The 144,179-nt window shown below is 40.1% G+C and overlaps 3 protein-coding genes across 3 annotated transcripts; 1 reads left to right on the forward strand and 2 right to left on the reverse strand.

Annotated features, from left to right (window-relative positions):
- Positions 1-7,020: 7,020 nt before the first annotated feature.
- Positions 7,021-18,965, reverse strand: LOC309601290 (uncharacterized protein). The gene is made up of 5 exons (XM_082334246.1): positions 18,880-18,965; positions 10,374-10,598; positions 10,117-10,156; positions 8,721-8,809; positions 7,021-7,650 (listed from the first exon to the last, which is right to left on the reverse strand). Exons 1-5 carry the CDS (start codon positions 18,943-18,945, stop codon positions 7,426-7,428), a joined length of 645 nt encoding a protein of 214 aa, XP_082190372.1. The 5' UTR covers positions 18,946-18,965; the 3' UTR covers positions 7,021-7,425.
- A 7,890-nt stretch (positions 18,966-26,855) lies between these two features.
- RPGR (retinitis pigmentosa GTPase regulator) lies at positions 26,856-68,720 on the reverse strand. The gene is made up of 14 exons (XM_082334238.1): positions 68,586-68,720; positions 65,166-65,291; positions 58,524-58,616; positions 55,893-55,955; positions 54,148-54,306; positions 52,489-52,638; positions 43,624-43,782; positions 36,810-36,965; positions 36,147-36,271; positions 34,836-35,018; positions 33,762-33,927; positions 32,316-32,422; positions 30,437-30,502; positions 26,856-29,404 (listed from the first exon to the last, which is right to left on the reverse strand). Exons 1-14 carry the CDS (start codon positions 68,659-68,661, stop codon positions 27,011-27,013), a joined length of 4,023 nt encoding a protein of 1,340 aa, XP_082190364.1. The 5' UTR covers positions 68,662-68,720; the 3' UTR covers positions 26,856-27,010.
- Positions 68,721-76,906: 8,186 nt separating this feature from the next.
- Positions 76,907-103,785, forward strand: OTC (ornithine transcarbamylase; the record flags this gene model as incomplete). Its single annotated transcript, XM_082304514.1, has 9 exons — positions 76,907-77,035; positions 77,617-77,698; positions 85,442-85,529; positions 91,899-92,052; positions 99,356-99,478; positions 100,166-100,219; positions 100,331-100,480; positions 101,555-101,692; positions 103,726-103,785. Exons 1-9 carry the CDS (start codon positions 76,916-76,918, stop codon positions 103,783-103,785), a joined length of 969 nt encoding a protein of 322 aa, XP_082160640.1. The 5' UTR covers positions 76,907-76,915.
- Between the last annotated feature and the right edge of the window lie 40,394 nt (positions 103,786-144,179).

The raw sequence follows: 144,179 nt of genomic DNA on the forward strand, positions 1-144,179 counted from the left end.
CTAAGGAAAGATTAGATTTCCATGTGAGGAGAGATTAAAAAGACCAACATTAATCTGTTTGAAAGTAGAAGAATAAGGAAAAAGCAGTGCTTTAGGCTATTATTATTGGCACAGATATCATAGAAAAGATTAAACTAAAAGGTTAGAAATCTGTAATAAGTAGTGATAATCTCTGTAGTTTATCGGTGCTGCAAGGCTCTGGTAAAAGTTCAGCACGCGAATGTGCTGGAACAATAGAGGTACCTGAAGCAGATTTAGTGGGTCAAGTATCTCTGGCTTTCTCTTTGCATGTGTCCTTTTAGCTGCCCATTTCCAAATACATGGCCTTCATTCAGACATTCCTCCTAAGAACATAAGGTCTATGCTAGTATGATAAAGTTGTACGACAATCTGCTGCCCGCAGAAGACTGCAAGTTACGTCTCAAATTCAGATGCAAGTGCAAGCATAACCAGCAGTGTGAATGTGCCCTTCACGGACTGTTTGAAATTAGCCTTGTAACCGTGTGAATGCTGAGGTGTGCATTCACCCAGATGCAAGCTGGCTCTGGAGTTTCTCTGTGCAGTGTAACCCTTCTTCTACGTCTTTGCTAGAATGACAGCTGTGTGAAACCACCCAAAAGATTGGGGCTTGAAGGACAAGTTCAAGGCATCTTTAAAATCGTTTTTGAATTTGTAATACAAATGAGATTTTTTTAAAGTAGTTTCCTTAAGGGACCTTTTAATAGGAGAAAGCATTTGGAACTAGGAATGTATTAAACAAATGTCACATTTATTGAATTTGAAAGCATAGTCCTGGTCATTTTTTTCCTCACAGTTCAGCTTTCAATTTTCATAGAAAAAATTCCAAATATTTAAGCTTGTGGTTATTTGGAGTTCCAGGCACTATTGGCATTACACAAGAAATAACCAGCATGCTTTTCATTGAAGATTCACAGTTTGTGACTGTTCAGAGGTAAATGAAATGCAGTCCCAGATTAAATAAAGAAAACTTTCAAACGTGACATGAAGCAACAGTACGGGATGAAAGTGTGTGAGAATGTCTTAGTCGAATAAGCAATAAGACCCAAAGCAAAGTTAAGTGCTCTTGGAGACTTAAAGATATATTCTTAATATGCCAAGGAGTTAATTTAAGCACATCATTTATCTTTGATGCTTTTTTAACAGCAGTTCAGAAGTATAATTTTATTACTCTGTACCAGAATAGCTGTAACTTAACTACAGTTACAGTGATAATAAAAATACCACTTTTGATGGAGGAGAGAAATTCATTACAGTACAATTTTTAATAACGTTTAACAATCTAATAATTTTTCTCCAAATAGTGAAAGAATGATAAGGAAAAAAAAGAAAACCAATATCCCAGCTGTGTGTGATTACATTTTGGAAGGCCCAACTAAGATTCAATTAGTCATGATAAGAGGATGACACACTGGGGCCCCCATCCAAACTACACAGCGTTTTTAGCCCGGTGAACAGCCTTACTGAGAATGTTCTAATACTTCAAATTACCTGTGTAAATATCTGCAGAAATAGAGACAGTCCTACAACAATAGTAATGAAAAAAAATAATGCAGTTCTTCTGTACAGTTCTTACAATTCTAGAAGTTTATTAATTACTTTCTTATGATGTTTAGTGGCAGCAACAGTTAGAAATACTTACTTGTTGCTCAACGTTGGCTGTTATCAGAGCCTCCTTCCAGCTGCTTGTAACTGCCAGCTCCTAGGGCCAGTTTTTTCCCTCCGGGTGTCAGCCTGTTGCGTATGAACTTTGCTGGGACGCTGGTCCCTGTCAGCACCCCGCTCTGGGTGCTTGCAGGCTGGCGGGGTGCGCGTCAGTGTTGGGACGTTTCTGAAGCTCTGACAAAGAGTCCTGGAGAGGGAGACTGAAATGGAAGCAAAGGCTGGGACTGACCTGCGGAGCTAACGGGCGGGAAGAGAAGCTCTGCTGTAGGCGCTGCTGTGATGAGGAGCTGGAGGCGCCGAGAGGAGAAAAGGCAAAAAGGAGTCAGGGGAAGACATGGTCAGAAAGAGGCGGTTGGATGTGTGCCATGTGGAGCGCTGTCTGGGGGATGACAGACAGAATTCCTCAATCTTGCCGCGCTGCTGCTGTCAGCACATGCCTGTGAAACCCCACTGCCAGCACATGTGCTTCAGTTCATGCTGAGTAGATGCTTCACTCAGTGCTGTTTCAAAAGGCATCTCACTGCAGCTAGCATGCCTGTCAAAGAGACTTGGCTCATTTTGCATTTTTAAATCATATATTAATGTTTTCTAATAGGAAGCTGTTTTTTCTAAGATGACAGACAGAAAAGAAACACTAGAGGCCAGCCTACCAGAAAGCATCACTGGCTAAAAATGTCAGAAGGCTGTAGAGCAATGGAAATTCTTGTTCTATAAGCTTAAATAACAGAGATAATGATCAAATAGTTTCTTGCGTGAAACCACAATCTTAAGTTATATCCTAATAATTTTCTTTCGTAGGTCAGACCTAAACCTTAATGGCACACTCCTTGACAAAAATACAAAAGACTATACTGTTCTGGCTGTAGAAATAACATATTTTAGGGAAATGAGATGTTCTTCAGGGCAGCGTGCTCTGTTTTCCGTCCCTGAGCACTTACCTGCTCCCTACATGAGTGATCTGAAGAAGTCTCCTTGGGTCTTCCCAGTTAATGGTGGCCTCATGCCCTCCCTTCCAGCAATGGCATAACGGAGATGGCTAGACTAACTTTCCCTCAATTTCTCCACTACCGAAAACCTTCCTATGGAAAATTTCAACATGAAAGTCTGGGTCAGGCACATACATAGCATATGCATAGTATACACACATAGCAAGTCTTGGAGAACACCAGCTGCCTTTTCCCCCTTCCATCTGGCGGGGTGCATGTGTCCTACTCACAGAGTGCCTTCGGCAGCCGGCAAACCAGAAATTTTTCAGGAAAGCCAATATTGCATTCTTAGTTAGATACTGAATGATGCATAAATATTTTTCAGAATAGTATGTGGTATATCAGCAGATATATGGTTTAATGTTTAATAGATACACCGAAGAACAAAACTTCTGTATTTTTAATTTTTTAAAGCTGTTAACATCTCTTAAAATTCTAACTGTTAATATCTCTTCAGCTTTTGATGAGTGTGATTGGAAACAACTGTGTCTAAACTGTTTCAACATCAAATGAGAATGGTCTTGACAATGAAAGATTTCTTTGTGTACAAATAAAAGAACAACAACTTAGCCAGATTTAGATTTTGCAATGTTTTTGTTGAGCCATTACTACCTGGTCCTGAAAAAGAGACTGGTAATTGTATAGCGTGATTAAAATGTAATTCTAACACAGTCTTGGAAAGCAAATAGGTGTGAAGCTTGAGACCTCATCAGCAGGAGATATTGAGCAACGCAGACCTACTACCAAAGCATTAATTTCTCTAATTCTCACCACTGATAATGGTCTCGTCACACTTAACCAGAACACTATTTATGTTCTTAACAGAATTTAGATATAACAGGGTGTGAAAATGTTGTAAACACCAGTGAGTAGTGACTAGTATAAATAATATAGCTCTTAAAAACACTCTGAGGGAATTTAGAGATAGTATATTTATATTTTAAAGAGAGAAAATAGTCCAAGGATGCAGTAAATGGTTATCATTTTCCTATACAACATTTGGGTATTTTCAAATGTGTTCAATATTGGATTTTAATATCTAACTCAAATGGATTTCCTTTCTACTGCTAATTCAGATATTTTAGGTATTTTTGGAACATTATTTTTTTCTGTATTGCTAAGCATCTATGCTGCCTAGGTGCATGTCATAAACCTGAGTGAAGTGTTACTCCTTCGCCTGGGGGTATTAGGTGTAGAGAGTAGTGATAGTAGTTATCAGTAGTGGTAGTGCAACTGTGTCGCTTTAAGAACCACCCCTTTCTGGGTCAGCAAGGAGCCTGGCCAGCAGTTTCAACAGAAATTGAGTACAGAATGGGTTTCGTGTGCAAGAAAGCATTTCTGATATACTAAGCAAATGTCAAAAATGCTAGATGTCAAAAGCCAGTTGTCAAAAGCTGGAGAAGTTCATGTCTTATTCATCAGTGCATTTTAAATGAACCCCTACTTAGTTTATCAATAGTAATGTAAGATTAGCTTGTGTATACATGATTACCAGAACTTACAGTGGTTTACCATTATGATATTAATTCAATTTACTTCAACTACCCTAATGCCAACAGCATGACTTAAAATCATCCCCAGGGACAACAACTGGACGTAGTTTGCATATTATTACAACTATTTCCTGGAAGAAAAAGGAAAAAGTTGCACAAAGTTCATTTGATATATTATTATTATCCTTAGGTATATAAAATACTGTCTAAACAGCATGTTCTCTCCTTTTCTACTTCAGTCATCACAAACTCGCATCGGAACGGTAGCTGCATCAATGAATCCTGTGCTTCCCGGGAATCAGTAAACTTGCGTATGTAAATATACAGATGAAACGGCATTTTCAGGAGGTCAGGTATACACGTTTGATCATTCATACACATACACACATACATACATATGTCTCTATGTATCTTAGTAAACGTATATATACACATATATATCTGTATCAGTGTATATATGGTGCGTGTATGTATGTTACATATGTATGCAAGATGCACAAACAGCGGTTCTTTTTAGAGCAAACATGTATACCTAAACTTATATTTATGTATCAGAATTTGACCACTGAACATCTATGTATACATTGAGAAATACATAAGTGATTTTATTTTTCCATCTTTGTATTTTTACAAATATACATACTCTCTTTAAAACTTTAAAAATACACTGCATAAACATGTCACGGTACCAGAGTACTTGAAAGCCAAAAGCGATATGCCAGAAAACATAAAGTTTTCAGAGAATTGTGAATCAGAAAATTTGATACAGAGTGAGTATCTTTAACTGCTTTTCAGGGGCCAGGGGAAGGAAAATGTCTGGCTCCAGAGGCTGGGTGGGATGAGGCAGTTACATCTTGGAAGAGCACAGCCTCCACCTAGTGGTAAGTTCCATGGTGAAATTTTAGAAAACCAGCAATTCTAAAGCACTATCTCCGATGTATGACAGGGCTGTGAAATCTAGAAGGAAAGATTTACGTTGATACAGTTATCTTTGGGAAAGTAAGAAAAAACAGAGAAAAATGTACTATAACTGTTTATACAACTTTCTGCTACTTATCAGTTGCTGAAAGCCTTTCAGTAATAAAACCCCCTTAATTTGTATCATAAGGATTTTGAACTTGTTAAAAACCCCTTTAAATTAATACACATGTACATGCAACTTGTTTTATTTGTTTAAACTTTTTTATTACCGAGGAAGACATGTAAAAAAGACATCTGAATGGATGAATTTGCTCCTGCTTCTTCTTAAGCGAAGTGTATGGACCAGATAAAATGTACAAGTCCCTGAAACTGCTTTCATGTACAGCAGTTTAGAATCCATTACATAAACTTCTGCAGCATTAGATTTAAGGCTAATTCCCACTTTAAAATAATATTTTTCACTAAATTAGTTCACATTTTAAAAAAAGAAATTGTCCTTACAGTCACAATTTCTGTGATTGATCTCCCCTTAAAAAATAATTAAAGCTTATTTAAATTAACGAGGACACTATTTACTTTATTTTTCCTTTTCCACTTCTATACTATTCACAACAGTATCCAAGTAGAACAGAAACCACATGTGCATTCAGGAAAACAAGAAAATATGTAAATATAATGCACATTGGCAGAAAAAAAAATAGCTTACGTAAGGTTCATTGCAGAACTCAAGAGTAGCCCGACGAAAAATAACAGAAACAAAACGATCTTAATTAACTCTGGCAAAGGATGACCCAAGCATCCAGGTTTTTAATCTGATGCTTACCGTAGCACAGAGGAGGCTCCGTGAAAGAATCTGGGCACCTGCCGTACTCATAGGGACAAAGCGTTCAGCTGAATCAACTTCTAGGTCAAAACCAACTCCAGACACTTCTGACTATGTTATATAAAATGTAAGCAACTCTGAAACTAGGAAAAACTGATAATCCAAAGGTGAAACATGGCCAAAGGCATATTAAAATATGTTCATATGTCAGTGAAATTATAAATAACATTTTCCTAGGTTTTCTACAAAGATCATCTGTCCCTTGTAAAGTATTCTGAAAAGTAATCAGTTTAGAAATAATTCTTTATTTTATATTTATGTTAGAGCTTGTGTCTATTCATAAAAAACTAAGCATATTTTAGTAAGGGGCAAACACAGACCCTGGATCAGATTCATCATGGCAAGGGTTATATTTCTTATTCACCTGGACTAAATTTTCAGAAAGCAAATTTCATTTAGAGGGAATGCTGGTAATCAGAATAGTCCGTTTGTCACTTCTGCTTCTTGGACTAATTAAAAAACCCAAACATTCTGCTCATCCATACCAGGAATGGGATTCATTACTCCTGCTGCTCTGTCTCCATCTGAAGAAATGCCAGATTGCCTAAGAAAAACATGAATATTTAGCTCATAAAGATCTGTTTGCCATACCAATGTATTCCACAGTAACTTTGGTCACACTATTTTCCTGTAAGAAAAGCTTCACTAGAGACTCATTAAGCTATGGATGTTCAAAGAATATAGGATTAGAATCCAACTGAACCAACAGTGAGGATGTCCACTTTTTAGTGGGCCTGATTCTGTGAGGAGAGAGTCCCATCAGCTTACGCGGACTTCAGCAGGAGTGAAGGTGTTCAGCATCTCTCAGAAATGAAAGGTTTCTCCAAGTCCCAGTTTGGCGGGGTACTTACATATATACTTACACTACTCTTAGGTACTGTTTCCAATGGAACTACTGCCATATATGAAATTAGGCACATACTAAAGTAACTTCCTCAATAATGGCCTACATGCTAACTTGAAAGTTTTATTGCCATTTTTCTAAGTCAAAACAGAAAAAGGCATATGTATTTCTAAGTAACTGAGTACCCTCTTTAAAAAATGTGAACTTCAATATTCTTACCTAGTTTGTTAAACCAAATAATATCTTACATCAAATATTATAATTTTGCAAGAGTATCATACTGAAAGTGGTACTCTGTAGACTGAAACAGAATAAAATTATTTAGCAAAAACCATGAATTGCCTGTATTCAACTTTTCACATAAAAAAATATATTTTGTTTTACAACACTAACAGTTAAGGCCACAGAACTCCAGCAAGATGCTGATAAGCATATCAGTTGCAACTATTAAAATTACCAATAAATACCAAGAAAATGGTCTGCATGTTTAAAATCACAGCAATCAAATCAATCAAAAAAGCAACCATCAACATCTCTAGTGAGTCATAACTGTTTTCAAGTAAAAATTGCACTATGTGCTTTAAGACTGTCACATTCTTACATACTATAGCAGTGTTAGAGTAATATACAAGTAGAAGATTTCATCCTTCTGTCCTGGTTAGTCACAGTTTCCCTGGAATTCTCCAATGTATGATTCTGGTTTTCATCTTTACTGTCTTCACCAGATAAATCTTCCCTTTCTTTTTCTGGTTCACTCTGTAATGGCTTTCCAGATCTATCTTCCTTTCCGCTACATACATTCTTCTGGCCTGCCAGCGGCTTTCGCTTAAACAGGGAAAACTGAAGTAAAAAACAGGTAAATAATATGCCCAAAAGAGTTAGCTGTGACATTCAAGATTGAAAAAAACACAAAACCTTTCATATATACCAAGGTCAATTTAGGTCACAAATTTCTCCTTGGTAAAATAAATAATTTTTCAAAACAGAATTAAAATTTAAAAAATTGTAACAGAAAACATTCTGCTGCGATATTTGAAATGTATCAAAATAGCACAAATGAATCAGAGAAGTTAAAATGATTGCATTTTGTCAAATTGCACACTGTACAGTTTGTACAAAATACTGCAAGTGGTGCAAAATTATCTGCGTTTCTTTCAAACAAGAGTCTGAGGGAAGGTCCAAAAATACAGGCTGAGATCTGCAAAGCCCCAGAGCAGTAAATGCTTAATACGCTTCATTATAAACATGTGTGTAGTCCCATTAAAGTTAGTGACAATGTGTTTTTATGTCAGTGAGACTACACATGTGCTTGAAGTTAATTGGTGCTTAAGGTCTTTGTTCAGCAGCAAACACAGCAGCCAGTCTCTGCAGAAGCCTTTGGATCCTAAACCTGTAAGAAATGCCATGTAAGGTACTCCTCAACATGCATATATATATATATATATATATATAAAAATATAAAAACCACACTTTAGATCAGTGCATGTTGGAAATAGATACAAGGTCAACTGGCTCAGCTGCTGCTTTCAGAGAAAAATATGGTGGAAAATTTTTTTAGATAACATCCCACAGGAATCAAGTCCTAAGTTTTCACCTCACCAAAATCTGACGTGATTAACAACTTGACTTTTGTGATGTATGGGCATGTTATACATGAACAGGTGATAACGGCCTTTATCTCATTTCTACTGACAGAAATACTATGATTTATTTTAATAGAGCAATTATTTGGACAACTTTAAGTTATTTTATCACAAAATAAAATCAAACCTTAAACAGAAGGAACATGTTGCTCAGCAGTTTAATTGTTTATGCAGATCAGGTAAATTGGGGTATTTGCTTTAGCTTGGTAATGGCCTACTGCCTTCTTGGTCACTGGTAAAACTAGAAGGAAAAATCAGGCCCCGTACCTTTTTTCTCCCAATGATTCCTCCAGTTACTTGGTCATCAGTGTTCTCTGAAGAATTATTCACAGTGTGATTGTCAGTGTTTTCGTTCTCTACAATAATATAAACCTTTATATTAACTTCCTTCTGATTCTTGCAAATTAAGAGCAGAAAAAACTGTTCTTCAAATTATTTTTGAAGTACAAGTCACTAAATAAAATGTGGATCTTAAAAAAAGCAATCAGAGTATTCAGTTCAACTTGATGCCCAGCCTGACAAGAATGTTTTTATTTTTTTAATCTCTCTACATAATGCCCTTATGTTATTCTCCAGATGCTCGATTTTCGAGAACAGAACACTTATGGCAGTGACATTATATAAAAAGTTTTGACTTGACACTCATAGTTTCCCCTTGCTGACAGAAGACAATGTCTTGCACACTGATTTTGAAAGTATATTCTAATCTGGAAAAGCTGACTTTTAGGGCAGGAGTTATGGTTCAGCATTAATTTTATTCCATAGAAACAATTCTGGGAAAGGAGAAACTTTCCATCTGAGTTGATGTTCCTGTGTTTAAATTTTCCTATACTCCCTGTATGAATGATATAAATTTAGAACTTAATATCAAAACTTGCAGATCATTGGGTGATGGAAAAATATTTAAGCATCCATTCTGGACAAGCTATTTCCATTATAATATTGAAAATAAATGGCATCGCTTCTTCATTATTAAGGCAGTGGTCTTTTTATACCACATTTGTTATTTTCTTTCAAAAGAACTATTATAGATTATTCCAGAATTTCTAAAATAAAATAAGTATTTTTGACTTGTCTCACACATAGGGCAACCAGCTTCATGCTCCCCAGCTTTTCTAAGGAAATATATAGTTCACTCAAACTGTCATCAAAACATCTAGACTTACATCTTCAGCATCTCTGAACGGTGTTCAGTAATTACCCCATTTCACCTAAAATAATCTGTTTGTGAACGTAATGAGGAAATGTCAGTTGGCAGCGATGAGCAAGACTTTTGAGAAGCTTCTCTGTTGAAGTGAAGAAACACGGCACCTAAAGTAGTTGCTTGAGAGGTAATACAATTGCCATTACTTTGTCACCGCACAACTAGAACTGCTCTTAGAAAGTAAGATATAGTCCTGCTAAGAGAAAGTCATCCTGGACTTCCTCCAATACGTAACTGGGAAAAGTATTTTTTTCTTTTGAATCATTAACAATTAGTAATGTTTTTTTTGCGTCTCAAATTTCATCACCTCTCAAGAACTGCTTTACCATCTACTGACAATAACTGTATTGTTCAGTATTTGTATAATAGAGATTGTTTAGAAAAGTTTTATCTTTTGAAATGTTTTATTTGTTTTTAGAATGTCCGTAATGGTCCAGTTCTTAGCAATTGTATTCTTACCCTGCTGAATGATGGTCTCTTTCTGAGTAGTCTCTTCTGTCTATAGAGAGACAAAACAAAGAAATACCTATGTTCAAACTTGTTAAAAAATAAAATTTTTAACTATTGACACCTACCTATTTGTTTCTCCCTCTACCAAAACCACCCCGAACAACAACTTTGCATTTCCAAGATAGCTACATATATTCAAACTACTGTAAGTTATAGAACCAAATTCTTTCAGAGACCAATAACTTAATAGGAGTAAATGCTTTTACCTCTACAGTTTCCACTATGCTAGTACTGCTTTTCTCTCCCTCAGGTGTTTTACTATGTTTTTCATATTTTTCCTCTATTTCCTCTTCTTTCTCTGTTCCTTCCCTTCCTCCTCCTGCTTCTTCTCCTTCTGCTTCTTCTTCTTCTTCTTCTTCTGTTTCTTCTTCTTCTTCTGTTTCTTCTTCATCATCATCATCTGTGTCTTCATCTCCAGACAAGTTTTGTTCCTTTGACAAAATGGCCAAAACATTATTTTGAAACTGATGCTGCACAATGATATCATGGTCCTCATCCTACACTAGTTCGTCATACATCACAATTTGACTAAGAGCAAGAAAACACAAAAGAAAATGTTCCAAGGAGTAGACAGAGTAAGGACAAAGACAGGAGCCCTCACTGAAGGTTTGCTAATTTTAATAGATTTTAAAAATACAGACCTCCAGTGAACATTAGGAGCACAGCTGACTTTTATGTTTTGCTAACGTGTCTCCTTAACGGAAAAGCAATGAAAACAAACTTTTTTTTAAACAAAATACTTATTTTAAATATTTGAAATATGCATAAGTAATACAAGCAGTAGTAATTCCAACACTGAAAAAAATCATTAAAATCTATTTCCCAAGAAAATTAATAAAGCAATACCAGATACAATGTTCTGATTCATCTGATTCAATATAGACACTATAATTTGCATTTAAGTTGGTTTCAGCCCAGGATAAAACTTCAATATAGTAAAATAAAATAGCCAGGAGTATTATAAAATAAATTTTAAAAGGTGCAAATGCTATTTTTGTAAAAATGTGTAGAAAAAAGAACCAATTACATCCTTATTACTCCATTCAATCAGATTGCCATTACTATGCCATTTATGTATTTATAACAGCATGAAATACAATATTTTAAACAGAAATATTCTCCCTCCCATTGCAGAAATATAAGGGCCTAAACCAAGTCCAAGATGGACTTCTGATGTCAAATCAAGGGAACCCTTATCATTGCATCAGAGTGCCCAGATGTACTATTACATGTTTGCATTCTGATGCTTTTCTTCTGTGATCGATTGAAATATAGGTATTGAACCAGTATTTTATGTTAAAGAAACCTGAACAACAAAACACTCCTGTTCCACTGCAGCCTAGGTCATGATGGGAACTGGTGTCAACAATCCGCATGCTCTTTTGAAAGTGTGTTAGAGAAATGGGTCTTATTCTGGACACCTTCCTATACTCCGGTCCAAACGCTGTCTCCTATCTTTTGCCAATGTTTTCCTTACTCCTTCTTATTTTTTTGCATTTTTGCTCCACAGTCTCCACAATGACTGTTTTCATGCTCATCAGAAGGTAACTTGCTGGTCAGGAGGAGACCATTAGCTAATGTTTCTAGAGGGTGGAACACAAGGCTGCTTAGCCAAGAATGTCAGAGGTATGCAATAGCTTAATAGGTTAGTTGTTTTCTGGCCTGTACTCTTCTGGGTGAGCGAACTGCGTAGCAAGGTATTTTTGGACCTTACTTAGAAGCTTTCTGCCACTTTAAGCACAACAGCACACCTGTAATTAAGAATCACAGTGATACCACAGACATTCAGCTTGGACCGCTTTCCTTGTTCTCTTTTGCCCCATTGTCCACAGGCTTGTCTGGTGCAGCTTCGAAGACCAAATTTTTAAACTTGGGATAAAAAGCCTCACTGTGCATACCAGCACGTGCAGCAGCGTTAGTGGGAGTTCTCCACAGTGTCTAGTATCCGTGCAGCACACACCACGTTCTGAGAACTGCTGTGAAACGGGCTAGCGGCAAAGATGAATCCAGCATGGAGTTCAGGCTACACATTAACCACACGCTGACACTACAGAGAGCACCTGGGAAACTGAAGGTACCCTGGTAGTACGTTATATCGCCAGCTACCTATTCCAGCTCTAGAAATGTTAGGAATGAAATAAAAGCGGAAATCGCCACGTGCCATTGGCAGAAGGTCCCTTTTGTAGCACAGGACAATGTGATCCAAACAACCGGCACTGTGCAACAGGTGAACACTTCAGCTCCCACAACTGGGGAAAAGGCCTTCTCCTAACAGATACCTTCCAGTATTTCCTTAACTGAGGCTTCTTCCAGTCACCTTAACAGTCTGGCTCTGTAACTGTGAATTTCACCGCAAACAGTGAAAAAGGCAATCTGCTTTCAACTCTAACAAAAGAAAAGTGCAAAATATTTCGGTGAGATCATTTCTTCTCCCGCAGCAAGCAGACTGAGCAGCCGACACACACAATACCATTTAGGGTAGAGCACACCGTTCCGTGGTACAACCTGGCCGTGTGCCCTGGCACACTGTTGTGCAGGTTCCCGGCAGTAGCGCACAAAGATTCCTAGCGGTGATCCCACTGTCATGCCCTGGGGGGTCCGCACAGTGGAAAGTCCTTCTGAGAACAAGCACAACCACTGTAAGGATCCCGTCTCCTGGCATTTCCAACAGGTAAACAGGTAGGAGGAAAATGACAGCAGGTTTCAGAAGGGTGTGATCTTTTTTTGAAATGTTCTTGATTTCTTTTTTGTTTTACTGAGAAGATTGATTATGAAGCTAAACATGACAAACTCTCTACAAACTTGACTCTTCTATAATGTATTCCAGCATCTATGATGGAAAGCAAAAGCTAATAATTCTTCTACCTTTCTAGGAGCTAACAAAAGGTTGCTTCTTACATATCAGTATATCTGAGGAATAATGCACAATAAAAACTGAAAATGTTTTCATCTGAAGTCCTTTGGAAGTAGTGTTATTTATCATTGGTATAGTTTATCTGTAGACTTGAATGGTACTACTATGGGTACACTGCAACAGTCAGTACAGAAGCGTTTAGAGATAACACGTGCACAGGATTTTGTCTTTGTGAAAAACATAAAAAACCCTCCACTGGATAAAATATTGACATTCTGTCTTCCAGGAGAGTACCAGATTGACATGGAATTACTCAGACATCTGTGAGCAAGCCAGAATTTTCTATTTTTGGTTCCTTCAAAATTAAAACAGTCTTCGCAGATGTTTAGCATAGTTATGGCCTACGGAAGGGATTCAACCTAGCCATTTCACACTAGAAGAAATTTAAGATTGGTAGGGCATGTATGCACTATGTAACATGCATCTACAAAACACAGCAAAATGTGTAAAGACAGCTAAATCTAAAAGAAGAGTTTAGTCCAGCTTTGAACTACTGAAGATGTTTATCCCACTTTATAAGCACATGTAAGTATCTCTAGCTCTGCTGATATGGAGATGCTAGTCAAGCAGTTAACAACAAAAATACTGATGTTCCATATAGCGTGGGCAATAAAAGTAGTTAGGATTTGAGTCTGAGGAACTTCTCCTAATTACATAGTAGAGTCATGACATATTCACATGAAAATCAGGCCCAAAGTCAAACTGATACAAAAAAAAGCTCTTCTTTCTTCCAATCCTCACCTTTTCAGTTACATAATCCAATCTCAGAAATGACCTATATTTCTAGCCTCATCTCTAGGCACACTTGATCTCCAGCTTTCTGTCCACTGACAACTGTCTTCCTCTTCATCTGAATATTCAAAACTAATTTAAGAAATGCAAAGCTTATTTTCTTTCAAAACCATTTCTCCTGCACAGATAATAAGGTGTCTAATGAGGGACAGCACTTTTTAATTCTCATTAAGCTGGCAGCTAAATCTACTGAAAGCAACCAAGAAAAGCAGAACTTGCTGTTTATAAATACTTCCTAGAAGCACAGTCCAGTGCTAAATTAAAAAAGATAGGAAGGAAGGACACTTTTTTTTTTTTTGTGAATTTGGTGAAAGTCTCATCAGAACTAAATGCTCCAAATGGCTAGGAAAGTTGTCATAGAATAACATTAAAAAAAGACCTTTTTTCTGCTTCTTTATACAGCCAGCATTGATCAGTGGGACTTAGAATAGCATTATTCTACAAATAAAACAACATTTTAATGAAGTACAAAATTGCAGTCAGCATTCTAGAATTTGCCTATCATGTGGTAAGCAGAATCAGGTGGACACATATTTAGCATACTTGAATTAAAAAGCAGACCACAATCAGTATGATATCATCCATATCAACATAGTAATAGCATTTCAGAAACTGTACACCAAGATCCTACAGTAGCCTTATAGAACTTATAAGACTTATGTACAGCTCCTATGCCTACAAAAATCACTGCTCTTCTACAGCTGCATAATGGATAAACTTCTACTGTACTACTCCACAGGTTCTGCTTACAGTGAACTTATGTATCAGGTTTAGATTCTATCATAAAGGCAATGTTTCCTATTAGCCTAAACGAAGATATCAAAATGCAGGAGTCTAGAAAGGAGATGATAGAATCTAAGCTGCCATTGTAGTTAACTGAGATCTTCGGTGGAATTCCTTTGATAAGCACCACTCAGACATCCTAGGAATGTGAGACATCTTTACGTGGGGCTTACAGAGACCTGCATCATTCTGGACCCCAACTCACAGCCATGTAGGATACCCCACAACACCTAAAATCACACTAGATGTGTTTGTTTAGGCAACTGAGCCATGCTTCTTGTCAAAAAAATCAGTGGAGCTGAGAGACACTCATTTCACCCCGAACAAGACACCTACTGTTGTTAAACTGAACAGCTTCCCAGACTGACCAAATTTCCATTTACTGTATTTGCAGCTTGCCACAGGTGTCTCTTGCTGTCACCTTATCTGTTCAACTTCTAAAATAACCTGCTTTGAATAATAACTCTGATAGCACAGTTTTATTACTGTCACTTCCACTTGCCAATTTACAGGCATGTTTTGGAGAGTTTTTACCAATGGTAGTGAAGGAGAGAGAAGAATGTCATACTACAGATACTCTTTTTACTTTAAAAGATGATTCATCTGGCCATTAAAAATAATCTCTGAGGAATCTGAGGCTGCTAATCAAAGCAAATATATATATATACATATGTACATATGTATTATACGTATAATATACGTGTATTTAACAGTTGGACTCAATGATCTTAAGGGTCTTTAGGGTGCTGGAGCGTGTCCAAAGAAGAGCAACAAAGTTGGTGAAGGGTGTAGAGCACAAGTCTTATAAGGAGGGGCTGAGGGAACTGGGGTTGTTTAGTCTGGAGAAGAGGAGGCTGAGGGGAGACCTTATTGCTCTCTACAACTACCTGAAAGGAGGTTGTAGCCAGGTGGGGGTCGGTCTCTTCTTCCTAGTAACAAGCAATAGGACGAGAGGAAACAGCCTCAAGCTGCGCCAGGGGAGGTTTAGGTTAGACATTAGGAAAAACTTCTTCACCGAAAGGGTGGTCAGGCACTGGAACAGGCTGCCCAGGGAAGTGGTTAAGTCTCCATCCCTGGAGGTATTTAAAGAACGGATAGATGTGGTGCTCGAGGACATCGTATAGATGGACTTGGCAGTGGTAGGTTAACAGTTGGACTCGATGATCTTAAGGTTCTTTTCCAACCTTAACGATTCTATGATTCTATGATTCTATGATATGTATATATTATGTTATCTTATATGTATATATTATATAGATGTATAATCTCTGCATTATTCTCTTTCATTATGCTGTAGGAGGTTTATTTTCTTATTCCACTTTGAATTCCCTATTCATAGAAAGATAATGCTGTAAGAATAACTTTAATAGTTTCACCTCTAAAGTTGAAACACAGAGAAGCTGTCTTGGCCAAGGTCACACACAAGAAGTCAAAAGTTGTAAAGAACATACAAGTAAAATATTTGAAATGGTTTTAATTTAAGTCTGAGGCTCCAGTTTCTTCAAGGACAAAGAAGTGGTCGGTACTATGAAACAACCTTGAACATTTTGTACCTCTAGTATAATAAATCAGTACAGCAGAACATCAGTCTTGAAAAGATGACCTTGCAGACTTAACAGACTATACCGATTTTGTATAACTGTTTTGTTTGCTTAATTTTTTGCATGCATTTACACTGGGTTTCCTGTAAACCTAGACCTTCATAACAATACATGCCTAAGGATAAATTTGCTGTATCCAAGCTTTAGGGGATGAATGACCTTACTCGCTTACGGTTGCTCTGCCTGAAAGACAGTCTCACTGAAGATTGGAGACATGTCTCATGGTAGACCTTGCTCAAATGACAGCTGCGAACTAGGTTTCTCTATACTGCCTTACCTATTTCATTGTGGATCCCTCCTGCATACTTTATGGAAACTGAGCTCTGGCAGACGGGCTGTTCATAATTAGCATTTCAGAAGGGAAGGCTTATGGTATCTTTCCAAGCCTTCTCAAGAAATCAAAATATTTTATGTGTGCCACTACCATTTTATGTTTCTAGGGAAGAAAATCTCAAAACCACTGATGAGACAAATTTAACTGCAGATCTTTTAAAAATCTGGTAAAAACTCAGTGATGAAGAGAAACCTGTAATTACTATGTGTACCACTCGAAATGGAGAGTTCTGGGAAGCTCTGGTTTACAGAAAAGACATCTCAGTTTCTAGTTGCCCTGGAAACTGTTAAAAATCCACAGAGAAGATCATTAAAGAGAGCTGAGAATGAGGTAGTTAGCTACATGCTTCTTCCTTGGAGTTGTTCTGCCAAGCAGCCATAAAAGAGCAATTGCTTAGCAGAGATTTTAATCATTTAAGGAACAGATTTCTCCCATACCTGTCCAGCCCATTAACTTTAGATGCCCAGAAGCATCCCATGGCTCTCTTACATGCCTATGCAACAACTGAATGGAATACATACCTAGTAGGAGTTTCACTATGAAGTAGAAGACTCTTAATAGATGGGTATCAGGTCTAAAGAGGTTGGTCAATGGGCATAATCATAGAATCATAGAATTGTTTAGGTTGGAAAAGACCTTTAAAATCATCAAGTCCAATCATTAACCTAGCACTGCCAAGTCCACCACTAAACCATGTCCCTAAGCACCACATCTACCCGTCTTTTAAATACCTCCAGGGATGGGGACTCAAACCACTTCCCTGGGCAGCCTGTTCCAGCACCTGACTACCCTTTTGGTGAAGAAATTTTTCCTAATACCCAGTCTAAACCTCTAAACCCTGGCGCAACTTGAGGCCATTTCCTCTTGTCCTATCACTTGCTACATGGCAGAAGAGACCGACCCGCACCTCACTACAACCTCCTTTCAGGTAGTTGTAGAGAGTGATAAGGTCTCCCCTGAGCCTCCTCTTCTCCAGGCTGAACAACCCCAGCTCCCTCAGCTGCTCCTCATAAGACTTGTGCTCTACACCCTTCACCAGTTTCACTGCCCTTCTTTGGACACGCTCCAGCACCTCGATGTCTTTCTTGTAGTGAGGGGCCCAAAACTGAACACAGCATTCAAGGTGCAGCCTCACCAGTGCTGAGTACAGGGGGATGATCACTTCCCTAGTCCTGCTGGCCACAGTATTTCTGATACAAGCCAGGATGCCATTGGCCTTCTTGGCCACCTGGGCACACTGCCGGCTCATATTCAGCTGGCTGTTGACCAGCACCCCGAGGTCCTTTTCCGCCAGGCAGCTCTCCAGCCACTCTTCCCCAAGCCTGTAGCGTTGCATGGGGTTGTTGTGACCCAAGTGCAGGACCCAGCACTTGGCCTTGTTGAATCTCATGCAGTTGGCCTCGGCCCATCGATCCAGCCTGTCCAGGTCCCTCTGTAGAGCCTTCCTACCCTCCAGCAGATCAACACTCCCACCCAACTTGGTGTCGGCTGTGAACTTACTGAGGGTGCACTCAATCCCTTCATCCAGATCATTGATAAAGATATTAAACAGAACTGGCCCCAGTACTGAGCCCTGGGGAACACCACTTGTGACCATCCGCCAACTGGATTTAACTCCATTCACCACAACTCTTTGGGCCTGGCCATCCAGCCAGTTTTTTGCCTAGCGAAGAGTACAGCTGTCCAAGCCATGAGCAGCCAGTTTCTCCAGGAGAATGCTGTGGGAAATGGTGTCAAAAGCTTTACTAAAGTCCAAGTAGACAACCTCCACAGCCTTTCCCTCGTCCGCTAAGCGGGTCACCTTGTCTTAGAAGGAGATCAGGTTAGTCAAGCAGGACCTGCCACGTTTCATAAACCCATGCTGGCTGAGCCTCATCACCTGGTTGTCCCGTATGTGCCGCATGACGGCACACAGGATGATCTGCTCCATAACCTTCCCTGGCACCAAGGCCAGACTGACAGGCCTGTAGTTCCCCTGTCATATGCTGTCATATGGGACTGAACAATGCTCCCTTTGTAGAGCACTGGTAAAGAGAACTACAAAATACATTTCTACAGACCATCCTACTTTTTTTGATGCAAGGCTGAAGAGGAATAGGTAGAGGAATCATATTCTCCACTAGCTATCATTTTGCTCTCCAAAATACTAGGGCACATCAACGTCATTCCTGAATTGTCCATGCTGGGAAAATGCACTGTGTTAACATTTTTCTAAAACAGCATTTAAAGTAACAATATTAACCATGATTTTACATGCAGATGAGAGAAAAAAAAATAGCTCTGTTTACCCTTTGTGGGTTGGAGATATATGGACGGGTAGGCATGTAACATTTTGTTGATACTGATCTTGTCATGATGTCAAGTTATCTGATGTGAAGTGACTGGAAATACTGCCTGAAAAAACTCTTAGTAAAGCTAAGATACATACTTGTAGTTTCTTACTTAGCAGTTACAGTGAAAGCTTAACAACTTAAAATCCACATAGTGCTAGCCATTTGTCATCAGGAATTTGAACTAGGCTTTCATTTTGTAGCTATTAATATAGAAAAGTTATTAGCTCAGCTACTCTAAACCTTAAGAGAACTATCTTTCGCTTGATATGATTACTAAATGATTACTAAAGATTACTGATATGATTACTAAATGATTACTAAAGAAAGAGCTGTCCAGTTTGATGACTGACAAAATTCAAAGACATAACTACTCAAATGAGAGATTTAAAAGCTTATACTTTCAATTACAAGGCCATCAACAAGCCAAACTAGGCTTTCCTTATATATTGTCATGGAGACAAACAGAAGAGCTCAACTGAATACACTTAAAAGAATTTTCAGTAAAAAGCTGAGCCTGTCACCATACCTTGTCCAAAAGTTAACATCTAGACTTCCACTAGGTTATATTGGTTTCCTAATTGTACAATTCTATATCAAGAGCACTTGACATGGATTATCTGATGCTTATAACAGCCCCTTAATGCTTCTGTCATGTAAGTATCCTAGAATACTAATGCAATGCTGAATGCACAATTTCAGGCACACTGTGCAGACAGTGAAACAATTGGAAGTAATTTTTGTGTCAGGCATGAGTTTCCATTTCTACATGTCAAGCAAAAATTGAACTTTAAAGATAGTTATGCCTTCTTGTAAATATGATGGAAGAAAAGGTTTCAAAATAGTAGATGGCCACATGGTGATACACTGATTATCCTGAATATGTGATGACTAATTACTTATGTAATGACTAAGTACTTGTGATACTACAGTTGCATCCTCCAACAGCATGGTGTCACTCTGAGAAAACTGGAATAAAATAGAGAATACATAGCTGTAAATAATGTAGTTAGAAACTGATTGAGCAGACTCATTTTTCATTGTTGTGCTTCTAATTTCTTATCTGCCAGTACTTTACTACGCAATATAGTTCATTTACTAAAAGCCAAACACAAGGACCTACAAGTGCACTTTTGTCACAGGCTGGCAGTGCACATACTTTGCATTAAGAGAATTAATCTGATTACATTTATTAATCAAGACTTCAGGTGTCATTCAGAGATAGTACACTAACATTTATTACACAGTAGCAGTCCTTTTCTGATTAAGGACTAAGGATTAAGGATTTTTGATTTTGATTTTTGATTTTTGATTTTTAAAGATTATTTCAGTTGGCTTTGGTGTAACTATTCTGTGGCTTGCCAGCTTTCTGCTGTAGGTGTACTTGGAGAAAGATATATCTCTGCATTCTTGTTTGAGTATAAATAACTACTTAGAAATGTATAAAAATTTAATGTAAAACTACATTCTAAAAAAGACAGTATTTGTACTTTCAGGTTTGTTTTAGATTCTGACTATTCACTACAAAAAACAATTTAAATAGAGTTATCTAAAGGATTCTCTTTCTCCAGCAATTCAGAATGTTTTTTTTATTTATTCCCCAAGATAAATCAACATCTGAAATAGCTCAGATGTACTACAGCTTTCATATACAAAACTGTTATCTTCTCAAAAAAGTTTGCTTTCTTTGGAGAACAAATACATAATACCAATTTCCAAGGTGAAAAGAGAAAAAACCCTCTATAGAACTAGAAAGAATTTTTAAGGTGTTCTGTGAAGCATCACAAAACAAGTTGGAGACTATTTACATCAAGTATAATCTCTTATGAGCTATTTTACATAGTAACAAATATCCTTTAATATTCAGTCACTTGGAAACAGCATACCAAAATAACTCCCGGGTACATAAGCAAAACAGATGAAATATAATGAACAACTCCAAATCAGAATATATTGATGTTATCTCAAAAACTCAGTGTGTCTCTGGAAGATACTGTGCTGCATACAAAATGAATTCTTAACGCTAACAAACACAGAGAAAAACTAACTTGGGAATATTAGCCCACACTTGGATACAGTTTGTGCATTTTTTCCGAATTCTTATAAAGATTTTTAGTGTCTGGAGTTTCTCATGCAGCTCCCACGTATTTGCAAGTGAATGAGGACAGTCACTACTTTCTGCTTTTATTGTGCCACATAGCTTAGAGTACTGCACGTCTCTCCAAACTCCTGTGCTTTTTGTTGAAATTCTGCCTTAATCATGCTAGTTATTATTCAGTGCTTAGATAAAAATATGGACAAAGGCAAATTTTCACCAATAACACCACCTCATCCAGGAAGGTTCTTCAAGATTCTCTGTTCTCCGTACATTCCTGAAAAGGATGCCCCACGAGTCACGGCTACAATCCCCGCAGCCTGCGAGAGTGGGTCTGGCAGGGGAGATCCACCATCTGATGCGAAAGGGGCAATTTCTGTACAACCATCAATAATCTTTAAACCCATTCTCAGCTTGCATGGGTAGATTTTTCAAGGCACACCCAACTTAGTAAGACAAGTCTCACCAGCTTCCCCATGCAGTTGTTCTCCACATCATGCTGGTACTTGTGAAAGTTCTACTCCAGCTATTGGAAGGCCAGCTTTAAAACACAGCTTAACTTCTTTCTGTACTCTTGATACAGGACACATTCAGGTTTGCTTTGTTCTTTTTCTCCTGAGATGACAATGAAGCGCCTAGTAAAACAGATTAAATTTTGCAGCTGTTCTGCTGCTGTGTTTCTAATCATGAGAGTCGTTTTGTGCCTTGGCTAGATGCTGGACAGAGTGAAAATAAGTGTTTTAAACTTCCTGTAAGAAACCCAGCCTCTGCCAGGGTGGCTCACAATCCCAAACTCATATTAGATTGGTGATTATTGTTGAGGTTGCAGTTGAACAGCACAGCACAGTCTCTTGTATTATTATTGGTACACAGGGACTGGGAAATATTACTCTTGACTACTACTGTGATCTATATCCTTACAGGTATAGGTGCAGGTAAAGGCTTTGTTTAATATAAAATTCTGCTTAGAGCAACTTTTGTTTAGCTCTTCCTCACATTCTCAATATGAAACCACAAATACTTTACATTTCACACAAACCACAAATGCAACTCTGTGTGAAAGGTGAGGGACACATGAGAAGTTATGAAGCTGTAAACCCATAATGTTGAACCTGGGACATCCCAGCAGACTGCCCTGCGACCCACCTCAGACAGAAAGAGCAAAGAATCATGCCTGATTTTTCAATCCTGGGACATTTATGAAAGCCAGAATGGTAAATATCTTTACACTTGACATTTCAGGACCCTGATAATAAATATTTTCATAACTATCATAACTAAGTATGTTTTTTTGAGATAACAGTATTAACATTTGTTTAAATTATTATAGCATGAGGTTGCCAAGCAAAGAAGCAATGGGCACTATCACAAATCCTTAAAAAAGACAGCGATTAAGTGTACTTGCTTTTTCTTTTTGCAATAGAAAAATAAAGCCTCTGTAGCTCTCAGCAGCGCAATCTTCTGACGCCAAAGCTCCCTCTCCAAAATCCTTTCAATATGCAAAAGCAAACCTCTCCTTTCTCCATTAAAACATATGAATAAGTGTATATAAATATTACAACTCTGTGAGTGGCTTCAGATCACAAACACACTCAGAACTTAACTGAGGACAAAACTATAGATTTGCTATTTGCGCAAGCGAAATATTTGCTCAGTTGCTCATAGAATGCCACAGGACTAAACACTGTCATTTATCTGAATTGCACATTTAGAAATTAGTTGAGAATTTGTCCTTTCACATTTATGTTGCCCTTTTTTGCCTTTTTACAGATCTGACAACATTCTTTTGTCTGAAGATCCTGTTATTTCTGAGCTTGATTCTGCTTCCCATAATACTCAATACTTCAATTATAAAATTAAAGACAATACACAGAAGTTTAGGTGAGTACACGGTTCATAAATCTAGCCCATATGCACTAAGAAACAACTCAATTTGCATTAAAAAAGATGCTCTGCCTTTAATCACTCTTACTTGTTTTAGAGTATTTAACAACACTTTTGTAAAATGACTAGATTCACACCACAAATTCAATTAATAAAAATAAAAGACTGTTTGCTATTCTGAGAGGTAAGATCTAGAAGGTAGTGTCATCTTTGAAGAAAGTAAGCTAAAATTTATCTTAAAAGTTGGCTAAAGCTAAGCAGGACCAGGGAAAAATCTAAAAGCAATGGAAACAAAAACTAAATGTCCTTTTCTGTATGATTCCTAAAAGCCCCATTCTAAATAATAACCATGTACCTATCCAGATAAGACACTGGGACAAAAAATAGTGAATGAAACCCAGATATTTTCTGTAGGTTGGAGAAAGACATTTTTGTAATTCAGCATCAATTATGCAGAGAGAACTATTATCTGAATAAATAGTTTGATATTTTCAGATATAATGGCAAAATTTAACTGCTGAAATTTTGCAGGCATAAGAGAAGAGTTCTGCTACAGCGTATTCAAAAGTAACCTAGAGCACCCTCATCTCTAACAGGAGGTGTGTGCCAAGAGCAGACTTGCATCCCGCCCCCCAAAAATGGGATATGTGCTTGTAATTCATGCCTGCTATAAAAGGCAGTATGTGCAATATGTAATTCTGTGAACATGTATGTGAGAGTGTGCAGGGGGATTAAAACTTCCAAGATTAGTGGGTGCTTAGAAATTTGCAGGTGCTTATTAACAATTTATGGATGTCTAGTGTTCTTGTTCCCTGCTGTATTGCCGCTCTTCATCTTGAACGTGTAGTTGGTTGACTGCTGGTTAACTGGTATTAATAAATCAATAAACCACCTTGATCTCAATTTGATTTAAACCACATAGCTGAACAGTTTTTCCATGTGACAGTCATGAGGGAATAAATCATGAAGAAGGAATAAATGCTGTTTTTTCTAATGCAAGAATACAGAGACATCAAATGAAGGTACCAAAAAACAGATTCAAGACAATAAAAAGGAGTTACTTCAAACAACATGTAAAGTAATCGAAGAATTTTTTGCCAAAACACGTACTGGATGCTAAACGGGTTAAAAACTGACTGAAAGAAATTCATGGGGGAAAAAAATGGCTATTAAATACAATAAATACATCTTCCAAACCATAGATTACTGAATATACTGAATATATTCAGATTATTGAATATACTGAATATATTCGGTATACTGAATGTGTAATACACAGGAGAAGTAGCACTACATGTTTGCTTTGTTCTTGGGTTTTTTTGCCAGGCATTCACCCGTAGCCACTGGTAGAAAAAAGATACTGGACTAGATAGACCTTTGGTCTGAGCAGTTGTCTGTTGTTTCTCTCTCTATTGAAGGATTTTTTTTCTCTACTAAAAACTAGTTCAGGAGTACTTCTGCCATGTTGCTTAAGTACTGCACATAAATCTTTTTGTATTCCATAATAAATACCAAGGACATACTGAATTTCCACAAAACCACAAGTACCAAACTTTATAAACCAGTATGAGTCAAACTAAATAAAATTCCACTCATTATACTAATGGATTTCCAGAATCCCCCCAAAGCCCAGAAACGTTGGCACAGTGTACAATTTATGTAACTATTCTGTGGAAAACCCTTAGAAGTGTTGGAGTAATGCTCTGCTTTTCCCTTACCACAGGAACGATCCACAAAACAATATAAAATCGGTTCTCAAGTCAATGAATTTTTATCCAGACAAAACAAAGAAGAAGAGATGCCTGTAACTTGGCTTCCTTTACTCTCTTGGGAAGCCTTATGCTATCAGCACATGTTAAGAGAGGAACAACAAATTGTCCCCATTTGCCTAAGGATTTAGATTAAAAGCTACAGCCAAACAGTAAATGAAGAGCCATTCCTATGCAGAATTGGAAATTGCTTGCTTCAAAGTGCTTTCCCTTTTCTCCCCTCTCTCTAGCAAATATTTTTCATAAGAAATAACAGATTTTTTTCAAAGCACAATTTTCTTCCAAAGCTGAATTTTAGAATCACAAATAAGTAGATGTCATATCCAAGAAACATGGTTTTAGGCCTATAAAAATACTTTTCAATATTACTCTAAGTTTAATCACAGTAACATCCTAATCTTTCCTAAGAAAGATAAAATAACACAGCTTAGCTCCACTTAGTTTCAAACCCAAGTATTTTCACAAGCAGTTCAGTGATAACGCAGCACTTCTGCTAAATAACCGAGGACTCTGTTGTTAGAGAGAGATGGCTTTTTGGGAAGTGCATTTAACTGTTAAAATATTGCACTCTATCAGAATATGAGGATACTTACCCTTCTCCAAAGACTTATGATGCTGATGTCAAGACAACATATTCCAGAAAATCCCAAAGCTTGAAACAAATTTCACAGGGACAAAATACAATCACTGGACTAACTTTTTGCTACAGTTAGGGCATACAGCACATGACTGAAAGTGATCTTACCTTCAAATGCGGTATATGGAAGGGGTGACTGAGGTAAGAAGGATCAAACTGGACTAGAACCTACTAGCAAACTATTAATCTACCACAGCCTTTTTAAAAATAAATTCTGGAGACATTGTGTCAAAGATAGTTTAATGCCAGTATCTTACAAAACAATATTAAAAATGTTTCATAATCTCATTAACATTTAATCTATTAACATTTTTATTGAATGACATGTATTAATTTTGATTCCTTTTTTCTCCTGTCCTCATTTTCAAATAGGATTTAAATACCTATTTTTCTAGAGAATGTCAATAATGAGATCTGTTTACAAAAATTTCTCAGACCACCCACAGTATTTAAGTAATAATGCTCTATGACAAGTCCCTATCCCTTCTTTTGCCAGTTCGACCACTAATAGTTGAAACACTAATGCAATATCTTACAAAGTCACAAAAATAATTTGCAAGATTTGTTTGTGTATTTTAGGGAAACTCCAGACGTATTAACATACTTTGTCTTCTCCAAAAAGAATTCAGACTTTCATGCCATTTTCTCTACTATTCCATCTGGCTTCTTGGTTTATTACATCATCCTCTTTTTGGAGATCACAGATGTGATTTTTAGGAGGGAAAAACACAAATCTCCTCCGGTGAAGAGAAGCTTAGGCTCTGATCCTGAAAACATATATACACTTCACACTGCAACAAAGTATATTCCCCTCCTTGAGAACCTTAGAGTTAGATTACTAATGTAATTTAGTCTTTTGTAGGCAGATATTTAATCTTTTGCTTATTGCATAGTATACACAAGTAAATAATGTTTTACACATGTGTATTTCCAAATTCTTAATTATGTCTAATCACCAAATGTGATAGTCAAAAATTATCCCTGAACAGATGCATTCTGATTCTAATGTAATCTAGGTCAGATTCTGAGACTTGTATTTGTCTTTTTGCACATAATTGTGTGCTGACACCAAAATAAGAAGCCAACCTTAAGGCCTTCAAAAAAGCCCAGGCCACCATTTACCCAGGCTTGTATTGCCATTTACGTCTCATCTACGGACTCATGTAAATTTGGCAACTTGTCCTTTCTTTAATTTACGCTGAGTACTCAAACATTTTACCAATATATGAACAGAAGGAAACTACAGAGAATGAATACACAGTGATACCAAAATTTAAAAATACGTATCTTTGATGATTTACTGACACTCCTCTCATATAAGGCACATTAACAAGTAAGCTATCCTGCAACTAAAACAGATGCATTACCTTAAGAAATCTGATTCAAAGGCAAAGAAGATAACACTGTTACAATGTATAATTCATGTTGTCAGCATGACATTATAGTTTAATTAAGAGGCAAACACATTTTGCCTCCTCAGCAATTATTTTTTTAAATGTGTCATACATGAGAAAAGTGATTGTGTAAATGACTGTATCAACAATTTACATTATTTCTCTCATAAAAGCTTCCCAAATTGGCACTTAATGTATATGTATAATCATATATTTTGACTACATTAAATTTTTTTAAGTAATAAAAATCAATCTGCCATAGTTCCAAAGTTTCCTGAATAGGCTTAAAATGCATCTCCAGTAATCTATGCTACTTTAGTGTTAAATAATGAGGTAGCACGTTGTTCCAAAACTGTTCTGAATTATGTAAACCATTTACTACGTGCTGTTTGGACTTAATTTTCTGTGTAGAGCTGTTTGGTAAAGCAGCACTTTCTGTCTTCCCTGCCTTTGTGGTTTTGCTTTTCTTTTGTGGAAGCTTATTACTATCATTTTTTCTTTTACCTTTTGCTTTTTCCTCTTCCTCTTCTCCCTCCTCCTCTCCCTCATCCTCTTCTTCCTCCTCTCCCTCATCCTCTTCTTCCTCCTCTCCCACATCCCCTTCCTCCTCTTCGCTTTCTTCCCCCTCCCCCTCTTCCGCTTCTTGTTCCTCCTCTACCACATCCCCTTCCTCCTCTTCGCTTTCTTCCCCCTCTCCCTCTTCCCCTTCTTGTTCCTCCTCTCCCTCTTCCTCTTTTTCTTCTTCTCCCTCTTCCCCTTCTTCTTCCTCCCCTCCCTCTTCCTCCTCTCCCTCTTCTTTCTCCACTCCCTCTTCTCCTTCTTCCATTCCCTCTTCTCCCTCTCCTTCTTCCATTCCCTCTTTTTCCTCTTCTCTTTCCTCCCTTTCTCCCTCATCTTCTTCCACCCCTTCTCCCTCTTCTTCATCTTCTTCTTCTTCTTCTTCTTCATTTTCCCACTCCTCTTCCTCCTTGTTTTCATCTTCTTCCCCCTCCTCCCCTTTTGCTTTGGCCTCTGCTCGTTCCTCTTCCTCCTCATCATCTTCTCTTTCTTCTTCCACTTCATCTTCCCCCTCTTCTCCTTCTTCTTCCACTCCATCCTCCCCCAACTCCTTAGTCCTCCTATTTGCATCTTCCTCTTCCCATTCTTCGGATACCTCTTCTTCTTCCTTCCTTGCCAATGATTCTTCTAACTCCTCCTCTTCACCCTCCTTGTCTTTTTCATTCTCCCTTTCTTTGTTTTCTTCTTCATTTTCCTTTTCATCTTCTCCTTCCTCTTCTGCCTCTACCTCTTCTCCTTCCTCCCCCTCTCTATCTTCACCTCCTTCCTCACTCTCATCTCTTCCCTCACTTTTAACCTGTTCCTCCTTTTCTTGTTCAATGTCTTCCTCTTTTGCATCCTCCTCCTCCTCCATATCCTTGTCTTCTCCCTCACTCTGCATTTCTTCCTCCATCAACCTGCCTTCCTCATCTCCTTGCTCTTTGCCATCTTCCTGATTAATTTCTTCTGCACTCTCGTTCTCACTGTCTCTTTCAGCCTGTGATTCCTCTCCTTCATTTTCTTCCTCATTATCTTTTTCTTCTTCATCTTCATCTCTTTCTGCTGAAACTTCACCTCTATCTTTTTTAACCTCACTCTCTTCTTCTTCCTCCCCTAGTTCACCTTCACTGTCAACTGTTTCATCTAGTTTTTCTTTTTCACTTTCACCCTCTTCACTGCCTTCACTCTCCTGCTCTTGATTAGATTTCTCCTCGTTCTTAATTTCTAACTGCTTGTCTTCATCAGATTTAGCTTCAGAGTTTGTTTCTTCCTCATTCAGACTTTTTATATCAGTCTCTTCTACATACTCTTTCTCGTTGTTTGTAGCTTGCATCTCCTCAATCTCACTGTCGTCTTTTTCTATGTCCAAATCTTTCACATTTTCTCCTGTTTTCATTGCCTTCTGGATCTCTCCGTCTTCATAGTAGTCCTCTTCTTTTTCCCTACTCTTATGTACATATTTTGCAAGATCATTACTACTTTCCTCAGATGAAGATGATGACATAGTTACAGCTAGTTGTTTTAAAAACTGATCCTTTTTTTTAAAACCCCTCTGCTCTTCACTACTTTCTTCTCCTCTGACACATATTCTTTCACATTTATCAGATTTTTCAACAACATCCTTTATTTTGTTTTGACTTTCTACTGCTTCTTGACTTCCTTGCTTTTTAACAGGATTGTATTTTTGTACAATTAATGAATCAGTCTGGGGCAGATCCCTGGCTGCAGAAGGAAGTACATCTATTTTAAGGGATTGCTTAGACTTAACAGCTTTTGATTTTTTATTGGAAGAATTTGTTTTTTCAGTCAGAATTTGTTTTTCAGTGGGAAGATTATAAGTTACTTCCTCTCTGACAAATTCAGGATTTTCCACATATTCTTTTTCCCTTTTCACTAATTTGTCCCTAGTAATTTGTTGAACACCCCTTTTCAAAGTACTAACACTTCTTGCATGCTCAGATTTACCTTTCATTGTATTTTTTTTGGCCACAGACTTCCCTACAAAGGCACTACTTTTTTCTAAATCTTGTCCTGGTGATTCTGAAAGTGGAGACCACTTTTGTAAAGAGCCAGAGTCTAATTTTGCACCCTTCTTCATGAAACCAGAATCCTTGTTTTTCAACCCACCCTTACCATCTCTTTTCAGTTTCACATTTTTATTGTTCTTCTATTCCACATGAGAAGCAGAAAATTAAAAAGAAAGAAGGAAAGCATTAAGGACAAATGACAGCAAAAGAAAAAAGGTTACAAAAACATCTGAACAAGAAAAGAAACAATTTGTATGAGGGGACTAAAAGCATAAAAGGTAGAGCCTTTCACGTGAAATGAATTTACAAGTGCACATACTAGAAGAATGTAACATTCTGTTGATGATAGATGTACTACTCCTTTTTCACTATCCAAGCACACAAAGTGAATGCACGAAGAACTGTGCAGCTGGTATCATGTCTCATAAGCTAGAGCGCATGCAATGTGTGAGCCTGTGTGAACACAAGGAAAGAACTACAGTTCTCTTACACCTTCCTCCACCTTTCCCCTTGGGAAATCTTCTGATGCACTCACTGTTATGCTTTTTCTAATAAGTCTGAAAATCTGTTGTCTTTCTGCTTTAAATTTTACACTTATTAAACAAATTCTGCAGAATAATTTTTTAAGTGTAAAATAAAATTATAATGAAATGTACCAAAATGTTGAAATGCTGGGATCACTTTAGGAGTGAAATAGAAAGATAATACAGAAGTATTTTAGTTTCATAATTAAAACCAGTATTATTGCTCCTTTAAATATACTCCATGGTGAATTTCTGTAAATAAAATTTTTACCTACATTGTGTCCCAAAAGTCAGTTAAAATATTTTAATATCAACAAACCAGTAGAAATGTATGTTATCAGCATAAGTTACAATGTGTGTATGATAGTCTTTTGTTCCTTAAACTGGTAAAGTATTATATACTCTCATCTCAAACTATGCTGCATATGAGGAGTTCTATGTGCATGCACAAATTCTCTCTGACTTTTGTCAGCTTCTTAGAATTTTACCTCGTGGATATTCAGAAAATTAGCAAGAGGAGGCCTATAAAATTTGCCTAGCTTTTTTAAAACTCAAAGCAAAACAATAAGTACATGCATAATACAAAAATTACAGATCTTCTAAACATCAGTATACGTAAACGTGTATATATATAATTAGTTACAGTACCTTTTGCTTTTGAAGCGGTGATAATTTTAAGGACTGGTCACTGGGATTCAGTTTCATTGCATGTGTCTGCAAAGAATAAGATCTCTATTAAAAAAATAAATATAACTAATAGGGAAAGCAACATCAGAGCCCAGTTCTACTAAACAGAGCTATTATATGAACATTTTAATACTATTGCAGAGTCAGGTTGAGATAAACATGTATGATCACTCAACTCACCTATTTCACTTCCACTCCCTCATTTATTTCTTATAAAGAGAGAGAGTGGTAACCAGCTTAGATGTCAACATCTGAACTGTCTGTAGAGACTGAAAGCTACATGCCCTCTCTTGCAGCGCACCAGAACATTTTAGATCCACCTTCCACTCACCGTGAAGTTGTGGCTACAAATATAACACCTTATTCCCTTATCATCACAACCTTCAACTTAACATCCAGTTTGACACCACAGCCTTGAAAGAACATGTTCAAAGGAACATTATACAGCAGAAATTTTCATTGGAATCTACTATCTTTATCTCTTCTATATAAAGCAAAAAAAAAAATCAAAAGGCAAGACAATGTAGAAGGATACTACTAGGTGGGCAAATATAGTGAGATTTTGGTCATCCCTTCCCATATACTCCAAATGACAAGATAATGTTTTCTGCTGCTGTTTGTTAACTACTTGTGGTTTAAGCACCATATTCTTTTTCAACACAGTGAGCATGGACAGTTCTGGTTTCTGACTCTCAAGAATTTTTATTGTCAACATGATATTAAAGGTTTTTCCTCCTCTTGTCACACTGGCCAATAAGATGTATGTAGCCACAGTTCAGAAAAATTGAAACAACTATGCTGTAACAGATTATTTTCATTCAGATTCAAGAAGAGCAAGTTTGCCTGACAGAATTTTTCTAATTTACTGTTTCGTTCTGATAAATGTTTTAAAATTGATTCACAATGGGTGCAAAAACAAAAAGGAGAAGGAAGTCTAGCACAAAAAGTGTGCAATATGTTATAAATAATGAAGGCCATGTTACGCATCATATAGGAAAACATTTTTTTTCTTGTACATAAATATCAAGTTTTATAACTGTTAAATAAATGGTATGCACATATTGTTAAATTACTAAGTACTGTTAAGTACAAACAAGTAATAATTCCTGTAAAATGTGCAATCTCTCCAGCATAACTGACAACATATCCTGAGCTGAGTCCACAGTGAATTGCTCATTTTTTTTCCATTCCATTGAAGTTAAAAAAAAAAAAGAGAAAAACCAACACTCTTTCCAGTGCACTGCATTAAGGCCAGGACATGCCCTATCTGCCAAGAGAACAAAATGTTTTGAAAAGGTGTAGAAGTGATAAGGTGAACATATTTTTTAAATAAGGGAAATATGTAGGAACATGCTTGGAGATCACCAAATAATCAAAATGTCTGCATTTTGGTCTTCCCTTTAATACGATCCACCTGTACTAAAAAAGCTCTTCTTGGAACAGGAAAAGACAGCTCTCTGCTTCATTTCCTGCAGTTCTCTCTCTTGGAAATCATCAAGATGAGGAAGGTCAGAGATAGAGATCACCATGTGGTATCCAGCATCCTTCTCCTTTTCTTTCTGATATCCAGAGCTGAAGTGTGGGGAGGGGCTGCATTACTTGGACTGCTTCAATCTCATATTACAACATTACTTGGAAAATGAAAACAAATTTTAGCATTGGATAATGATGATGTGAAATGCATGCTCATTTAACAGTATGTGAGTACTTCTTGATGCCACATATGACGTTCTGGGCTAGCCAGGGGTTCTGTACTAGATCTTGAAACATGATTTAGCTGCTTTGTTCTTCCCCTGCATAAAAATGATTGAATCACAGATTCATTAGTGGAATATATTACCTTATTTAGGATGTCAGTTGTATCTCCAAGGTTTCTGTCATTGTTTTCATTATCTGAATCTTCTTCTCCAGAGCCTTCACCAGGTTTATCTTTTTGATGATTCTTTTCTTTAAGGTAAAATAGGGGGAAGTAAGCAAATACCATAGGAATAAGCAATATATAGCAAACAGAACACCCCACTCTTGTAAAACAGAGATTATCTCTGTTTTACTGACATAGGACTGAAGTCCTGAGATTCCTCATTCCCCCAGCCTAAAACACAGCAGAAACACTTCCACCTCCTTTTCATCAGTATTAACATTAGCTCAGCAATCTGGCCTCAATGCACTGTAGATCTCTGACCATTTTTGCAGGCTTTCAAAGCATAAATATTCCATGGGACAAAGCTTCTTTTGGATAATCTCTTTAATAATAGTGTACCAATTAGACTAAATTAGCTGCAGTCATATTATCTACATTGCACATTATCTGTGTAATGGATGGAGAGACAGTGAGTTTAACTCCAATGCAGCATCATAAAAATGTACCTACATCATTTTCAGGTGCACCTCAAGTTCATCAGATATATGACCAGTTTCATATGGCACAAAACCTGAGGTTTTAGGCCTCAGAAGACTCTAAAGGGAATTCAAATTTCACTGCATTGCTTTCCTGGAACCAGAAATGCTAATAGACATGCTGGCAGCTTTACAAATAATCATCTTAATTTTAACTGAATTAATTACTTTCAAATTGAATTTGACTGTCCTATAAATCTGAGCTAACTTTTGCACAGAAGCACTGCATTCTGCACTCTTCAGCACTGCTCTTCCCAGGAAATCACACATGCCCAGGAACCCAGATGAAGTCCAGAACTGCTCTAGAGAATCTGTGCAAAAGTCCAGCACTGTATCAGTATCATTGATATCCAGGCTTTTGCAGTAGCTAGAATATTTCAAATCTTTATTATCTTAGATACGAGAGAGTGAAGAGTACTTTTGCATTTCCAAGTGAAGAAGAAAGCTCCTATAAGAATTAGTAGACCTCTTATCTAAAGTCTCTTGTAGGCCTTCCTGTGTCTTTACGACTGTTCCTAATAAATTTTTTTCTGTAATGTTTTTTTTTTTTTTTTTGGTGAAAATGGAGAACATGGTTACAAATCTTACAGCATTTTTGTGAAGTCATATTTCTACAGGTTTGAGGAATCTCAGGTACAATTCAGAAGTTGTTTTTCTTTCACTCAACCCTCCTCTAATTCTTTAAGCGCATTTTCCAAACGTGAACTAAGTGCGAGGCAACTTCTTGTATGCTTTTCTCAACTTTCATGTCTGTATTCTGCCAGACCCTCTTGAGGTAAGACTGAACTTAAATCTTCTTTCATGTTCAAATTGAGCATTTTTTTATGAATGATGAGAGCCAAACTACATAATTCTCACAAAACAGCAACAAAATGTGGGGACACTTCACCTTTTTCATGGTCTCTGTCCTTCACAGGTTCAGCTTTAGGAAGACTTGTTGCAGAAAATAAGAGTGGGCTAGTGTTGCTAGTCACAGGCAATGAAGATTTTAAGAAGCTTTCTCCCAGTGGAGGCAGAGTTCGTGCCATTCGAATAAACTGCTCTGGTGACTTTTCCTTTAGAAGATCAAAAAAAAAATTTTTTGAGAATAAGAGTAGAAAAATAAAATGTAAGCAACCTCTCATACTTAACAGTGGTATTTTCCTTTAGCTGACGATAGAGTGTTGTAGCTTTGTATGCAAAAAATAAATAAAATTTCTTGAATATTTTAATTATTTATAAAAGGTGGAGAGATACAGTGGGATATTTTAGGTCATTTCTACACAATAATCTCAAGCAGTCTTAAAATATAGATAAAGGGTAAAAAGAATTTTGATTTTTATTTAAAATGAAAATGCTAGTTTCTCAAATAACATTGAGTTACTTAATCCACAGCATCAATATATTTTTACAAAATAAATGCGGTTTTGTGGCAGAGTTAGTTTTCAGATAGGTAAGTGAAATGATCCAACTCATTGTGCTGCTAAAGAAATCACATGGAATGTGTAGTGGAGATAAAGGAGAAGAAACTACTATTTTAAGTAGCTACAGGATCTTAGGATCATTTTAAGCTGATTGTGAAACTTTCCCCTTTGATAGTTTATAAACTATGAACTTGTTTAATCTATTCAAGCACTCAGAGGTAACACCAAAAAGAGTCAAGTACTTGTTCTTTTTTTAAATATTCCTAAGATATTTTTAAAAATACAAAGGAACAGGCTCTACATTTTAGAATAAAAAAAATACAAAACAAACTTGAGTCTTTTTCATAGAAATAAACAAGTAAAATCTGACCAATATCTGTCTTTCACCTGTATCAATTTTGGGACCAGGGTAGATATTCATTCTTCTTTTTATACACTAAAATTAAAAATGTATTTTAAGGAGATATATTTATCTGCTGGGTATATGCTGAGATTTTAGTTTAAAAAGTTATTTTGCTCCCTAAAACAAGTATGGCAGCTCTAAACAGCTCTGAATTTACCCTCTCTCGACGTCGCATTCGTGCTGATGTCAGTTGTAAGGTGTTTGATAGTAGTGAGTCTCCACTCATTTTAGAGATAGTAGCAGTCAAACGGCTCTCATATAAATCATCTAAGAGTATTTCTTCAGATCCTTTAGGTCTTGGAGCCGCAAAAACTAGCATGTGACAACCACCACAAGCAACCTACAGCACCAAAAAAGTCTGCTTATTTCATTTGCAAGTATCAATACAAGGATCTAATTTTCCTACAATCATCTCTAGGGACTTAGATTATAAGAAAAACATAACAGAAGTAAGAGATGTTAAATTGCTTCAAATTTAGCTCCTAATGATGTTAGCAAGATAAAAGTACATAATTACAATTATTAATGACTAGTGATATACATTCATTTCTTCTTACTTAAATACAACATATTTGTATTTAACAGAACAAAAGATAGGTCTATCAAATTATTGATACAGAAGAAAGCAAAGATTTTGAAGGGATTTGAGCTAGTTATTTTGATGCAAGTCAAATGTGGGCAATACTGATAACTTCAGTGATACAAACCTAGATATTTTATCATAAAATCCACAAAATGTAATGCAAAGTCCTACACCTTCCAATAGACAAAGTAAAATTACATAAAGATCAGAGGTTTCACTTTCTAAAAAGTTTAAATCCCTTACCACTTCTCATAAAACTTCCTTAAACTCTAAGTCCAGTAAACAAACAGAAGTGAGCCACAGACTTTTGTCCCAAATTTTGCTCAATCCTAAGTCGTGTTTGCATTTTTGATGCTGGCAATTCTGTGATATTTATTTCTTAAACACCTCAGGAAATAGATTAAAACAATGCCCTTAAAAGAAAACAGTATTTCTCCTTTCTCATCCCATTTGGATTCAAAAAAGCAACTCCTCAAATTTTCTTAAGATTTAATAAATATCCTATTGTACACATAATCGTGAAAATTAAAAAGATGTTTTCAGAACAGATATTAGTTTCCCCCCCTACTGCCAACAATTTAAGAGCAACAAATATTTAATTTTATAGGCTACTACCAGCTCTACAGATCAAAACACTATAGCACAACACTACTGAATAAAACGCTAAAAAGCAGTCTATATGTGTAGTCCAAGCCAAGTACATTCTAAACTAAATGAACAGTGTGATAAGTAAATATAATTTCCTTTTTCTTTCAATTCATGTTGTCTACTAATTAAATGTTATAGAAAAAATAATTCTATAATGACACTTCAACTCTCATTAATAACGTGTTGCATAAAAATATAAATGTTTTGATGTCTCAGAAGCATGAACAAAAGTTTTACCAAAAGGACTGTGAACCTCAAGAAATTGTAACACAGAGTGGGATCAAACTGATTTGTAAAATTCTCTTCTCCAAGTCCTAACTTGCCGTGTCGCCCATCTCCAAAAGTAAACATGAGGCCATTCTCTGTATATAGAAAAAAAGAGGATGTTAATAACAAAGATTCAGTACAAAACCAGGACAAAACCATTACAAACAAAGTAACAGGCCATGCAAGTAAGGAATATTTCTCTTCCAAAAGCAAAACCTGAAAATTTTTTTTTCAGATTTTCAACAGATGAATATGATCCAAAAATATATATATTTTCAGACAAAGTACTGTCAGAGATTAGAGTTAGTCTAGACAATTTTGGAAAAAAGAAACAACAAAGCACTAAGATTGAAATTGTATAGCAAAACAAAGGCTTCTAAACAAGAATCCTTGTTCACAAGGCATGATTATGAGGTTACAATTCCCCAGGAGATATCATGTACAGAACTATGCATGGCATGGCTGCGAATCAGAAATTCCTAATATCAAATCTAGCTTTCTCACTAGCTCACTTAACCTTTAGAACTAGTGAGTCTGCATATGTTGTCTTCTACTGCTCATTTTATAAAGAAAGCTTTTACAGTATACTAGAAAGTCACTGGAAGTGCATCTCAGAATTTTTCACTTACATACCTGCAATTACAGCAGTATGATTTTCCCCACATGTAATGTTACATATTTTGTGCCTCCTCAAGTGTTTCACAGACTTCGGTACTGAAGTTTCAAAAATAAAAGTACCATGTCCCAGCTGCCCATATTGTCCAAGTCCAAAAGTATATACATCTGTCTCTGAAAACGTACAGGCAAAGTTAACAAATATGCTGATATATACATTATAACCTGCTTTCTATTAGCCAAGTGAAAGTCAAATGATGTCAGTATCAAAAAGCAATGTTTTATCAACCAAAAAATGTACCAACTAATCAATTAAATTTATCAATTAAGAACAAAATAGAACAAAATAAAAAACAGGCAATGAAGCACTAAAATATATACATAAAATAACTTTGAATGGTTCAATATGCAATATATTTTCTAACATAACTGCAAAATAATCCACTGATCACATGTACACAAAATATCAGCTAACAAAAAATTGATGGGAGTTTACATACTGCAATGAATTCAAGGCCACAATGTCTACATATATGTGCATTTTCAAGTACAATATTCTCATCTTAATTTCTGGTTACCAGAATGTATACTGTATGACCCTAAATTTAATAGACCAGACCTCTTTAAAGTAATACTAATTTGTGTGTAAGAAGAGACTGGAACAATAACAGAATAGGTTTCAGTATTCTGTTCGGCACCAAATCAGCCCTGCATTAAATACAGAGAACACTGTAATTGTGTTATCTTGTGACAGAATAATCCTCTTTCTACATTTATATTTTGCCCGTTCAATGGATTGTCTGTGCCAGGAAAAAGAATGAGAGCTTCTCCAAAGCAATAAAGATTCTTGGTGTGTCCATCCCTGGCACTCCACCACAACAGGGGAAGACCGTGAAGCTTGGAAATCTCGATGAGGTCATGCTTGAAAAGGGAAATTCAAAGCCTAAGGTTTTTTTTGGGAAAAGGAGAGGTTTTCCTGGAATTTTATTCCCTGCCCCTTTTTCTTCTGCATGCAGGCAACAAAGGAAAAGCCAGAGAAGTACTAATTAAAACTTGAAAAATTGTCATGAAAAACTGTGCAAGATTGAGAAGGACAAAAAAATATTCTATGTCAAGCAAAAAGAACTGAGACTTGGGAGCAATATATCGTTACATCATTGTCATGAACACGCTGCAGAGCATGCCTGCTCCTGCTGCACAGATGCCATCAAGTCAAAAATCTCACCACCCTCAAAAGCAAGAGAGGAATGGGTATCCACAGCTGAAGGTGTGGAAATCAACAGAGAATCTTTGCTTTCTGAGCACTTCTTTGTGTTAAGGAAACAAGGTCACTGGAATAGCAAAGTAAGTTTCAGTGCCACCAAAGTAGTTTATACTGTGCGAGCAAATTCTCAGAGCAGCCACAAACTGGAGAAATATTAAAAACAAAATATGTTACCATTCCCCCAAACTAATCCATCACTACTGTCAGGGAAAGAGAAAGCAGAGAACAGACCAGATTCCGTATTACTACCATAGTACACTTAATAATTTATATTGAACTTTCCGATTTCAAAGGAACCGTGCTGAAATACTGTAACACTACATATGGAAACGTTCTTTCTAGGAAAAGGTTTGCCCTTTCTGTCGCTTTTAAATTGTTCCATATTAAGATGTCATGAATTCATACCATAAAAAAACCCCAATGGTCTCACCCTTTTTCCAATTGTAGATGAAAATTATTTAGTAAAGCTGTTTTTCTACTAAATGTAATAGTAAAGCTCCCTCTGCTGGAAATTTCAGTGCAAGAAAGCAACACCTTCTCGGGATCTTTAAAAAGTAAATCAAGAAGTAAGAATTTTTCTGTGACATTTAGACTTTCTGGATAAGAATCAAGAAACTACTCCTGAAAGACAGGAGCTTTCTCTAAGTGAACTAAAGTCTCATCTCAGCCATATTAACAGCACCCAGAAGAAAGAACACAAGTCCTATCTCGGCCTCGAGGAAGGAACTGCTGCCTCCATAGCAGCAGCCCATGAGAAGGTCCCATGAAGGATGAAGAGAAATGGTTTCAGAGCTTGCACAGAAGCCAATGGCTTCACTGTTCCAAGTGGCCTGCAGCACCTGAGTGCTGGGACTGCTTCTCCTTTACTTCCTACATTTTCTTTTTTGGAAGAACAGGGATATTTCCGTGTAACTGTGTATCTTCCACCTTTGCAGGCACCTTCTGGAGTACATAACAGTTCTTTAATCTCCACGACCATTGTCACTATAAATAAAAGAGTCCTAGGCAAAAATCTATATAGCTTTCAGATTTTTTTTTTTTTTTTAACACATGCTATTTGCTGAAAGAACTGAGTGATCTCCAAGAGTGTTTTTAAGATTCATGCATTGCTTGCTATGTATTTAAGGCTATAGACAAAGTTAAAAATCCACAGAAGAAAAACAGGAACAGCCAGGTATGCTTATATCTCTCCACATAGATTCATTTCCCTTGAACATCATCATCATCATCATCATCATCATCATCATCATCATCATCATTATTATTACTACTACTACTACTATGCCAATGGGGGCTATTCACTCTTACAATAGCTTTATTTTTAAATAGCTTATGCTGAAAAATGTTACTGTAAAAATCAGCTGTCGACACAATACTGAGTTTTACAAGAGCTAGTAACTGGATTTGGAGATTTCAGTATAAATAGTGTACAGACTTAAAAATGATTTGAAAAATCTAGATAATCCTGTATGGTTTGAACAGTCAGTTCTGCCATGAAAAGGCAGAGCTCTTTCATCCTTTTCATTCTCTGTCAAAAGGGTATCTTGACTTTCTTTTCTTTTTAAAAGACCTTGAGACAGAAGAAGAAAAATCCAACATTTTACATACTAACGCACTAATGTGCTGTATTGTTATATCAAACGATCTATTCTTGAAGGAATACTTCACTTTTTCCTTTGAAGAGATATCTTTGCTTTCCCTCCCTTCAGAGAATAAAAGGAGGTAATATCTCCTTTTATAGAGAGGATTATTCCCAGAGGATCTGTCATCATCTGAAAAAATAGAAGATATTAAGGCCACTCCCAATCATCTGTTTCTTCTCCAATTTCCAAATTCACAAGTTATTGTTATTCTACTTTTTTAAAAGCTTTATTGAAAAAGTACGCAAATTGGGATTGCTGCTCTCATATTTATTTTTAAAGTGACGATACCAACAGCTTTAATTTTCAGTAGGAAGCATTTGCAAACATAGTGGGTAGTGGATGCATTTTTTTTTAGTCTCAGAGAGAAATCATCTGGGATGAGGATATGATCTTTTTGAACTGGCTGACAGACTGTCATGAAGTGAATAGGTTTGTGCTGCTACAGTGAGAGAAAGCTTTTGCATGACAGAATTTTTAAATGCAATTCTGTTTATTCTCTAGAACAACTGCAAATATTAAAGGCAGAAGTAACAATGAGACTTGTAAAGAAGCTAGTTTCCAATACCATATTCAACATTTCTAACACTTTCTATCTTTAAAATTTTTCTTCCAAATCATTGCTCTCAACAGTTTAATTTTTTGTTCTCTGGAAAAAACACTGAGTTTCCCATTTTGGAGTTTCAGAGAAAAAAAATCAATTATTTCAATATATACTTTCTACCATTTACTCTGATACTTGCTGGAGAGATTCCAAACAGTAGTTTGATTTAATAACCCAGATAACAGTGGTTCTTACCATACAAAATTGCCAATAGAATAGATAAGACAGTCATAAAAAAGAAATCAAATGAAGTGCTTTGGAACAGACTAATTATGTATGAGAGTCAGGAAGAAACTCGCCTCGTACGCAGTAAGATAACTGGATTATGCTTGCTTCTAATTTGATAAACCCTAAGTAGAACTGATGACAAGAAATGAGCCAAGATGTGCAACAGTTTCTCCATACGACATTTTCTCCTATCCTATTCCTATATTAAATGAGATAGATGAAACGGGAGAATATACAATAGTCAGACACTCACTTTTTATTTTTTAAGACTGAAATGACACACCCTGAAAAACTGGAAAGACCTTGAAAAGATGAAAACCGTATATATTGTGTTACTAAAGCCAAGCAGTACCCATTTTCACGGAAGATGATACATGAAATTCAGAATTTCTTCAAAATTGTATTACTTTCTTAATTTAGGAAAATGAGCTTAAAAAAGGTATAAATGTTTCTGCTCCTCTTTAAAGATATATCTCTCATCAGAATTCTCAATTTGTACTCAGACCACTTCATCTCAAGATGCAATATAAACTTCAGTACTGATTTCAAGGTAAGTTTCTGGTGCAAAGCCTATAATGCATGCATGCTACGCTCACTTTTTAAATGATTACAGTGTCCAAATCTATCTCCTTTCCCAGTTTTTTCCCCAAATTTTGTTTTGAGTCAGAAAAATGTCTGTATGTCAACATTCTGGACAAAGTATCTTTCACTTGAGACAGTATTTCCATTATCCTCTACTCTTTTGTTCGAAGTGTCTTAGGCAGATATTCATAGCTGTAGCCTATTTATTAATAGCTGAATCACATTGAAAAATATCTGTCTGACCTTTCACTCTTATCACAACAACTATTAATCTTTAGGCAAATGTATTTTGTTGGAGGCTATTGTTTGCCCCTTCTCTTGACTCAATTGGATCTTCTGGCACTCAACATTTGGATAATCGACTGCCAGCTAAGCCAGCACTGAATTTCTGACTTGCCTGCTACAAAATCTATTTCCATAAGTAAGTAAATCTTACATACTAAGACACTGACTTACTATGATGTTTTCTTCACTGTATTTGTTTTTTGGCATTTATATTTTGCCTCTTTGTTCTAGCTCTTGTATAGATTTCACTATAACGCTGATGTCATCCAGATCTACATCCTCCTACTAAATCTCTGTAACAGTCATTTGTTATAATGAAATTTTATCACATGAAATACCATTAAAACAAAATATCTATTGGTTGGCTTCAGATTTATGGTTAAAAAAATAATCAACAATGATAATCAAATTCTTTCTGCAGAACTTCACTTTATAACCCATAAAATAATACTACGATTTATATATTTGCTGGCCCCAAATGTATGGTAATTTTTTTCCTAATAATGATAATCTGATTTCATGTAAAGAAATTTATTTTATGACATAGAATACTGCCAGGGCAAGACTGTATGTTGGTGGAAGAAGAGAGACAAAGGCATTGAAATGTAGACAAATGTTTGCATTATTTCCTGGATTGGCTACTGTTATTTCCTCTTCATAGTTTTCCCAAAGGAGTTTTAACCTCACCAGAATCTTGCAGCTTGACTCATCATTACACATAACCTTTCCCAGCACATTAGTTCCACCTTTACTCTCTCCGGTGGCTTGCGGTACAATACCACATCATATTACTTACAATTTCAGCTAGATTTTCAATTTATATTTTAGAAATTTTGGTTACATAACCTTGAAGGCATTCCACCAGATTGACAAGAGACGGCTTTAGCATTTTCATAATACAAATTTAAGGATTGATAACTATACATCCTACTTGTTTTTATAGTTTTTGCATTTTGGTAGGAGATTAATTACAGGCATATTATACAGCTGTAGAACTCATTACAAGCCAAAGCTGATATTTTTTTAAATCATCCGTGGGTAAAGTCCAACTCCCCTTTCCTGCTTCTATACTACTATAGGTCAGGATAGAACTTGTGGAATTAAAGAGCAAGCAATGATTTGCATATATCTCTTTGAAAAGCTAATTTACCATTAGCACACAACTATTTAATAGTACAGTAATATACACCATATTTCAGCTTCCAAGTACTATACATACAGCCCTGTGAACTAATATGTAACAGTTGTATTTGCTGATTTTCATAACTTGTACGATATGTTGAATGTCTGTATCTGCACTGGTTTTATATATATGCTAAAGATTCTGCTCAAAGTCACAGGCAAATTCTGTATCAAAACAAGAGGTATTTAATCCATTTAGGCATCCAGTAGATTGTGCATCTCCATTAAGTGACTTCCTAAATCCCTTCCTAAATATCCCGGGTCATTTAAATTTACTACAGAATGGAAGCTTTCCTTTAAAATTTCCCCCCTCACACCAATACCACTTTCAAGCTCCTTAGAGGAAAGAAACATCAATCATCCGTGTTGCACTAGGAGCTGCTGGCTTGTCACAATTCCAGTAAGAAAGGCACTCAGACTCTGTTAAGTACCTCTTAAAATGCTATTTATTGGAGCTAAGGCTATAAAGGAAAAGAAGATAGTATCCATAATCTCATATCTCTTCAGATGCTGGGAATCCCAAGCTGTGTGGAATTGAACAGGCCTCCAGCCAGGCACAGCATGCTATGCAGATCCCATCCATGGAAGGTTTCCCCATTTTGGTAATTTGAGCTCTTAAAGGATTTTCTTACAAGCAAAACAACTATTCAGCATTGATACTGTCAAATAAAAAGGACGTTCACATGGGAAATTGCTGCTGAAGGTTTAGATAAAGGCAAGGACACGCAGGTGGTGTAACCACTGGTACCAAGCAGGAGCTGCCTGTAAGCTCCTGTTACGATTAGCTGGCAAAGTTTATCCTGCAGCAAAAGGATATGCGTAGCACAGGCCTGAACGTCAAACGATATGCACAGCACGGCACAGCACAGCACAGGCCTGCACTTAGGTTAACTGTTACGAGGATTTCTACCTCCTTGATGTACAATGGTCTTCCAGTTAGGATCACTACAGCATCTTACATTTCAGTGGGATGTAAATTCTTTGAAGTAAATTGATTTTACTGATTACATTATAGGTCTGTAAAAAGAAGCCAGTTAAATCACATACCTGTCAGCACCACTGTGTGCTCTCCACCACAAGCAACCTTATTAACCTTTTCCATAATTCCCAGTACAGGCTGTGGGACTCTGTTGTTCTTCAGCTGTTCAGGCAGTAATCCCAGTTTCCCATTCTCAGGTTCTCCAAAAGTATAGAGCTCACCATCGCCTGTGAAAATACAGAACAGAGCAGGATTTCCAGCATGCACTCAGAAACAAGGATGGGTTGTCAAGACTGCTGCAGACAAAAACCAGTAAGATAGAAAAGTGTATGAACATTACAGGATAATTGCACATATTTGTATAATGTCCAAATAGCTGTGCAAAGCAGTCTGCTTTGATGGGACAAGAAGGGGCTAAATTTTAGCCCCTTCCAAGATGAGAACTGCAATATTTAGCCCACAAGGAATCTAGCCAAAGGAAAAACAAAACCATATACATCCTGCTTCTGAGAGGTTATAATTCCCTCTGTAATCAGTATTTATGCCAACTGAAGGTGTTTGTAAGAATCTCAATTAAAACAGAAAATCCTTTTGCATGGAATTTTGATAGAAAATCCACACTTTCTTCCTGTAAGATACAGAGAAGAAAAGAAAAAAGCAGAGTAAATGACATGAAACTGTGTGTGGTCTGGACAGCAAGAAAAGAGCTATATATTCAACAACAGAAATACAGCAGTGGTTCCATAGCAATAACTCCACCAGAATTAAGTTCAAAAAAATACTGAGAGGTCTTTACAGATCTCTTCCTGTAACTTCCTTCTGATCTGCTACATAATCATACAAGAAGACCCTGACATTCACCCAGACTTTTTAAGAATCCAGTTCAAAAACTGTTCAATCCCAAATTTGGGTAATTCATTTCATTTACAAGTTTCCTTTGTTTTATCTTTTCCAATCACTCCTTTTGCTTTTTCACCACTATGTAACTCTGAATTACCATCCAAGACAGCATTCTATATATCCTTCTACAACAGTTAAAACAGAACATGTAAAATGTACTTTCCATTGCTATATTTACAATTTATCCACATTTATCTACATCTTTTACATTTATCTACACTTTACATTTATCTACATCTTTTTTTTTACAATTTATCTACATTTACATTTCTGGTTTTCTGTTCTAAGTGGCCCCCAACTATTCTAACAAGTCAGAGTGAGGTTTAGGTAGAAAACATTTCCTTACTGCCAGGAAAGCTTCAAGTTAATAGCTGAGCGTTCTCCACTCCTGAAAAAGACTATCTGTGGAGTAGTGTCCTCATGGCAAACTGTGGCCCACGATCTGAATTTGGAATTACTTGCCAAAAAAATCATCATACGCTACTATGGAAGAAAAAGTTTGGGTTTTAATCCCAGTTGGATATAACGAAGCACAAGGATAAACAAAACTCTCACGTGGAGCTAGTCCAAGATAAAGAAATGTTTAAATTAGTGTAGGAGCTGCCTGCTAAATGAAATCCGAAGAGATAGCTACAGTTACATAATCAACATAATAACAAACCCCAGACATATACTCCATTATTAAAGCTCAGTAATCGGAAGCACCCATCTGCAATATTTTTGGAAACATTCAGATTTGTACTTCAGTACAAAATGTACTTTTACTTTCAGAGGGATACATTTCGTGTTCACAAATTTACTTTTACAGCATTTAGAGGCATTACTATTGCATGATGCACAAGTATCTGAGAGATTCTTATTCAAAAGCTGTGAAATCCTTGCCGACACAGCAGTTGGGTTAATCTCAGAAATGCTGGTCCTTCCCCACAGACAATGAAAACAGATGAGCTCAAAGAAAGTTTCAAAGCTGAAGCCTTGTTTAGGTGTTCAGAGTTGAGCATTGGAGAAGTCCATCCCCCTCTCCATTGAACATAGGCAGAGCATAAGAAAACAAGCTTATTACTAGTTTTCTGTTAGCCTTTGTGAATATTCCCCCATTTGCATAGCTGCTACATTTGTTGCTTTTTCCTTGCACTTTGTCAGCCACAACTTAAAATTTGGGAATTTAAGGACAATGGCAGTGACCAAAAAAATAAGCCTACGCAGAAATAGGAAATATGGAAGAGCTAAAAGTAAATCTATGAATAAAAATGTAAAGTAGAAAAAATGAAGCTACACATGCATTCTGAAAAGCAAATGAGGTTAGTCAAATTATCAAAACCAAGTTAATAAAAATTGAAGGATGTGATTCAAAATGAACTGAAGTTTACTAAAACTTGGGCATACCAAGCCAAGACAGGAAAGGAATTTTATCTTTTTGAATTTTTAATTGTGATTATGAGAAAGTCAAAACTGGTGTCAGTAAGAAATGTGTCATTTTTATTGCATTTTCCTGAGCTTTACTCTGGCAATACACTCATTTAAAATTTCCTTTTGCATGAATAAAAACTGAGCAAGAATTTCAGGTTGCAAAACCACATCTTCATTTTGTGTAACTATGGGACAACTAGTTAGTAATACATTTTCATTTAAGTCATCTAGTAAATCCAATAGATAAACTAGATTCAAAATGTTTTTCCTGGAAAACTCTTTTGCCAGCGATATATATATTTTTTTGCCAGCGATATATATTTTTTTTTTCCTTTGTGGCACTTGGCACTTGATTACTTTGTACTAAAGAGTGACTACAGCAGTGCCAGGACCCTCCATCAGAAGGGCTTTGATTCATTCTGAAAACCCTTAAACTACTATGTCTTTTAATAAAGCAGTGCTTCTCCTCCCATCCTCTCAGAGGAAGTAATGCTGGAGCAGTCATGCTGATCTGTGATGTATGTTACCTTTGGTATCGACAGTCCACAATAAGCAAAAAGAAAAGGTCTAAATTATGATCTATTTTCTTCAAAGGAAGCCTGAGGATGGGTTTTCAATGAATTTTAACTATAGGGAGAATCTGAAGTTTGTCTCTTATTTTACGGTAAAGTTCATTCAGGACAAAAAAAAAAAAAGAGGTTATGCATTTTTTAAGATACCTCAGCTTCAAATTAATTTAAATAAATTTATCAATTAGCTTTAAAATTCTGAAAAAATGTATGACATAGTCAAAGAGCAAAAACTGTAAAAAGGACTTTTTTTCATAAAAGCTGAATTCCTGCTTTAAATGGAAAATGGGTCCTAAGCCTCAACATAAAGTTGCAACCCAGCACTTCCACCAAAGACTTAGAACCTAACTTTGATGGCACAATATTTATTTGTAAAGCTTACAAGACCTAAGAAATTTAGCCTCTGCCTTAGTCAAAGAAACCCCAGACTATTTTATATGATTTCAATATATTCTAAGATCATTTCCGCCTCTCACAATGGCACAGATTCTTCAAGTACCATGTTAGGAGCACTAAGGCTAGCAACTGGACTTACCCTCTTTACTGAATGGTCTAACTGCACAGAGGAGCAATCAGGGAATGACAATAATACAATCTTCCTCAATGTCAATCTTCCTGCAGGGTTTCACAGGGCTCAGGCTATTAAGAGTAGCCACCCACAATCTACATTCTCTTCAGCAAGACAATGAAACAGGATAGCAACTGTATTTCCCAGCTATCGTCATCAGAGGTGTAACCCCATCCTCCCAACTGTCCTTATTTTTTCTATCATTCTGACATTTTCTTTCCTGCACACACAAACTACACCAATAATATTATAACACTTCATTTACCTGCATGTATCTATGCAGAAATACCTTTGCTGCATTTTTCTACACTTCTAAGAGGTCATTTCAATCTGTCTGTGTTTTTTAAGAAACAGCAATTGATCTCAGCTGCAGAAAAGTATATTTAATTTCATTTCTAAATTATGGATTATGTTTAGGCTTCTCTTCAGTTTGATTTTCTGTTTTAATTCTGATCTTTATTCTTACACCTATGTGCAGAAATACTCTGAACAGGCTGATACTTTGCAGTTATTTGCAGCAGCATCAATTTTCTATTCTAAAACAGTAGCCCAATGAACATCAAAAAAATCAACTCCAATGTGAGGCTTTCTGTAACCAAAACATTCCATTGACAAAAAGAGATTTTATTAGGGATTCTAAGTGAAAAGAAACAAAAAACCCAACAACAAAAAGAACCCTGTATTTTTTGGAAGAAACAAGCTGATAAACCCCCAAAAGCACTTGGGAGTTAACTACTCACGCAGCTCTCTTTGAAGAGACCAGCCCTTCTTTTTAAACACTACTGCACTGCAAATATTAATCCAATCACAATCTAATTAATAGGATTAGAGATTCAAATGGCCAAGCTTCCACTGACTTCCCAAACTAATCAAGTTTATTACATTTTTTCAACTTAATAATCCAGCTAACAAAGATAAACCCATTTATTAAAGCAATTTTTGAATACATTACACATCCCTTTAAGGCAAATAGTAGTCTAAAAACTATGAAGAATAGCTATCAAGCACAAAAAGAATCCAGTCAAACCCAGATAAATTGTGAGTACAGTATGTGCGCAGTACATCTGCATTTTAAGGACATTCTGTTCACAATGGAACCTGGTTATTTCATTTTCTCATCTCATAAGAGTCACATTCTCATGTGTTGAACTTTCCCTACTGTGGCACATTTTCTGTATCACTAAACTTTAGGTCACAGGAGCATGTCGAGGAAATGGGCAAGTGAGTGGAAAACTATCTTTGCACCTCAAAGGCAAATGCACATACTGCAGGTGAGAGAAGATATGAGACCTGGCTGGTGGCAAATGGGGGCAGTAGACAAAAGAATCGGATCACTCTATGATCCCTTAAATAAATGAAGAAAAAAAAAAAAGTAGTATTTATTCAAGACCAAAATGGTTGAAACCACCTCAAATGTTGAAATTCTGAGCAAGGAAGTGTTTATCAAATGGATGATCTTTAAAACTGGTCCTTAAAAATAATGACAAAGTACATTAAAAGGGAATTCAAGGAACCCACAAAGCTCTCTATGAAAAGACATCTTCTCAGTGAGAATCTATCTTGACCTTTCTTATAGTAACAGTTCAGGCAAGGGAAACACCAGAAGAGGTCTAATATATTCAATTCCTTTCTGGCTCCACGAATGTAATTCTGCTTTAGACACAAGAGTACTGGTTAGATACACTGGCTTTTCCTGCTCTCCATCTCCTCCAGTGGACATGTGAGCTATATATGCTTGTCAAGCGTAATGCTTTCTGAAAAATTGTCCCCTCTTGAGTGAGTGTGGTCAAAGACTAGTCAAGTAAAGATCTGTGTATGGACTCAAAATCGTTGCTACACTCTTTCAGCTCTTTCTTTCTCTGTTGCTTTGTTTGAGACATACCTCTAATATGGGGACCTAACGTCCTAAGTCTGCAAAAAGAAAGGAAAGGAAACAGATACTGGGAAAAAGTCCTAAAGAGGGCTGGAAACTGTAAACTAAAAAATTATTTTCAGTGGAACTCTTTGAAGAATGCAAAGTGAGAGGAAAAGGGATCAAACAATCACCTTTCAAACATGGAACAACCAGACCAGCTACCTATTTTGCATATGGAAATGAGCTATCCATTGCCTATGCTTGTGCCTAGTCTAAATTTCAGAAGTGTTTTTTATTAAAAATAATTCAGGAGATACTATGTTCTTCTATTCTACAACTGCTTTTGGTGTCAGTGGGGCCCACGTGTACATGGCAGAATACAGGTGACTGATGTTTAGTAGTTGAATTATCATCTGCAAAGAAGGCATTCTAAAAAGCAAAAGTAAGAAGGTGACAAATCACCCTTTTGGAGCTACCGGATTTGAGAAACTTCTGGGGGTGGAGGGAGGGTTGTAGAACTGAAGTATAAATTCAGATGATTGAATGCCATGCAATTTCATGCTTTTATCTACTAAAGATTTGCGTCAGGATACCACTCTACTTTTCATTGACATTGCACTTGGCTTTATAGGAGTTAAACACCTTCAAGACAAATGCCTACTAAAATATCTTTTCTAAAACCAGCTGTTTCAAAGAAATAACAACTTTAGTTTAAAAAAAAAAAAGGTGGAATCCATACTTCACCACTTTTTTTCTCAATAGTCTCTTATTAATGAACATCCTGCCCTGGAGAGGGCACTCTGTGACCACGCTATGTATTCTAGTATCTTCATTAACCACCTTTTAGTTTTAACCCAGATATGCCTGTGATCCTAACGGTTTGCTTAGCCAGTATACAGCTTTTGTCAAACGTAAATATATTAAGAAAGGGAACCATATGGTGCCATGCTCATCAGTTCAGCCCAGCAACATGTATCCAATCCTACATCCTGCAATTATGTTTTATTATTAAAGACACTATATTATTTGATGCTTTTTTACGTACAAGTCATGTTAAAAAAGTCAAAATGTAGTAATTCTATAGTATCCTAGTAACTGATAAGTTACAGGTGTTGAAAGCTTTCTGTTAATAGTGTTTCTCCCATTTCTTCCATAGTAACAGCAACCACAATCTAAAAAAGTTCCTCTGGTATACTTCATTGATGTTGAGGGAATTAATACAGATTATACACTCACCTGAATAGTTAAAATTTCATTTCTGGAAATACAGAACCACTTTCTCTTCCAGATATTTCCTCCAAAAGTATGTATTAAAAATAACACTAATCACTCCAAATTCTAGTACACAAGACAAAACCATACAATAAAAGTACATGGAAAACTCCCTGTGCTAGGCAAACCTTTAAACATACTTCAAGGCATAATTCAATAACTAACTGGCAATTTGGGGGAAAAAACCCTATCCCTGTAATATGAATATTCCAAATACTCCATAATTATCTAGTTTGCTATGTTCTACCACCCCTCAGAGGCAGAATACTGAAGATGTGAACCACTGTTCTGAGCCAGTCTAGCAAGTCCTACAGGCAAGTGTTTTCCATAAGTGAAAAAAGAATCCTAATAATACTTAAAGAATCACCTTTTTTAAGCAAAATCTTTTAACAGCATAGTGCCTTGAATTCCTTCCTAACTAGGCTGTAAGAGAAATACAGTAACTACATTTGTACTCAAACAGACTCAGCTTGAAGAACTTCCAAATTCATAATTTAATGGCTAACTTCATAGCTAAAATAATGTGTGACCATAGTACACTTAGATTAAATGCATAAGCTTTGTCTTTAAACACTGTCTGGACATACACTGACACTAGTGCAACAGAAGATCGATTCAGTAAAAGTACCTGGATGTCCAACACTAAATTTCTATGGTAGTTAAAGTATCGGTCAAATAAAATTGTCAGCAAGGGCCCAAAGGAAAAGAATAAAAAAATATTCCTCCTTTCACCACAGAAGAGGCCATCCGTGTGTCAGTAGTTTCAGCGAGATAGATTGAAGCCCAATTTGTGCAGGATTTGCAGATACTAAGGCTGAAAACTAAGATTTTCCATCTCACATCCAGGTCTGTTTAAACAGTAATGGGTTCAACAACTCCCCATTTTCACAGCTGATAACCAGTTCATCTTCTTATTAATATTTTAAGAGGCTCCATTTCTCTTACCCAGCTGCTACCCTAATCCTTTTTTCTCACCCTGCTCCATTAAAAGTTTCCACTGCCTTAGCGGACCTGGCACACACTGTTCTCTCCTTGCTCTTAGATGCTTGTCCTCAACCCTTCTTCTAATGAGAGCTTTTCACACATCCCACTGCAGTCCTGTCAGAGCTTCAGCTCTTGTCTCTAAGGCAGAAATACACACCTTCTTACTATATCCTTTAAGTAAGGATCTTCCCCCCCCCCATTTATTTTGAGTTCAAGAACCTGTAGACTTCCTAACAGGTGCTGAGCTCCTCATCAGTCAGAGGCACTTTGCTCATTTACTGTAATAAAGCATCTGTAATAGAAGTTGCACACTACCAGTATAACACCTAATTAGTATTTGTCCACCATAAGACATTCTCATTCTGTTAACAGCATATTCTCAGAGAGCTATATATTGTATGTGGCAGTAAAATACATCAAGTAACCTGAGAAAAGTATCTGGTGGAATAGTTCCTGAGTACCCATGAAAAGCTTTACAATCAAAACTATTGATCCTTTGAAATCTTTAATTACTCTGAGGGGACTAAACTGTAAAGCTTAATAAAGTAAATCTATATGACTGAGAGGAATTAATGGCTGCTCATATATAATACCATCAGTACCGACTGATAAATTCACCTATGTTGGCATTATTAAAAAATGAGTGGCATCATCACTTTGGAAACCAACAGAGAGGTGGGAAGAGAGAGATGGAAAGCAACGGAGAGGTGGGTTGGTTTGGAGATCAGACACCGACTCACTGTAGCGTGTGCTTCTCCTCCTATCGTATGCTGCCTGTTTAACTGACTTCAAAACTTAAAATTTAAGACATGACATCAAACTTTGACAACAATCTTGCACTGCTAGCAAATGAGATTAATTTTTCCTCAAAACATAGTAAGTCTATTCAATATTTATATTTCTAGAGAAGATGAAGATGATTATTTGATCATCACAAAAAAATGAATAATCTCAAGAAAAGTTGGATTATTGAAACCGTAATATTAATTCACAACATTTGTCATAACCTTCATGAAAATAAAGTGTGGCAAGATAGTAATTCTTTCTAATATACTTTTGCATAACAACGTGCAAATGCAGGAAGTTTTTTTCTCACGGTATTGTTAATTCAACAATACTATACAATTATATAGTAGATTACATACAAGTTTCCCAAATAAATCAATTAGGACTACATTTTAGAAAACCTGCCTCTGGCAAAATCTCCCGATGTGACACAAAACTACATAGGTGACTTTCTGCCACGTGGCAGTTTTTAACAACTATGGCATATCTAGTTTCAAAAGTAATGAGTGCCTCATTAGCTACCTCTACAAAGACAACAGTTTGAGAACGACTAACTTGTCTCCACTAACCACTATTCCCATTCTCTTACCTGTTATCAAGGCGGAGTGATAATATCCACAGGATACAGAGGAAACAGGTTTTCCAACATCCACTTGACAAGGGACACTGACACAGGCTTCATCAGCCAAGCCAATCTGACCTTCCGAATTGTCACCCCACACAAAAAGCTGCCCATCCTCTAAAATGTAGACACAGATAGTTAACAGATTTAAAACCAAAACTAATAAAAAGTTAATCTACCCTTTTAAGAGCATTTCATAAAGTCTGTGTATGATACTACTAAATGTCATGATCTCAGGGACATAAAATGGTATTTAGCACAATGTGACAAAACAGTCTGAAGTAAGAAGGTATCCCTTAGCTTTTCAAAAGTGACACAGAATATTTAGTCATCAACTGATGTTAGACCATAAATAGCAACAGCAAAAGTACTATGTAAAAACATTCCTTCAAAAAGAGGAAGATTGAGCATGTAAGACAATTCAGTTGCTAGAGGTCAGTATGAAAATATTATGGTGAATTTAAGGCATCTTCTCATTTCTAGTAGCAAGTCACCACTTTCTCGTTCTTCCAAACTTATTCTTTGTTCTGACTTTGGTACACATCCCACTTATTCGTGCCTTATCTTTCAGTTCTCTTCACAGGTGATTATATTGCCCAGCTTCATTTTGTTTTCCTTAAACTACCACAATAGCTGTTCCAGTTTTATTAAAACCAGCCTCTGTTGATACAAAGACTAATGGCAGCAGTAAAAAACAAAAAAAAGGTAGGAAACAACATGAAAAATCTCTAGATCTTTCTAGAAGAGATGAAGTCTTCTCTCTGCATATTTCTTATTGGTGGCAAGTAAGTTGTGAATAAAAAAACGTACCGTCTACAGTACTACTGAGATGCTGTTGGGAACTAAAATCATTCAAAGTTGACCTACAGATCTCAGGAGAATGTTAGCAATTGTCACAAAAAAAATACAAACCAAACGAGCAGGCTAGCATCTCATTCATACGCTTTTATGCTCTCTGTCACATTCTGAAATGACAGCCTCAATAACTTTTCCTAAACATGTACAGAAACAGCTGCTTTATATCAAAACTTGAGAAATTACATTATAGGGTAATAAAGGACCGCCCATCCAATGGCTGAAAGTATTATAACTGTGTGGACTTTCACATGTCGCAGTTGTGTAATTTTGCCATCAGAGAAACAGGTCATTGGTTAGGCCTCTCAGAATTAGTAATGACACAGCTGTGTAGCCTGTACCAGTAGACCAAAATAGTTGCAGTAAGAAGTGGAATTAGAGAAACTTAGTTTTCATAAGATTCATGTTTTGCAGCTGGCTTCCCTGGAAATGAACTGAAGATTTTTCCCATTTTGAGGATATTCATACTGTCTCTCCTTTGTAAGGATTCCTACTAAACTAGTATAGGTTGAGCTCCCATTGCAGGCCATCGCTCATGGAGAAGGTCTACTTTCACAAAAATTGTAGGAAGTTAATGAGACTGTCACCCCTTACCAGATTGTGTTGAAATAGGTAATTGGCTATCAAAAAAAGGGTTATGGTTAGTAGAGAAAGAAGACAGGGAGGCACAGAAAATACACCCACATATGCAGACAGAATGCTGGAAGAAACGTTTCCCTGGAATACCAGGCTGGACGGACATAAATAGATTTTATTAGAGGTTGCTCTTACCAGTTACTGCTGCTGAGGTGTATGATCCAGCTGCTAGCTGTTTGATCTTGTGCTGGTTGGTAAAAAAACTAATTAAATGAAATGTGGTCCTTTCCTCTGTGTCACCTAATCCCAACTGACCTTCACTGTTACCTCCAGCAGCATACACATTTCCTTTTTCTGCATACAGAAAAGCACATGTAATACACAGAATGAAGACATTCTCATCAGTGGTAAAAAGCCAGAGAAACTGGAGCAAGTAATTTAATTTTTGCTGGAAAAACATTACAGAGAAGTTGGGGTCTACTGCCCTGAAATATGCTCGAGTTGACATTAGCAGTTTCTGTTGTAGCTAGCAAGGAGGCTTCCCTGCACACGCTTGGATCAGAACTTCCTAAAGGCCTTACATGTACTTAGACTGACTGAGTTTCCCACCATTCTGGAGACTGATCTAAAACGTAAATATAATGTGAAGTTCTGCAAGAGTTCTGCGAAAATGACTACTAGTAGCCCTGGCAGCCAGAAGCGGCTCCTTCCCCAAATAATGTATATTATCAGATAAACCAGGAGGAAAATGGTGAGTGATGTCACAGGCAAGAAAACTGAAGTTGGATTAGTACGTACATTAAAGAGATGCATAACGTGATAGTTTTGAGTACTGTGAATGAAATATATTTTTGCTTAGGTTTTTATTAGAAATATTTTACTCATTTTAATATTTAAATCACTTGATTTAATTAACTAAGTCTTTATTTTGTTTTAGAATCTTAAAATTAAAGTTAAAGCTGATGATTGATATCTTCAACTTAAGAGAACTTTAAGATTTATATTTTTAATTTTAGTATGTTTCACATCTAAAGTGCTCATCTATGATGAAAAAGATAAGGCCCATTAATAACACAAATCCATACACAAATGTGATAAGCAACTGACATACAATTTATAAATGGTCCTTGCTATATAAGTGGCCACAAATTATCTAGCCAGCGTGTACACTAAAAGTGAGTAATATTTACCCTGTGCAGTCTTGCATACTCAACTGTTATTAAAATGTTCTGCTTTATTCTAATAGTCTTATTTACAGTGCTCAGGGTCTCCACATATATAAACCTCCTAATAATCAAACAACTCTTTATAACATTACTGCAAGCTAAAGGATTGCAACCACAAAGATGGCTATTCCATTACATAAATTTTAGAAGCATGACAAGAATTTGCATCAATTCTCTGTATACTGTCTCTCTAAAATTTTATTTTTTAGTTTAAATTTACAGTTTATTTATTTATAGCTTAATAAAGCAACTTGTCATTGAAATAGCAGACTACCTTGTCTAACCAAAATGCAACAAAATTTGAAGACTTGAAAACATTCAGTTCTACTATATTTACTCAAATATACAACTTCATACTAATAAAGATAAATTACTTGTCAAAGGTAAATTTGAGTACAGATACATAAAAAATACTAATATACCCTTACAAGACTTAAATGAAATATTGATAATTTTTAACCACACCTCAGACGCCAGCAAGAAATTTTTTCATCTGTCTATTGCTAGCAAACTCCTATATAACATTATTTTATAAATGCATTGGCTCAGAATAAATCAAGCATTCAAAGAACTGGATATCAAACCCCCAAGCTTTAACAGTCCTATTTTTGTTTATTTTTCCTTCCTCAACACTCCTGGGGTTCCTAATGTAATTTTGCATGAAAGCAAAAGAAGAAATCTATCTTTAATATGTATATAATATAGGTTACATACCTGTGTAAACTAAAGTGTGGTTTCTTCCACAAACAGCAAGTTTTGTTTTTTCTGGTTTTAAAGCTATGAATTAAAGCCAAAGGGAGGGGGAAGAGTTACAAACAAGCTGATAGCTGGTTCAACAACAAAATGTTCTATGCTCTAGAGGGAGCTCTGATTTTTTTCATATTTTTACCAACAGAATGATCACTAGATTCATTGCCCATTTGAACCTAGCACATGACTTATTAAATCAGGATTCCCCCAAGACAAGAAAACAGATATAGACCTTAAAAACTTATAGCTGACACTCAGGTTAACTTGATGATGGCTACTTCATACCAATGCCACATTCCCCAGAATTTACCATTTATGGGATACGCCTCAAATAATATAACAAGTTGCAGGACAAAATGCATGTTTAAAGCTGTCTTCAGTTTTCATTAACAGTACTATTCTTAACTCCCTCTTATGCTTTTCCCACCATCTTAAATCTTCAAAATCATACCGTTCATTTGTCTTATCATCCCTATCTTCCTTTGTTATGCACAGCTACCTTTTTTGCTAGACTTTTGCTCTGCACTGCCCTCATTGATCACTAAACTCAATTGCTAAAGACAGTCCTATCTGGACTAGCGCCTAAAATTTTTGCATATACCATCCTGTCTCAATTTCAGCTCAATTACCACCCACCCACTGCATGTACTTCTCTGCAGTCTGGTCACTGTGAAAGACTGGGAATGTATGCGAGAGGAGTCAAGAGTTATTTTGGTGGGAAAGAGAGAATACAGAGGTGCCTTTTCTCCCATGGCAAGCGCACTCCATTTCAGAAACAGAGGAAATAAAATCTCACCGACTTTTCCATCCTCTCTCCAATTACGGATCATGGCGAACAATTTGTCCTCTCTCAGCCATGTCCATGTGTCCTACATAATGCTCTTAAGCCAGCATTATTCTACATAATATATCTTTAATTGCTTTTCCACTGCACTAGTCCATGGCAAAGCCAACAACCACCATCCCTTTCACAAACCCCTTTTCAGTCCTTCCAAATCAACTTTCATCAGCTCCATAACATTCAGATTAAAGTCCCTTCTACCTTCTACCAAGTCATCGAATAAATCTATCTACTTAAGCATGAACTGTCTCTGGTCTATCACACAGACACAAACATAAATTGTCCAAATTCAGGTTCCTGCCTATCCTGTCTGACACCTACCACTACCACCAGGCTGGAACCATAACACTTCCAGTGTTGGCTTCTTCCTGCTGCTTTATATCCCAAAACTGCCTCCGACTTCAGAGATTATCTTAATCAGCTCTTCAGAAGTCTGTGCTCCCTAACCTTCCTCCCACTTAGGCTAATCGATTGTGTTTGATGAGCCATGCTATATTTACAACATTGCTGGCAATTTTTCATAACCAATTTCATTAGTCTCTAGTAAAGTCCCAGAAGATAATTTTCTCGGAAAACACGCAGCCACAACCATTTGGCCCCAAGCAGAAACTGAAAGGTGTCCTTGCAACCCCATTCCCAAAGCCAAGTGAGGACTGAAAGCTAGTGAGAAAAGCTCCAGGACTTTCTCCTGCTGCCTACTGCCAAGAGAAGAAAGATACCCCTCTTGTGACTTTTTTCAGTGGATGCCAGGTCTGGTTTGAATTGCTGTCATCTTTTCTTCAACTTTTATCCTCCATTGCAATTTGACAGTAAAACCAAAACTTGACACCCAATCCATTTAAGCCAGGGTAAGAATCAACCTCTCACATGGCTGACAGAAGATGTGAACCTGAGGGTAGCTGCATTCTCCCTCTGAAGTGAAACAGAGAGGAGCAGATAAAGGACAGCAGAATAAACTAAATCAGGAAGAAAAGAGTTTGAATAAGCAGGATAATTTGTTTTTAACAATAAGCTAACAGATCGATCTGCTGGCAGAAAGGATGAGGATAAACATTTAATGGTGAAAAGAAATGTGTTAATGGGATAGATCTGACTTGACATAAGTAAGGGCAGAGGGAAAAAGTATTGACTTAGTTTTGTTTGACAAGATAAAACTGGCTAGGAAAGATCAAGAAGATAACAGTGCAATGAAAACATACTTTACAACACATGAAAGGATATCGGCATTTATTTTACTGCTTCATACAAATATATTAACATTTATGCCTGCTCAGGCACTTCTTATACTTGCTAAAATTGTAGCAGTACTTGTAGAAAGTTCCTGATTGATAGATTTTTTCATTTATAAAGGTGCTAAGACAAAAGTGATACAAAGGTTACACAATGCTGTTGGAACTCTGATTTCTAACACACAAACAACACTGCAGAGACAAGCATCTGATTAATGTCTTTGCAGTCACAATGACGATGTGGTTTGTCAGAAAAGGCAAATATTACATAAAATGAGAGCCCTCAAAAAAGACAGGATTCTATGTATCTTAAGTAATCTTCAGATGCAAAAGGACCCAGAATCTGGAACTGATGGAAAATCAATCAGGGATCCTTTTAAGCTGCCTTTATGAGCTTGTGCAGTAATATGCTACACATGATGAGTAAAGAAGGCAGAATCATGTTATTTTGGAACTGCATCTTATAAAGTACCTTTTCACAAGGGTCTCCTTTCAAAAAGACAAAAAAAGAAGAATTAAACAAACCTTTAACACATGTTGGTTTGCTGACAGTGTTCTTTGATCCTAGTCCTAATTGGCCCCAGTTGTTACTGCCGAACATGTATAGTTTACCATTCCCTGAAAAAAAATGCACAGTCAGAATCCATACAAGTGTTTGAATACCTCATCCAAGACAAGATGGTCATTCACACACTATGCTATTTATTACTTCCTTTTTAATGTAAGATTTAAGATTAGGCAATTCAATACTTAAGCGTAAACAATAATTAATGTCCTGGTGATTTTGCAGTACAAAAGTAGTAATTACATTGTTTAAGTAAGAAATCCCCATCCAGAAGGGACAAAAAGCAGTACAAACATCCTCTCCTTTAATTACAGCACAGATAAAGTGCTCTTCAGAAAATAAAATGTTGTACTCTTGGACAGACCCTGCAGTTCGGAAACCACAGTATCTATAGGCCTACTTATAAAATAACAGCACATTCAGCTGAGCACTCACATCTTTTACCCCAAAACCAGGAATGAATAATGCAGCTATATAATTAATACAAACACAAATTTGTAATATTGAGCTTATTTTGTTGTTTTGAAGGGGCTATTTCTTTTACTGCTAAATACCTTCTCTTAAAATGATTTACAAATTTGCACTTCTATAGAACATAGTTTCTGATAAATTTTCAAATATGTTCACAAACTGTATTAATTTGCTACTCTGCATATAAAGAAGGAATGCATAAAACCACCATGCAGTCAGGGAGTTTCGTAAACCTAAATGCAAGCATTAGATTACAAATCTTCAACAGAGCAATGCTAGAGTTGTATTTCAGAAACTGGTATGACGTGTCATTGAACTTGCAGGTTTGACCATTACAAACAACGAACTGTTGTAATTCCGAATAACCCGTGTTTTTTTAAGAGGATGGTATATGAACAGATTAAACTTTCATCATCAGGCATGCAAATTAGACAGCCAAAACTGACTACTGACAATACCTTAAAATGAATTAATTTAATTTCATTAACTTTTTAAACTATTACCTTTTGTAAAGCTGTGAAGTTCACACCCCAACATAAAACCCTTGTTCCAACAGAAATCTTTGCAAAACAATAGAAGCTGTTTTGTCAAAAAAAAAACCCTTTTACAACTGTTAAAAGGAGTGTTACTTTTGATGAAGGTCTGCAGAGCTTTTTTGAGTTAGACTTCATCACAAGGCTGTCATGTAAATAAACTTTGTCACCCTAGCCATCAACAATTATCACATGATTGCAACACATAACAGCAATTACACAATATAATGCCAAAATATTATGGCCTATACTTCAGTAGTGTAGGTTCTGAGTGAAAGTTCTGAATGTGATTTACAGAGACTTCGAAATATGATATTGAAATGTTTAAAATACAACAAAAATACTTACTCTGTTTAAAAAAAATATCCATTTATTTTCTTATATATAACCACACAGTTCAAAAAACCCCAAACGACCAACAACTAACAATAACTCGTATCTAAAGTCCCAATCAAATTGTTAAGATTTGACAATTTTTGGAGCATGGGGCTATGCATCAATACTATGCCTTTCCAAGAAAGTTGGAAGGGAAGAAAGTCTGAGGTCAAGTCTACACTCATGGTGTTTTACTAATAGCATTTATATCACCATCCCAATTTTGATAATGCAATCACGTCAAAACACATGCAGAGCTGTCTGTCACTGAGAGCAAAATACACGTTAACAGAAAGAATTTTTATTAGCAAATGGCATCCTATATTGGTATATGCTTCCTTGTATCCTTGGTTTATACTTTTTAACTGCCTTTGTAAGACAGTAGTACTCCTGTGGGAATATGATGCCAAGCTGCAGTAATTCAATTTAAGCACATTCTCTTTTATCCATTCAAAATTCCAACAGGTCATGCTTAATGACACAATCTGCTGTTTCTTATGCCAGTCTTTAAATTCTCAGGCATTGCTTTGTAAGTCAAGGAGCTTAATAGATGAGAGGAATTTTTTTACATTCTTTTACAACTGAGTGACAGCCTTTTATAATTTCAGGCTTCCAACACTTAGCAGTGTCACAGAAAATAAGAGAACTGCGAAGCAGGTAATTCAGACAGTGAATGAAAACTAACAGGCACTACAGAGGAACCTAAGCAAACGCCTGTAGTGAAGCAACATTTCTGGGTCTGTACAGCAAATTGGGTTTCGAAACAGACATGATGCAATCTAAGCTGGCCAGGAAACATGACAGAATTCTGTATGCAAAAGGCTCTATTTTCATAATTGCAACCTGAGATTTCTCCAGTCATCACCACAGATGCACTGAAGTGAGAACTAATTCGACAGCAGATAAACAGGCAAGGATCATATTTCAAAACTTTGCAAACTCAGATTGCTCTTGTCTTTCTGCTTCCACTTTGGTGCTGCCATACAGAGATTGTGACCATCTGTCATCTGGAATGGCTGGCAGAAGACAGGTCCAGCAGAGTAAGATTACGACTCTGGGCAGCATAAGGGGAACAACAGGATATAAAGAAAGAGACTACTAGGACTGTTTTGGTGATGAAAACATACTTCCAACACCAGTCTCCACGTTCACGCTCACGCAAGACTGGAGTATTTCCCCAAAGTACATATGCATTGGCTTATCATCAGGAGATGTTTCACCAACATTAATTCAGGGTTATTAGGGAAGCCACAAGATCCTTATATCTTTAGGAACAGAGGATTTTGTGAGACACCTAACCAGTACATTTCTCATAGGAGTAGTTGCCATCACAACTGTGATTCCTGGGAACCCCATCTGTCATGTGCTCCCCTGGTTCACGAAGCAGTACTAAAGGCATTCATTCAGCAGCTGGGAAATGCCAGCTGAAATCCTCAACATGCTTCATGAGAATAGCAGGCAGCCAAGTATTCCTATTGCCTATGCTTAAAGGTATGTTCTACATATTCCCCCCTTTGCTTTCTAAATTATATTAGTGTGGGAGGGAAATAAAATGGGGAGACAATGTACAGACTTTGAGCATTTATTACAAGATTCTACTGAGAAGCTATATCTGAAGAAAACTTAACAGGTATTATTTTGGACAGAGTATCATATGCCAGGCACCACGATTTTTTTATTTATTTTTGCTATTTTGTGAATAAACTATGTTAACAGATCACTTCAAATTCATACACAATTCAAATACATCTCATGAAAATGGGAATGACATCAGTTTTGTTAGGCAAGTCACGATATTCTCAAAATAAAAGCTTTATTGAGCAATAAGAACAGGCATGCTTAGGACTTTTAGCATCACACAAACAAGAACAGCACAGTAGGTTGCCTGCATACACATATCAAAGATCAACATAAACATGTACTAATCTTTCTCATTTTCCCCTTGCAGCCGATGTAAAAGATACTGTGCCATGTTCTGATGGCCTGCTGGTAGGCAGAAAGAATAGAAGGAATCTGGTGTCCAAAGACCTGGAGAGATTCCAAGGTCTCTTCGATGTAAATTGTTGAACATTTAATGCCTTACAGAACTCGAAATTATGAGCATACTATCTTGTTGTGGTTCCATATGCACCTCTCTTCACTCCTACTTTTACACTTGATAACTTCTTTCTTTCATTCTACCCTCTTGCATTGTGGGCTTCAATTCTCTCCAGAGCTGCATTCAGAAAACGTGTCTTCCGTCATCACTGTTTTCCCCCTTGTGAACAGGATCAGCCTCTTTGATCAAATGTGGGCAAGCTGCCTAGGATATTCTAATCAAGGCAAATAAACAATAAGACAGCTGTTAACTTTAAGAGTTTTGTAGAGAAGAAAATTAATAGAAAGGTATTGGGAGGAGATTCTTAAAAACATACGTAATGTCACTTATTTCACACCAGCTCCCAAGAGGATGAATAAATTGCTTTCCAAAGCCTGCCATTATAAAAGATGCAGGGAGTGGACTGTCAGTATTCTTGGGCCAAAAAATATAGAAATGGAGCAAGGAACATTATTAAGTATATTACAAGTGATGCTGGAAGATATACTGCTCATGACTGCATTAAAGAACTAAAGACGACAACTGCTTAAAGGAATTCTTGCTTGAACATTTTAATGAAAATTGTGCTAAAGGTAGAGAGCAAATGAATAAAGAAACACAAATTTCAATTGCAAACTCCAAAACTGGAGGAGGAAATGTTTCTCCGACTAGCTCAGCAAGCCAACTCAAAGTCAACAAGTAACTATCACTGGTCCTTTCTATTCCAACATGCAGCCACAGTATGTAAATAAAATTTTGACTCTAACTCCTAACTTAGAAAGCCAAAGAAAAGAGTGTTTTATATTTACTTTACACTTTTCTTCCTAAAAGTCACATGGGAATATTGATGCTGGATTAGATTAAAGAAGTATTTGAAAATTTCTGAATATTTTGTTTGAATGCTAAATATTAGTTCCTGTACATTTTCTTCATTTGCATTCAGTCAAGATTCAGTGCTAGATGTAGCTGTCTCTCCTGCCCAAAATCAGCTTTAAGGAATGTTTTGTATCAGTTTGGGTGATTGTTTTACTTATGATTGTTGAGACATGTTAGTGTAAAACTGATATATTTCTATCAGATTTGAATCTACCTCATATTCCCACTGCCCCCTACATACATAGGTCCCACTACCTCTTCCAGGGGGTGGGAAAAAAAGGAGGGGGGAATTTTGTGACCTGTAAACAAAGACTGAAAATAAAATGAAGCATGCATTAGCACACACCTGCTTGAGATACTTTTCCTTCCTCAGTAATGTTTGTCTTTTATCTCTTCCAGATCAGGTTCAGCTGGATTTCAAGAAGCTCCTGGTTTCCCGCAAGGTCTGTACCCTTCTCAGTAAACTCATTATCGGCATGCACTTCTGGAGCTTTTATTCCAGGTGTTACTGCAGTTCAATGTCATTCACCAAGGGCTGTAATTCCACTGTATCATCCAACTCCATCTAACAGCAGAAATGTGCGGCGCACAGGAGCATGCACAGGTGTGAAGAACAAATGAGGGACAAAGATTTTTTGTTTCCCTTCTTCACTTTTTTGGTACAACTCTTCTGGTTTCTCTACCTTTGCTCATTGTTGATGAGTATTTTACCCTCACTTTTGCCTTTACTTTACAATGTCCCAAAAAAATTTTGTACTCATGCTTCTACAGTTCCTTCTCCTCAAAAGCTTTGCAAAAATAAAGATCTGATTATCTAGAAGCTTCCTCGGTGATGTATCTGCACACTACAACAGCAAAAGCCAGCTAGAGACATTTCTGAAACATTTCCTGTATATATTAAAATAACAGGGAGAAGGGGAGATAGAAGAGAAACAGCGTTGCCTGCAAACTTACGCAAGTTGACTTCTTCAAAAGCTTTATCTAAGTGGCCACTATTACAGTGACAAGGGAATTAGGGGATTGTTGCTGATTAGGGTAACAGTGCTGGCACATGCACATGCTGGGGGAACTCAAGGAGGCAATTTAAATTGACTTGTCTAAACTGAGAATTCTACCAGTGTTATTTCAAACTGGGTGTGGGCATATGAAAGGATATATAAAAAAAAAATTTCAAGAGGAAAATTTCACAGTGCCCCAGGTTACATTCTGATTAATTTTATGCAACAGGCAATTTAATAGAACTGATTCAATCCAAGAAAAAGTGTCAAGTTTTGTTCAAAACAAACTATTCATGGATAATTCATCTTCTATGAAATTAGGCTTGAAAAATTCATCATATAATTTCACTTCAAGATGTTCTGCAGTCCATGAAGTCTATACTCTTCTTTTATCATGCCTGGAATTGTTCGTTCTAAAAATCCAGCATCTTCAACTTTGCTTGGGGACATAGCAAGAAACCCTCAAGAAATTATTTAATGAGCAATGACCAATTGGGCATTGGTGAGGAGCAAATACATTCCAATAAAAAAATCCTGAAAATATGCATCTAAATTTCATAACAACAAAGTCTTATTATCTATCAGCAGTTGATTGTCAATACAATCAACACGTGCTCATATACAAAAGAGTAGTCCCGTGCACATAAAATAAATTGAACAAGTTCTTCAATGAGTATTGCTTCCACCATTTCAAAGAAATGAAAATGAACATAAATACTGCTCCCTGTATTGCATGTGAGCTTCTCTGAATGCTTTTGCAATTTATTTCTGATTTTAGTAGGATTTTCTGAAGTTTTTTGAGTTGCTCTTTCAAGGGTCATTTTCAGTTGACAGTTAACAGTAGTTAAAATCTAAATTTCAGAGATAAAATTTTATCTATTGATTAAGGCAGATTCCTAGTGAACTTGTTGACTGTGTTTAACAGATACTGTTTACTTCCATGACAGAAACCTCTATATTTAAGATTGTGTACTAAATACTGTCAGATCCACAGGAAACATTCAAGCTGAACAAACTCATGCTTACTTTAAATCCAGTGTGATACATTCAGTTATTATTGATTCACTCATGACAGTTCTTAGGGATGTCTTGTGAAAACCTTCAGTGACCTCACACTAACTTCAAAGGCATCCGATAGCCCCCACAGAAGACTACCCTCTCTTCTCCACAACTCCATTTGATATATTACCTCAGGATTCAAATAAGAATCATAACTTTCCAAGCTGTCCAAATACATAACCTGTTATCACATACTCCATTTCCAATACTGACCTGTAACAATAGCGGTATGTTCATCTCCACATGATATATGTACAGGCTTATCATTTTTGAACCAGAACTTGCTAGGAATATCTTCTGCAAATTTGCTTCTTCCAAATGTGAAAACAGCACCTGATTCTAAAACACAAAAAGACAATGCAAATTTTAGTGAAAAGAAATTTTGCGTCATACATTTTGAGATAGTAGTTTCCTATTAATTCAATCACACATTTTAGTTTCCCATTTTTTGTTTTTTTTTAAAAATGGCTGAAGCATTTTCTTCTGTTTCACAAAGACGACTTCATTTTCAGGTTCACATTTTAGATTCTTCTTAGTCTCCATTAATTTCACAATAGAATATGTATTGTTGCTGGTATATTGTGTTCTGAGGATACTGTATTGGGTTTGTGTGGCAAGGTTTTGGTAGTGGGGGGCTACAGGGGTGGCTTCTGTGAGAAGGTGCTAGAAGCTTCCCTTATGTCCAATAGAGCCAATGCCAGACAGCTCCAAGACAGACCCACCACTGGCCAAGGCTGAGCCCATCAGTGATGGTGGTAGCCCCTCTGTGATAAGAAGGGGAAAAAAATGCAGTGCAACAGCAGCCAGGAGAGAGGAGTGAGAATATGTGAGAGGAACAACTCTGCAGACACCAAAGTCAGTGAAGAAGGAGGGGGAGGAGGTGCTCCAGGCACCGGAGCAGAGATTCCCCTGCAGCCCCTGGAGAAGACTTTGGTGAGGCAGGCTGTCCCCCTGCAGCCCATGGAGGTTAACGGTGGAGCAGATATCCACCTGCAGCCGCTGAAGGACCCCATGCCAGAGCAGGTGGATGCCCAAAGGAGGCTGTGACCCTGCAGGAAGCCTGCACTGGAGCAGGCTCCTGGCAGGACCTGTGGACTTGTGAAGAGAGGAGCCCATGCTGGAGCAGGTTTGCTGGCAGGACTTGTGACCCCGCAGGGGACCCACGCTGGAGCAGTCTGTTCCTGAAGGACTGCACCTCGTGGAAGGGACCCACGCTGGAGCAGTTTGTGAAGAACTACAGCCCATGGGAAGAACTCACATTGGAGAAGTTTGTGGAGAACTGTCTCCTGCAGATGGGACCTCACACTGGAGCAGGGGAAGAGCGTGAGGAGTCCTCCCCTGAGGAGGAAGCAGCAGCAGAGACAACGTGTGATGAACTGACCGCAACCCCCATTCCCCGTCCCCCTGTGCTGCTGGGGGGGGAGGAGGTAGAGAAAATCAGGAGTGAAGTTGAGCCTGGGAAGAAGGGAGGAGTAGGGGTAAGGTGTTTTAAGATTCAGTTTTATTTCTCATTACGCTACTCTGATTTTTGATTGGCAATATATTAAATTAATTTCCTCAAGTCAAGTCTGTTTTGCCCATGATGTTAATTGCTGAGTGATCTCCCTGTGCTTATCTCAACCCATGAGCCCTTCGTCATATTTTTCTCTCCCCTGTCCAGTTGAGAAGGAGGAGTGATAGAGCAGTTTCATGGGCACCTGGCATCCAGCCAAGGTCAACTCACCACAGATACAATAATTTATTTTAATGTACACTAAGGTACTTTATCACTACCCTCTAAGAAAAACTACTAGGGGCATAAAAGAAAAAAAAAAGAATTCTGAATAACTGCCCCCAGAAAGTAAAATAAAAAGCTCATCCTGAAAGCAGGTCGAGACAAAGAGTTCTCACTTATGTTTATACTTGAATTCAAACAGGTTTTCCAAATTGGATTAGAAAGACACACACACATGCTTTAAAGAAGTGACAGGCCCCAAACTGACCACTCTTCCTCACCCATCTGAAAAGATATATGTGCTCTAAAAATGGCCCCCTAAAATCAAAACTCTTAGCCTTCAAAACATGGGTTGGCACAACTGTCTTTGATCATAAGACCATGGACTAAAAAATCTCAAACAAAAACACACCCCAAAAAACTCCAGACAACTCTTCCACCCTTGTAATCTGTCTAGTTTTCTCAATTCTTACTACTTTCCAAAGTATCAGCACTGTTGTTTTAAAACATAAAACATTAACTATTCGTTCACCTTTTGGTCAAGCATGTGGTTTGACACAGAAAATACTAATTCTACAGGAAAATAAATGACCTCACAAGTGAAATAATTTGTCAAAAGCCATGCAGACAATGTGGCAAAGGACAATTAGACCTCCTATTTCAAAATGTCAAAACTTGTGCTTTAAGCATAGAATCATTCTCTGGATGAGAAAAAGAAAAACCCAAACCTTTTCTTTGCAGACTTTCTGTTAACAAGTAAGCTGTGATAGCACAAATACACACGGTAACATTAGACTGCTTCTGTAAAATTATATATAATTTGATAGTAACATTGTTTCATTGAAAATATATACACTGAGATGTTTCATTCTCATCAATACTCCGCACCGCAGCTCCAAAACCCAAAGTTCTCTCTTAAACTGTAAATTTGATATTGATTTTGAAATGACTGTTTAACACACGTTTCCCATATTTGCAAATGACGTTATTTCATGTACCATGTTCAGCAGACGTGTATAGAATTGTATGTACCACCTTTCTAGATGCGCTTCACCATTTTATTAAAAACAAGCCTTTGTGCAGTCAAATTTAAAGAAAGGGTTGAGTTTTTCTCATTATATGTAGAAACACCTACAACCCTAAACATCCTAAAAGGCATCTGAAAACATGATTTTGTTCTAAATCTCCAGCCAACCAGCCACGCTGCATATTTGAGCATTCTTACAGTGATGTCTTTGGCACTCATGCCAAAGTGGAGCTCTCTGGTTCATTTGTTTTTCTTTCAGAAACATTAACATGAAAAAATATACATATATTCTTAATTCATGTATACAAAACCCAAACAATTTAATTCACAAACGTCCTTCGTATCTCATTAATTTCACAACTGAAACCTAAGCTGCCAGTTTGGAAATTAGATCCTACCAATTCATAAAATTAAATCCCACAGAACAGAAATGAGGTTTTTGCTGCCTGGGCACCGAGCAAATGTTTAAAAATTACCGTAGGTCAAATCACGGACCAAAACTCATCTACTAACTGAAAAAAACCTGTCTGCTTAACACTGCACCACGACGGTGACGACAGCAAGGTTGCCCCCGTCTAATCTCTGACGTCAGCGTACGTATTTCTCCCCAGACGCCGGAAGGCATCGGTCCGAGCCGGCGGCCTGCAGCCCGGCGCCGCGCCGCGGGGCACCCGCACTCGCAGGCCGGAGGGAGCCGGGGCCGGCCGAGAAGCGCAGAGCGGGGCGGCCAGGGGCCGCGGCCGGACGCCGGGGCCGGGAGGCGGCCGCTGGGCCGCCGGCGACGGCGCCCAGCGCCGCCGGGGCGGGAGGGAAGCGGGCAGGGACCGCCACGGGCGGACGAGGTCCCCCCCACCCGGAGCTGCGTCCCCTGTGAGGGACCGGCACCACTTACCGGGCACCGGCAGCTCGTCCTCCTCGGGGGGCTCGGCCATGGCAGCTGGCGGCGGGCGGCCGCCCCCGCGCCCCATGCAGCGCGGCGCCGGGCTGCCGGAAGTAAACAGAGGCCCTGCCACGGGCAACGGCCATAGAGAGCGGCGCGGCGCGGCGCCTCCCCGCCCGCCGAGCAGGCCAGCCGCCGGGAGCGGGCCCGGCCTGGGGGTGGCTGCCGCCGCGGGGGTCGGCTCCCCCTGGCGGCCGGCGGTGGGGATAGCGGCGGGGCGGGACTATGCCCGGGGGCCGGCTGTTCCCGCCCCGCCATCTTGAAGCTGCCCGGGGCTGGCGGCGGTCTGTCCGTCCCTCCCCACGTACCGGCAGCATCAGCCGGCCGCGGCACGCCAGGCGGGGGCTGCCGGGTGCTGAAAGGAGGGAAGAGTCACCTCCCTTGAGGGCCCCTCGCGAGTCTCATCTGCAGCAGAGCTTCTTTGCTTTCCTGACACCATCCCGATGTGCCTGGGTGTCGTTTCTGTGTCCCTCCCCTGCAGCCTGTCCTGCCTCCGGCTCCCGAAGCGGCCGTCTCGCACCGGGGCTCTGCCTTGAGCCCCCTGCTGAGCCGCGCCAGGCTCCTGGTCCGTCCGCTGGCTTTGCTGAGTGCTTGGAGGGGCTGCCCTGCCTCAGGCGGGTGAACAGAGCATAACTGAGAAGCTTTGTCCCCACTGGGATCCTGCTGTCCTAAAAGACAAGCCTCCTCTGGTGGTGTCCGTGGTTTGCCAGCGTGTCCCTGTAAAGTCTCCTGATCGGGTGCATGAGAAGACGTTCAATCTTCCACCCGGCCAGGGACACTGAGGTGATGGCAGCTGTGCAGACCCTGCTGGAATAGGTCCAGGGGCTTGTAGCCTTTTAACCATATTTCAAGTGCAGTCCCAAATCCCCGTAGAGGTTTCCCCCCCCCAAAAAATCTATGGTCATTTACGGATGTCCATTTTCTTCCTATTCCTGTGTGTTTCAGGTACGCCAGGTCGTCCCTTGTCTTGCTTTCAGGATGATGTACTGCAAGAGAGGCTGCGGCTGGCAGCCTGGACAACCAATTTAAGCCTTGTTTTTTGCAAAGTTTAATCACTACAGTTGTTGGTGCATAAGATAAGGTATCCATATAAGTACATATAAGTGTGTATATGTGTGTACATATAAGTACACACAAAGAAGAGTGACCACATTTTCAAAAGTGACCAGAAAGTCTTTGTGATTTTTGCTCCTACATGAGGCAGGGATTTAATCTCTTTAAACCCCATTGTCCCTCTGATGCCTTCTGCCCTAACTGCTTCTCCTAAGTCTGGATCAAGGGGATATCCAGCAAAAGCTGTTCAAAATAAAGCTGAACAAACATTGTTCCACAAAGTGATGCCTGAGATTGTAGCTACCAGATACTGTGGATGCCAAGAACATAAAAGCGTTATGAAGCAATTATACAGGTTCATGGGAAGAAGGTGTCAGCAACAGGGTTTTGGTTTTTATGACTGTGAGATCCTATCTGAAGACCAACATCTGGTTGGGAGAGATGGGAGCCACCTCACTAAATGGGACAAATGTATCTCTGCCAGTAGGATGGCTGACCTGGTAAGGAGGTCTTTGAACAAGGAATGACGGGAGAAGGAAAGAGTTACCAGCAGCACCTGCAAGTGGCCGGATGCTGAGTTCCTGGAAGTCATCGTTGGCCACCACAGAGTGCAGGATGAATCGGAAAGGCTTACAGAGTGGGTGTTTGGCTTTCGTTTTGGACAACTGCTGCATGCAGATGAAGCAGAAGTTGTGTTGACAGGGGTCCAGTTCTGCCACATTGTCCCAGGTGTCCAAGTGGACATGTACCACTGGAAGATGCAGCTGTGGGCATGGCGGGGTGCAGCAGGTTGGAGAGAGATGCAGGGGAGGAGCTGCTCCCCCTCTGAAGTGCCCCAGCTGCTGAAGCTCCAGCCTGCAAAAGAGAGGCACCAAGGCCGTGTCCTTCCTTGGGCCAGGAGGCCAGGGAGCAGATGAAAGGACATTGACCTCCCAAGGTGTTTTTCTCAGGTTGAAAGGAAGCAGCATGGGCACTATTGCTGCACCACCCCACAGCCACTTCTGCATAAATGCTTTTCTTTCCCTCCCCTACCCTGACTGCTTCTTCCCCTCAAGAAAGGAGGTGTCAAGGGTCAGTCTCCTGCCAGCTAAGCGAGGAGAGAGGCCTTATGTTCATATTAGATGATTATATCAATATCATTCCTTTATCCTAATCTGTTTTTCTCTTACACTACATTATTCTCTCTTTACCAGTGTGTCTCAAACCATGTACTACTATTGCTCCATTTTCAATACCAACCCCTGGAATATAGAAATATGCCAAACCAATTCAATCCTGATTTCAACATTGAAGCATTTTATGGTGTTGAGATGAGTGAGTCAGTTTTTCACATGGTCGCACATTGAGCCCTGGCAGCCTGGGGGCAGCCAGCAGGAATGGGGGGTGGCTCCAAGGCTCCGCGCTGAGAGATGCTGCTGTCACCCCAAATCTAAGAGAAGTGCATTGCGCCAACAGCAATGCCGACACCGGTCTGACTCTCCCGCTGCCTGGCGCTGCTGCTCGCTCACAGGAGCTTATGAGGGAAATGGTCCACATGGGAACTGGGGTTGGGCAGTCCCTGTCCAGGGGCAACCTGAAAAAGGGGCACTGGCGCTGTCCCCTCCCTGCGGGGCTGCAGGACGAGACTGGGGGCCTTGGCATCTCAACCACCTTTCCTTTCCCAGACGCCTTTTCTCCTGGGTACCACTAGTGGCACACGCTCAGTCCTCAGGGGCTGGGCTTGAAGGCCATGGGAGTCATTTCCGAGAGAAGGGCAACCAAGAGGGAAACCGTGGCCTGGCTTTCTTCTCTATGTGCAGTTCTTCTGGCTCTCTCATTCCCATTAATTCCCATTGGGTTTTGCTTCTCCCTGACATTTCCCCTGGCAATTGCTGTGTTTTCCAAGTATCTTAGGGTTGGCTTGGCATGAGGGGTCCTGAACAAATCCTACCAAGAGCTTTCATGCTGCCTTTCATGGCAGTCTCTCTGGGCAAGTCAAACATTTTTTTTAATGTGTTTTAATTATATCATCCTCACATTGCAATTTCAACATATCACCATCTCTGATTGATATGCCATCACCTTGATTTACACAAATACACTTCTCCTTATACAGAGGAGGAAATGAGAAAGTAATGGCCATATTTCAAAACCGCCTACAGTGCAGGTGGCATAAAATCTTATCTGACAATTACATTTGAAGGTAGAAATTTAAATGAAATCACTTTAGTATTTAGCAATTGACCAACATCAGATTATACAGCAAGCAATTTAACATAAAGAGGTATGCAGGCTGCAATATTTAAGTTTCTCGGCATCACTGAGGGCTGTTTCTCACTACCATAGCACAATTGAAAACTTGGTCCAAAAAAACGCCAGCAATATATAAATTTTTTAATGTAGCCCTTCTCCATTCTTGTCAGGGCCCTAAGGGCACAAATAAGCCTTAATGGTGCCCCCCAGCCCGGCACCTGTGGGCCCAGGACCCTCATTTCGGCTCAGCGCGGGGCTGTCAGTCCCTGCCCAGGCCATGCTGGGGACGGGGAGTCCCCAAGGTCGCAGTCCCATCCCTAAGAGAGCCATCCCGCTCGTGCTGCCCCTGACAAATCTTGCCTTTTTCTGCTAGCACATGCTCCTGTACAAATATTTAACAAACACCAAATTGCTACGAGAACGGTCAATGGTCAATGGTCAATGGTATTGACACAGGTATGATATGATGGGTGCACACAGAAGAGCCCAAACTGCGAGTGGTGCAATGGGCCCTGTGAGAAATCTCTATCTGTAGAGTTTGGCCAAGGAAAAGCTTCAGTGTCAGCCCCCGCCAGGCCCAGCCCTGGCTGGGGCAAGCAAAGCGAAGACTTTGGTTCTTGGTTTTCCCTCCTTGGCACAGCAGCACAGCTCGCTCTCTGCTTCACACACCTCCGTTTCTGCTAACTTTATTTGCTGGACTGAGAGAAGTCTAATGTGAACAGAAGATGCTGTTTAACATGAGGAACGTCTTCAGTACTGCAAAACTAACATGGACCAGCAAGCAGCTGCTGCGACATTTTTGGTAAGCTTATCCTTTAGTTTTGTCTGGCATTCAGTGCCATTTAGTCAGAAACCTGGAGACAAAAGCAGTTGAATCCTGTGAAGGAGTGTTTCAGAGAAAGGCACTTTTTCACATTTTTAGTGCCCTTTTGCCTCCTGAGGCAGCAAGCTTAGCGTCTTCAGGAGACTGGAGGATTTTCCCTTTTACTGTTTGAGAAATGCTGTTAATTCTTTCTGTGGGATTTATCAGCAAAGTCAAGGAGGAATGTTTCTTCTTGAGATCAGTGTACATTGCAGGTACTGTAATCGATAAATAACTATATGTGAATAAAGTACAGGAAATTCTTATGCACTTAGACAATTATCACGGCCAGTACTGGGGGGGGAAATTCTCTCCTTGAAGCTGCAAGGTAAATCTCCGCTTCGGTATTTGTTTGTCTCTATATACACTGGAGGCGTGCAGGAAAAGCATGATGAGATACGACGTTCAAAGTTAATCAAGTAGACCTGGCTCTGTGACCTGGCTTTGGGTTCTTTCTTCAGCTGCATGGACATGCCTGTCCCACATGCCTTCAGAAAAGCACCTGTATTATGACAGTGTTTCAGTAAGCTGCTTCTCGTGCTTGTCACATCTCCAGAATCAAGTTAAAATTAAAGACTTGAAACTTAATTCCACATCTTCCTATGTTTTCATGTCAGTGTCAATAAGAATAGCATTAACAGTATTATGTAACAAATGGTTACTGCTAGAAAACAATATATGAGAACTTCACATTCACAGGAATCCTAATATGCAGTAAGTAATTTTTATTTATTGTTTCTACATTACATCAGATGAAAAACAAATGTTTTCCAAGTTCTGTGATTTATTTGCTACAGTTTTAAAATGGTCCTGAAGCCTGGGTAATAATTTTTTTATCGGATTTTGGATTTTCACTGCTGGCAATGGGTGGGAACTTTCTCTGGTTAGCAGAGATGATAGAAAAGCAAGTTTAGAAAACAACTGCAGTAAAGCTGTTTTTCCGATAAAGTCATCCAATTTGTTAAGCTCCCCACATAATGTTGTTTGTTATTTTTAGGGGTTTGTTAACATTATATCATAACATTGGCATAAGCTATCACCACCGTCTATGAGCATTACAAGTTAAGCACACTGTGGTTGATACTGCAGGATAACCTAATATCTATCAGTCTGTGCTAATAGTCCAAAGTAATTGCTATCCCTGCTCAGAAAGGAATAAGCCAACTGCTTGACCTTGCAATTCTGCCTGTTACATTTTAACTTTGGTATGTTGTCTCATGCTCCTTCTCTGGAATTTATTTGTCCGCTTCTGCGTCTCTTTCAGAGGATGTAGACAACCGGGAAGGGAGCACATTTCTTGAAGGTCATAGCAATAAAACAGAATCATCATGGGAACATAAAAGTCAGGAGCAGTCCTCTAGTCCAACTTTCTGCTTGTAGCCTGACAACAGCATATGAGGTCAACTATGTCTTTGCTTAGTCACGACTTGAAAATCTCCAATGATGGTAATTCCCAATCCTCTCTGGGTAACCAATTTTAGTGCTTCACTATCTACCAGTGCAGAAATTAGTGGTGGATATTTCTCAGTCCACTTCTCAATAGTGCCAAGTGGTAAAACAAGACCCGTGAACAGAAGTTCCTGCTTGGCAGGTTGAGATTAGGCAATCTCTAACTCCCTGGAAGGAATTGTAGCAATCAGAAACTCAAGGAGCAGCATCGAAGCTGCTCTGGAAACGATGCAGCAAAGGAGAGTAGAGTGACCAAGCAGCAAACAATTGCATAGGTTTTAAAACAGGACAATTTTTTTTTTATTCCCCCAAACTGGATAGAGTAGCAAATTCCTATTCTGAAAAATAATAACAATAAAAAAGTCATAGTTATGAAACTCATTTTTTTCAGAATATACACGTTGAAGTTAGAGCCAATTCCTTGAATATCAACTAAGAGCCTTGGTATTCAAGGCTGGATTTCAGTAGCTTGCCTTGGTAGGCTGCTTTTCATGCTGTGGTGGAAGCTACCTGACCCATGAATGCCCAGCCTTTCTTATAATATCAGGTATATTCCATTCTGCAGGTGTTGAATATAGAAGTACAGGAAATAATTTTGCTAGCTCTATAACACTCACTTCAAATTAAAAAATGGGGCATTTGGATGCTTCCTAACTGTTTCTAGGGTGTTTACCTCAGGTTGGAGTCAAGCATGGGGACAGAAGGATAACTTATAGCAAAATATGTAACTTTATTTTACTAATGATTGTAATGCTGTGAAGATTAGTCTTTATGGCTTGGAAATGTGCATTATTATTATTTTAAATGGTACCGCCACAAATGTTTAGTACTGAAGTCACACATACAGTTTAGATTGTATTTAACTTAAGAATCAATTTTCAGAGACACTCTAAGACAATACACAGGCAACATTACTCTAAACTTAGAAAAACAGAAATCCACTCGTTTATCTGCACAGTGCTACAGAAAAGTCCAGCCCTTCTGCACTTTGGGGGCCTGTGCAGAGACCGGGCTCTGATGGTGCACATTGATGGGAATCTTTGTGGTGCTTAGCTTAGTGGTGGAGCCTCTGGCAGTCTGCATAATCTCTGGAGCACATTGCCCTGATACATGACAGCATATACTGAGTTCCAGCAATATTAATCTGCAGGACGTCTGCATGGGCTACTTCTTCATATATTCTCCGTGTTTCTGCAGTTACACATAATCCTTTTCACTGTGAAAAAAGTCTTCTTAGTAATGGCAGTGGTATAATGTGTATCTAAAGCACTTTTAAGGGGTCCAGAAGGAAAACACACAGCATTTAGATATCTTCAGTTAAAGAAAAAATTCTGCTACATGATTTGAAAAGTCATGCAGTTTGTGCTGTGATGTCAAACAGACAGTAATAATGTGTGATATCATTCCCTTAAGAGATGCTCTCTTCCTCCAGTTTCAGATGGAGCCTATGCCACAAAATTCTACAGAAAAAATCTTTCCCTCCAGATTTAACTAATATAACTCCAGAATCTTTAGAGGCCATAATATACCTATCCACTACCAAGGCTTTTATTCATTGGAATTAACAGAAAAAATGAACAGAAATTCTATTTTTTTTTCCCTGAATATTCCTAGCTGTGAACTCCAGGGCTTGGCAATTGGGAGGTGCTGTAACTGCACCTGGTGTCAAAGGTGAGCTAAAGGGAAGCCTGCTTGGAAATACAAAAGTGGTAGCTGCACTCAGTCCATTTGTTTGCATTGCTTTGATCTCCATTCCATCAGATCAGGCTAAAAATGCTGCCTTTAATTAAAAAGACATGTTTAGCTTGTACCCATCCAAACCTTAGCAACAGTACAGTGCAGGCTGTGTTATGCTAAGGAGGGCTGTAGTGCCAGAGAAGGGGCAAAGCTGTCACGCTCCCTTATTGGTCTTAAGCCTGTGGAAACACGGGCTTGGACATGACTTTCATTAAGACACTTCATCTAAGCTAGAGAAAATTTGACCATGTAACTTCTGTGGGTGATTATCAACATCCAATTTCATGTGATTCTGAAGTCGTAAATCTGTCTGGAGGCCAGAATACACTGAATTAATACACTGCACATGCCCAGAACATCTCCTGTGTGGTAGGAGAAGGACCAGAGCACATGGCTATTTTGTTGGGGTTTTTTACCCTCTTCCCCAGCGTAATCAAGAGGTTTCATACACATTTATAGAAATGCCACCATTGGTATCGGTGAGGGTGGAACATGGCAAGTGTCTACTCATCCATAAAACATGAAGGAGGGAGAAAGAGCACCAAGATCAGTTCCTCGTATTCTGTGTCCCCAAAGGGCAGCTTCGCAGTCTACATGTGAGCCATTTCACCAAGTCCTGAATGGCTCTATGCATTTGGGTTTATTTGATTAGACAGCATGCAGTCAAGCCATATGCATATCAGAAGGCAAAAGAAACTACATCTAACGTACAGTTCATAATACAATTTGAGACACTGTTACATTGGTGATCGATATAGTGCATCGTGGCATGTTGTGTCTGACAGTAATTAACACAGTCCATCAAGCTGATCCAGCTGGGTCAAATGAGGGGAGCGGGAGAGATTTCAGCTGCTTGCTCAGTGACTTTAACATGAGTACAATTTAGTGTCGAATGACAAAAAGCGTGTATTTTTTGCTCTTTTGACACAGGTATGGGCCACCAGCTCAAATGAATGTTCATCTGAAGGGTCGTGACCTCCTTACTCTACAGAATTACACAGCAGATGAGCTGAAGTATTTGCTGTGGATGGCCTCAGATTTGAAACAAAGAATAAAGCACAAAGGAGAGGTAAAATGCTTTAACTGTCATTTAAGTCACGCAGACATCGAAATCAATATTGTTCTGAAGAGTATTGGGAATGAGCCATTCAGCTGTCTTGTCCTAAACAACATTACCTGAGCTCTTAAATACTGTAAATCATGTGCTACAAATCAAAGAGCCTTCCTGTAAAGTGTTCAGAGATATTCTCTAAATACTTCAGTGAACTTTGCAAGTGAAAAGGTTAAACAACTTTGCACAGCTAACTCCCTGCTGTTGTCTAACCCCCTCCATCAACACATGGTGTACATGCAGCACTAAATGTAGGAAATGGAAGACACTTCCCTGCATGAGGTTAAATTAGTATCAGAGTTCTCCTTAATGCTAGCTCAAATTGAGTTCCAAAACACAGTTGCCCCTAGAATTACTTCTTTCCCTTTAACCTTTCCAGTGCTAATAAATTCCTTGAAGGGCAGGAGAACAAAGCTATGGTTAAAAAAACCCACCTGTGCAACTTTTCTAATGCTGAATTAAAATGTGGAAGAATTATTTCACACTGTAAAGTGTATAATGACTATAAAACTGAAATGCCTTCATTTTTCATGTTCCAGTATTTGCCTTTGATGCAAGGAAAATCTTTGGCCATGATTTTTGAGAAGAGAAGCACAAGAACAAGATTATCTGCAGAAACCGGTAGGTCTGAGCAATGGTACAGTCAGATTTTATATGAAATTGTATACTGTGAGTATGTACTGAAAAACACTGCATAATTTTGTATTTAGCAATTTCTACTCAGGAGAAACCTCAAGTTTGAAAGCAAAAATAGGAAAAGAATAGTAGCTTATTGTCACATATAAGTGACAATTAATACTAATGCATATTAATGTCACAAGCACATCCCTTTGGTCACTGAAATTTCGCCAGATCATTCCAAAACGCGATAGATCAGAAATAAAGTAACAGGCAGAAGTAAGCATTTCTGGTGTAAGCTCCTAGTTGTACTGGCAAGATGCACGTTTCTTAACATCTACTTCAGTAAGCATCACAAATTTAATTCTGTGCAAGCTCTAATAAATATTTTTCTAATGTATTATGCATTACTGTTGTCACATTTTAAAGTATGTGTTTAGACTGGGAATCGTAGTATGCCTTGATATAAATTAGGGAAAAAAAAAAATTAACATGATTACCTACAGGGGAAGATAATTTGATGGAGACTCCAGGGTATTAGCCTAATAAGATCAGGCACTAGAACATTATTCTTTTAGGATACAGTCCTGCAAACACTGAAACACATACATATCTTTATTTACATGGTAGTTGTTTTGAAGTCAATGGGACCGCTGAAATAAATCATTCATGTGCTTGCATGTTAGCAAAGAATAACTATGAATTGGTGACTGTCTTATGGGTACATTTTTACACATTAAGGAAGGAGAAGCTTGTCCTTCTCACATTTAAGTTGACCCAGCATCCCTTAGGCTGACTTCTCCCTGGTGAAGGGACAGGAAACCTGTTGAGTATTCACATTTCTTTACGAGATGTAAGGGAGAAGGTAAAAATAATGGAAGGAAGAAGCAGATATGTTATCTGCAATCATTTCTGAATTTGCCTTTGTATCCTCTGGCACAGCCATTTACCTGCTGATCCTGGTCTTTATGTAGACTTGTTGTTGCTTTCTGTTTTCTCCAGATAAGCAGGACTTACAGATGGGTTTCTCTTGTGACTTCCCTCTCTGTGAAGACCACACACCTTTTAATTCTGGAGTTTTTAGTCCAGTTTCTAGTTGCCTGCCATACTGGTACGTGGGCAGGTAATGAAGAATTCTCTGAATCTGTTTATCCTTCATGCTTCTGTATACAGAGGGAAGCACTATTTAGTCCTTGGCTTTTGAAGGCTTATGGAAGGGGGAAGCTCAGGAAAGTTCAAATGAATTAACTTAAGGATGGGAGTTAATGCGCATAAATTCATCCAAGAGGGATTAAGCTCCAGTGAAATAAAACCAATTTATTTCTGAGAGCTTCCACAAGGGAGTTTAATGCAGTTTAACTTTTGTGCATTAACTTCGTACTTTCAGTTAATTGGTCTTAAGTCCCCTAAGCCTAAGACTTTGTTTCAAAGGCAGACTCAAGTTTTTTCTGTCCATGGAAACTCTATACATTTCAGTGGCTTTTTAACATACGTGACTTCTCCCTTGGAATTTCTAACTCAAAACAAATGTGGGGTCACATGTGTTCCTTTTAGCTAAATAAGCTATTTTAATATCAATTTTCTAATATCCAGTGGAAGTGGACATTGAAGTGGATTGGAGTGTTTATTTACAAAATACCCAAGCCATCTCAAATAGCATTTCCCACGAGTTGCACCTTCAATATGGTGAAAGAGATCACTTGTGGGACAAGGTTCTGGTGATGAGATTAATCTAAACAAACTTTGCAACTCTCAGGAACTAGATGAAAATCAATGGGTTTCATTGTAAAGGAGTAGAGACTTGGAAAGCACTGGTTACAAAATCTGCTCTGTGCAGCGTCTAGGGGATTGTTGCCATGTATTAAAACCATGGAAGTCTTTTCAGAAGTCCTGTTGTCGCTGTGCCTATGAAAAACATCATTATTGAAAAATAAATAAACAGAATCACAGCATGGTTGAGCTTGGAAGGGACCTCTGGACATCCTCTGGTCCAACTCCTCTGCTCAAGCAGGGTTATCTAGAGACAGTTTCCCAGGACAGTGTCCAGAAGGCTTTTAAATAGCTCCAAGGATGAAGACTCCACAACCTCCTGGGGCAACTTATGCCAGTGCTTAATCACTCTTTCAGTAAAAAAGTGTTTCCTGATGTTCAGAGGGAACCTCCTGTGTTTCAGTTTGTGCCCATTGCACCACTGAAAAGCACCTGGCTCCATCCTCTTTCTACCTTCCCTTCAGGTATTGTTACACATTAGTAAGATTCCCTCTGAGCCTTCTCTTCTCTAGGCTATGCAGTCTCAGGTCTCTCAGCCTTTCCTTAGACGAGAGATGCTCCAGTCCCTTAGTCATCTTCATGGCCCTTTGTTGACATGGACATACTGATTCTCTCCAATATGTCCATGTCTCTTGCATACTGAGGAGCCCAGAACTGGAGACTCCAGGTGTGGCCTCACCAGTGCTGAATAAAGGGGAAGGATCACCTCACTCCACCTTCTGGCAACACTTTGTCTAGTGCAGCCCAGGACACCTTTCACCACCTTGGCCGGAACGGCACATTGCTGGCTTGTGTTCGACTCTGTCCACCAGGACCCCCAGGTCCTTTTCTGCCAAGCTGCTTCCCAGCTGAGTGGCCCCCAGCATGTACTGGTGCGTGGTGTTGTTCTTCCTCAGCCGCAGGACTTTGCACTTCTCCCTGCTGAACTTCATGGGGTTCCTGTCAGCCCATTTCTCCAGCCCGTCGAGGTCCCTCTGGATGGCAGCACAATCCTCCGGCCACTCCTCCCAGTTTTGTATCATCAGCAAACTTGCTGAGAGCACACTGCCCCATCATCCAGATCATTAATGAAGATGTTAAACAGGACTGGACCCAGTATTGACCCCTGGGGTACACCGCTAGTCACTGACCTCCAACTAAACTTTGTGCCACTGATCACCACCCTCTGGGCCTGGCCATTCAGCCAGTTTTCAACCCACCTCACTGCTCATCCAGCCTGTACATCAACAGCTTGTTTATGAGGATCTTATGGGAGACAGTGTCAAGGGCCATAATGAAGTCCAGGTAGACAATACCCATTGCTCTCCCCTCATCTACCAGGCCAGTCGTTTCATCATAGAAGTTTATCACTTTGGTCAAGCATGACTTCCCCTCGGTGAAGCCATGCTGACTACTCCTGATGATTTTCTTGTCCTGTCCTTAATGTGCCTGGAAATGGTGTTCAGGATGAGCTGCTCCATCACCTTCCCAGGGACTGACGTGAGGATGACCAGCCTGTAATTCTCTGGGTCCTTCTTCTTGCCCTTCTTGAAGATAGGGGTGACATTTGCTTTCCTTAAGTCTTTGGGCACTTCTCCCTGTCACCAAGATCGATCAAAGATTATCAAAACATTAATTTATAATGCATTGTAAGAGAACAGTTGACATTTGTGGCTTTTCCAACATACTATGTCTCTAAAATGTTTTATTCTGATGACATTGCAACTGTACTGAATAATGTACAGCTCCTTGTGGTATAATTCATTGCCCCTTTACTCTCTTGAACTTATCTTGTCTTAATGCATATTTCTGAAACCCATATTATTTTAGAGTAGTAGTGGTGTTGTAAGTTTAATGAAGAACTACAAGTAACTTCCATAGGGTATTGGCAAAGTAAATCCAGTTTTGTGGAGCCTACTAGATTTATCGCTATCACTGGCTATTATATGGGAAAATGTGACATCTCTGCCATTATACTGGAAAATGTCATCTCTTTGCAGTCAGAATCCTATACCCATTCTGCATAAAATCTTGCGTGCTTTTTGAAAACAAAGATATTCCACATGGTCAAATATTACTTGTAAAATAAACATCCTCAGGCATGACATAAAGGTGAATGCCCTGGTTTTGTTATAGCTTTGGTGTAAAATAGTCTGATTGTCAGTGATACTCTTAAAATATACAGCTGCAGTTACGTTTTAGTAAACAAATTATAAATTAATCCAACCATTTCACAGATGCTGAATGCAGACAATATGTCACAAGGTCGAAATGGAGAGGAAACAATACAGGCAGAAAAGCTCTGTGTACCTTCTTTTGTTGTGCGCTGGAATATGCAAGGTCTTAACAGCTTTACAGAGGTTCACTGCCACTGGCTTTAGTGGAATTACTCCCAACTCACTCCTCTTACCCAGCAGGGTGAGAGGAACATGATGTCCATGCCTGAAGACTACTACATACAGTCACAGAAATAATTGCATCACTTCATATGTTCTAATGTAGTGGGGATGGTATTACATGGCAGGAATACAGGGTCTGTTTCTTGTTGGAATGGCTAGTATTATTTAGCTTGGCCACGTTACAGAGGGAGCAAGAGTACTCTTTTAGCTTACTCTCCGTTTAGAGGGGTAGCTTTAAAAAACTGCTTATCAGTTTTTAGGTTTCTACTTTAGGAATATTCCTGTAATGGCTGCCTAGAAGGGTTCTTTGTTACCGGTCTAAACTGAAAAATACTTTCTAGATTGTAAGTCCTGGCGGGCAATGAAGAAACTAACACATTCAGATCCAGGTGTCTTGAAATATAAAAAAGGATCCTTCCTTTGAGTTTGAGAAGGTGGCTGTGCATGTCTCCTGGTGATGGCGGGGCAGCACCACAACTGTGTATCCAACATACGAACTAGAGGATTCACTTTGGCCCACTTACCCAATGTAGCAGGGACAGGCTGGAATGCAGATTTAACCCGTGTCTGTACAACCACCAGCACTCACGTCCTGCCTGAAAGAGTTTGCATAAGTGGGCTCAATAATGTGCCACAGCCTGAGGTATAAAACTGTCCATTTTTGAAAACTAACAGTAGTGAGAAGTGTGGACATGAGATAATAATCTATTCTGGCTCTGCAGTATGAATATTTAATACGGTTTGTTGAAGATAAGAAGATTCATATAAACACTTAGCATGTGGCTTTGAATATGACCAGCTTGTGAAAACAAAGAGGATTAGACCTTCCAGTTTAACACAGCACTGCAGCACGTGCTTATTTGCTGAATTTGTGTCTGCATATCTTCAAAAGTCATCATTTTTTTTGTTTCTACTAGTAGTCTATATGAAAGAATCTGAAGCAAAGATTCTTTCTCTGCAACTATATTCAAAGTTAGAGCACAGAGCTCCTGTATTTCCAGATGGAAGGTTTTGGATGGAAATATGTTCCAAGACCTTGCACAGATGGCCAGTTCATGAGGAGAAAGCCCAAGATATTAGGACTCTGCTATGTACACAGACTCCAGGTGGTAGCTCCAACTGGGCTACCTGACGTCTGGCAATTCTGAATAAATGGTCAGATTCCTCTTTTTCTACCTGGGCATCATTTATAGAAAACAGAACATGTCTGTGGGAGCCTGCCTGGACCGTGAAACGTGTACCAAAGTGTATACATTTAGAAGCCTAAAATGCAGAGGTGTTGCGTTGTGTAGAACTTGCAGGGATAAATCACTGACATAATTGTATATGTGTTTGAAAAAGACCACAAGAAGCTGGACAGCAAAAGTTACTACAAATGACATTTCATTCTTGAGGTCTTGACTTAAAAACTTACATTGAATAGATAGGCTGTAATGTCGAGGCAACAGTTTGCATGCACATTCCCATAAATACAGTGTTTGTGTCTGAGCTGCAGAGAGGAGGTGAAAGTATTTGAGGAAACCTAAATATTTTTCCTGCCTTAATACAAAAATGCTTCTGAATAGCCAAGGAAGGAGGGCAAAGCAACCAGCAAATGTATAGTGTTTTTCTAACAGCAAAAAGTAATAGTAGAATAAGTGATGCTTCATTCTTAAAAGTTTGCTGTGTCTGACTCTAATCTTGTTGAGATTTGGAGCAATCCTTAATGATAACAAAGGGAAAGTAAAATCAGGCCCATTCATTAAAATTATACACTGGATGGATGGAGCAGAGATTTGCCTTTCAGGTGGGGTCTGGAGCATCATTATTTTTACTCTGAGTTTTAAGTCAATTGAGGCAGTCAAAAGGCAATGATTTGCCAGTATTGTTTTTCTCTCTTGCATTTTAAATTCTAGAGACTGGCTGAACTGATGCAAAGTGGAAGACCTCACCTCAACCCTGCTGCCTGCATGGGATGGAAGTTAAGGGCTGCTCTGTGTTAGGGGCCCCGTTGTGGGGCCCAGGCCTGCTGTCTGAACCTAGTTGCTTGGTTTTATCTGTGAAAGGTTTCAGTGTTCACTCCTGGTTTAATCCTTTTTTGAAGAATAGCTGTGGGATCAACTTTTTAATCTTTGACAGGCATTTACAAACATCATGTTGAAGCTGCAGTCCTGGCGATGTGCAGTGCCATCTAATGGCTACAACCAGCCCAAGCAGCTTTTAACCTTTTTTTCTTCTTTTTTTTTCCTTTTTTTTTTTTTTTCAAAAAGCATGAAATTTGGTAGCACCTCCAAGACATCACAGTTTGGTAGAGAAATGGGGTCTCTGCTCTTCTGTGCTGTATGCAGCCTTTCTCTTCCTGGCGGTAAAAATAAGATGGGCTTCCCTATAGATTTTTATCACAGTAAAAGGCTTAGTCCCCTGCAGTGTTGTCTAGACAAGTTTGCAAGGTTGGTTTGTCCATATCGAGATTCTCTGGAAATTTCCTCCATCATGGATACTAGTGACAGGGCAAGATCTCCCTGACAATTTCTCTACTAGAAGGGAGTTGTTCTTATGCAGAAAATCTTCCCCAGTGCACAGAGAATGCCTTACAGGGCTACCTACAGCCCAGTTCAAATCCTACACTTTGTATGTCCCCAGTTGTATGCTAAACCATTTGTGACAGGTCATAAAACAGCCCCCCTCAGGCTCCATCCTCCCAATATATGACCATGGTGGATTTTATACTGAGCTTTAGGCTTAAACCAGGCAAAGGCAGGGAGACTCAAGCGTTGGTGAAAAGACACTGTTTTCCTCCCTGTGTCAGCTGTTTGCTTGTGGTAGCTTTCTAGTGGTGGTGCAATGGAAATAAGGCAGGACAGAACCTGAGAGTTGCCCTTAGCATATAATTTGTCTTTATCCAAACTACCATCCGGACACCTTTTAAGTTCCCCAGAGTGTTTTATATTCTTAAATGGTGCTCAGGTCTTTCCATGGTTTCCTGTTCAGGAATGGATTTCATTCTTCAGACCTAATCCATCCAGTTCCTTGGCTCACCTTGTAAATTCCTAACTATTGCGGGGGTAGGGATGCTAGCAGTGCCCGAGATCTTTGCTTTTCACTCTGTCACATTACAATTTTTAAGGCACTTGGTCATTTGTGACCAAGCCCAAGTTTGTTATATTGTATGAGGGGACTTAGGGTTTTCTATCTGAGTGAATATACTTGAAGCTTCTTGCAAGGATGTGGAGTTACACCTAGCGACTTAGGTGGCCCTTCTAGGATGCCAAGTCCCTTGATACAGAAATTCAGCATGATGAATGGATTACCCAGATCTTAATAGCGAGCCATGGTGATGCTTTTGGCAATATGTAGCCCTGCAGCCTGAATGATTGTTTCTATGAACACAGATCAGAACTCATGCCTAAGGATTTCAGCAAAGCATCACATTTGAAGGGTTTTATTCCAAAATACATTTATTTGTGTCTTGTGTGTCAGACTTTATGTGTTTGAAACATTTGGATGCTCTGCTGAGTTTTATTGATGCAATTATCTTTTACATGAAGAAGATTTTGAATCTTGGCTGTAAATATGAGGTGCTGGTGTTTAATTTCTTTTTTATTTGTCCTTACTGTAGGATTTGCTCTCCTTGGAGGACATCCTTCCTTCCTTACAACGCAAGACATACATCTGGGCACTAATGAGAGTCTCACAGATACAGCAAGGTTGGTAAAATGTCACTTGATTGATTACTATGTATTTGGTAGTTGATCAGGCTGAAACCTGTCTCACAGAATTTTGGAAGCTAATATTTTCTTTCTGGAAAATGTCAGAAGGCACTCCAGATTTCTTAAATATTTACAGATCAGCTCACAGAATCCGTAGTTCAGTACACCATCATTCCATCCACTCTAGCTCTCCAAAACATCTCACAATGAGAAATATTTTTATCAAATTTGGCTTATAGAGTGCTAATGAGAGTGACAGTCACACAAATGGAAACATTTTGTGAACCTCAGTAGTATAGCTCCACTGATGACAGCACATATATTCAAACAAGAGTAGAACCTCCTGGTTCTGTTGCTCCTCATGGAGATAGAAGTACAGCTGACTGGCAAATCAAAAAGGAAAAGCAAAAAGCAAAGACTTTATTTATCCTAGTTAGGCCAGCTGCTGGTGGGCCTTAGCCTACATGCAGTGACAGGGTAGCACTGAAGGACACTCTGATCCCCCTATTTCAGCAGCACCAAACTTGACCAACACTTTGCAGCCAGTTTCTGATTTCATGTGCCCTCCTCCACAGCTGTTCCCACTGTCAGGACTGCTGTGGAGGCTGGGCTATGGCATTGTTCTCTTACTGGCACTCTTGGAAGATCTTAATCATGCCAAGTCCCACATGCATGCAGGGATATGTAGCTAGCAGCCTGTCCCCATTGCCACAGCAGGGAAGAACTGAGCTCAAGGTTTTTCTCCAGTGGATTCCCTCCGATGTTGCAGAAAGTAGGCAAAACATGAGGTTATCTTTTGCAGGTGCTCTTGCTGTTTTTCAGAGCACTCCATGTATTAAAGATTCATCCAGCCTCAGTATTGTGCTGCTTTCTAGGCAGCCCCTTTGCAGCCTGAGGTCAATTCAGTCAGGCGCAGCTGTTGGAAGGTTACTAGTGTCTGAAAAGTCCTTTTTGTTCTGGTGGAAGATATGCAGTGTCAAGCTCGTCAGGCTCGATTCAAAATATGCAATCAGCCAGCTGAGGTTCCATTGCCTCTGCTGTATACTGCAGTTTTCACAGTCAGTGGGAGAGATTGTTTGAGAACTGTGTTGCTGTTATCTCTATGATAAAATCCAAGGAAAACATAAGAAAAAGACCAAACATTTGAACATTTTAAGTTTTCCTTTCTTGCTTTTAACTACTGAAGTGGAAGACATATGGGTGTTGATAGTAAAAAGTCAAAATTTCAGTCTCTTGAGTCTTGAAAGTACTTAGCTCTCACTCCCTGCTCGATATGTAACTCTGCTAGTATCAAAGTAAGCTGCAACGATAGCGTTCAGGTGTTTCAACAAAAGTGTGTCCCACTGCCTTGTTTTAGTAACTACAAGTTTAAAAGATTCAAAGATCCTGTAAACTTGTGGGCCTACAAAGGGAACAGATTAATCTGACACTTAACAGTCAAGTCTGAGGTACATCAGGCCACTGTGTCCAGTGGCCACTGTGTCCAGTTCAGCAGAGCTCACGCACTGCCGTGGGATTCAAATACATCCCCTCAAAAGAAATTCTTCATCCATCATGGGACATAGCCCAAGTTTAAGCAGGACAGCTATAGCTTCATTAAAGTGTGCCATTTAAATGCTTCAGAGTACATGCATCCCTGCTACAACTCTATTGGCATGAGAGATGGAGGATTTTTCAAGTCAAAGATACAAAGATACACACCTTACTATGTCATATTAAAGGTGAATGGGAAACATATCAAAGGTAAATCCCCCACACTGATGTAAGTAAGTGTTGTTATTCACCAGGCGCCTTGCCTTTTCTTCCATTCTCACTGGACCATTGTAAGCAGAGAGCCTCTTGGCAGAGCAGGGGAGGAGGAGAGGATGCTGACAGAGGGCGCAGTAGGAGGGAGATGGGAGGCTGGTGCTGAGAGAGTGGGACCGAAGAGGCAGAACCTGACATGGTGAGCAGGGGTACCGGCATGCCAGGCTGGAAAGACAGAGATCAACTATTTACACCAGCTTAAAGGAACTGAAATTGAGAAGGGATGGGACGCACCAGAGCAGTGGAGAATGAATGAAAAAGTGCAGAGGTGTCACATTTGGGAAGGAATGGCTTCAGGCTCCAAGGCAAAATGATGTGGCAGGATTGCAGTGCCACCAAAGGTGGCAGGTGAAGCCAAAGGAATGGTTGATCTACCAGGGACAATGTGAGATTGCACTGTGGCACTTGTGAATGGGAAGGGAAGGACAAATGGTGAGACTCTTCAGAGCAGTATGTCAGGGTGCCATGTGGGCTGGTGGCTCCTTGGGGACTAGGGAGGCTCGGGTGCCAGGGGCTCCCCTTGGGTCAGGCAGGGCAGGGCCTCTTCAGCCAGCACCCGTACCCCTGCCCGCAGCTGGGAGGCAGCCGGGGTCAGCCACAGCCCAGGGCATCGGGCACCACTGTGGGGATGTGTGTGGGCCAAGGCCAGGCTGGGACATCAGTCCGCAGGTGGGCGTCCAGGTCAGGATCAGCATGGGCATGGTTACAAAGCAGCAAGAGATGTGTCTCCTGAGAGAAGGGGGTTGGCCCTGATGGAGGCTCCTCGCGGTGCTATCTGGGAGCCTCACCCCCCTGACATCAGAGTTGAGGGGTAGCCCTCAGATGCACTATTGCAAAGTTGGCTCTGAGCCCCAGCAGCCAAACCTCCAGGAAGGGGAAGGATGCGGTCAGGGCCCTTACGCAGTGCTCCCCTGCAATAACCTCTCCAAGCACTATCCCACCACGTCATCCGGAGGTTCTCTGCCATTCAGATGCCAATCCTGCAGCAAATCCAGGTGTGTTCTGATACACAAATGGACATGCTTTGTATAGGACAGTTTTCATTTCTTCTTCTTCCCAAATGGGATAATAAAGGAACATTAAATCTTTGGTTCAGTCTCTTGAATGACCTTTGTTTGCACAAGCAAAAGGGAAAAAGAAAGACAGTAAGCTACAAGAAGTAAGGCAAAAAGTAGAAGCAAGCAAATCTTCCAGCCACTCTGGAGTAGTCCCCATTCTGTGGAGAAAGCTCCCACAATACCCGCTTCCCATGCAAGCCTTCAGCCCCCCTTTTCTCTGTCCCTGCTTGCTCTTCCAGGTCAAGTCCCTGTTTATGACCCTGACTTGGGGATTTTGCTCCTCTGCTGAGTCACAGCACTCTCCTGCTACAGTGGAGTGAGGGCTTTCCCAAGTTCTTACAGAGCCCCACATGCTTTGCTTCACTCCTGCTCTCATTAACAGAATTATTATTGACTTTGCATAATCACGGCTGAGCAGTTTACCCAGAAGAACAACCTGAGTGTTAATTCCTCGGCATTTCTTGTGAATGAAGGATAACATGCCAACCTCATTCAGTTAATGTAAGAATAAAAAAAGAATGCCTGTAGTAGACCCAGAGGGTATTTCAAATATTTACAGCCATGTGTCTAGGGCTCTGAAGGCCTTAGAAGTACTTGAGATTGAGACTTAAAGCAAAAGGGGCATAGATCGATAAAAGTCCCCAGTTTTTATTAGAATTGCTGCAGGTAAGGGTTGAAAGCATTTCTGCCGTGAACATATTTTTAATGACTTATTGCCTGCTCATAATACAGTTCTTCCATGCTTCACAAGACATTTACATTTACGCTGACACAGTAGCAAAAAGTTACCACCCATTAAGAAGCTCTAAGCCTTTCAGTGCTGTTTAGCATGTCTGATATATTACGTGAAATGGAATATAAGCACTGTATCTGTATTTTCTACTGTAGAGCAGTTCTATTGTGCACCACTATAGCTGAGTGGCTATAAGGTTCAGTGACAGCACTGAAGAGCTCATAGGATGATTTTACCTGTCCACTGGCATTATTAGGGGATGAATCTCTGCATCTGCGGGGAACAGGTTTACTTCTCACCACTTACTGAGAACACATCCACCATATGCCCCTGTAAGCCTATGAATGACAATGAAGTAGTCTTGTCAGAAATTTAAACCTTTTGAATGGATACATACTTTCAAAACAAAAACAAAACTACCTTGGATAGCAATATTCTACCCAAAATATATGCAAATGCCCCATTTTCAAATTGAGAGATTAGCCCCACCAAATAGGCATACTTTTATTTGTGTTTAATTTTGGATTCGTCAGAGGATACACTTGAGTAAAAATTTCCAGCTTTTCTCTGTAGAAATAAAAGTTATTTTGAAAAAATAGATATGTAGCATTCCAATACAGTTGTATATTTCCAGGCTCTGGGATTTTGAAGTTTATACGCTCACAATCTTGCACAAAGAATGCAAAGAGAAAAAGACCTTGTAGTTGGTGATAATATAGGAACCCTGAATGAAAAGTCACCTGGTGAGCCTGTGCTTACTCGCCTTCACCTTCCAAAACTTCATCTTTACTAAAGACTCTTATCTAGCCAGGTCTTTTTTCCTATGCAATCCCAGCCTTATGTGGAATCATGGAATCATAGAATCATAGAATCAGTTAGGTTGGAAAAGACCTTTAAGATCATCAAGTCCAACCATTAACCCAGCACTGCCAGGTCCACCACTAAACCATGTCCCTAAGCACCACATCTACACGTCTTTGAAATACCTCCAGGGTATTCCTTTAAATTATTTCCTTTAAATTGATTTCATTACAGGAGACTTCATCTCCTCAGATGAGGTCTACTTTTTTTTTTGCTGAGTTCAATTTGGTTTTGATTTCACAAAGAATAAACCCAGTTTCCACCTGGGTTTCCTACCATAAGATATGACATCTAGAAATGCTGGCAGAGGGACTGTCTGATGTATTGCTGGTGTCTAATAATTCTAGTACCTACTTTCAACAGATTAAGGAAGAAAATCCAGCAGTTTTTACTAGTCGGTAATTGATTGTGACTGAATTTCCTCTAATGGCATACCCTGTAAAGGAACCGTCTTCTTGAAATTCTTCATCAGTTGTGTCGGGTAGGAATCAGCTGTCCTGACATCCTAAAAAAAAGTCTAAGAAAAATGGGCAATTGCCCAGTGTGATTGCCTCTTTTCCTTGACTGGTGGGACTGGCTATGTCTTGTTCAGGGTGGGCACCTGTTGGATGGCTAACAAAAGGGACCATGCATCCCATCCCCGATGACTAATTCAGAACAGAATAGGTTTTCCACAGTCACATGCTCCAAGCTAGAGGAAACACACACACACAGAAAAAGAAACTCGTGAGCTCAGATGAAATAATGGCACAAACAGCAACTGTTCCAATACCTTGCAATCAGTAAATATCCCATTCAGTTCCTCCTTTTAACTTGTAGCTGCTATTGGCAGTCTTTTCTTCAGAGAGCACTCTACAGGGAATCTTGTAAGATTTTATAAGAGTTTTGCTTGTGTAAGGAATGTCTGGTGTCAGCAGAAAATATTTGTTACTGACTTCATCAGGAGATTTGTCTGTGTAAAGGCCATGGCATTAACAGTCATATTTCCACAAGAGGAGATACCGGATTTCTTCATGGCTAACCAGGAAGATAGATAGTGCAAGGGTTTTTCATACTCTTCTATTCAGTCTTTTCCTTGTTTTGTTTTAAGGTCCTGTAAGAGATAACATGAAAACACACAAAATCCTACTTGAAAGTCATGCTTCAGGGCCTGATTAAAACACAGAAATGCAGAGAAATGTAGAGCTCCAATCCATGTTTAATTTATTTAAAGAATTCAGAGCATACTGAGTATGCTATGCTAATCCACAATGCTAATCTCTGAGTCTTTCACACTTCAGTAAATGAGGCTAAGGCCAGAGTGGTACAGTGACTCCTGCATGCCTCTATCCATATACCGAGTTTCAAAGTCACGGATTATTTTTAACACTGATACCATGTGAGTCAATACGCAGGTGTGTAGGTAGGAGAAAGAACAGGCTCCTGTTTCTGTGTTCATTAAGATCAGTAAATAATTGTGATAATCTAAGACAGATCTGTATTCCCAGTCCTCACAAAGTCTTTGCTAAAAGACTCAAGAAATCTTATACCTTATCTCTTCTGAAGTTATCAAATTCTTCAAATGTTACAGTGTCATGCAATCTCTTATCTTAGTTCAGATACCTTAACATTTATTGATGTTATATCCGTAGCTACAGTCAAACACTAAAGAGAAAAAAACATAAAATACAGCAGCAGTTTTCATTTACTTACTATAGTTTGTTAATAAGCAAAACTGCTTACTTGTTAGCAGCATGTTAAATGTCTGCATTTAAGTGTGTTATGCAGACATGATAAATTATTCAGATAGATAGCTGAAAAAATTTGATTCATTACCACTTCTCATTAATATTTATGTGTTGCACACTGAGGAGTGCAACAGGGATATATTTATTATGTTTGACTTGGGTATTTTCTGCCATCCTCTAGGGTGCTGTCCAGCATGACAAATGCAATCTTGGCTCGAGTGTATAAGCATAACGATCTGGACCTAATGACGAAAGAAGCCACAATCCCAATAATCAATGGATTGTCCGATTTATACCATCCTCTCCAGATTTTAGCTGATTACCTAACTCTTCAGGTAACAATATAATCCCCATTTAATAACAATTTTTTTTTTTTTTTTTTTTTTGCTAAGTCTTGGTCTTGGTAAGTATTTGGGGAAGCCAGGTTCAAAGCAATTTATTCCTAGGTTTTTCTAAGTGGTAATTACATGGCACTCATTATTTAAAGAGGTCTTCATCCAGCAATATAATTAAGGACCTGTTTAATTTAAAACAATTACCTAGTCCTATCAGCTGTAGTGGGACTGAAGCTAAGCATAAAATTAGAGTACTTCATTGGAATTAGGCTGCAATTCAAAAAATGTGCAGGGGGCTTTACAGATTAAGGTAAAGGTGAGATGTTGGCTTATCCAAAGCCAGTGGAAGTTTTTCCACTGACTTAAAAAAGTTCAGTAGTTCACTCTTGATCCTGCCCTAACCTGTAAACAATTTAAAAGGAATCACTAGTCATATATTAGGAAATTGGTTGAACAATTTGTTTTGAAAAGCCAGTTAATGCTACCAGTGCAAATGCCTAGTGTTCAGGCACTTAAACCTATTTAAACTTTGCTCACATCAAAGAATAGTTTAAAAAGATCATATTTTGTATTTTAATCTAATGAAATAGTTGACTTGACAGCAGGATAATGTTTTACACATAGAATAACAGATGTTTATCTGTGAACAGAAGTGCTATGCTGTTTTACAATCAGAAGAGGAACTGGCTTATAAAAAAGATTATTATACTGCAGTGCTGGTTGATGACTATGATGAACTTCTCTGACCTTGTTTACTTTCTGAATGAATAAAAATCACACTGCTTGAAAAAGGAAGGGCAGAATAATTTCCTGATTCATTCAGCTGTGTTTCTCAGCTGTCAAAGACTTTGCTATAGAACATTCAGTATGTGGAAAAGGTCTAGTGAGAGTAATATTAAATTATTCATACCTTAAACTTTAAATACTGAAAAACTCATGCGTTTAGTGAAAATTACTTTTTCCTTACTTTGATTAGTATTTTTCATAAAATTTTCAATGTTAAAAGTGAAGAGACCAGCAAAAATTGGTGAACTTGAGACTAAAACGCTTCACATTCGTCAGGATAAGGTACATTTGTGAGATCACATAGAGCCAGCCTCAATGAACTCTTCAAATTACGTAAGACTTTAAGCTGTAATGAGAATGTCATCGATCATTAAATGTCATAATTTAATTTAAACACTGTGTGCAACTGTAAACCAAGTGAATCTTATGGTTGTGTTTTGCAGGGGGTTCTGTCTTGCAAACACCTTAGTTATTAGGATTTTATCACTTGTGAGTAACAGGCTTCAGAAAAAAACTGTGACTCATACTCTACACAACTATTGGTATCTCTGCCCCTAAACCTGGTTTTGTCCAGGCTACTGAACTACGGCACCAAAGTTCAGAGTGCTGTTGCCCTGTACTCCATCTCCAGTCAATGAAGAGAGACCGCTGAGCATCAAAATCACCCTCTAGAGATGCATCTCTTTCTCCACTGATCTTAGGAAGAAACCTGTGGAGATGAGCAGAATGAGTACATGCCCTGTTGATCATCCTCTGGTCCTCCTCCATTGTGTCCTTGTATAGGGCAGCCATGGTAGAAGCTCCAGGTGAACATGAGCCCACAGGCTGGACTCTTCCTTGGTTTGAATACCTAGGACAGCAGCAACAGCAGGTGGCTGTCCTTGTTGCATCAAGCCCTGGGGAGGACGTCTTTGCAAAGGGTGTCCCTGCCCATTTTGCATGAGGGGGAAACAAGACCCTAACAGTTGGTGCTCAAACAAAAGAAGCACTTGACATGGAGAGGTATTATGACAAAGTGAGCACTTACAGAGATCTCAAGGAATGCCTCAGCTTTTGGACAGCCATAGAAGCTTTTTAAAATTTGCAGCACTTTCCCAGTCAGCCTGATAAGCAGGGCACTGTGTCCTCCAACTGCGCCCATCTTTCCCTCAGTCTTTCCAGCATGTTCCTTAGCCCAGAGTTTGTCAGGAGGTCTTTAGAGGGCAGCTGGGTGGCCACCCCACTTTGCCAAGGGCACGCTGCCCCCCTGGTTTCTGACCCACTTTCCGTTCTTGCTTTCTTACCCAGGAGCGAGGGGCAGGCAGGGGGGAGCTCTCAGCAGCGCACTGTGGGGGTTGGCACTGCCTGCCCTTTCCCGTTCTGACCTGCCCCTCTGCTGCCTTTTTCCCTCTCTGCACTGTACAATGAGGTGGAAAGGACTGGTCTTACAGCCAGTAGCATGTAATAAAATGGCATTTTAATCACGTAATGAACTTTACCAGGTCACAGAAGTAGGAGTAACACTTGAAGAAGTGTGAGCCACAGGGCCTAGTTGTTACTTACCTCAATCAAACTTCTCGTGGGATTTTCGGCAGGGTAAAAAGATGTTATCCGAGTACTGCCTGCAAGAAGATTAACATAGGGATGTTGAATAGTACCACTGATTCTTTAAATGAGTTGAAAGTTCATATATAGGATTTGGATTGCTTTCCTGCAATGCAAAGGCAATTTATTTGATTTATACATACATGCAAACTACAGTAGTTGCACAGACTGCTGCCCTTATATTTAAATGTAACTACAGATTTTGTGCAGCTTATTTCTCTTTAAGAATGTCTCTTCCTTGTCTCTGTAAATATTTTCCTGCCTGGATGTGGTCCTCCCTGCTGTCAGTACATACCCAAAAGGTACTTTTTTTTTTTTCCTCTTCTTTTTTGTCATGCTGCATTTGCCGGTGGAGAACTACATGCACTCTGGCCCCCTTCATGCTTAGCACATTTTTATTCTTCCATTTTCTAAATCCTATTAATTTTGTCATGTGCCTTCTTGACTCCTCTTCTGAAATTGCCTAATTTCCTGGTTCATTTTGTCAGAATGTCTTCTTGCTTATGGCTTCTGATTCCCTTTTCACAAGTGCATTTTAGTATGATTATTTTAGTATATTCTGTTGCATTCACCAAACAATGCGGCTGGTTTATTTTCAGGGCTGTCAGTTCTCGTTCTGTATTCAGGGTGTTCTTGTCAGATCACAAAGTGTGCTGCTGTAATTAATATTGGGGTGAGATTCTTCAGGTTCAACATCCTCTTGCCCAGTGCCTTCTTCCTGAGCAACCTGGAGCCCCTCACATGTTTGACGTCTAGGTTGGCTCTGCCCTTTAATACTGTGGTCAGGATTAATGCCCTCTATTGTGCCAAGAGCGATGTTTTTCTTAGCATATGTGCTATCCTCTTTCTTAAAAGTTGGGTTGAGCTGAGTTTGCTCTTGAGTTATAACGCACTAGAAATGGTTGTAAACATTATTCAACCTGAGTTTGGGGGTTTGGGGATTTGGCCTTTAAAGACTATGAGTTTGTGTGCTGGTGCTGTGCACACGCAGAGCCACTTTACTTCCCCGTCTGTGCTGAAGGCATGTAACAGGCACTCGCTGAGTCCACCCGGTGCCTCTCAGTCTCCTGGGCAGAAGCTGTGGCTCACAGCTTCTGCTCTGCAAAGCGTGGCTGGAGGGCAGCATCACACAATTTGTATTCCGGGGATGAACCGGGTATTGACATTGATTCAATTGACATTAATGTCACTGGCCAAATCAGCTAACTTCTAGCTGGCTGCAGGATGGCCAGGCTGATAATTACAGTGGATCCATATGCCACTAGCTTTTTATGTCACTGGTCTGAAGGGAAATTTCTTTTTCAGAAAAAAATGGTTAGCATAAGAAATACATCAGTGATTCCTTTTTAAATAGCGTAACAAATTACAGCATTGCCCAGCTTGAGGAGGGCTGCCATATATTCTCAACTTCTCCTCAATGTGTGACCCAAAGAGCTCACATTATTATAGTCTTTACATTCATCACCATCATCATCGTCATCGTTATTCTAACAGTTAGAAATCCCAACTAAGATCTGGACTGATCCTCTAGAATACACTGTTTCAATAACCATAACAAAAACCAATGTGTGAGTAAGAAAGATAACTGGCCCAGCATCTGCCTTCAGCTCAGTTTGAGAGCCCATAAATCCAAGGTTGCCCAGTTTCTCATTTACTGGATTGCACTGTCTCCCAAAGGGCTAAAGCTTTGACTAGTCCGCTGCTTTCCATTTTAAATTTTGACAGATTATTGATTCATTATTCAAAAGCTTGCTTTAATTGAGGGCTGTTATGACTGTTGTGGTCAAGCATTTCAGAAGTAATCTATAATTGTGTCAGAGTTTCAGCCTAGCTGGAAGCAAGTCCAGGCAGAGGCGGACACAAACGTCCCTAATTAGTTAAGCCCGTCTTCTCTAAACGTACAGCAGTGCTAAGTCACTGAGAATGCTTATTTTTTCCCAGGGTTTGATACACTGATACATTGCAACCATGGATAAGAACAGAATGAAACATTGTAAAAGCAGCACGAGGATGAGAAAGTTGACCGTAAAATTGACATTAATTATTCAGCAGGGATTTTTCAGGAGAATAGCAAAGCCAAGTTTTGTGGCACTACAGCAGCAATCACTAGTTTGCCAAAGAGGCATTCATAAGGGAGAAGGGCTCTAGACTTTCTAAATATGTTCTTTTTTGTATGGCTTTACTAGGAGTATAAATATTTTGGAGAAGAGGAGGCTCAGGGGAGACCTTATTGCTCTCTACAACTACCTGAAAGGAGGTTGTAGCGAGGTGGGGGTCGGTCTCTTCTCCCAGGTAGCAAGCAACAGGACGAGAAGAAATGGCCTCAAGTTGTGCAAGGGGAGATTTAGATTAGATATTAGGAAAAATTTCTTCATGGAGAGAGTGGTTAGGCATTGGAACAGGCTGCCCAGGGAAGTGGTGCAATCACAGTCCCTGGAAGTATTCAAAAAGCGTGTGGATGTGGTGCTTAGGGACATGGTTTAGAGGTGGACCAGGCAGTTAGGTTAACAGTTGGACTCAATGATCTCAGAGGTCCTTTCCAACCTTAATGATTCTATGACTCTATGATTTTGAAGTCAGGTTCCAAATGTAAAGAGAAGCTGCAGAACAGCCAAGCAGGTAAAAAGCCTACATCAATACGATAGAGTTTGGAAAAACTGGGGAGGGATGTAAGGGAAAAAAGTATGTCTCATATACAGTAGCTTTCATATTGTCTCAAAGCTTTTTGGTTTTGACCAACACAATCATCTCATCTTTCTTGGAAGCTGAGGATGTGTGCATATAAGCAGTACAGTCACAGGCAAGAGTGAGCTGGCTTTAGATGAAGAGGTTTGAGTTATAGCAGCAGTGTACCAGTGGCAGCATAAAGCTTAGCACAGGATACAAAATAGGCTCCACTAGCACACACGCAGCTTGATTCTGCCTTGTCTATGACTTCTTCCATTAGCTAAATGTCTTCATTAAGATTAGCTCAGCTATGTCCACTCTATACAGTAGTCACTGCAGATGCGGCTTTGCAATTTGCAGTGTATATTGAGGGTCATTATACAGACATCTCCAGTACTTTGTATTTTATCTGTAACAGCTAGTAGCTGGGAAAACAGAGAAAAGTATTTAGTATGCACTGTACTTCTTCTAATGCAGAGTAGCAGCTGGTAATAAGGTGGAAGTTATTTAACATAGCAGTATATTTGTGACTCACTAGTCAGTGCTTTGAGCCTTACAGGCTGCAATGTCTATTTTTAAACAGTAAGATCAAAAGAACTCAGGGCTGTTTCATTTGCTCCTGGCTGTGGGTTCATGTCTCAGCTATCACTAAGCCCTAGCTGAAAACAATCCCTTAAATAAATGCTTTAGTTTGGCCTTCTCCTAGTGCACCATTGCTAGGAGATGTGGAAGGACTTTGAAAGATCCTTAGAGACCTGCAGAGCTGTTATACTGAAATAACTTCCATGTCCACAAAGTCCTGACTTGCTCTCCTGTAAATTCCCTTGCATCAAACCTCTGCCAATGAGCCTGCTCCTAACAAACTTCAACTGAAAAAGCAATAGTTTTACAAGACCATAGTTTTAGCCCTTAAACTGCAGGCAGCCTAGGACTCTATTAGGTTTAGATTTCAACAGCATTTTAGTGTCATTCAGCATGTCAAGTGCTACTATTTTTGACTCAAAATTGTGGTCACTGGAAGAAATGCCAATAACTTTGTTCTGTAACAACTTCACAACTATTTGTTTAGGAGAAGCTGCTGCCAGGAGAGGAGGGGGTAGTCCCAGCCCTTTTCCTGTTCAGTCTTTTGGCATCATTGCTGCAACAGCCTGCAAGGTTGCCAGTTAGTACAGCTCTACAATGTGGATGATTATCCTCTCTGACAGGCATTGAATCATGTCACACAAAGTGTGGAAACACTGTCTGGCTTCCACCTACTACAATGCAATTGTAGCATGGCCCAGTTTTGAACTAAGAATAAAAAGCTTTCCATCGTGTCTTTAGTCTTTCAAGTCACGAGGTGGAGTTGTGCAGAGTGGGCATATAGAAGTATTTGGTTATGTCTTTACAAACTTACTGGTATCAACTTAAGTACCTATAAAAATGCATGTTTAAAACAAGGCTTGCTAAAGGGCCTCAAATTGTCCTGCTCTGGAAATATGAAACTCCTGTAACTCTTGTTCCTCCTTAGGTCTTATCTGTTGGTGACTGAGGGCCAGAGTAGCTGCACATGTACAGGCTGTAAGTCTTTCAGGCAAAGCTACAGTTAACGCTGTAATGCTGTTTCAAGTTTGGGTAATCCACACTTTAAAAAAATCACTGCACTCATTGGCTGTACAACGGAGAGCAAAGCCTGCAGGCCATGAGTGGCACAGCTGCTTTCAAAGTATTGCTCTTTGCCGTCCTGTGCAGCTGTGATGGTTAAAATGCACTCTAAGGGCATGGCCACTGCCATGGCCACAGGGAACCTTGTGTAGAGACAACCAAGCCAGAGCAAACTTGAATAAGGATATTTTCACAATTTGGGGAAAGCTGGAAGGAGTGCTATCCTAGGCATTAGGACTGCCTCTAAATTAAGAGTTTCTGCCATTCACAGGTATTTATGAGCACTGACCCATGGCTGTACAGCTTTGGTGCTAAAGTTACTGTGTGTCTGGTGCTGTGTCTGTCAGCCTGGGCCTCACCATACGGCATACGTGTCAATGTGTCCTTCACTGGAGAAAGCTGCAGCACTTGGGTCCTCATGTAAGACAAGGGGGGCTTTCCCTCCCTGACCATCTTGTAGCTGCAGTAAGTTCAATTAAAGGTATGGTTCCATGCAGCTAGCATTTAAAGGTAGCCAGCCTTTTTTGCACCAGACCCATCTGATCAATTCCTCCTACTCAGGGCATCAGCTTACTCAGCTCGCCTGGAACATAACCCCACGGCTCTCCAATTCATTTGGCAGGAGCACTATGGTGGGCTGAATGGGCTCACTATCAGCTGGATCGGGGATGGAAACAACGTCCTCCACTCCATCATGACGAGTGCTGCAAAGCTGGGAATGCACCTGCGTATTGCGACTCCCAAGGTAAGAAAGCCATGCACATGGAGCAAGGAAGGCAAACTTTGCCCATTCTTTTCTCAGCCACTTGGATACTTCCCAACGGCCTCAGCTAGTGGTGCTTGCATGTATCTTGAGCGCCAGCTTTCAGAACCGAGGTTCAGAATCCTGGCTCAGTTATTTTGATGCAAAACGGGAGCAATTCTATTGAGTCCAACTTTAGAAGGGCTGAGGGGAATTCGTGACTGCAGTATAAATCACAGAGGATGACAATTCCAGTTGAGAAAGTGCTACAAAGTCATCCAGTGCCCTCTCCCGCCCAAAAAAACTTGAAAGTTTTTTCAGATTGGTGGAAGTGTTGCATCTTAGTTGGTTCAGATGGGTGATGCAGCTTTTTAGAATGTTGCACTGTAATACAATATAAAATATAAAACAAAGATTCAGTTTAGAAAAAAAAATTAAATAATGTATAGGCATTTCATTCTGTAACTGTTGAAATATATTTTTCTTACCTTATCAGAACATTTCCCACCAATTTATCTCCAAAATAAACTTTCAACAAAATCAACATAATTTCCTCAAGTTTTACAGTTCTGAAAGACATTCTTCTTCCCATGGCAAATGATTCAATCAGTATATTTCTAACCAGTGGTAATAATCAGTAAGGATCTTATATATGTTTGATGATATGTTACCTATCATCTCTTTTGGCAGGGCTTTGAACCAGACCTCAGAATTACTAAAATAACTGAACAGTACTCCAAAGAGGTAGGAGTCTAAGAAATAGCATAGTAGAGTAGTTTGAATAGAGTTTATTTTTATTATAAACAAAGTTGAAGTTCCTTGTCTTCCTGATCTTTCTTATTTTATTCATATTAGTATGGTACCAAGTTGCTTCTCACAACAGATCCTTTGGAAGCTGCAGACAGTGCCAATGTCTTAGTTACAGACACTTGGATAAGTATGGGACAAGAAGAGCAAAAGGAAGAAAGACTAAAGGCATTTCAAGGTTATCAGATTACAATGCAGGTAAAAATTGAGATTTAGGGTTTTTGTTGATGCTTTTACAGTTTGCATTTATAGGAATCAATATCAGCAAAGCATGGGTTTGGTTTTTTTTTTTGAGTGGAGCCATAGAACAACCACATGCAAACCTCTCTCCAGCTTGAAAAACTCTCAAAGATAACAAAGTTTGAGTTATCTTATACACTTCACATGGCTTGGCCTCTTTCTGAGCTTCCCAATGAGATCTAACTCCAGAACATGTGCAGGAGAGCTAACCCTTTACTTCTTTATGACCTAAAAACTATTTCTAACTTTGCATTTCCTCTTTGCTACCAGAAATGATCCATTATATTTTATTTAGAATGAGCGGCTCACAGATTAACTCTTGAATGACTGGGCAGCATGTAGGGCAATTTTTTGTATATCCGTCAATGAATGGATCATTAAATATATGTCTTTAAAATCATCTAGTTGAAATGCTTATCAGCACAAAATCAGTTAGAGAAAACATAAAGTCATAAACTATTAATTGTCCAAGATAAAAAGATCATTTTCCTTGCTGATAGAATTACTGGTTTAATTGACTGTATTTTAACATAAGTTCACAAAATACTGTTGATGGATAAGTCTCTGAACTGGCCTAAAATGCTTTAATTCATTGTTCATTGGTATTTGATCAATATATTGTAAGTGATAATATCAAAGGAAAAAAATTATAGCCTTTAAATCATGGTTTAGTATGTTCCTGTTGCAATTATCGATTGTATTATATTACTCTATGGCATTCAAATAAAGATTTTGCACTTTATTGATCCATGAGGTCACTGGAGTTTTTACTCCCCTGCTAAAGCCAGAGAAATAGGAGTAAAAATTTGACTTTTGTGAAGTCAGCACTGAACTCTTACTGACTTAAATGGGGATATTCCCATCTTATTCACAGATGAGGAATTCTTTTGAAGTCAGTGGAATTCTTCTGAGTTCATCATCAAAGTAACTACAGTGGGAGCTAATATAAAATTTGTTAACCTTTTTACTAGTTAAAGATTTTATTAATGTCCTCACATATTTCTTTATTTTTATATGCTTTTTGATCTGCAGACTGCAAAATCTGCTGCTTCCAACTGGACTTTTTTACATTGTTTACCCAGAAAACCTGAAGAAGTTGATGATGAAGTATTTTATTCTCCACGATCATTGGTTTTCCAGGAGGCTGAAAACAGAAAATGGACAATTATGGTAAAAAAGGAAGATAACAGTAGTTATAGGTTAGGGTCAGCTTCTGTTCTGCCTTACACTACAGGCTAGGATGCAGCTTAGTTCCTCAATAAATAGTAAATGTTAATACATGTGTTTCAAATGCACCCCACAGCACATCACAGTTTTGACTATAGGCAACATATATATGTAGCACAAATACTTCTGGACACAAATGTGACCTATTTTGATGATAATTTGCTGTTGCTTGACCCAGTTTTTATCCCTAAGTGAAAGCTACAGTATAAACTGTAATTTGTTGGTATTTAAATCACTGGGTTTACTGTAATGATTAACTGAGCTGCTCGATTTTAAAACATGTTAAATGCTGAGGTCCCAGGGACCGGTCTTAGAAACTACAATTTACCAGACACTTAGAGCTAGAGATTCTGCAGTTTTCTCTCAAGAAAAACTGCCGCTGACACGAATGGGAACTTTCCCTGAGAAAGTGCTGCAAGAGCAAAGCTTTGAAGGAGCCTGAAAAGTTATGGTGTGGGTAATACTGTGTGATCCATAGGAACCATGAAAGGACACTTGGCATTTAACATAAACCATAGCTCCCCTCTCAGCATTCCTAGAATTTCAGAAAATTACTGCCAGATCTCAGTAGCCTGTTATTTATTGTCAGCCTTAGAACCATCATGTTGACAAAAAGCTAGTGAAAAATTTCAGAGGTGGAAAAAAATCCAGAAATGGCATTGTCATAGCTCTCAGACGAACTCTAGATGTGCTCCGAGTGAATAAGTGCTTGAGTATTGTATTTACCAAAACCTCAGATTTTGGACACGGCTAAAATTATTAACAAATTTGTATTAAATTTGTAGCTTTGGTCTTAAAATACCAAAAAGTGATCATATTTTTTATTCAATATTGCAATGCTTCTAATTGCCCTAAATATAATTTTTTTAAAAGAAAATAAACCCTTTACTTTGGGTTCAAGCTACACATTTTGTTTGGTTAAGAAAAATGTCACATTTGTAGTTTATCAAGCTATAAAAACAATGAATATAGGGGTCTTGTTTATATATTATTTTCTACCACTTTCAGCTCAGACAGCAAACTGAAAAATAAATTATTTGCTCAGCTGTAGTTCCAACCAGGGCTGCGTGCAGCTACGCCATGGGTAGCAGCGGGGGGCTGCACAGCTGTACATTTAGTCCCCACTGTGTGCCTGGGACTGCCTGTCACACTGAGCAGTGCTGAAGGGAAAGGAGGGACAGGCAACAAGACCACAACCCCTGGAGAACCCTTGTAAATCCAGTTCTGGGCCAAAATAACAATTTGCAGTCAGACATTGCTGTGAAATCACAACAGTGTGAACCAGGTAATACCTTGTCAAAACCAAGCAAACATGGGGCTTGTTATGTACACAGGTGTGGGGAGGACGGCAGAGCTGCTGCAGCACCATGTTTTATTTAGCTGACATTCCCATTACTCTCATTTCACAGCCATACCTAAGGTTTTGTTGGAGAGTGTGTCAAATAGTAGGGGAGGGCAGAAGGGGTAGATGACACACTATTAACCTCCGTGAAGATTTTCCATGTTTTACCACAGAAAGTATAGCTAAACTGGGATAAGTTTCAAAGTCCTTATTCAAGCATGGGTCTCACTGATGCTAATGGAAGTTCTGCTGAAATCCACAAGCAAGCCCATGTGCTGTTTGGGCACCTACAGCATCTCCATGCAGTAGCTAAGGATACAATATAACACACCAAAAAGGCCTCAGCATTTGGTCTAAACATGCTTTGTCTGAATTTCTCCTGGGCTGTCCATTAATATATCTTGTCCGCACTGAGAAAACCTATCAGCTACAATACAGAACATCCTAACTGATTTTCAGCTCTATCCTGATTCATCATCAGAAATTCTAGCAAATAAATCTAAGTGTGCATTTTTTGTCAGGGCAATAATTTTCAACACAAGACTTTAGAGCTGGAAAATATTTCCCCCTTATTTATTTTTATGGAGTATCTGTTTCCAATGTGATTGGATTTTTTCTTTTCTTCCTCCTGTAGGCTGTCATGGTTTCCCTGCTGACAGATTACTCACCGCAGCTACAAAAGCCTACATTTTGATGCTTGGGTTCCTGCCAAGAGAAAAATATTCCTCATCAGCAGAATATTCTGGTCCGCAAGTACATAGATCCTCCTCAGAAAGGATCAAGGCAATGAATGATTCTTTAATAAAACTGTATAGTTAGCTGTATAATATTGGATTACATTTGTGAAAATGTTCAAGACAATAAATACCATTGCAAAAGCTGTTTTTCATCTTGATGCTCCAAGTTGGCTATCCTTTCTAGTGATCAGCATGACAGAAAATGTTCCAAGGTTGTACTTTAATGATTGACTCTACCAGCATCACAGGCATAGCATAGTCTACACATAGCTGTGTTGGAAGTCGTATAATGTAATATGACATAACCTTCTCCCTAAACCTGTCCTTTATTGCTGATCTCAGGGAGGGTGTGCAGAGAAGCAGTGCTTTACTGTTTGCCGTAGTTGCCTGCACCTCCTGGGCACCCTGGCTTCTGTTTCTGTTCTCCAGCCAACCTCCAAACCCCGCTCCTGCTTGACACCAAAAATATAGAGACCTTGAGAGCGTTATCTTTCTCTGTGACATTCCTGTGGGCTGGCACAGGAGGATATTGCTGCGGAATTGGAATAGAGCAGCTTCCACAGAGTTGGATGTGGCAGAGAGACAACTGGAAGGAACCGGTTCATTCTTTGTCCATCTCCCCTAGACCTTCACTCCCTAAACAGAATTTTGGCTAAAGAAGCAAGTTTTCTGTTTCTTTTTTCCTAGGCAGACATGAGGGGCAGCATATAATGAAATTGTGTACAGCTCCTTTGTGGAAAGAATTTGCTGCATTTTGTCCAGCGCTGTAGCATGATGTGTTTCAGCTAATCCTTCTCAGTAGTAAACAGATTCATGACATTTGTAGTTTTTATGATGGCTGGATGTGTGCATTTAGTAGTTCAGGTAAAGCTTTGAGTACTATTAGAAAACACTTTCTTTGTTGTTTCTAACAAGTTTCAAGAATATGTTGATTTTTTTTCCTCCTGTAATACTGGAACAATGTCTGTGATTTTTTAAAAATTCTGCAAATGGGTTTCCATTTTCTGACAAGCTGCAAAACATTATTTAATTCCTTTCAAAATTGGAGTTCACTGCTGGGCCACACAGATCACTGAAACGAAAATAAAAATACATTTGTTTATCTACCCACTTATGACTGATTCATTGTTTTTGCAGGCATTTGTGTGTGTCTTATTAAAATTAACATTTTCCATTACAACGTTACAAGGGTTTCAATAAGTCAGTGATCATTTACACTTCAGCAGAGATCTAGCTGCGTCAGTGATGGAGGAATAGGGTACGTGCTAGAAATCAATGCTTTACTTCCCAATTTAGTATGTGGAGGAAAATGCATGTAATACAGTATATTTCTGGTTGGTTTAGGTCCTGCTTTGTGAATTAGGTTCCAGTTCAGCAAGATACTTAAAAGTATGGTTGGTCCTCTTGGAGCTAGTGAGCTGTTCCAGTGCTTGGAATTGTAGATATCCTTACTAACCTGATTTTAGCGCTATCTGAGAGTAAGACAACTCATACTTTCATAAAAAATGCATTAATATCAATTTTATTGTGTTGATTAATGTACTGTCAGTGAAGTCAGGCAGATTTATAATAACGAAGCTGTTTTGTTAAATGTTTCACGGTGAACAAATTAACAATTCTCTGCTACTCTTTCGCTTCTCTGTGCTCTGGTTAGAGCTAACGTGCATCTAGGTTATCACAGACTCTTTTTATACTTAGGCATCTGAGCAGGATGCCAGACATCCTAATCCCCTTGACAGTTTTAAAACACATGCATAGATCTGCTGCGTAGCACGTGAGCTATAGAGTCCAACATTTCCAGGGGGGTAATTTCATATGGATCTATTCCTCTGTGAACATATACAGCAAGGGATGATAGTCCTTGCTCTGTCTTGCACAAACTGCTCACACCATCAGCTATTCTGATGCTTTTTAGAAGTACTGGGTGGACTTAATGCACATGTGCTGAGCGACTGACCGTTGTGCAGAAGCATTGAACGTACCGCACGTTTCTGCCTGTGCAATATCCAGTTTGTGTGGTGTGTGCTGGAAGCCAGACACGTCCCGGCAGGGCAGATTTACTGAACATGTGCAGGCTGTCTGCACGGTGCATGCAGAGCAGATCTGACACTTCCTAGAGGCGTTGGGTTGGTACAAAATAGGCATGTACATTTCTGCCCCAGGGACCTAGAAATACAGTGCCCTGAAGGGTTCCTGCTCTGCCTGAAGAGACTTTCACTGCCTCCCCACACAGCAGAACAGCACTGCGAGGCTTAATCCACTTGCGCAGGTTAAGCATCCTGGGATTGCTGGCTGGTAGCGTGCAAGATAGATAGTATTATTATGCCATCCAGGCTCCTCATGAATTCATTACTTGAATTTACAAGTGATGACTGCAAATGCGGTGAGTAAAGGAAACAGCAATAATGTAGAAAGATTTTCTAGAGGAGAAAAATAGTTATCAGCATGCAAAGGGCTTAAAACAAATGCATAACAGGTAGCAGTCACTAATAGCTTGCAGGGTTTTTCATTACATTTATTATGCTTTAATCAGTAGAAGTGCTGTTTTCATTGCTGAGTGCACTTGAAGGAGAGGGTGTTGTTTTCTCCGTCTTTTTACAGAGAGGCTTGGGCCTGGGACCTGGTAGCCTAGACCTTCCTTCCCCAAAAGCCCTGCCTTTCTGTTTGACCCAGAGAACAGTCCTGGGACAGTTCAGGTCTATCAAGTCTTACCCACATCTGACTTATTTAATAACCAAGCCCCTGCTCCGATATCTCACCTTCAGACATTTGCAGTGCTGTGTTCTGGTCCGTCTCCAGGACTATGCACCAGTGGGGGCAGCTGCCAGCCTAATCCATCACCTGCTTAGGGGCACAAAGAGAGGACTGACCCCCCTGCCCTCTTCCTCCTCACTGTGGGGCTGGTTGTGTGCTACCCCACATCCAGACCTCCCACACAGACAGGCACTGCGGTTGTGCTGTGTCCCAAGGCGATATATGCATGCTAACTTTGGTGCCCAAAGCCCAACGGCAGCTCCAAAGCTAGTACTAGATCTGGCTTTGCTATGACCAGGGTCAGTCTGATCCCAGCTGAGGCCCCGGGGGAGGATCAGGGGCTCAGAGGTTACTCCTCTAATGTCATTTTAGACAGCTGAGGGTCTCAGAGACATCTGCACAGGCCTGGCAGATGTGACACAGGACCGATGGGGCACTCAGAGCAGAAACTGGTGGTCAGCGAGGACATCCTACGGCATCTCAGATGGCCCTAGGTCTTGTGCTTTGGCACCCTACCCACTCCCTCAGTATCTTCATGGCCCTTTAGAGGATTACTACACTTAAAGTTAGAAATGCGGTATTGCTTATTAGCAGTTTACACACTCTGAAAGCACCGGTTCTGCAGCTTGTTACCATCAGCGATGGGATTCTTTGGTTACCCTTAGTGATCATCTGAAAGTGATCTAACATTAATTAGAGATTCAGTGGAGAAAGAGGGGCAAAATGCTGTTCTATAATTTTCTCAAGGAGTAAGAACAACATTTTTTCCCTGTGTGCTTCTCTATGTACAAAGCTAAGAGCACAGTAACTACAGCAGGGGAGAGGCTTGCAGAAAGAATTTACAAATAATTAATATCTCTGAGAATATAAGGAACAGTAACTTAGAAAGGACTGAATGGGGAGCCTGGACAATCAGGAGGGAACAAAGAAAAGTAAGAATTCTCAAATAAACAGAATTAAATATTTTATTTGCACCAGCTTACATCAGAAATGACACTGGAAAAAAATCTACAGCAGATTTACTCATTGTCTGGTAGCAGCAGCAGTCTCCTGTGAGAAGCTGAGTTGCTAACAGGGAAATATAGGAATAATTAGATTAATTAAATAGCAAGGAGGCACCCAGGTTTTGTTGCATGAAGTCCTCCAGAACTCTTGAATTAATGTTTACCCTTCATAAGACAGGCCAGTAAGTTACCCATAATTTTTTGCTGTCTTTCAAATTTTGTGAGAGAGGGAGGAGGAGCTGCATGAAGGTCTGAGCGATGCAGCGAGCTGATCGTTCAGTCTGGGGAGAGCTTTCATGACTGAGTTGAAGTATATCGAGCTTAGTTTTGTTTTCCAGGAATGTGTAATACTGGTGGAAAGTCTGAAAACCAGACTTCACACAAAGGGAAAGGTTTCTTCTTTGTCTGGGTCTCCAATTACTCAGTTGATCACTTGGTTAACGTATTGAGCAAATAAACAGTGGTTTTTTGATTATTTTGTCACCACTGTTTAACCAGCTGCCTTTCAAATGCAGAGCCCAGAATTTCTGGGTCTTACCCAAGGTTATGTGTACAGAGACACTTCATAAGCCACAATAAACATTTTATTCAGCCCAGCATTTGCAGTCCTGACTAGTGGAATACAGCTACTTGCAAGGCTATTTGATTCTTACACACTCTTATTACCAACTTTTTGAAGAAATCCCAAACCTTTGTGGCCTCTGTAAATGCTGATGATCCCTTCCATGCGTATGCGTGTAGAGGATTTTTCTCTAGGGGCAAGCAATCATCTGAGGTGACTCCATTCAGAGAGCAGATCTTTCACAACCACAGTCAAAGCATTGCCTGACCCTGCCAAATCCCTTGGAAAGCTCCTTGTGGTCTGTGTTATATGTTAGAGGACTATTGAATTCTGCTGCTTTCTAATGGGCCTGTTTTAAGGGGATTGGCACCCGTGCAAAGCAGGCTCCAACACAAGCATAATATATCTAGAAAGAGGGACGAGCATCAAGATTGCAAACTTTGCTGATCAAAGTTACTTAGTTTAGCCAAGACTTAAATCCAGCTGTGAGGAATGGCAGTGATAGCTGGAGAAGAGTACTGAAGAGTGGGAAGGGCAGATGCAGGTCATGCTTAGTGATTTAAGCATAAAATAATGCTCATTGGAGGGAGAAAGCTAAACTGCTCACACAGGTTATGGGACTTCACAGGTCTCTCTCCAGCTCATAGCCAGCAAGTTCAACGATGTCTCACTGACTGACTGACTGAATTCTGTGCTCTTCAGCATCTTCAATTGAAATGCTCACCCGCCTGTCTGAATGTAGAGGTGGATGTTCTCTGTGGAACACGCCATGGCCCCACTCCCAGACAATTTGGACTAGTGGACATGGAGGAGCATGCCATGGCTCCCTTGCCACTCACATGCCCCAATTCCTCACTGATGGGAAGCAGGGACTATGGGGTAAGGTGTGCAGTTGGTTTGTTGTCCCAGCCCTGGACAAGGGAAGCCCCCCGTGCCCCCAGGTACAGCACGTGGGATCCACAACCCTTCTACATGTCCCAGCATGGGGCACCCATTTCTGAAGGTAACAACCAGGTTGATCACAGTAATGCCAACTCAGTGATGTTAAAACGCCTGTTTTGGGGTGGCCCACACATCATAGAAAGTCGTCTGGCAGAAACTGGATTCTGTTCATGGCATGAAACAGAGGCCACAGCCTTTCCCATCTTGCTTCCTATGCTGTGCCCCAGCTGGATTTGGCCAGGGTGTTTGCTGTGCTAAAGGGCTGACAAACTGCCAGCCACTACTCCCTGGGTTCTCCAACAGAGCTAGCGCTCAGGGCTAGCGGTTGCTCTTACTTGGGTAATGAAGAAAGAAAACCTGTGAGAACCTGAAACAAGAGACACTCTAGTGTGCGTGCAGAAAAATTACACTAATGAGTCCAAGTATAGGCAGCCGCATAAAAGCCTTTGCTTAGGTGTCCCCACAGGGTTGGAGAAGACCCAGGTTAGAAATACAGGTGGCAGAGTGCTCTCCTCACATGCCACCCCCTGTCAGAGCAGCCTGCCATGCTCGCCAGTGGCGTAAGGATGGGTTCTGCACCCCTCTCATCACTTGGGAGGCTCTCCTGCATGCCTGGGACATGTTCTCCCCATAGGCAGGCTTCAGCCACAGCAAAGCCCTTGTTGCTTTCTGCAAACCGCTCTGCTCAAGAGCAGCTCGCGCTGTCCCACCGACAGGCTGATCCGCACCCTGCACCCTGCTGCGCTGCCGGGGGCTGGCTGCCCTGGGACCCCCTGCCCGGTGCTGTGGGGCTGAGCCCCCACCCCACTGCAGCCTCAGCAGGGGCAGGTTTGCACCCATCCTGCAAACCTGCCGGTGCAGGGCACCCCAAAGATGGCACCCCACAGAAGGTGCATTACACTTTCCCCGGGCAGACTAGAGTATTTCGTAATTGATATCATTTGAAGGATATTTGCTTACTTTGGGAATTTAACTAATTGAAAAGAAATGTCTCTCAGTGCCACAAAATCCCTGCATGAGTCACCAGCAGGCTTTCAAACCCTGCTCCGCAGCTCAGATTTCTGACTTAAATCCCAGAGCAATTTTGGGGGATTTCTGAGGACCAAACACTAGAGGGTGAATGACACATGCACCTCTCTGGGGGGTTTCCCCTTTGTCGGGGCAGCCCTGTGGGCTTCTCTGGGGCACAGCTGCCTCCAAAGGGAGCAGGGGCAGGAACCGGCGGGGGTTTCAACACACTTTAAACTCAGACTGCCTTCAAGCAATAAAATGTCTTAATCCCAATCCAGCAATTACAGAACACACTTCATGTTGTGATCTATACATATGCCTTATAGGCATACAATCCTATAATGCAGAGCTACTGATAGTATGAACTACAAAGCAAGAAGCGAGAGCTTTCAGATGCCCCTCTCTTACTCCTCTGTGCTGTGACACAACTGGATCTTTCTTAAGTCCATTTGTAACCCTGAATTTCCTGTGTTTGGCCTAATTACAGTGCCCCATGTTTTACTTTAAATTGCTTACACATTCATGCAATAGGCGGAATTTTTAAAAGTGTAGCCAAGTAATTTGATTTTGAGAAGCACTGTGGAGGAGACAAGGGTAGACACATATAATTTGTCTCCTACCAGCTTTATGAGTGTCTCTCTCTCAGGAAAGGTAACAATTCCATCCAGAAATAATTCCATTAGACATGAAATATCAGAGCTGTGAATCACTGGGCATTTCAGAGCATCACTTCACAGCAGGAGAGCATCTGAAAACTGCACCAGAGACAGGATTTTAATTCTTATTGTAGCACTAGGGAGGAAAATGCAATCAAAAACAGCTATAGGAAGTACAGCAGAACTATCCATTTTACTAGCTGCCTTCCTGGGAAAAGGAAACCAAGAGATTATAGTTATTCTTCCAGCAATACTGTTGATTTGGTCAGGGTAGTAACTAGGATTCACAAGGCTGCAATTAAGGGCTTGAGAAAACATGTTAAATAAATTCCTCTGAAAGGCTGTATTGTAGTGACCATGCACACATTGCTTTTAAGTATCCATATAGCAGGATAATAACTGGTTCTGCCAAGGAAAAGCTTTTCTGATGTTCTGAGAGTGAGACCAATCTGTACCAGAGGTTTATAAAGGCAGAATGGATCCTGAATTGTGGGGGCAGTCAGTTATTGCCAGTTTGGAGTTTTTAGTTCTGACTACATCAGAAAGTCACCTGTTCCTTATTCCTCTCTCTGCAGCTCAACATAACACCACTATTTCAATGTAGATGACTATGGGAGCTTCCCTCCCACAAAGGTGGACCTGTGAGATCATCACTAGTTAGCCAGGCCAGTTGCTTCACCTGTAACTTTTAGGACTTGCCCCATTTTGCAATGGGTTAAAGCTGTTTCCCAGTGCTGAGCCCACTGCTAATGCTCAGGACCATGATGGGTTTTCTTACTCTTCCCCACCGCTGAAGTGGACAGAAGAAGGAGAACAGGCATGTTTATTCTGAACACCGTGCATTGCAAGCGTCAATAATCTGGACCCTGCCAAGTTGCTGGGCTAATTTATAGACATGGGACCTGACCTTCAGGGGAAATAAATTCACAGAAATTGCATGGACCTTAAGCACTTGATATCTCTGAAAGCTACCACATACTACCTGTCTCCAGATTACTGCTGCCTGTGTAAAACAGGTGTCAAAGGCTATTATAAAAAATAAAGAAGGCCCTTGTAGCTGGCAGCATGTCAGGGTTGCTATGCCAAAGTCTAGGCAGCTAAAAAAGGTAATCTGCAGAGTATTGGCCTTACATGGCTTAACTGGATTAGCCTTTACAACCTAAATGTCTGGACTGTCTCCTAAAAGAGGTAGTGAGTGCTTTTCCTTGAAGCAGTCCTCTTTTTCAACCAGTTGATGGAGAGCCATTGTTCACAGAGATGCCGGTTGCCTAGTACCATGATGAAGACAGAGAACAGGTATTACAGTGGCTGTTTGCAGAAGCAAACACGGGATATGCTTAAGCACATGCTTAAGCAGGAGGACATGCTTAACCGCGAAACCTCTGCAAAAACCGGTGGCAGTTTTTTCAGCTGCAGTTGTGACACTCAGTATCAAAACACTTTGCCAAGTCAGTTTTTCGTGATAGAGTTCAGTCTTTCTTTAGGAAATGTTTTACTTCTTTCTGAGTTTTTTCAGCAGGCTGCTGAAGAGAATATGTGTCCTTTAACCCAGGTGTTTACCTGGTGAGGGGACAGAGAGCCAAGAGCCTGCAAACTTTGGGGATCCTCCTTCCCAAGCATCCGAGTCCGTGGCTGCCTGACACCCTGGGCTCCTGGTCTGACCATCCTGGAGCCACCTCCAGTGTTTGGCACTCAGGTGCTTGTCAGGGGACTGTCCTGTAGCCAGGATCTTCTTTCTGGTTTTGAGACTCTCAGCACAGCCAGAATTATGAAAATCATCTGTGAAATGGACTGACTGTTCCTCCTCTGCCCGTTCCCATCTCTTAATCCCAGAATCCCAGTGCATCTCTCAGCTTCCCAGGGCCCAGGAGTGTAATAGAGTGTGGAACAAAGGCCTCAAATGAGAGATTTTTTAAGGGGAAAAAAAACACTCTTAAATAATGAATACAATGTGTTGCTCCATTTATGTCATCTATTGTCTGTAACCACAAAAATAAGGGAGAAATGATCCTACATTTATCTGAGATGGAAAATTTTGGAACAGAAAGAGAGCTGCCGGAGATGTCTGGTTGTATAGAGAAATGTGTGCACAGCGAAGAGGTAGATGTCCAGTTTGGCAGAAGACCTTGCTAAAATCATTCATGATGTATTTCCTGCGTCTGCCTCGAACCATCAGGCGGCCTTCAGCATGTCCTTTGTAACTTCCCGTCCTTTTTCTTCTTAAACTTCAGTCTCTGCATCAGCGTTGGCGTTGTGATCTCAAGTGAAATCCAAGAGGGGTGTCCTTCTGGTCTCTGAATGCCATTTTGCATTCGAAGTGGTTGGTGGTCATCAGCAAGTGACATGAGCCACTTTATTTAAACATTCCTGTGCACTAATCCACACAAAGTTATAAACGGTGTGATCTATCATGTGCGTGCATAAGTGTCGGGAAAAAAGGACAATCTTCAGAACTGTGCCGAGATGATGTATGTCCTTGCTAGAAATGTGTTGAGTTTGTAAAGCCCGGGCAAAAATAAATAAGAGGGGGAAAATTCACTGGCTCCCACCTGCCTCCTAACAAATAAATCACAAAGGCTCTCCGTGCCTCCCTTAAGATACTTATTTGCTCTGCTCTCCCCCCAGCCACAATGAAAGGGGCTTTTCTTCCACTTGAACTGACCTTTGGCAAACATTTCCCTTTCAATTAAGATCTGAAATGTCCTTGTGGACTGCTGTTGCAGTGGGGAGAAGGCTCTCTGAAGCCACTCGCACAAGAGTCAGGACAGAGAATAATTACCTGAATTCATAAGGTTAATTGCAGTCTAGACGAAGGCAGAGAGAAGTCATCTAGAGGTCTCCATCGGAGAACAATATGTTTGTCTTTCTGGACCCTCTGGTCTCCCCATGGTTGCTGCTTGCTATATACTATGAATATTTCTCTCATGGACTGTTGAGCAATTACTGTGTCTGGGTACTAGGCTTGCTATCCTCATGACATTATCAGTTTTATAACCAAGTGTGAGCCTCCCAGGAATGAGGCTTTGACTGTGGCTTGACCTGGCTCACTGGAGTAAATGAAAAGCCTCCTGCAGACGGCAGGCTGGGCGTGGGTGTTTGGCACTGGGGAAGTTGTTGCCTGAGTGAACTAAAGTAAATTTATTAAAAACATACATCAAAAACTTGCTGCATGCAAACTTAAAGGTGAAGCCTAGAGTGTCTTAATATACGGTCTCAATAAAAAAGGCCAGGATAACTAGAAGAAGTAAAAGAACATCAGATTAATGCCTGCAGGAACTTCAGAGGGTTGTGTTAAGTAGAGCAGATTGGTGTAATATTCCTGTCCAGCCTTAGTTCTCCAGACATTTTTGCAAATTCTTGCTAAGGGGCCAATATTGCAGGCCCTTTCCTTTCTCTATGCTTCCTTTCAAACACAGCAGCCTATGTGTGCATCCTTGTGCCCAGAGCGTCCTTGGTCAGCCTTGTGTTTAGTAAAACCACACTACAGCAGGTAAATTTCTGACTGGAGACTGGCTATGTGACATGCTGTGGTGAAACGCTCAGGTTTTCACAGTACAATTTTTGTTTTGTGGCACTGCCGTGTCGTGTCAGCTCTATCAACGATGGTGTCACTGTTAGGATGGTTGAAGGATATGATACAAGCTTGACTTGTGAAGAGAAATAATATCCTTCAAGACAGGGCTCTTGCTATGCAACTAAAATTCTCTCATCTGCTCCTATGCAAGGGTAAGTGAAATGGGATGAACAGTGGCCCAGTGCTCATGTGTTTCTTGGTGGGTGGCACATATGCTAGATGCCATCGCTTCTTTCCCAACTACCAGCCCGTATCTTCTTTGGGTCCTAAGTCTCTTCACTGGCTTTGGTGCCATCAGCTTTACTCCCCTTGCTGAAACCTTTTCTTTCTTTGGCTTTGGCAATTCTGCCCTTCTCAATCTCTCTTTCATTTTCTCTGGTTATTCCCTTAATGCTTCTTGTCAATGGCTTCCTCTGTTCTTCTCCTTTCTTCCTTTGGAAAGAGAATCTCATAGTACATTGGTCGTCTTCTCTGCATCCCGACTGCATACTCTTATGTGCTTATAAGAGCGACTCATTAACCTGGAAGTCACGTTATTAGGCTAAAACTTCAGTATCCTTTGCATCTTACTCCCCTTCTGTCACCATTCTCCTTGACCTCAGCAGTCTCTCATTGAGCATTCTCCTTGTCTTTCAGGTCCAGTGTAAGATGAATTCCCACAGCCTGAGTTACTTGCTGTGTCCAACACGGTGTTCATAATAGCCCACTGTGATGGGAATTTATGAATCCTTCCTCCTCTTGGCCTTCCCAGTATCAAACCCACTTAAACCTAATGCATGTGCACTGATAAAGCGATTTCCTTTCCTGTTTTATCCGTTTCTGCTGCTGTCTTCCTTATAATTACATCAAGCACAAATATTCTCTGTTCCCTTTCCAGGCTTCTATCTGTTTGTTTATTTACTTTAATGCCTTGTTGATTTGCATCCTCTGCTATGCCAGAAATTCTAGCCTCATTTGCCTGGATATCTAGTTTCCCACTGAGTATACGCATGCTTTCTTCATCGTGGAAGGAAGGCCCTTCTGATACCAGTCTTCAGAATCTGCATCTGATCATTTTGCTAGGTATTTTCATTGTGTTGCCTATACAATGGTGCCAATTAAGCATGATTGTGCAGGCAGCCAAGGAAATAAAAAGGCCTATTCTGTGTGGTTTTTTGCCCACACATTTACATGTGTGTGACTGAACTATTCATAGATGTTGCGTGATCTATTTAAACAGGACCAAAGTATGTGAGGAGGAGGCAGTGTGAGTAGGTGTGTAAAGAGCTGGACTGTGACTTAGGAGCCTGGCTTTGATGCCAGCTCTGCCACTGCTTTGGCATGGTCTGAAAAGTCACCTGCTTGTGCCTCAGTTTCCCCATCTTTGAAACAGGAATAATTCTGCTTACCCTGTTTTACCAAGTGCTTTGAGACCAAGTGATAAAATATGCTATGTAATAACCACACAGCGTTGTTTTTCCTGTCCCATTCTTTCTCATTATGTGTCATACCAGCTGGTTTCATCTGCTGCTAAATTAGATCACGGGCATCTGAAGGAATCCTACATTTTTCACAGTATGATGGCAGAGGCGTTGCAGCGCTCCCTAACTTTCAGGTACTAATGCAGCACAAACAACAATTATATTAAAAGCACCTCTCCTGGAGCTATGGACAATGTTACAAAGGGGAATGCTAAGTGTCTGCACTATATAACGGGGATCTGAAACAATTCCTTGTGACATTTTATAGCCTGACAGTTGCCTGAAAGAGACCCCATATGGGATGTAAATTGCATGTGTTGCTGCCATATGCTTGGGGAAGCAAGATGCATTTGTTCTTTTAGAACAGAGAAGCCTGCTGAATTCAAACCAGAAATCAGATACACGTCATGTTCATCCCAGCTTGTGTTAGGGCTGTAGCAGTTCTTTATTCCTTTGCTTTTGAGTGCTGCATAAAGCTCTATTTGGTGTAGCTGAGCTTCTGTCACAGGGAATCTGTATATTATTTTTGAAGGGATGTAACAGACCCTGGTTGAAAACTGTATTTTTACTCCAAGGAAAAAATATGAGCTCCCCCATGTAACATATGAAGCCAAATTTAGGCATAAGCCTGACTCCATGAATTTCCTGACTTCATGAGGGTTCCAGTCACTTATATGAGGGCTCAGTTTGGCCTGGGATGCACATTAGTACACTGGATTGCTATTTGAAGGCAAAGAAGTTTCTGTTTAATCTTTTCAAGATTTTTATCCTTCTCTAGAAATTCATAGGGAAGATAGACAGAATGGGTAGGGATTGTTATCTGAGTTTTCTCTATTCTCTGTTTCTCTGTTCTGACATCTTATAATTTTTAGGGATTCTTGTTTCTTATTTGAGACTTGAAGCGATTTTATGGCTATGCATGCATAAAACCAAGAAATAGGAACTGGGGAGGCACTGAAACTGCAAGACTGAACATCTCCATTAGAAAAATGCACAAGACACTGATCTTACCTGACCCTTGCTGTAGTTCTAAAAACAAGACAATTTTTGCTTAAGCAATTGTGTTCTGAAAGGAACAGCACAATAGTTAAGGCCCTTAACACTATCTGTAATTTCCTAATAACATCTTTCTCACTTAGGTTTTTTTGTTCAGCCCTGAGCCTTAGGAATCATGAAGCAGAAACAGCATGATCCTGAGAGGATATTCTCCCTCAGGAAAAAAAATGCCAAGCTGTCAGATTTAAATTTTTTCCAAGATGCATGTATGGATCAAAAGAAAATGGTTTTTCTTCCAAAATACCTCTTATGCGGGTGTCATCTCAGATTAAGGGATTTGCAACCACACAGCAGCTGCATCAAACAAGATGCCACGAGGCAGATGCCTCTCACCTGATTTCAGATGTCTACATTGCTGATACTCAGGCGCGAGTTAGCCGTGTCGGCTCCCCTTGTAGGCTGGGGATAGAAATAGGCATTACTGAGAGGGACGCATTTCATCCGGACATGGATATCCAAAGCAATCCAGAGGTAATGTCTTAGATCCAGCTGTTGCTTTCTCCTAGCCGTAAATAGGGTATACATTACCACCCCACATATGGACATCTCCAGTCAGAGCAGTCCCTCTCATAGTGTTTCAGTTTGGGCTCCTGAAGTTAATGGCTGCTTTGAAAATGTGTGCAAATGACTTTCCTCAGGTCAAAAAGTGTCTGCAACACAGCCCCAAGTAAAGGTTAAGACGACTCAGTTTGTACACTAGTCACATCCCTGTCCCTGCCTCTCTCTACCATGTCCCCACCTCTTTCATTGCTTATTTTTACTAATGTGACCAAATGAACACTTTTACTGTCAACGTTTGAAAGAGCCACTTGCCGCCTTTCATTTACATACTGATAAAAGTTATAAACCATGAAATAGGCTAGTCTTATATCATCCATGTTTCCATCTTCCTGCAGGGATTTGAATATGTCTCCCATGAAGAAATTTAGGCAGTTTACCCACCTCTAGGCAAGGGCAAGACATTCCTCCTTGTTCCCTAACCTACATATGGACCGCCAACAGAGCGCATTACACTCACCGGAGCATTTAAGAGACAGAAAAGAGAAAGCAAGCCAAGACTGTGAAAAAAGTCCCTGGAAGAGAATAAGAAAAAAAACAAACCCAACAAATTAGAAAAGAAAAAGCAACTAGAGTGGGTTAAAAGGGAACTTTGAGGGATGCTGCCAAATGGAGCTTTTGAGGCACTCCGGTGCTGCGGTACAGAGCAGAGACCTCAGGCCATGTCGTGTGCTGTGCCCCTTCGGTCCCATTTCTGTGGCAAGATCAGATTGCTGTCCATCTCACAACTGCACTAAAAGGAGGGGCAGTCAGAAACCAGACATCCCATCCTCTGGAAAACTCTAGGGCTTCAAAATTTGGTTTTGTTCTGAATCATAAATAAAAGTGACTGCCACAGATTTTTTTTCATAGAGGGAGATGTTCAAACATTAAGGACAAATTATTTCCTTTGGACTTACTCAATTAGACTGCATTTTGCATATATGTAAAACAGCAGTGTAACATAAAAGCTGTAGCAAAAAGGTAAGAACAGAATATTTCAACATCTTCTGCAAATATTTTAATGAAAGGCATATGTACTAGTAAAAAATTTCAGTTTGGTCAAACCAGCATTTTCCACTGGAAAAAAAAATCCCTCTAAAAAATCTCTGCCTTGTCTTTCCAATACATTCATGTAGTAGTTAATATCAGATATTAACCAGTCCAAAATATGTATTTGTCATGCTCCTCCTTCGATTTCCTTTCTGGAAGAAAGAAGGTCGGCTAGTGATTTATGGAGGCCTGTGAAGACCAACAGACATTTTTTCCAATGGAGATCAGCCTGGAGATTTTTCATCTCTGTGTCATATCAGGATTTAGGTTTCAGGGACAAAAAGGAAAGCTGGTAGGAGAGTGAGCAGGGAGGCACTGTAAAACAGCCATGCTGGATGGTCACAGATGAGTAAAGGTTGAACTCACTATTTAAAACCAGGCCAAGCTGAACTTCAAGTATTTGTTTAACATCATCGCTTGTCATTATCCCCTTATCAATATGTTGTGGGACATGGGGGTCAGGCATCCATTGCATTCACACCTGAAAGAAGCAACACCACACACAGCAAGCAAGTAAAACACCACATCATTCAGGAAAGTAAATATTCCTCTGTCACTATATGGGTCATTTGTCCTCTCCTCAGTGGTCTCTTCAGTAATAGGTTAGTATAGTAGAATAATGTATCTGGCTGAGCATTTATGACACTCTAATAACCTGCTTAGGCCAGAAAATGAGCTTGTGTACTGTTTGATAATCCAGCAATTACTAATCATCATGCTAGTTTCCTTTGGGAAGAAACAGTGATTACAGGAAAGTCCCACCACACTGCATTAACAAAGCATTCAAAATGTTTTTACAAAGTAGATAATATTTCACAAATAGTTCTGTAAATATATCCCTGGGCAAGGAGATTCAAATCGAGACTTAATTTAGGGAACACCTCCTTTGATTAAAAAAATATGTTCCCGAGAACAGCTGGAGCCATTTGCCGAGATAAATCAGATGCTACTCTCAACTTTTATGGGTTGCTAAACCCATGAATTATATGGTATGTCTAGGGCTTGTTGGCTGCATTCTTGTGCTATGAACACAGATATTGTAGTTTGCTAACAAAGAAAAACGATGGACCCAGCAGGCTATGGCAAAGCCATATCTTCTTTTCTCATTCTTACTGATTAGAGCTGAGAGAAAACTGCTCTGGTGAAACCTCTGGAGCCTTCTGATTTTTCCCATATTAGGCATGAGCTGAAAACAGCCTGGGTCTCCTATCGCCTCTTTTACCTCTAGAAAGGAAGGTAAAGGATATATCACTGAGCTTTTTTTAAGGTAGAGCAGAAGATTCACTAGCTGTGACAGAGACCTGGAAAGAATAATAGATTTTTAGGAATGCTGCCCCAAGAGATAGTCTTAGGGACCACTAACTCCCTCATGTCTCTAGCATCTCCAGGTTTATGATAAAGGCATCTTCTTTTCTGGACATTTGCAAACGTATCTAACGGAACAAAAAATCATTTATCTTAAAGATGATGATCAACAGGTTGCAAGGGCAACAAAGAGGAAATGTATTGCATTACCTTTCCTCCCTCCTTACCTCCCATGCAGGATAGAGCATCTCTACAAAAAATTTTCTCACAAACTGTTGCATCTGAAGACTTTTGGCCAGGGAGCTATGGGGACATGATCCATATCATCCAATGGTAAATAAATGGTAAATAAATCCAAAATAATTTGGGTGCTGGAGATAGAGATGATCAATGATGAGGATGATGTAAGCAAAAAATACAGGCATAAATGAATAAATACAGAAGGTAGGTCTCAAAATACATATGAGGCATCACAAAAGGATAACAAAATGCTTCGATGGTTTGCAATGTAAGTTCAGAGTTCACAGAAAGCTCCACTTCCAAGCATCACCAGAAAAGATGGGATGTAAATGATCTGCTCAGTTCACATCTTGTTTCACTTTCCTGGAGCTTGTGTTTCTTGGGTGTGGTGGCTGCAAAGGTAAGGGGCAGACTGTTGTACTTAAGGGATTTAACTGATTGCCAGTGAGATGCACAGTGTTTTCTTATGGAGATCTTGCCTTTTCTCCTTCTGTTGTTTTGCTTAGTCTCTGTTACTATTCTTGTTACAGTTGTTCTGCTAATCTGTAAACTGCTTTGAAATTCTCCCAGTTGAATTATCAGCCAAAATTCAAAGTGTTGCTTTCGTTGGCAGCTAGGAGGGAAATCACAACATTGCATTATACAAAAGCGTTCAGCCTTCTATTCTCACTCCCTCTTTTTTTTTCACCTTTTCTTTGGCCTGGATAGAAAGCAATGGCAAATATATTATTAACACTCATGGGGACAATATTTCCATCGTAAGTCTCCAAGAGATATTCTGTTCAATTTGTGATTTCAATTCTGAACTTTCAGACTAATTCTCTTAGCAATTCCTCTAACTTAGCCTCATGAGGAAGGGAATTGTTTTAAAATTTTTTCAAAAGCCATTTTAGCTGGTTGAACTATTATGCATGTTTAAAAAGAAAGCTATTTCTTCCTTTCTCCTCTCGTCCTGTTTTGTTCCAGCAGTGACACCTATGTAGCCTTTTGCTATGTGGAAATGTGCAGTTTCCTAGTGACTGGTGTAATGGACAGTACCACAGGTGAGCTCCAACACACCTGCAGCGAGAACGTCTTTCTCCACTTTTGTGCCAAACACAGAAAATTCCCACATTAAACTAATGACATTTTGAAAACAAATAGTATTGCTTAGACCAGTCAAGGTTTACATTAGGGATGGTTTTAAAAGTAGTGTGGATTAAGTTAGAGAAAAATCACCCAGTTGCAGAAACGAGCTATCTGTTTGGTAGCTTGGGTTGAAGTCATTGGCATATTTAATGTTTCCCGGGAACCCTCTAGAGCTAATGGCACTGTGTAGGGTAAATGTGGACCTGCCTGGTCTTGTGGAGGCCAAGAAACAGGGTGGACTACATACGGGAAACAGCCTCAAGAAGATAAATCCATACATCTATATTGATACCATTTCTTTCTCTCACCCACTTGACCCCACTTTCACAAAACAACACACATGTATATTCTTCCACCCTTTTTACATATTGCACATTGACTTATGCCGATAGCTAAGAAAAGCAAGCAGTTCAAAAGGTTGGAGAAGTGGTGTATTTTTTCCACCTACTGGAACAAGGAAACCCTATAACAATCTGTACTAACAATAGCAAAGAGTACTAACAATAGACTGCATTCTCCAAAGAAAGATCAGGGCAAGGGGTGTGTTTTGAAGCATGTATAGGTGGGAAGAAGAAGAGCATTTTGTAAGCCAGATCATTTCTGTGTTGTGATCATTACAGAAAAGATTTTTTCAAAACTCTCAGAAACCAGGAAAGGGGAGATCTCCATATCCTTCCCACAGTTCCTCCTTCTAGACTGGAAAGAAAGCAACATTTGACACATTTCTGAGGATGAGCTGTGTGCAGTTGTTCTCACGCGGGTACAGCGACGGCACCAAAAAGCCCGAAGCAGATGGTGGGCGCGTGGGTGGGGAGTGGATTGCCGAGATTCCAGTAGGAACAAAGGGAGAATTACTGGTTATTGGGAGAACTGCAAATGTGCAGGGGCATGGCTTTGCATGTGTTTAGCCGCCCTTTGCTGCACAAGCATATGGGACATGAATACTCTGGAGGGGTCTCAGCTAGTGGGAGGAATGTGGTGGGACAATACTCTGAGATGATTAATAGCAGCATGGTAAGAGTTGCTGTTTATATCTAGTTATTCTTCTCCCCTGTGTTATGAATCATCTGATGCACCAAAAACTGAGAACAGATTGCAAGCGGAGTATGAAGTGCTCACGACTGGGTACTGCTAAGGTAGCACAGGCCATGCTGGCACTGTGGGGAGCCCTGCAGACCTGCTCTCCTCTTCTTTCAGTTAGAAGAGCAGGCAAAGTGTGTCACTGCTCCTCTCTGGCCGGCTCATGCAGGCTTTTGGGATTTGGGGTGTGGGGGCAGAAGGCCGGTGCATATCAAAGTCTTGACTCAGCCCCAGGTCTGGAAGCGGGAAGAAGGCACACACAGATCCAGAAGCTGGGAAATACCCCTAGGTCCCACAATAAAGACAAGGATCTGAAACTTAAATTAGTTGATGGATAGGTGATCCAGTAATTCAGTTTTTTGAAAGACTTCCCCAGCATTCCCAGTAGTATACTTTTCCACCAGTACCTTCACCAGAAACCTGTAGGACAAAGCAGCTTGGGACACTCTACAGCGCCTGCTGGAGAAAGATGCATTTGGGGCAAAAGAGTGGCCTTCATCCAATCTAGCAGGAGGGAGAGGAAATCACATTACTGTCTGGTTTTACATTCCCATTATCAAGACATTTGTGCATGAGCATAAAACATAGACATTACAGAGAGATCAGGAGTTGTGTTAGAGGTAATGTTCTGGTGGAACAACTGGTAAGGAGAAAGAATTGAGAACCTAATCCTATTTTATATCCTCTTTTCTCTGTCCTCAATGTCTAAAATATCCCATGTGGAGTCCTTGGCAGTGTCAATGCCTTCCTCTGCCACCAGAGACAGCAGGAGGTACTTACACACACAGACCCAAAGACTGGGATCTGCATACAATATTCATTATTGTGTGCACACACCCATGCCCAGAGATCTGCCCCTGAAAATAATGCTCAAAATGAAGTCATTGCGAAGATTAATCCAAGCATGTGCCAGCTCTCAGTGATGTGAGGCCACTCACGGCAGGATCTGCACTGCAAGGCACTGGCTTTTCAGGGCGGTGGGCTCAGGGTGAGCTACCCTTACACTGGAGCCCAGAGTCATGTTCTGTAACACGAAATGTTCCTTTTTTTACTTGCAGCACTTTTGCTAGAGGAACTCCCACTTAATACTGTAAATTCCTAACACCAGGAATGTGTCTGTCAATGGGTATTTGAGGAAGGCATGCCTGAGTCCCCACAGGCACACTGTTTCTGATGATGTTATTTCAGAAGATCCAGGGATATGGACAATATACAGAATATTATTCCAGGAATGTCAACAGCACCAGGGCCAAGAGGTCTCCTGAAACCCTTAGAAGAAAAGAAAGGCAATCACTCATTTTCTCTTAGTGCTCATACCTAGTTTATGTAACTTGTCCTGGTCACTATTATTTTTGTCTTCCCATCCTATCCCCATAGCAGATGGTTCATCTTGTGTTAATTTGATTCATAAGGTTTCTGGGATAGAGAATGTATCTTGCTGTGCTTGCAGTGCGTACATCTGGCATTTCCTAACTTTCAAGTGCTTGACTATGCAACCTAAATAAATATAGCTTTTGTATAGTGATATTTGTAATATTTTTGTATTGCTATATTTATATTAATAATGTATCATTAAACATTGGAAGAAAGTAATATGAAATGCAAAATGAAGAGAGGTAGATACGAAAAAATGATAACGTAAAATCTAGAGAGTTGCAATATATTCACAAGATGACTGAATGAGGTGTTGTAGGGGTAACTGCATATAGCACTTTTAATTTTCAGGTGTCTGACTTTGCAACTTGAATCTTGTTTCTTAACATAAAGTTTTTGCATGTTTTGGGATTTTTTTCAATGTAATTCCCCAGGTTTTTTTCCACACAGTGGAAAATGGTAAAGAACAAATTATATGTAGGTGGTGGATTGAGCTTGGCTGAATGCCAGGTGCCCACCAAAGCCACTCTATCACTCCCCCTCCTCAGCCTGACAGGGGAGAGAAAATATAACAAAAGGCTGGTGGATCGAGATAAGCACAGGCAGAGATCAATCACCAATTACTGTCACAGGCAAAACAGACTTGACTTACTTGGGGAAATTAGTTTAATTTATTACCAATCAAATCAGAATAACATAATGAGAAAATAAAAACTGAATCTTAAAACACCTTACCCCCACTCCTCCCTTCTTCCCAGGCTCAACTTCACTCCTGATTTTCTCTACCTCCTCCCCCCCGTGCGGCACAAGGGGACGGGGAATGGGAGTTGTGGTCAGTTTATCACACGTCTCTGCTGCTCCTTCCTCCTCAGGGGAGGACTCCTCACGCTCTTCCCCTGCTCCAGTGTGAGGTCCCATCTGCAGGAGACAGTTCTGCATGAACTTCTCCAGTATGAGTTCTTCCCATGGGCTGCAGTTCTTCACAAACTGCTCCAGCATGGGTCCTTTCCACAGGCTGCAGTTCTTCAGGAACAGACTGCTCCAGCAAGGGTCTTCTGTGGGGTCACAAGTCCTGCCAGCAAACCTGCTCCAACATGGGCTCCTCTCTCCATAGGTCCACAAGTCCTTCCAGGAGCCTGCTCCAGTGTGGGCTTCCCAGGGGGTCACAGGCTCCTTCGGGCACCCACCTGCTCTGGTGTGGGATCCTCTGCTCCACCGTTAACCTCCATGGGCTGCAGGGGGACAGCCTGCCTCATCATGGTCTTCTCCAGGGGCTGCAGGGGAATCTCTGCTCCAGTGCCTGGGGCACCTCCTCCTCCTCCTTCTTCACTGACCTTGGTGTCTGCAAAGTTGTTTCTCTGTCATATTCTCACTCCTCTCTCTCTTGGCTGCTGTTGTGCAGCAGTTTTCTTCCCTTCTTAAATATATTATCACAGAGGCGCTACCACCGTGGCCGATGGGCTCAGCCTTGGCCAGTGGTGAGTCCGTCTTAGAGCTGGCTGGCATTGACTCTATTGGACATAAGGGAAGCTTCTAGCAGCTTCTCACAGAAGCCACCCCTGTAGCCCCACTGCTACCAAAACCTCGCCACGCAAACCCAATATAATGTAACTATAGCCACCTGCTGCCATTGTGAGAAGGACTTGAACCCCAGACACAGACGTAGAGGATGGGACTCAGCTCCAGACCCGGGCACCTAAGTTTAAGTGTTGCTAGAATAGCCGCCTACACATGAGCCACTTACCTATCCTGCCACTGTAGTCAATGGGGTCTACAGGGCTTCCCTAAAACATTCACGTCTGGCGCATTCACAGCTCTCCAGGTTCTACTGAATAGTACTAACTGGCTCTCCAGTGACAGTAATAGGAGCTGAGACACCTACTCCACCTGCAGATACCTGTACTGCAGACAGCTATATGTAAGTGTCTGAAAGTGGAGATGAATAGGAGGGTTTGAATCTGTTCTCTAATTGTAGACAACTGGTACTGTATTAAATACTCTAGAGAAGCCCATTTACTCTCCAGCCGCCTCTCCAGAAGATTGTGGGTCTCCTGGTTTTCCTTTAGCCCCACAGAAATTTGCAGGAGAGAGGAGGACATCTGAAATAGCACAAGACAGTTATATTTGGACAACTGAACTGAGCCCCCAGTGTCCCCTCCAGGCTGGGGAACAAACATATTCAGGACCGTCATGCTCAGCCTGCTCCTTACTTACCTTCTAGAGAAAGGGGGGTCTCCGTGGCATGTATGGGGAGCGAGGAGCTGAAGGGAGGAGTGGGAACACTGGTGTTTAACATGGTGCCCCAGAAGAGGTGCTCTGCTGCTGTGTACTGGGCTCAGAAAAATGTATGATTGTACAGGGAGAGGGAAGACCCCTGGCCTGTTTCTCTTCTCATCACTGATTGCCTCAGCAGAGCTACTGGGACATCCCGAGAGGAGTGAGATGAGCAGTTTTGCTACAGCCACAGCCCATCCTCAGAAAGCTGGCAAGGAAGCAAGTTCTTCCCAAAGATGAAAAGTAAGAGTGATTTTTTGGGGACAACATACTTTTTCACAATTAATCAGCCAAAACCTAACAAGAATTCCACTTTTCCAGCCAAAAGGCTCTGCTGCTGCTGAAAATCCAGCCCCCGCTCCCCCCCCAAAAGACTGAATATCTGAAAGTTTCTCATGAAACGTCACCATGGTCTTTTATAATGGAAAACATTAAGCAATATAAAATGACAGGGCCCTTATCCGCTCCTCTTGAAGTAATCAGTAAGTGGTATAGGCTTTTAAGAAAAGATAATGAGGATAGAGTTCCTTATCACAGACACGATGCCATTTAAACGGGTGCCTGACAGGCAAATCATCTTGTGAGCGCTGCTGTGCCAAGCCCCTGCATTGGCTTGTGTGATGCTCATCGAGTCTGGAATGCAAAATCAGCCGCTCTGACGGAAACCACAACTCTGTGAGCTATTTTCAGAAGACATTAATGAGATTTTGCTTTGGGATTATCAGTACAAAATGGAAAGCCCAAGGAAGATAGAAGGGACAATTGCTATCTAGCAAAAATATAACCACATCTACATAAAACAGAAGTTCAAGGTTACCAAGAACTAAAAAATTGGTTAAAAATTAATTTAAATGGGGCATCACCTAACTTGATACAAATCTGGTCGCATGCTGAATTAGAAGTGTACCCGTTTTGTGTATGGACAGCGCTTCTCAGTCATGCTACAGGCAGGCTGTCTATGACATTGCACAGTTTGGTGTTCCGTCACTTGTCTTCCCAGCTGATGAAGACCTTGTGCCATGGTCCCAAAATGTGAGCAGCTAACAGGTGGTCATTTCCATGACTGTGTCATCCAGAAACATATGCTGATACACCATCATGCTTGTATCCTGTTTTACTGTAGATGACATGCTCACCTAGTTATGTTCAGTCCGGAGACATGACTTCAGTGAGATGTCATGCCCTCTCTATTAATGGCACACTCGGCCACACGTCACCACAGCGACTGAAAGCCTCTGCGACTTGTTCAGAACCAGGATGTTAGTAGACAAGTTTAGATGTCTCCTGGGGTGCTAGGACTTCATGCTAGCTTCCTGCAATCAGAGGCTTTGTGTTTCCCTATGCTGCTTCCAAACCGCTGTGTTTAAGAGCTACTAATGATAGTTTTTTGTACTCTTGTTGCTGGGCATTTGCGTCGGCAGGCTGTGCGGGAGCTGGAACAGACTCACGGTTCTGCCGCAGCGGTGGCAGAGCAGCCTGAGTCAGAGGGCACGTCCTCCAAGCTCTCTCAGCACGCCAGGTACAAATAGCTTTATTTTTCTTCACGTGTAGCCTCTACACACTCAGGGCTGGAAAACAGTTCAGAGATGTCTGGGAGGTGGGCTGAGCAGTGTGACCCAGCTGGAACGACCCGTGAATTTGTCTCTGCACAATGCTGAACTCAAGCTGGGTCTGAGGTCAAATAGTGAATGAGCCCACTCAGGCACCGGGATGAGGATCAACATCTGTGCTTGCATTAACTGCTCCTGCGAGTTCTTTCTCCAGGCTCAGCCAATGTCCGAATGTCCTAGTTCAGATTTTTATATAGTCTCATTTGAGACCACATCATCTTTCCTGATGGACATTTTTCTGGTTTTTATCCTGAAGCAATAGCCACTACACATTTCTGCCTGTGTTGTAATTAATTCATGTCTGAGTCCTCAGGAAGTCTCTGGGAAAGTCCATGATGTCTCCATTTCTACTTCTCAGCTGCCAAGTTTCAAACTTTGGAAGACGAGGCCACGTTATAATGGAGCAACTTGTTATACTGCCTATTAGCGAAAGGCCACTGTGACCCCTGAAGAAAATTATTGGAGTGCTGTAAGAAATTCAATAATCTTAGTCATAAAATATGAGTGGGTTAAAAATCCACAGTTCTTTGTTTAAATATTGTGTTTTGGGCAGAGCACAGAGCTGCCCATAGTGTGCTATTAAAATACAGTTAGGCAGAATATTATATACTAATGGAAAACCATAACAGCAATAGCAGAAGAGCTGTGGTATGGAACCAAATCAAACTATGTATTTCTTAACAGCTCAAATGCACTCTGACTCTAACTGATTACTAAATTACGGCTGTAGCTGCTGCGTGGACATGCTGGGAATATACAAAGAGTCGTTCTGACTGGTACTCAACCCCTTTCCTCTATGTAATGACAATTTCCCATTTTTCAGTCTCCGGTACTCCTTCCGCTCATTCAGATGTGTTTAATTATTCAGACACATTTAATTATTTGTGTTACTGTAGCACAATTCATACCCCAAGACTCAACACAGTAGCTGTCATACCAAGAAAAAAAACAAGATGTCACTGAAGATGCCCTGTTCTGAACAGGTTATCTCTTCCTTTTCCAGTGGAAAACCCTTTTGCTCAGTTTCATCCTTCCAGCAAGACACAAGCTTTGCTTTTTCAAAGCATTGTTTCTTTTCTGTAGCTTCTGGGTACAGTATACAGCTATTTCTGTATCCTATTTGATTCCGGTTCCTTTACATGCATTTCTCCTTACAAGCACAGAGCCACGCAGTCTGCCATGAGTTTTCCACGGTTTTACTCCTGAAATGTCATTATTCATCCAATATTAGGATCTCACACCTCCCATCCCATGGTAATACATGTGGATATGCAGTATTATACAGCAGGGTTTCCTGGTTTTGGCCTCCCATTCACAGCTGCCTCAATGAGTTTCTAAACAGCATCTTCCCTTGTGTGTAGGGTTGCCCCTTTCCGCAGCTGACTCCTCTTTCACTTGCTGCTCCCTTAGTAGGAGCCTTGCTTGCTGACCTCCATTCCTCACCCTTAGTATGCAATGATCCTTCTTCAGACACATTCATCCTCAGCACAACCACTTAAGTTTTACGAAACACACGACTATGCCTATACACGCACACACAAACCCACCTTTGACTCCACCATCGGTACAGTCAGTGCTGTCCTCGCTGCTGAGTCCAGTCTGCTCCAGCACGAGTTTGCACGTGCACACCCACACCCTGTTGTTATTATACAAAAAATTGCCTCCCACTCAGTCAAGTCCCTATTGAGTCTTAATCTCCTTTAGCACAGAAGAGAGCTCACATCTCTCCCCAGAGGCTCCATTTCAATGTCCCTTTTTATTCAGGAGTGCCTCAGTGAATCCACTAACCTTGCCGAGAAAAAGCTGCCTATGGAGTATTTCAAACCAGTATCACCTGTCTGTTACAGGCTCAGAGCCACCCCTCAGTGGAGAGAAGAAACCCCTTTCCGGGTATTTTGGCTTTTCTGGGACAAAAAACATTGTACAGCTCCCATTTTTTTTCCCATAAAAATAACTGACTTGTGGCTTTGTGCATGAATCAAGACAAGGTTGGAGCGATGGCCATTTATCTTGGTCTGCCTGTTTGGCATCCTCTTCAGGGACCAGGCCAGAACTGGTTGATGGCTCTGTATTGCTTCATAACTTACTACATTTGTGTTTTCTTCCTACTGCTGCTCTGGAAAAAGATGCTGCCTGAAGCTATGAAGGCTTTATAGCATCCTGAATCATGCCTCACATGAGGCAGGGTGATCTCAAGGGCAACAGTTAGGTTAGGAGACAGTCTGAAAAGTCTCCTGGTCCTCTCTCCATTCCAGTATAAACATACTGGTCTCCTTTTCCCTAGGTTAATTTGCAGCAGCTGTGCTATTTGTGTAGCAGAGGATGGTGACCAAGTCTTTTAGATTTTATCTGGTACTCCCTAAACAGAGCTATTGGCAGTGCACAGATTTGAGAATTTGAGAAATTATGGGGATTTCTTGAGTTAGTCTCTGTACACTCACCAAAACTGTCTGTAGAAGAGAAATATCCAGTAGAGACACTTATTATAACCTTTTGTTGTCCGAACATTCATCCTATCTGGTCATAAAGATGAGCAGCTAAGCATGCAACTATCATCTATTTCCTTAAATCCTCACTATGGCTTTTGGAGTATGATATTTTTTTTTTTTTTAGTTGGCTACAAATATTAGGACCCTGTTCTCCCTGACTGCTGTCAACACGGGGAAGGAGGTCCTTCTGAATTCTCCACGGAGCAAGAGTCGCTCTTCTCTAGAACGTGAAAACAACCCAGCATACATCAGACAGAAGAGGCATAATAATGACAGTAATCTATTCAATGAGCAAACACAGTTTCCTCTGTGGTGGTCCCCACGGTCCCCACAGCACAGGCACTGCTTTTTCTCAATGTTCCTGAGGGAGTAGGTCAACACAAAATGTGTGAAGTGCAGCTCTCTGCCTGTTTCCACCAGCGCATACGCACATGCACACACACACAGGATCCATGTCATGAGTCAGTGAAGGCAGCCAGAGACCAAGCAACATCCATTCAGCCGAATCATGACTGACTTATATCTGATGGCATAGAAACTCTTTATCTGAGCCATGCACATCGAGTTCAGCCAAACCCTCAATGATTTTCAGTCATAAATTGTTAAAAAACCCAGGATTTATTTTCCTTAGTCTAAAACTTGAAAAGATATGAACAACTTAGCATGAGATCAGAAGACAGAAATGAAATCAGCTTTAAAAATAAGATTTGGGACAGGTTGATCTTAAGATCAAACTGTTTCCAGATGGGCAGAACCTCCAGGTAGGTTTAATGTAGCAACTGGTGGGAAAACCACACCATGAAGTGCTAAGAAAGGAAGGGAGGTGACAGGGAAGAAAGAAGGTGTGCTAGTGAGTATAGAAGATGGTGCAAATATTTCTTTGGTTTCTAGGCATCTAGAGGATCTTGTATTTCTGTAGCAGCCAGCTTCAAGGCATATATACCTTTTGCTATTAACACAGTCTTCTGCAGACTGAAAGAAATAGGAATGTTTTCTGTACAGACTAAGAAACAAGAGCTAAAAATAGCCCATAGAGTCAAATAATTCTGAATATTCAATAATTAAATTACACTTAGATCTTGCACAATACATTAGTTTCCAGAGCAGTGAATGAGCAGTAATTAATAGTCATCATAACAGCTGAAAGAGTGCATAAATATTATCCCTGGTTTGTAAATATGAGAAAAAGGGGAGGGACAATAAGTGAAATGCCCAAGGCTACTAAGGAGTTATTAGGAGAGGCAAGATGAGAAAGTGGGTATCTGTGGACCTCATCCTCCCCTGGTCAGCAAAATGGGTTGTTCTTCACACTACTGAAAGATGAGCACAGACTATCACCGGTGGAGAATGGGGGAGCATTACACGTACTGCTGGCTGCTTTAAATGGCTGCAGGAGTGGTAGGCAATGACACATGGGGTTCTTTGTCTCCCGGTCCCAGGTTCAGATAATAACGTCCCCATACATCACCCTTCTGCAAAGGAAGTATGGTTCAGCTACCAGAACACTCAGGGCAGAACTGGAATCAATTAACTCTACATTAAAACTGGAAAAAAATGTATGTTAAACATTAATACTGGGAAATAATTTAACTATTACCCAACAGCAGAACACAGTACAAAAGGACTTTATACACATGGGCAAGTTTGTGCACATAGAGTAAAACCCATGTCCCACTGAAGTCAGTAGGATCAAGATTTTACCTGTTTGGCTTTAATGAATTTAGTAATTTGTCTGCAGGTTCTTGGTCTGAAGACTATAGAGGACACCATATGGTTCACCACTCTCATTATTAAACAACAGGGACAAGGAAAAGGATGGAGGACTTCCGTTGCCTAGGATAGGTTATTAATAATAAAATAATTCCATCACCCTGCAAGGAGGTGACATGAGTGCTTCACCAGCCACCCCTGCTAATCCACACGTTTCTCCTTCAACACTGTTCTCAGAACTGTTATGGCAATATTTATACTCTGACAGAATCCATTCTCTATAAGTAAAAAATGGTTATACAAGCAGACAGCATAGCAGCTAGATGTAACTGTGAGCTCCTCTTCTTCGTGTGCACTCCCAATATTTTGTTTTCAGAGGCTGGCTGCAGGGCATCTCTGGAAGATTTCTGCTCTCACGTGAACATGCTAGTGGCTCCAACCACTAAAGCTGAGAGCTGTGCAGACAGAGCCCGGCCATAATTGGGCTTTCTAATTTTACAGCCACACTACATTACCACTAGTCGAATTCTGCAGTGCACTGAAATTGATCTCAGCCATAAAACTGCACCCACAGATGCTGCCTGTATGACCCTGTTTAAATTGGAGCACTGCAGAAAAGACAAACTATTGTGATTGCTTTTATTCCAGTCTCTACAACAGACATTTTCCAGCCTGGTGTGTTGATAGGAGGAAGAAGAAGAATAATCCTTGACCGTCTTAGCTGTGTCAGCAGAAACCTCTGGCACAGATCCAGCCATACTGGCAAGAGTTCACGTTTGCTGGGATAGTTTGATTTGCTCATAAGTACAGCTTTGCTTTCTTTAGGAGCTCAAAGAGCAGAAATGGCGATACAGCTACGCACCCAAGTGCGAACCATTTTGTTCAAATCAATGTACCTATATTACTATATACGCAAAGTCCTTCTAGGACCAGTACAGCTTACGACTGCCACACGTGAACTTTGAGAAACTTGAGCTACTGCTTTAATATGTGACCAGCTCCAGTTGTCACTCACTCCCAGTTGCAAAGGTTATCACCCCCTTAGCAATGTGAGGAGAAGGAAATGTCACCTATTCCTTGGTTGCTCCAAATTATGGTCCACAGCATTAGCTGAAGGCCTTAATGTGTGGGATTGTGAATGGGAGCAGATGCAGTTGGGTGATGTCCCTTTCTGCTGACCCTTACAAGTCATAACGTTGAACGGAGGGACAGAGCGGGCAGCTGGAGGCAATAGCATCTTAAACTGCTACAGCAAGGGTTACCATCTGGCAAAGCCCTTTGTAATGAAATGGTGTAAACTGAATTGAGAAATATAAATGTTAATAACATATCAGCTGCTAAAGCCCCAAGAAAAAGGGGCAATATGTGTGACATTTCCTTTGTGTGCCAGCATTGCCCCAGGATTTATGTGTCTGAAACCAAGATCCAACCCTGGTGCTTTCCCTTTTGGCTCCTTCTCTAGCAAGAGAGGGGTGATGTTTTTCAAGTTTTCACGTGCTTGCTGGTAAGGAAGTCTGCAGACTGGGACTCTTCTGGTGCCCGCATGTGTGGGCAGGGTACAGTACAGCCCTGCGACCTGCTCTGGTAAACACATGAAGAACCTCCCTGCTTACCCTGACTCCCCCTCTGGCTGGAAGATGAGGGTGATGGAGCCAGAAGCAGAAGAAACAAGAGGAAAATGGCTCCAGTTACCTTCAAGAAGAGGCAGTCGGTATCTTCTCCCAAAACAACCTGGTGACCACTTGTGTTATTACTTATTGCAAGGAACACTGCCTGTGGCTGTTCCAGGGTGACGGGTGTCATTACCCTGCCCATGCATACAGTTTGCAGGATAGCAGATCTACCCGCTTAACACAGGCAGGATCACTAAATACCTCCTGCCACTTCCCAGATGAGACTCAGACTCCCTCTTGCTAGCTTTCCCGCTGAGCCCCTTGAGGCTTGGGAGCTAAGCCCCATTAATGATTGTACGGGGGTGCCCTGTGCAAGAGGAGAGACAGAGGGTTCCTCACGCTCCCTCCCTGGCTCCTCTCCATGCTGAGGTTGGCATACTCTCATATCAGACAAAACCAGATCTTCTTAGGCTGAGGAAAGCACAGAGCCAAAGCTGCTCACGCTCAAGGTGCATTTTCCACCTGCTAGTCTTATTACATGGTAAGATGGCAGATGAAGAAAAAGACATGCTACTGCCACTGCCTTTTCTTTAAAAAGCTGCTGATCCTCCGCAGAAAAGCAGTACCGCTGGTGGAATGAGTCATCCAGCATTTCCTACTCATTTCTTAAATTATCAATGGAGAGAGAGAGAGAGATGCTCAATCAAAGATGCTGAATCCGTATATGGAAGTTTCTAGGGACACCTCTTTCCCTCTCTTATTGGTTCAGAGAATTTGCTTCAGGAAGGCTGGAATAAACGTTTCTATGCCATGGGCTAGAGGCCTAAAAAGTAGGCTTAGGCTGACCTAAATTAGGTATCTTTGTGTGCTTGTTTGCGCTTTGACAACACTAACTCAGGAGACACACCGTAGGAGTACATCTATGGTGCTCCAGCCACTGACTGGACCTCAGCTCATGGGACACGTCCAGAGCCAGACTCAAGTAAAACACCTGAAATTCATGTAGTAAGGATGACGGATTCCTTGGCGTCAGAAGATCACCCCTCGGTCTCCAAGATCTGCCTCTGCTGCTCCTCCTCACTGGCTGAGGTGAACCCAGAGTAAGTCAGCAGTGCTGCAGCTGCGGTGGCGCTTACCAGCCAGCACACTCCCTTTCCTTGTGGCTCATCCTGCTGCTTTTCTTCCTCCTCTTTTACCACTGTTTTCCTGCTTGCTCTTCTTTGTTGCTTCCACTCAGCAAGCTGCTTGTCTTCCAAGGATAGCTTTGCCCTCCAGGTCAGAGCTGCTGCTCGTAACTGCTTTCTTTCTTATTAGTGTTTGAGGAGTTCCCTCCCTGCCTCCTAGGTCTGTCTGCAATTGCTGTAATGACATATCTGTAAAATATCTGCACCTCTAGTCTAATGACACAAACTAGGTTTCAAGGCTATTGAACTAACAGGGTATCTTAGCAACAAATATTTATTTTAATAACAGCATTCCTAGCCATGTTAAACAAGCACCTACTGCAATAGTCAGAATGCCCTAGAGCATTTTATCCTGTCCCACAACCCCTTTTCTGTTGACTCATCCTCACTTAAAAGAGTTACTAAAGCCAATGCCGTTGTCCCAGGGAGGTTGCCTTCAGTGTCCTCCCAACTTCTTAGAACAATATCAGAAAAGAAGCAGACTCCTGCTAGCCACCCACACAGACTTGCTGGGGAGGCTTTCCTCTCACCACCTGCTAGATATGTCTGGTTGTTGCTTATGGCGATCTGCTCAGAGAAGCGATGTTGAACTGCATTCTTGTGTTGTCTGTTTACTGCATATCCAAAGACTGCAACACTCCAGCTACTTCCCGAGCAATGACAGCCAGGCCGATGCCTGCTCTCTTCAGCGTCAGTCCTTGACTGGCATCCTCTCCCTGAAGCTGTCAGGAAACAACAAGTGACAGCTCAGCTGACTTCCCTGCTACCTCTCGTTCATGCTGCTCACCCAACTCACCACAAGGTTCACCATCCATTTCCTCTGGCCCTCATTAGAATTCTGCGAAGGATTTTACTTTAAAAGAAATTTTCCTCTTGAAAATTAGATATAGTGGAAACATTCACACATCAGGAATAATTGCTAACATAACCACCTAGCTTTGCTGTTTTATTGTCATTGTACATTTTGCAATTACCTTTTTCTCTCCCCTACTAGCTAAACCATAAGACTGCATGTGACATCAAACCATAATTTGTACGGTCACCGTTATAAATTTGTGAAAGCAAGTAACAGTTTGTCTTATGGAATAAAATAACACAGCGTGAAATTATAGTAGCATATCTTCATATTCCTTGGGCAGCACATTGTTGTTCTCTGATGGATTGAAAGCTCTTTCTTTTGATAAAGCCCACTAGTATCTGCCTTTGAACTTTCCTAGTGAGATATTTTAGTGAGAGAAATATCCAGAGACTTTTTTCTCAGCATATCTCTACGCAGGGTAAATTCAGCCTTTCTTATCCCCAGCACTCATTGGGGTTCAGCTTTGTTTCAGGAAGGGAAGAGTACAGTTATCAGAAAGCACAGCCTCTCCTACAGTGTATTTTCCTGGGGACTGTCGAGCAGCACATTCTCCATCCCTCCCTATTTTTCCCCATATTGCGTCCCATTAATTTGTGCATCACCAGCAGTGAATCAAGTGGCACCTGAGCAGCTCTGCTCCAGGGAGTCAGCATGGTCCAGCCCGGGATAGCGGGCACTCGCCTGGCTCCTGGGCATGGTCCAGCCCAGGCCAGTGGGCACTCACCCAGCACGCAGGCACAGCCGCTGGCTCCTCACTAAATCGCTCTTCTGCCAGGGTGACTTCAGTCCAACTGTTTTCTCCCTTCCTCCCTCCACCCTCCTCCTCTGGTTACAAATGAGTGTTTGTGTACAGCTCAGGGAGAAGAAACACCTTTCACAGTTTCATAAAAATAAATGTCAGCCTGCCACTGAGTTAGTCAGGAAGTTCTGATGAGGTCAAAAGCTGTTCAAAAGCTGCCATCATGCAGTGTTTAGCAATCCCGCCTCTGTTAAGCGGGCAGGTCTGCTATCCTACAAACTGTGTGCATGGGCAGGGGAATTGGTAATGACACCTATCACCCTGAAACAGCCACAAGACTGTAAGAAATGTTATGTGAAGAGTTACTGTTTGTACCTGGATGGCTGCAATTAACTTACATTGAAAGAGGAATATCACTCACCTCTGTCATTCTTGCCTGGTAAGGGTCTAAGTCCAACTAAAACACGTGGTGCGACCTGTGCTCCTCCCCAGCCAAGTGAAAGGAGTGTTTTGGGTAGGGTGCTGGATGCTTTTGGTCTGAAAGCAAACAACCCTTCCTCTGATTCACTCAGCACAACTTCATTAGTGGCAAGGACTGAGTGAAAGTGGCAGCCTCATCATTTGATTTGATTGCTTATTGTGTTAATTTGGTACGGAAGCACTTTGAAGCTATTAATCTATTGATTCATTCTTACTTGAGAACATAATTAGATTACTGTATTTTTTGCATATTTATTAGCTTTGTAAATAAACTAGCATGCTTGCTTCAGTTTATGTTTGGTCTATTATTCATTTTGATAAATTCTATAAAAAAGACCACTGAACTGGTTAGGTTAGACCACACCAAGGGCCACTCGCCCAATATGGCAAAGGCAAGCCTAGCCACATGGGTCCTCTTCCACACCATCTATATACCGCATATACAGCTGTAGTCTGTGCTCAGCAGCACTACTCACTCCCCCAGCGTATATATTCATAAAGCACAACTGACTACTTCAAATGCATCACAGTCCTTTTTTTCTGATTTACAAGCCACATTTTTGACAGCTGCATTAACCAACCTTTGCCAGTGTCCCTCTAAGCCTGCAACAGCCCCAAAATACACTACAGTTTTTTTAGGAGGAGCTCTTCTTTCCATTCACCCGGAGTAACTGCACATACATACGCACATGCACGTACAGCCATATAAACTAGGGCAACCTGAATTCATAAAAGCAGGCAAGCTGTTGGTGTTTTTGTCTGTTTTTAGCAGTGCTGCACAGCTGAAGCAGGAAAAATTGACTCAAGCTAGCCATTTAACTTCCCGCTCTCCAAACACAAAGCAGTTTTCACCATTGCCGAGATGTTCATTTCCAGTCTCTGATTCTAAAAGAATCTGACACCAGTTGTAAGGCAACACCTCTTGGTATAAATTTGCTTTTTATAAGTCTTAAAAGAGGAGATGCCATGTAAACTATAGTGTTGAGTGCTGCTTCATAAACTGGCCTAAATTTACATTTATTTACAGCTAAAGCAGCAATACATTTCAAAGCACTGGTCGGATTGTGCCTAGGAAATGAAAGATGAAAGATCTGACCTTTAAAAACTTGACCTCTTTGTCTGATCAAAGTATAGCCACCTCTTCTTTCTCCCTCCTATGGAGGCCAATTTCATCCTCCAGGCTTTGCAACATTGTCACCTTCAGTTTCACCCAGGAGAATGAAAGATAAGTCTCTCTGGAGACTATTGGTATTTTTTGATCATAGACATTGACAGTGGGTAATCAATTAGGTAAGCAGTTAAGTCTATAGCTGGAAAGTAGCTAAGAAAACGATGGAGAAAGGTCCCCTCAAGTATTTGTGCCTAAGCAGAGGGATGATCCTGCTCAGCCAGGCTTGCATCCCTGTCCTTTGTTTTTCAGCAGACATTTGAATTGCCACTGTTTGTTTGCAGGGATATTTGGAGAGGGACCATAGTTCATCAGTGCTTGTACGCAGACAAACATGCTGCAGGAGTTGGTACCAGCCAGGTTTAACCCTCACTGTGTGGGCAGGGGGTGTTTGGGAAAACGTGAGGAAGCACGGGGAGACCGGGGAACAAAGCAGCCAATGCTTTTAGCCCGGACCCACATGACTGATGGCTGGTGGTGGTGAGGAAGAGGAGGAGCCCTCGAGACGTGGTGAAGTCCTTGACCAGAGACGAGGCGTTTGTGGTCCAGCCCAGGAGCACGGAATGAGGTGTCTCAGCAGAGCTGAGCAGAAGGGTGCAGCTAAAAAGAAACTCCTTACGTGCGCAGCCCCGCTCTAGCTCTGACCTTAAAGATAACTGAAATGGGCTTGTTTGGGTGGAATAGTGAGAAACTGTTAACTATTTAGTACATATAGTTAAAAATCTGGCTGTTCACTGAATGAAATGGACACCTACCAGCTCTGCCGTCCAGAGGTAAGCCTGGAAAGAGAATTGGGTGTCTTGGCAAGACTTCTGCTGGAGCTGAATTCAAACTGCAAATGAAGACATCATTCACAAACCCTGCAATCCTTATTACCCTCTTTGCTATGCTAAATCAAGGTCCTCTGTCTTCCTGGAGTTCAGTTCTTCTTTTAACTGAGACATTTTATTTGAAGAGCAACTCTCCAATTTAGGGGCAGGCAATAAATTAATAAAAAGATTGGTATAAATCATCACTCATGATTTGGAATAGCTCTGCAATCACTTGGGTCTATAAAGCTTAGCTAGTGTTTCTAATGCACTGTTCTGCCATGAGATTTAATTTACCTTGTACAAGACATTTATTAATCAAAGCACAGATGTAGAAACAACGAATATCTATTAAACTAGCATGTCCAGATCCAATGGGGTGAATTTGTCCATAGCTAGATATTATGGCAACACTATACAAATGATTTTGCATAGATAGCCTTGGCTCTAAACTCCATTTAATTACATGCTTGCTGTTCTCTTATTGTATTTGTTTTCCATCGAGCCACGTACATCACGAGCTCTCACATGAGCTTTCTGATTACAAACAGTTAATTTACATTAATTGGTTTTCTTAGTCATTTGTCTATTATGTCGTTATCTGGACATAGTGCCACACCAAGGACTGGCCCTTTTTCCATGGATTTGGACTGGCTAGTCATAACTCCAAGAGCTTATGACTGATGTATAAGAAAGGACACCGCTGAGGTCACAAAAACCATAGTAGGATGTAGCCACAATTACCATATATTCCGTTATTTTAATTAAATTGTCCATGACATTCCCAACACACCTCCACGCACAGTCCTTTGTGTGTGTTAGAAATGACATTGCACTTTTCATAACTTAATAGCAATTAGCAGTATCATGGTTGGCAGTTACTTAAGGCAGTATTATCTCTTAGGTAATTTCTTAGTTTTCTTCTCAGCAGTCATTATGGTGCACCTGAATTGCTGTGATATCTCTCTTGGTCACATGGTCCTTGACTATAACACTATTAAAACTGGCTTGAGCCCAAAGTAACTTGCCATAAAAAAGTTCTTTCAGTCAAAAGCAATAGGAAAGCACCCACTGGTTAAAAAGAAGATGTAAATGGAGTTGAAAAGCAAAAGCTAAGAAGGGAGGGTATTCAGCCAAGACCTGACACCTTCTGTACCTGATCTGTGTTTTTCTTTGCCATCTTTCTCCAGATAGGAAAAAGTGATACGCTTCTTGCTGTATCACCTGCCTGTTACCCAGGGAGATAAAATTGTTCAATAAAAGAATGAAATGTTAAGGCTGTATACTTTCAGAACTAAGCCTCATTAGTTATATTCAAACTCCTCTCATCTTCAGGAAAAATAGCATGCAGTATTTCACCTACGGAGTTCTTATTCGCATGTTTTGAATTAATATTAACCAAAAACAACTATATTACTGGAAGAAAAGAGTGAACACCAGTGTTGCAGAACCAGCTCCTGGATGTGTACAGGTTCCAGAATAGACCATCAACATTTCCCTTCCTTGTTTTACTGTGCCTGACTAGAGGAAACTCCAAAATACTCACATAAGCCTGGCACTGTATAGCCCTAAACTTGCCTTGTCATCTACCTTCCAGATTTAATTCCTCTCTGCCCTCCCTCTACTGCTTTTTAGAATAAAACAGAGCTAAATAACTTCTTTTTAATAAGTATTGATTACAAAATGCCCCGGTCCTATCCTGCTTAGATTGTGTGAATAGCCTACTGCTAGACTGCTCTGAACTTGACCCTCATTCTGCATCCAAATTCAATGATACAGCCATTCATCAGCTTGATTTTGGCAGTGTTATACATGCCCTCTGAAACATTATTTTTGGCAGGCTCTCAAAGCACGAGTGACTTTCAGCATACAAATCTCACTGACTTGCTGCATAGTCTCCTTCATGATCCTTGATCAGCATGAGCCCAAGACCTCGGCTGACTAGCATAAAACCAAAAATAGTGCGTTTAACAATGCAACTCTGAATAACAATTAATATGCAACCTCAGTGACAACAGCTGGTAAGTGCATCAGCTGCTCTATGACGGCTTTTCTCAACCTCTGTTCAGCTGAGCTGGTCAGCAGGAAGACAGTGCCAAAGGGGGACCTGCAGCTGGTCCCTAAATGAAGCAAATGTTGCTGTAAGTTGACTTGTCCCACCAAGAACTGTCTGGAGATGGTAACTGCAAAGAGCAGGCCCCTGAATCAGGGCCTTTTTGGTTAGAGAAGAAGTAGTAATGACTGCATATTTTTGTAAGCTTTGGAAAATTTTAGAAGCATTTCTCTTCTTTTTGGCTGCCTATAGCCGAATGTTAGTTAGCCCTGGGCTACCAATGGGGAAATGGCAGCACAGAACAGGGCAGGGGCTGTCCCTGCCACTCAAATTTAGTACTTGAGGACCAGTTCCCAGGCTTTTTCTAAGATCACTGGATCTCATCTCTTTAAGTTTTCAAAGCCTCCAGAGAAAAGTACAATGTGCCCTGGGATCCTTGTGTGCAATGTGTGAGTGTCCCTGCAGCAGTTCTTTGGAAAAGCAGCAGGAAATATTCAGTCGCTGCAGTGCTTTATATAATCCAGCAACTAAATATCCATATGCAAAGGCATCTAGCTCACCCATAACTGAAGAAGTGTTGTGGTGATCTGCTCAAGTCCACTAAGGCATAATTGACACCACGGCACCCCAAGCACCCTTCTACAGAAAACCCTGCAAGAAAAAACCTGGGAGAGCTACCTGGACCCTGGCACCATCCTCCACTCCCTAGAGGAAACCTCAGGACCAGAAGTGATTCAGCAGAAGACAATGCAGCACAGAACTGATTTGCTTGGCAGCCACCCCACTGCAGGTCTGCTAATGCTGTTGTACATCTCTTTCACCAATAATGAAAGCCCAAAGCCTTGCCTTTCATTAAAGAGAGATTCTAAACATGATGCAGTTTAGCATCATTTTCTGAAAATAACCTCTGAATCTAGCAAGTAGGAGTCATCCTTCATAGCAGTAACCCACACATCCAGTCTTTCAGCCACACTAAACCAGAGTCTTCATCTTTCTCATGGTCCAGGAGCTGAATCCAATCCTCACCAGAGCAGGTCTTCATACCCCTTTAATGAAAGAAGAGATGAGCACTCAGACTACAAGCCTGATTCTTCAGTCAGTTGTGCGTATTTCATGCCACTAAATAACTGTAGTGAAATCTGTGTTGTAAGGCAGTAAAAGCTATTTTGTGATGATGAGGGATCAGGCTCTGTAAAATGTATCCAGAAATTAAACAAGTAAAACAGAGCAAACAGCTCTGGCCTATCAAGGTAATTTATACCCTGTTAACCACAAAAAAACAGGCACAAGAGACATCTGGAAGTGAAAATCAACTAAAACCAGACTAATGACATAAACAAGAGAGAAATACAGCCTCCAGATCTGTGTAGCTGAGCCTGATGGTTATCACAAGCTAGATTGCTAGGGGTTTTTATTTTTAAAAGAACACAACAAATCAGGGAGGAAATTTTCCATTTAAAGCCATAACTACTCGATTCAGAGATCTGTGGGGGCATAAAAGACTCAAGCACAGAGGAAAAAATCAGTTGCCAACAGCTCTAGATGTGTGTTGGGCCCAGAACTAATTTAATAACAATAACTGTTATTCGAGAATCATTTTTGTTGCCAAAATTCACAACTAATATTATTTACAAACTGCTGTATGACCACCTGCAGATCTGACTGAATTAAAATAAAAACATACTCACATACACACACATAAACAGACATGAACAACTATTTAAAAAAAAAAAAATTAGTGTAGAATATGCATTTAAAAAATGCAAGCTAAGTAAGCAAATTCTCCCCCTGTTGCAACATCATCTTGCACCGAGGGCATTTGCTCCCGGCAGTGAAGGAATTTCTGTGTTTGGTGCATTTCCTTTAAATGTGTGAGAAAGGCTGCCCATGCTCCTAGCAGAAGAAAATCTGGCCACAGTTTTCACCTCATCGCTGACCTTGAAACCGCTTTACTATTCTCTTGCATATCTAGCTATGAAATCTTCATCCAAACAGCAGTGGGCTCTGCCATCTGTTTGATTCCCCTGCAGATCTGGGCAGAGCAGTTCTATGATCTGCGTTCAGTCTATAATAGACAGTATTTTTATAAAGGTGACAAATGCTACTGCTCAAAAAACTGGGGGCGGGCAGGGATGTTGGTTTATTTTTTATTTCCAATGTTGGCAAAAAAATCTTTACGGAGCTTTCATCTGCTCATGTTACCCCAAAAACCCACCAAAGCAAACATTTGTTAAAATAATGGTAAGCTAATCAAAGCAGAAATTACCAGGTTTTGGATTATATACCGTTGTATCTTATGCACCAACAATACTGCTTGCCAAATTCAGAGTCCACAACATTTCTAAGCACGAAAATAATTTTCAAATCCCAGGCTAGGCTTGCAGTGCAGACAGATTAAAATGCTCTCTTTCTTTACTTAGAAGTTGACCCAATTTGACAGAAAAATCTTCAGGAGAAAGTAAATGTAGAACTCCCCAATTTATTTGATACCACTTTACTGACTACAGCAATGCTCTGAATGTCAGTGGTGTTATCCAGGCGCTAAAAACCAAATCCTGCATCAAAACATGTCCCTGAAAGGGGTACCTGGTTCTCTCATTCCTGCATGGAAATGGTGAAGTTCTTTCCCTATGGTACCATCTCTGTGGTGCACCCACCATGTATTTTTTTTGTCCTGCTCCTGCACAGGAATAATGTATCCTGTCAGTAATTCATAAGTATTATAGAGGCCCTTGCTGTGCTTCTGAAGTCACTAGAACCTAGTAATAAAACAGTGTACAATTTAGTTTGGCTTTGTGTGACTTGTGCAGTCCGTGTGGCTCCTTCACTTAAGTACGTTGTGCAACTGCCAGGTGACAACCTCCCCAAAGGTGGCCTGTGGGATGAAAGATCCTGTGCACATATGCAGGCTGGGCTGGGACTTGGAGAGGACTGTAAAATGCAAGGTGGAAGGAAAACAAGCAAATTGCTTCCCTGAAATGAAAAAGGAGAAGAGAGAGAGAGACTTACTTCATTTTATAACACCTGCGGGTTCTCAGGCACCAAAGTGATGAATAAGAGACTTGCTGAGTTCTTCTTCTCCATGGGGGACATTCACACGAGTGTCACTGGGATGCCTGCAGTGACTCCCATGGACTGACAGCACGCTTTGCTTCCCTCATCCATGAAGCCAGCATGATGGCAGGAAGATGCAGGATGTTCTGGTGCTGATCTGCAACTCTTGAGCACCAGGTCAGAAGCCCCAGGAAAAGATGGACAGCTTAAGGAGGTCTTCAAAGATCGTTTCCACAGTGTGTTGTAGTGCTGATGTTTATGCAGCCCCTTTTTTATGTTTCTTTTTGCCCTATGAGATTGAGTATTGAACGTAAGTGATTTTTACACCATTAAAAATTCTTTCAAATGAGTCAATAAACCCTTTCTCTCAGTTCCTAAAACAGGTATATTTCTGTTGGTTGCCAGTAAAAAAAAGAAACATTAACAAATATATATAATTCAGGACAAACATGTAAAAGAACCATACATTTCAAAGGCAATCAACCATTACAAATCATTATCAGTCTCAGCTATACATGTTTAAAAAGGAAAACTCTAGTTGATTCTGTGTTAATTAAAAGTCTTGTGTATCTA

The sequence above is a fragment of the Platalea leucorodia genome, assembly GCF_965183815.1.
Source record: "Platalea leucorodia genome assembly, chromosome: 2".
Lineage (NCBI taxonomy): Eukaryota > Metazoa > Chordata > Aves > Pelecaniformes > Threskiornithidae > Platalea > Platalea leucorodia.

What these genes read in the sequence shown, in the direction of transcription:
- LOC309601290 (XM_082334246.1), bottom strand. Translation starts at nt 18,945, where the DNA reads ATGACAAGATCAGTATCAACAAAATGTTACATGCCTACCCGTCCATAT. An exon ending in AGAGACCATCATTCAGCAGG is followed by an intron (nt 8,810 to 10,116) that starts GTAAGAATACAA and finishes ATATTATTGTAG; the next exon opens with AGAACGAAAACACTGACAAT. An exon ending in GAATCATTGGGAGAAAAAAG is followed by an intron (nt 7,651 to 8,720) that starts GTACGGGGCCTG and finishes TTTTTACTTCAG; the next exon opens with TTTTCCCTGTTTAAGCGAAA.
- RPGR (XM_082334238.1), bottom strand. Translation starts at nt 68,661, where the DNA reads ATGGGGCGCGGGGGCGGCCGCCCGCCGCCAGCTGCCATGGCCGAGCCC. An exon ending in GGACGAGCTGCCGGTGCCCG is followed by an intron (nt 65,292 to 68,585) that starts GTAAGTGGTGCC and finishes TTTGTGTTTTAG; the next exon opens with AATCAGGTGCTGTTTTCACA. An exon ending in CACCGCTTCAAAAGCAAAAG is followed by an intron (nt 29,405 to 30,436) that starts GTACTGTAACTA and finishes CATGTGGAATAG; the next exon opens with AAGAACAATAAAAATGTGAA.